We start from the raw sequence: 144,179 nt of genomic DNA, 5'->3' as shown, positions 1-144,179 counted from the left end.
ATTAATTACTGAACACTAACTTCCTCTTACAGAGAAACTAAAGGGATTGTGGACTACTAATAAATGTTTAGTGACACTAAAGACCCTGATGCTGGGAGAGATTGGGGGCAGGAGGAGAAGGGGACGACAGATGTTTAGTGACATCCTGAGATGTTCTCTATAAGAAAGCAAATGATTTTAGAAATTAAAGCTGGTATCGATGTTCACCAGTCTACAGAATGCCAATAAAGGACAGTTTATGATTGCTTAAGGAAAATAAGATGTATGTTTTTAGTAAAAAAGGTATGAGACATGAAATTGCAGTTTATTAAGAAAAAAGAAAGTAAGTCTGACTTATAGGTGGCTGTTTCTAAATAAACAAAGTGACTTTAAAGAAAAGAGAGAGAGAAGTTTAATGGAAAGTGGACCCCAAGAAGACTTTTGTACATAATACAAGTTTTCTTGAGATGTTGAACTGCCTTTGATAATGGATTTTAAGTTTCTTTATCTCTGAAGTGATCTGTTCTATGTTTACCATTGAAATCTCTTGTTAATTTTGGCTAAGCGAGTAACTGTTGTTTCACAATGATCTACATGATCCTATCTAACTGTTACAGACCCTGCTGGTATTTTTGGCAAAACTTCCTAAAATTAAATTCTAATGCAGTTCTTTTGACTTTTAGCTGACTTTGGGGTGCTTCATAGGGCCCCTGAGACATCCCAAAGAGAGGTATTAAAATGTATGGGTTCATTTGACATGCTAAATTACATGGGACGTATTGTTGGAGAAGTGATACATCTTGTCGGGTTACTGTATGGTTGATGTTACTAATATAGATAACCTAAAATTATGTGGAATTCATAAAGATCTGATATGTCCTGATAAAAAATTGTCAATTATAATTCTAGTTATCATATTAAAATGTTACATGTCAAAAAAAAATCACAAAGTGTTACATGTCACGGCAATGACCAGGTTACTTTGTCAATTGCTATGCAAAAGATTTTAAACATGCCTTCTATGGTTTCACTCTGATGTCTTTGGAAGAACACTGCTCGTTCTTCAAGATTTATGGAAAAAGACTTTTCGAAGATTAACCAGATAAACAAATTTTGTTATTAACAGCAAACTGGTGCCAGACTGGAATTTGGTTTTCTGTCTCTGTTAAGAGAACAAAGGTTTCTTAGAATGCGGTTCTTGATGACAGATTGTGAATTTCTTTGCCTTTAAGTGAGATTTGTTGTTAAAATCATTTGTTACTTTCGCAAAGTAAATAAGTATTATTTCACAATGATCTATGAAGATTATGGTACCTGTAGAGAAAGGTCATCCTGCTTCTACAAAATTAACCCCTCATTGTCAAACTGTTGCTATCCCGATGTCCTTGAAACATGGCAATAGTCTTGTTATGCCCGATGTCCGAATCCCCGAGTGGGAAGAGAGAAGGCCTCCAAGACAATGCAACTCGCAAAAAGGGAAGTTTATTGCTGACTCGAGTCAGGGCTCCTGCCGCATCCAACGCAGTGGTGCAGGGTCAGAGAGCCCTGAGCCCAAGCTGTTACACAAATTTATAGGGTGAGCATAAGCAGTTGGTAGCTGCCTTAAGTGGATTGGTTACATGTTTGCAAAGCAATTTTATTGGTCCAAACTTTTGCGGGCTTTTTTCAAACTTGGGCGTTCGCAGGCTTTAAAGCTTTCCCCTGGTAGGTTCCCTTTTTCTTACTGGGCGCATGTTGATTGGCTGGCTCCAGGTGGTCTGATGCGGGTAGGGAATCTTACCATTTTGGGGGAAACCAAAACTTAGGTCCGGGCCGCCTGTCATGGTGTTAGCCCTGGCAGCCTCACATTCCCCCCTGTCTTGTTGTTTCTATAGAGGAATCCTTCTCTCCATCCTGGGCTACCATCTGATATTGTTGCCTCAATACCGTAATCTGAATGGTATTTAGATGTTCTTTAATAAATGACACTAGCCGGTTTAAAATACAAAGGCCAAATGTGAGCATTAATAATAGCACTATAAGTGGGCCCAGGAGGGTGGAAACTAAGGTGGTCAGTCAGGGGGAGCGTTGAAACCAAGACTCAAACCATCCCTGCTGGGCCTCCCGTTCCCTCTTTCGTTGCGCCAGTCCTTCTCTCACTTTTGCCATAGATTCTCTTACCACTCCTGTATGGTCTGCATAGAAACAACATTCTTCTCCCAGAGCCGCGCAGAACCCACCCTGTTGGAAAAAAGTCAAGTCTAATCCTCTCCTATTCTGCAAGACCACCTCAGACAAGGAAGTCAGAGACTTCTTCAAGTGGCTGATTGATTCTTCTATGCGAGTTATATCTTCATCTACAGCGGCTCGTAGGGAGGAAAACCCTTGGCCTTGCAGAGATAGTGAAGCTATTCCTGTCCCTGCTCCTGCCAGCCCAAGACTGAACAAGGTTGCCATGGTGATCGCACTGATTGGCTCTCTCTTTTGTCTTAGCGTCCGGTCCCAATGTGAGTACATAACCTCTTCAGAGTGGTATAAGATTTTTGGCATTACAGCAACCAGGACACAGAATTCTTGACTCTGGTTAAAAACCTTCACATTTAAACATGGGGTCAGCCCAGTATGTGAACAAATCCACCAACCCCCAACCTCTGGCACAATCCAATTTTTGGCATGTAAGCGTAGGTTACCAATAGTCTGGGCACAAAGGGGAGCTTTATCACGTGGCACTGTGCCCAAACAGAGTCCCTGTCCCCAAACCTTATTCATTGTGAGGCCAACTTTGCGTTCTTCCCATTGGCATTGGGGTGGGTTCTGGCCTGAAGACAAGTTGTAAGAGACATTGAGGCCTATGGCCTCATAGAAGGGGGGATGAAGATTATAACAAAGCCAGCAGGATTGGGTCGCATTAGGGTTGGTATGGTTTAAGACTGTAAAGGCTGCATTCACTAAGGCCCATAGGGGGTCCTGAATTGCTGAGCTAGTGGTAACAGTCAGAGGGCCAGAGGTTTCCATCAGGTTGCCTCCGAGGCTCGGGGTAGAGGAGTTAAATGTTCCCGGCGAGCTGAGTCTGGAGGTGGTTGGCTCGGGGGTTGCCTTGTGCTCCTGTGATGTTTTGACCAGATTGGGACCTAAACTATGTACCTGCACCGGCTCAATAACCTGTTTAATGATTAAAAGCTCACCTGGGTAGGGACCGGGCCAACCTACGTGAAGCTGAAAACCCCAAGTCAGTCCTGAGGTCCAGCGGTTTTCCTTTTTCGCCCGTTCCTGGTTAAATTGTGCTCGTACCTGAGGCCCCTGGTGTCTGTGGCCACTGAAGGTGAAGTTAACTAGATCTCTGTTTCCGACATCCCACCTCCGGGGTCCATCACAAGAGGTCACACAACTCCAGCTCCTGCAATAATAGCTTTCTATGCCACCACAGGTTTTCCAGTTATTTCTTATGTTGCCCGGGCAAGCCCAGAACCCCAACTTATGGTTTGTTATCCCATCTCTATAGTACTTGTCATAGAGGCTACTTCCTTTTTCATAGAGTTTTGGGAGGTCGAAATATAGATCTGGCCACCAGGTGTTTGGAGGGTGGATTCCTGAGGTCTCATTGAGCAGCTCATGAGTCTGCCCATTGTTGAGTTTCCAGGTGATCTTAGCAGGTTGATGGGGGTTGTGACTGGTCGCTCCTGGGTCGATGAGAGCTGCCATCAGCAGGAGAATTAGGAGGCCTCCCGGCAGGCGAGTTTCAGTTTCAAAGGATTTGACGGGTGAGGACTCGCCTTCCATTCTGCTCACGCTTTTTCCTGTTCTTCCAGGGGGCTTGCCGCACGTGATTGCAGTGAACCCAGGGTCCAATCCCGTCGACCTTGACAGGGGTAAGAGTGGTAAGGAGAACAACATAAGGGCCTTTCCATCTAGGTTCTAATACTTTAGATTGGTGCTGTTTTACCCAAACCCAATCACCTGGGCCAATATTATGTGAGGGGATGGCCCCCTTATTTTGGCCCTCATGTATCTCTCAAATCAATTTCCAAACATGGTTATGCACCTTACTTAATGCCATCAGAGTTTGCTGGAATTGTCCCAAAGTAGGGCGTGGAAGGCATTTTCCTTTGAAAATAGGATACACAGGAGGGGGTCTTCCATACAGAATATCAAAAGGGGTAAGATTCAGCTTATAAGGGGTGTTATGCATCCGAAAGAGTGCGAAGGGAAGGAGGGTCACCCAGTCCCCGCCAGTCTCTATTGCCAACTTTGTCAAAGTTTCTTTTAGGGTCCGATTCATTCTCTCAACCTGTCCTGAGCTCTGGGGATTATATTCACAATGTAACTTCCATTTCGTCCCCAGAGCTTGGGCCAGCCCTTGTACAATCTGGCTCACAAAGGCAGGTCCATTATCAGAGCCCATAGTCACTGGCAGCACGTACCTAGGCACAATCTCCTCTAAGATCTTTTCAGCAACCACTATTGCTGTCTCTCCCTCAGCGGGAAAGACTTCCACCCACCCCGAGAAGGTATCTACCATAACCAACAGATAGTGATACCCGTACTTGCCTGGCCTTACCTCAGTGAAATCTATCTCCCAGTGTTGCCCTGGCTTTCCCCCTCGGTACCTCGTTCCCGTGTGCTGCTTCTTCCCTGCCCTCATTAGCTGGCACGCTTTGCAAGCCTGAATTATCTCTCGTACAGTTGCATTTTGTCGAGGGAACCTCAGGCAGGCCATCTGGAGAAGTGTTAGGGTCTTTTTTTCTCCCAAGTGTGTAGTTGTGTGCAGGTGTTCACACAGGTGACGACCCAGGGTGGCAGGCAGTATCAGGTTGTTGTTTTGATCTCGGTACCATCCATCTTTGTCATCCTTCTGGAGGGTGGTATCCTCGTTGATCCAGGCGAGATCAGGGAGGGAATTTTCGGGAACTGGTGGCAAGGTCCCCATACCAGGAGGGGGAGGTCCCACGGCTAATATGGGGGCGGCGTAGTCCCGGCTAGCCACTTCTCGAGCGGCTGCATCAGCGGCACGATTGCCCTGTGCCTTAGGGTCTTCTCCTTCCTGGTGACTGGGGACATGTACTACTGCTACTGCCCGGGGCAGTTGGACAGCTTCCAGGAACCTGCGAATCTCGGGCAAATTTTTGACCTCCTTTCCCTCAGCTGTCCGAAATCCCCTTTCTTGGTATATTGGACCTTGAATATGGGCAGTGCTGAAAGCATATCGGCTGTCAGTAAAAATGGTGACTCTCTTCCCTTTGGCTAGCTCCAGAGCCTGTATTAGGGCAATCAATTCTGCTTTTTGCACAGAAGTGTTTGGGGGAAGTGTCTCAGCCCATATCGTCTGTCCTGAGTCATCAACTATGGCAGCTCCCGCCTTCCTTTGCCCATCTTTTACATAGCTGCTCCCATCGGTGAACCATACTAGCTCACTGTTGCTTAAGGGAACATCAGTTAAGTCTTTTTGTGCCGCGAGGGCCACAGCCAGTATCTCACTGCAATCATGGAGAGGGCGGTCTTTCTCTGGGTTAGGGAGGAGCGTGGCCGGATTCAGGAAGCAAGGGGTCTGAAAACGCACCCGTGGGGCATCGAGCAGCAAGGCCTGGTAATGTGTCAAGCGGGCATTGGAGGTCCACTTACCTGGCGGCTGCTTCAAAACCCCGTCAATGGCGTGGGGGGTGTAAACCGAGAGTTGTTGTCCATAGGTCAACTTGTCAGCGTCACGGACGAGGAGGGCAGTGGCTGCGATGATGTGAAGGCAAGGGGGCCACCCAGCGGCCACCGGGTCCAATCGCTTCAAAAGGTATGCCACCGGCCACTTCCACGGTCCCCATTGTTGCATCAAGACCCCCTTTCCTATTCCTTGCTTTTCATCTACAAACAGCTGGAATGGCTTATTTGGGTTAGGCAGGGCAAGGGCTGGGGCTTCTAGTAGGGCCTGTCTGAGTGTCTGGAAAGCCTATTTCATTGGCTTAGTCCAAGTCCAGTTTGGCGTCTCTTTATTTCCTTCATACAAGGGCTGGGCCTTCTCAGCAAGCCCCATGATCCACAGTCTGCATATCCAGTAGTCCCCAGAAACTCTCTCACCTGGCGGGGGGTCTTGGGCTCTGGTATCTGCAATATTGTTTCCTTCATGGCCTGGGTTATCCACCTTTGCCTCCGCCTGATCTTATACCCCAAACAGGTGACCTCTTGCCGGGCTATTTGTGCCTTCTTTGCGCTAGCGTGACACCCCAACGTGCCTAGGGTCTGTAAGAGGTCCCTGGTGGCACAGCTACATGCCTCCTCTGTGGTTCCAGCCAACATAAGGTCATCTACATATTGTAGCAGAATGACCTCTGGGTGGCAAGCCCGATATTCGCAGAGGTCCTCACTCAGAGTCTCATTAAACAAGGTAGGGGAGTTCTTGAACCCCTGTGGGAGGTGGGTCCAAGTTAACTGTACCAGCGGTTGGCCTTCCCCCTTGGTCCACTCAAAGGCAAATATCTCCTGGCTCTGGGCCACCAAGGGTAGGCTGAAAAAGGCATCTTTCAAGTCCAACACAATGTACCAAGTGTACTCAGGCAGCAAACTGCTCAGGTATACGGGTTAGGGACAGTGGGGTGTATGTCACTCACCCGTTTGTTGACTTCTCGCACGTCTTGGACAGGTCTGTAATTTGTCCCCCTTGGCTTCTTCACCGGCAGTAAGGGGATGTTCCAAGGGGATTGGCACCGCTTGAGAATTCCAGCATCCATGAGACGTCGAATGTGGGGAGTGATCCCCCGCCGAGCTTCCTGGCTCATGGGGTACTGTCTCACCCTCACAAGAATTGCCCCGGCCTTTAGCTTGATGACGACCGGATGTCTCTGTTTGGCCAGTCCCATTCCTGCCATTTCTGCCCAGGCCAATGGGTATTTATGGACCCACGGTTGTACATCTGGTGCTATGGTCTCTGAGGGCTTAGGCGCAAAAAGTCTGTATTCATCTCTTAAGGCTAGGGATAAGACATGTATCGGCTGTCCAAGTCCACCTGTGACTGACATTCCCCCAGGGTCAAAATGAATCTGAGCATTAACTTTAGTCAACAAGTCTCTTCCAAGTAGAGGGGCTGGGCATTCTGGTATCACCAAAAACGAATGGGACACCTGGTAGGTCCCCAGATTTACTTTTCGTTCTGTGGTCCAACAATATCTTTTTGTCCCTGTGGCTCCTTGCACCAAGCTGGTTTTCTTAGACATTGGTCCCAGTTTTTGATTTAAAACAGAGTGTTGGGCGCCAGTATTTACCATGAAGCCAACGGGTTTCCCCTTCACATGTATGGTTATCCAGGACTCGGGGAGGGGTGCCTAGTCTTGACTCCCCTAGTCACTGTCTTCCCCCGCATATAGAACTCGAGTTCCAGGGGAGATTTTCTCTCTCTGGGTCGTTCCTCTCCTCGGGCCCCTCTTAGGGCACTCGTTTTTCCAGTGCCCCTGTTCTTTGCAGTAGGCACACTGATCTTTCTTTAGGGCCTGCCTTTTTGGTTTCTCTTTTTCTCCCGTCTGGGGGTCTTGAGGTTCCCTCAGTTCTGTTCTGGCCTTTATCCCTGCAAAAAGAATCTGGGCTAGCTCCCTCTGGTTCTTCTGGTTTTCCCTCACCCTATGTTCCCTATCTTCCTGATCTTCTCAGCTAATTCCCTTTCCTTCTGTCGAATTCATTCTTCCTTTTCTTCTGGGGTCTCCCTATTATTAAATACCTTTTCAGCTGCTTTCAGTAAATCCTGTATTGTCTGTTCTCCCAATCCCTCTATCTTTTGTAATTTCCTCCTAATATCTGGGCTGCCTGATTTACAAAAGCAAACAGAACTGCAGCGTGTGACTCCTCAGCCTGGGGGTCCATAGGTGTATATTGCCTGAAAGCTTCCATCAGCCTCTCTAGGAAGGCTGACGGGCTCTCAGTGGGCTCTTGCCTTACTAAATTTACCTTCGCCAAATTTGTCGGCTTTCTTGCTGTGGCCCGCAGGTCAGTCATCAGAGTCTGGTGGTACACTCGGAGACGCTCCCTACCTTCCACTGCTCAAAATCCCAGTTAGGCCGCAACAGAGGAAACCCCTCATCCACGAGATGAGGCTGGGTGGTTGGCCTCCTGTCGGCCCCCGGGACCCATTTCCACGCCTCTGCCAGAATTTGCTCCCGTTCTTCTGTGGTGAAGAGCACCTGCAACAGCTGCTGACAATAGTCCCAGGTGGGGTTGTGAGTGAACAAAATGGAATCTAAGAGGTCAATGAGGCCTTGGGGTTTCTCTGAGAAAGGAGGGTTTTGGGTCTTCTAATTGTACAGGTCACTCGTGGAAAAGGGCCAGTACTGATAGGTTCGCTCTCCGTCCGGGTTTCTCTGAGAAAGGAGGGTTTTGGGTCTTCTAATTGTACAGGTCACTCATGGAAAAGGGTCAGTACTGATAGGTTCGCTCTCCGTCCCACTCAGACGGGGAGCGCCTGAACAGTGGATGAAGGTAACTCTGGGTCCCCAGGGTCTTGCCTGCCCCTATCTCCCCTAGTTCTCCCCTGGGTCCCCAATGCTGGTCCCCCCTCATGGTCGGTTCCTGTTGGCCCTCTTAGTCCTCTCGGTTCACCCATGGGAACTTCTTTCCTCAGAGGGAATTGTAAGGGGGGCACATATGGTGGAGGCCTCATCTCCGTTTCTAGATCTATCAGGTTTGGATAAGATGATTCCTGAAAGACTAGTTTTAGGTCCTCTTTCTTTTTGGTTTCCTCCGGGGGGGGGGGGGGAGGTCTCCATCACCAGGACCTGTGAATTAGAAGAACTAGGAGGTTTGTGAATGAAAGGTTTTAACCACTTAGGCGGATTTTCCACTAGATTCTGCCAAACCATGACATAGGGGACCTGACCCAGATGGCCCCAGGGATCCGGAGCCATAATCTTCTCCTTCACAGTCTGTATGATGGACGGTTGAAAGGTGCCTTCTGGAGGCCATCCAACCCGGAAGGCAGGCCACTCTGCAGAGCAAAAGGTTATTAATTTACTTTTCTTGACTAGCAAAGACAAGTTATGGGCCCTGGCCCTGACATCTGAAAAATGGTCAGTCATGAGGGAAAGTGGAGTAGATTCTCTCTGACCCATGGTCAAAGAATAAATGGTAGGGAAGAGAGAGAGAGAGAGAAGTCACTGAGAACGACCACCAAAAATCCTACCGGGAGTGGTGACAGCCAAGAGGTTGGGCTTATGGTATGCTTTTGGAACTGTTTATATGCCTGCATTGTTGCACGGAAGTTTTCTTGCTGGGGGCGGGCACCCTAGGAGTTTCTAGCCCGTTCCGTGACCACCTTATCCTCTCATGGGAGTCTTCAAGTGGCAGGCACCCTAATGGCCTTTAAGTGCCTGACCCGTGCCCACACGAAGAAATTTAGGCCACGTCCTCAGTTAAGGATATTAAAGGAGAGTCTCACCCGGTCGGGCTCTAGTTACTGAGGCTCGCTTATTGTAGGGCCTTCAGAGTCCTCCAGAGTGTAGCCCTGGCCAGGACTCATCAATTGCCCCCACAACCGTTCGCCTGTTCACTGAAACTCCCGAAAAGAAAAGGAGTTGAGGGCAGATCAGAGAAGATGAGGAGAATAAGTCAGAAGAGAGAGAAGAGAACGATGCACCAGAAGAGAATGAGACCAGAGACAATGCCGGCACACACACAAACACGGAGAGCCGAAGACAAACACACGGACAGACAAATGTTGGCCGACAACACAGAGCTGGGTTTTCAGGCCCCCTGAGTTTTCTTGCCCCCTGGTACTAGGTTCACCTTACCGAATGGCGTCCACTGCTCACCAGACTCGGGATCAGGAGAGGAACTCTCCTTCCCACAGAGCCGGCTGCCTTCCAGCACGCTTGCTGGCCTCAGTCTTACACCGGCTGTAACGTCCAGTCCATTCCCCCACCAGACCTAATGTCAGGGTGAGTTCCTAACCCCCTATAGAAAGCTTTCTCCTGTGCCAGATACCTTCCGGCCTCACAGCAGGGCCTCAGATTTACACTGGACTTCTTTTTTTTGTTTGTTTTAAATAAAAAGTTTTATTGGAGAAAAATAGAACCACCACGTACACAGGGAAAAGAGCACAAAAATTCAACTGATACAGAACTGAAAGTCACAACTACCCAATGTTGTTTGCGATTACTTTTCAGTTTCTTAAATGGCTTCCATCAATTTTTTAAATAGCCTTGCCAATTTTCAGCTGAAATAGAATCAAGTTTTCAAAAAATTAAGAGCCTCAGCGAAGGGACCAGCTTTTAAGATAACAAAGGTGACACCGAGAGTCTCCTAATAGGACCAATTCTACTGAAAAATTCCTGAAGCACATAACTACTGAGTCTGGTAGAACAGTAGCTCAGAGACCATCAGGGATTAGTTAGAACACTGACTCAGACGGTCCAGTATGCAGAGAGGGCAAACAACAAAGCTGCATTTCCCTGTCAGATAAGTTCACATAAGAAAACCAAGGAGGTGCTAAGAAAATCCAGGCAATGACTGCTCAAAATAATTAAGAAGGCATTCTAAATACCACATATTATTAGACAACAGTGTGTAAAGTGATGCAATTAGAAAACAGGCAACTTAAAAAAATATGGTCACAGGTCTTTGAGAACTCAAGAAAACAATCAACAGCAAACACTAGAGCTGAAAGTCTTCTCAGCTGAGGGTTGAAAGTGAAAGTGAAGTCGCTCAGTCATATCCGACTCTGCGACCCCGTGGACTGTAGCCCACCAGGCTCCTCCGTCCATGGGATTCTCTGGCAAGAATACTGGAGTGGGTTGCCATTTCCTTCTCCATACACTGGACTTCTTGTCCTGCCTGAGCACCGGTGCTATTATCTATCCTTCTCCTTTGTCCTGGAAGTGTTCTCTTCCCCCGGTCAAGGGATCCCAGATGAGCCCCCAAATGTTATGCCCGATGTCCGAATCCCCGAGTGGGAAGAGAGAAGGCCTCCAAGACAATGCAACTCGCAAAAAGGGACGTTTATTGCTGACTCGAGTCAGGGCTCCTGCCGCATCCAACGCAGTGGTGCAGGGTCAGAGAGCCCTGAGCCCAAGCTGTTACACAAATTTATAGGGTGAGCATAAGCAGTTGGTAGCTGCCTTAAGTGGATTGGTTACATGTTTGCAAAGCAATTTTATTGGTCCAAACTTTTGCGGGCTTTTTTCAAACTTGGGCGTTTGCAGGCTTTTCAGCTTTCCCCTGATAGGTTCCCTTTTTCTTACTGGGCGCATGTTCATTGACTGGCTCCAGGTGGCCTGATGGGGGTAGGGAATCTTACCATTTCAGGGGAAACCAAAACTTAGGTCTGGGCCGCCTGTCATGGTGTTAGCCCTGGCAGCCTCACAGTCTACTCCTAAATTGGGGGTTTAAACTGGGTAAGCAGTAGCTGTAAATCAAACAGTCAGGGCTATGGGAAATCCAAGATGGCTGCTTGACTTTTGCTGGCTTCCTAATGAAGGACATTTTTCTTTGATGGGATAAAGCCTTCCCCGGCTGCAAGGTAAATGCCCTCACAGAGAAAAATCTTTATGTTTCACTGAACTTTGCATTCTAGTGTTGTTATTCACTCCTTGTTGTTATGTTGTATTGTTAAGATTTTCATCAAGTTGCTACAAGGACACTCTAACTTTGTTTCTAAAGTTTTTATCTGTAGTCAGTCTCTGAAAGATCAGACGCTCTGTGATGTACTTCCAGGAAATTCACACCTGGCTATAATTATTTAACTAAGTCAGATGGCCTGGGGTATACTGGGCTATACCCAATGAAAGTTCTTGACTTAAATTCTAGCTTGTGACCTAATTAATAACTGCTAGCTATATTAATTTCTATGTTGCCTATATCAGAAAATTGTTGTCTCTTCCATTACCAAGTATGTGACTGAGCCACTGATAAACCGGTGATAACAGATACTGCCATATGAGATCAATGATTGTAATAATATAACTCTCGATATGGGAAGAAGCAACAAGAAGGAATATTTTCCTGGACCAAGAGGCTATCAAGACAGGTATGGTCCAGAGACTTTTGCTATTCACAGGGCCTAGTTCAATAACAGCATGTTGAGTGACCTATCAATGGAATCTCTGCTAGACCTGGAAATGAGCCTTTCCAACCCCATGGGACACAATGGCCATGAAATGCCCCCAAAGCATGGTCAAATCTGTGACTATGAAGGGGCCCTGGCAACTGATAACTGGTACTTGAAGACTGCCTGTGCAAAGATTACATCATGGCCACTACAACTGCCGAACTTCAACACCCCTTGAAAAGAATTCAGGGTGGCTCTCAGAAATGAGGCACTCAATCTGTGCTCTGGGAAAAATGGACAAAACAGGCCTTTAGATAGTCAGATGTTTTCAGGTAAAGATGTGTTCTTTTTTATGAGCCCAAATTCTTGCATCTTCTCATACCTACAGAAACACTAACATCATGTGGCAATGTCTGGTTCCAATTCTCCTGTCTAGACTTTCTCCTAGGCACCCCGACAGCTCTTCTCTACTTTTATGCATCTTTAGTCCTCTTGTTAAGTTTGTTTCTTTGAGAATGAAGCAAATGGATCTCCCAATGGTAACACAAAAATATCACCTGGCCAACAGCCAAGTGTTCACCTGCCTTGCTGTTGGCCCACAGAAGCATAAAATCATACAGTCTTGCAAAGGTGGTTAAATTATCTAGACTTTGATAACTGCACCCTTGTACTGACAGACTGTGGCAAGACTACAGAAGGACCGCTGCATCGACCAACTTCTCAACTTTGAGAACTCTGTTTATTGGAACACTCCATCAATTACTGTGAATGGACTGTTTTCACTAAAACCTACAATATGTTCTATACTGTTACTTATAGAGTTAATAAGACTGGCTGTGTTATTTTGCCTTGTTCCAATGTTCTTCAGTCTAAACAATCCTGGGGTGCCCTGTTAGGGAACTGTACAAAAAATAGTCTTGTTTAGGCTTCACAGACAAAGCAGAACAGCCTCTGACCTTGCTTCTAACCTGCCTGGACACTGCCCTGACTGGGAGTGACTACCTGCTGTGATTGCAAGACTTGCAGCACCACAGATAAGATGGGGGAGGAATCTTGAGATGGTTGAGCCCCTGGAGGGGGGCCTGGCCAACCAAGCCCCAGGCTTAGTCACATTCCAAGTTTTACAAGACAAAAGCAAACAGCATTAAAGGGAAGCCAGGCTTGCAGTCTGGTCACAGATTGACGATGGTATCAGTTTGCCTTCACCCTGGGATTATAAACAGGAACCCCAAATAGCAATCTTTGAAGTCTCACCCACATAGTGGACTCGCTGCCTGGGACCCTTTCCGAATCGGGACTCCAAACGTGCTGTGACACAAATGGACTTCCCAGCAATCATTAAGGCTGGATGGTGGTCAAAAACCCAATTTGGTGAAGTATCCTTTGCTCTATCTCTCTTTTCTTTTAATGTTAGTATGTTGAAAGTAAGCTAGATAATTCTGTAATAAATATATTATTTATTTGTATATAACAAGTGGCTTGTTTTGTTAACAAACCCTTTGAACCTGAGACGAAGGTGAAAACTTTCAGCAAAAGGGCAAGCAACAGACCTAACGAGTGAAATATGTATTGTTTCCACTGCTTGTTTTCATCAGGTGAGCCCTTAGTGGGTTAAACGGAGAACAGACAGTTTGCAAATTTAGCAGGAGCAGCACTGACTTCCAAAAGTTTGAAGTTTGCGGGGAACTCGTGCTGCAGAAGGCAGCAGAAGGCAGCTTGGTAGGTTAGAGGGTTCTGAAGTTGAAGACTATTTATAGCCAAGCATGGTAGTTGGCACAGCAGAGAATTTGGGCTGAACGACAAACTTCAGAGGATCCTGTGACTGAAGAATAAGACACAAGAGTACTGACTGCTGGAGGAAAGAGGAGGTAGTCAGAGCTCAGCCTGGAGAGAAGTCTGTCTGCACATGAGATTTCATCCTTGGTCTTGCTAGGTAGTGTTTTCATCAGTTAGTGGGGCATAGAAATCAGCAGCGTGTTGTCAAGGTTTGTGGACACAGATCGGTTGGAACACCTCGCAGTGACTGTGTTTGAGGATGAACGAGGAACTGCTGTGCAAGAGGTCTGCAGTAAATGTAAGGGAAATGGAAAGTCCTGAATTCAGGTTCCCAAGTCATTCATTTGTTCATGCAACAGATACGCACTCAACAGTTATGAGCTGATAAATGGCTCTGGTATTTCGACTGTAAGCAGAATCAAGAGGTTTGCCACCACTAGCCCTCACAGTGTCACGCAGAAGGCAGATATTAAATGCAGGTAAACCAGGTCAGACTACCTGTCATGAAGGAAAACACCACATTCAGAGAGAGAATCATGTCTTAAAAATATTAGTAGATTGAGGAATGAGGGAAATTCTCTCCCACGAAGAGGCATTTCAGCTGGATCCAGAAGAAGTAGGTTTTAGCAAGGAAGTGATTGTGGGCAGAGAGCATTCTAGTTGGAGGAAACAGCATGTGCAAAGGCCCTGAGTCATGAAAGAGGGTGGGATGCTCAGGGACCTGATCATTACCAAAGGCCAGTGTGGCCGAAACTTAGTGAGCAGGCAAAGGGCGACACCAGGTGAGAATTTTAAGCATGTGGGGGAGGTGGTGGCATGTTTGTGTTCTAACGATCACCCTGGCTGCTATGAATGCAGCACCCTGAAAGCATCCCTGTGTGGGGCTGGCCTACTGCATGCTGAGACATATGTGTCATCTGCAGTCATAACTACTCCTTCATTCAACACATGCGTTCTGAGTTTATCCTGTGTGTTAGGTGCTGGGCAACAAGCAATTAACAGTCCTTTCCCTGATGGCCTTCAGGCAAGTGTGGAAGCCAAGTCTAGATACACAATCACAGAAATGTCATAAAGTGACACATTGTGATAATACTGCAAAGGGAAAGTCCACAGTGCTGTGCGGGAGCAGGGGTCGTCCTGGTGACCTGGGGAAAGACGGCTCTGTGAGGTCCCCTTGAGGCTGCAATGCAAAGGATGCCTTGGAGGTGGCAAGGTGAAGAATGGTACTGGGATGTCCCAAGCAGAGGGGCCAGCAAGTGCAAAGGCTCTGGGACAGGCAGGACTGTTGAAGGTAGGAACAGAAGAAGATGGGACAGGGAGGAGGTGGGGCTGAGAAGAAGGGGAGACAGGTAGGACCATGAGGAAGGTGGGAGCAGAGGAGAAGGTAGGAACAGAAGAAAGAGGACAGATAAACTGTGGGACCAGGCAGAAGGGGGGGTCACCTTAAGCACAGGGAGGAGTGGCCTGAGGAGCCTGGAGAAGTAAGTTCCATGTAGTCCCTGCCTAGAAGGTCATGTTGAGGTTTTAGACTCTGATCTTTCTGGTTGGGAAGCAGTTAAAGGTTTTAACCAGGAGTGGCTGTACCCAAACGATGTGGTGAAAAGATTACTCAATTGACAGTGAGAATAGAATAGCTGGGCCAGAACTAAAGAGAGAAAAATGGGTAAGAGGCTGCTGCCTATTGCCTAGGTCTTAAGGGGTAAAGACAAAGATGGAGAGAAGGATACCATTTTGTGTAACATTTTGGATGGAACATTGAGAGATTTTGGTAGTAGACTGGCTGTGGGTGATAAGGGGTGACTTCAAAGCTCTGCATGAGAAGCTGGAGAGATGGTGATCCCTAAAATGTAACAAGAAGTAGAAGGAGGAGCAGGTTTGCTGGGAAACCAACATGCTCCCCAAGAGCTCAAACACTGAGGCGGGGACACAAGGTGAGCACGCCAGGCTCTCATGGATCTTCTGTAAGGCAGGTGGGTGGTCCACTATATAATTATGTATTTAATAAAAACACATAAATTATCCATGACTGTAGAGTTGGGAAAGAAATGTCACTGGACCTAAAGATAAGATTCAGAGGCCCTGTGAGCCATTTCCAGGCTAATCTCTCAGATCACACATCTACTGTGTCTATATTTGGCAAAAAGGAACAAATTTTCTAGGGTTAGATAGAATGAATCCAAGTCACATTGCTTTAAAAAAAAGAAAAGTCACGGTGGCCCAGGGGTTAGGACTCTGCACTTCCACTGCAAGGGGCAGAGGTGAGAAACTAAGCTGCCATAAGCCTTGCAGCGGAGCCCCCCAAAAAAGCCAAATAATATGAATTGTTTCTATAGTAGTAATTCCCACCTTTGATTGTATGTGGATATGAAAATTTCCATAATCATGCAGGTGAGAATACGGCTATGTGTATTCATATACAATAAGGGTTATTTAACTTCCATTTCCTACTCAGCACCAAGAATCTTAACAACCACTTTAGGGCTAACCATGAGAATTGCATGAAGAATGTCACAGTCTAGGTCCAAGAACACAAGAGCTACCCAATAAAAGTTGTTTTCCCTTTGTTATAACACAAAAAACCACACTGCAAAACCGAACAGAACGCAACGCTGGGTCCCAACATCAATGCCCACCTTTTCAGGACCTGCCTTCTAGAGCTCAAGGTGCACACGCTGTCGACCAAAAGGAGAATGACTGAATCCAACGGAAGATCGGGCGTGCGTCCATCCCGAGTTGGGCTGCGTGAGAGCTGTCCTGCCGCTCAGCCTGAGCTTGGACCGAGGCCTGGACTGCGGTGGGGCTGAAGCTGGACCGAGGCTCGCAATGAGAGGCTCCCTGGTGCCCTGCGGCTGCACGGCGGAGGCAAATGTCCCTTGGCGACCACCGTAGCCCGGAGGCCAGCACTGCGCTCCTATTGGTCGCCATTTTGGCGCCAAAACGGGGCGGAGGCGGGGTCGGCACTGCGCTCCTGGGAACAATAGGAGCAAAAGCCGTAGGGACCAGTGAGTGAGGCGGCCGTTTGGGTGAGAGCCGGTGGTTCAAAGGGCCCGGTGCGTGGACCATGTTCTGCGAGAAGGCCATGGAGCTGGTCCGGGAGCTGCACCGCGCGGCCGAGGGAAGGCTGCCTGCTTTCAACGTGAGGGCGGGGTCCTCCCCAGGGCGCTTCTCTGGGGCTGCACACCCAGAGCGGGATGGGGCTGTGCCTATGGTTCTCTGTGGATGTGGGAAGGTCGTGGGCAGGTCGGCTTCCCGCGAGAGCGGGGATTGCCGCCATTCTCCTCGCTCGCGGCCGCCGCCGCCGCCGCCCGGCGTGCTCGTAGCTGCTGTGCGGCGCGGGCAGGGCGGTGGGCGTCTGGCCCCGGTGAGGCGCAGAGAGACCGGGAGATGGGGTGCTAGAGCTCAGGTGTGAGTTATACCGGGGAGGTGTGAACCGGGGTAGCCCCGGCGTTAGGGCCGTGCCCTGAGGGCTGCGGTGAGTGTAGCCCCACCGGAGAGCCGGCCGTGCAAACACCCCTCCCCGCCGGGGAAGGGCGGGCTCCGGAGCCGGGAGGTTTGCTCGTCACTACAAGGCATATCAGAGGAGCGACAGGATCACTCTGTGTTTTAATAGCTGTCGCAGCACTTTGGGGAATGGACCGGATAGAAGAAAGACTGGTTCTGAGTGGGTTGTAAATGGGCCACAGAAGCGGTGGATGTGGTCCACAGCCCTGTCGGGGGGCCCTGAACACCGTGTCCTAAGACGACAGGACTGGTAGGTAGGAGGACAGGGGTGGAGGTGAGAGGAGTCGCCGGGGAGTGGAGAGACCAGCGTCTCTGGAGGCTTCACTCAGGTAGCAGTGTGAATATCTGGCGGTCAGCCGAAAGAGCGTCTGGGTAAGGTGAGTTTTGAACATTCAAGAGCAGTTAGGCTGACACTGGGGTTATTTAACAGATGGGGAAACTGAGCGCCTGGAATTAAGGATCAAGTTAAAGGGCTTGTCTGAACTTGCAGCATGTTGGAAGCGGAGTCTCAACTTGAACAGTTTTCTTCGATTCCAGTCTGTTATTCTTGCAACTTCAGGCAGTTACCTTATCTAAAAAGTTAGGAGACCACAGCGGGAGGTTCGCTGGAGACACAGAACTCAGAGGAGTTGTTGTTGCTGTTGTTCAGTCCATAACTCATGCCCCAGTATTTGTGACCCCATAGACAGCAGCAGGCCAGGCTTCCCTGTCCCTCACTGTCTCCCTGACTTTGCCCAAATTTATGTCCATTGGGTCAGTGATGTCATCCAACCGTTTCACCCTCTGCAGCCCCCTTCTCCTTCGTCCTACCCTCACTTTTTCCCAGCATCAGGGTCTTTTCCAGTGAATCAGCTCTTTACATCAGGTAGCCAAAGTATTGGAGCTTCAGCATCAGCATTATTCCTTCCAAGGAATATTCAAGGCTGATTTCCTTTAGGATTGACTGGTTTGATTTCCTTGCTGTCCAAGGGACTATCAAGAGTCTTCTCTAACACCAAAGTTCAAAAGCATCAGTTCTTCGGTGCTCAGCCTTCTTTATGATCCAGCTGTCATATCCGTACATGACTACTGGAAAAACCGTAGCTTTGACAGTAGGACCCTTTGTCTGCAAAGTGGTATCTCTGCTTTTTAAATGCTCTCTAGGCTTGTGATAGCTTTTCTTCCAAGGAGTAAGGGTCTTTTAATTTCATGACTGCAGTCACCATCTGCAGTGACTTAGGAGCCCAAGAAAATAAATTCTGCCCCTGATTCCATTTTTCCCCCATCTATTTGCCATGAAGTGATGGGACCGGATACCATGATCTTAGTTTTTTGAATGCTGAGTTTTAAACCAGATGTTTGAGAGGGATGGAGGCTTTCCAATATGGCCCCACTAGAGTGGGAAGACTAAGTTACATGGGAAGAAACGAGCCCAAAGGCACAGGCAGACACTGCCCAAGGGGCTGGCTTTTCAGACTGTTAGTCCAGCTGTCTTTTTCGCTTGGATTTTAAGTGTTGGTTTCTTAGAAGTGTAAAATCCTGGCTTTTCTGGGTCTTAGAGGGTGTAGGTGCACCTTTTCTTGCAGTAGTGCCTACCTTTAGGGGCTGACCCCTGGGACAGCTGAGCTGGGTTAGACTAAGAATTGATCTTGATCTGATTGACCCCTCACACCCTTGACCCACACATGCTTTCGAGAATCATTCCTCCCCAGCAGATGGTAGCTGGTTTAGAGCAGGGACTCTGCCTTGTTCATTGCAGAATCCCTCATGGTTAGGTGCTGTGTTTGGCAAATTGGAATGATGCACTTTGGATATGCAGAACTGATAATCATTTGAGTCTTTAGGAAAATTATTTTGAGTTCCCAGGGGCTTACAGCTGGAGGTGGGAGCACAAAATGATGCACTTCCCAGTGTAAATCTTAAAAATTGAAGTCTTAAAACAATAAATAAAAATTTAAATCTGAAAATTTGGTTGTATCTTTACAAGTTTATTTCATTCTTGTGTTTTGTATACCTACTGATCTAATTGTGCAAGAGTTTCAACTGTTCCTTAATATTTGTGATAAAAGGAATATTTAACTGAATTCTAGTAAATCAGACTTTTCCATATCTTTTTAACCAGTTGAAAAAGAAAGTAGAAGTCATGCTTTCATGTTTCATTAGAAATGATTTCTTATATTCAAGCAGGATTAAGTAGTGTAATTTTGTAATTATACCAGTAGTGCTAAAACATTTTTGCTAATGCATATATTGTAGCTCTAAAAGTAGATGGGTTGCTTATCATTGTTTTGGTTTGAGGTTTTGTGAGTTTTTTTTGTTTTGGTTGTCATTGTTATAGCATTATTGGGTTCTTTTTTAAAAATTTTAATTGAAATATAGTTTATTTACAGTGTTTCAGGTGTAGGGGTTGCTTTTTGACAGACATTGTATTACATTTATGAATTTTATAAATATAATGTTTTTATCCCTCCAAGGGAAGTCTTTTAGAAATTTGCCCAAGTAGATAGCAGAAAGACTCCTTTGACCTTTCTGTTTTTATCCTGGCAGTGTATAGGTGTTTGTTTGGTTTTTTTTTTTTTTGGTAGTAACCTTTTAAGATCCTTTTCCAATAAATAATAAGTTATTTACATGCTTCTGTCATGTGTTATTACTTCTGTAGACTATTGGTTTTTTGTCACTAGTTTTATTGACGTATAATATATATACAACACAGTTCACATTTTAATAGACCTTTGAGTTTTGACAAATGTATACAGTCCTTGTAACCAGCAACCTAACCAAGATATCTGCTATCCCAAGGATTCTCTTTCCTCTTTTGTGGCACTGGCTACCTCCCATCTGCAGCCCCAGGCAACCAAGGATTTTCTTTCCCCTACAGATTATATTTGTCCTTTTTATTGTATTTCTAGAGTCAGCAGCATGCCAGGAATTGCAAACTTTTCTGTATGGGGCCAGTTAGAAGCGTACTCCTTTCTGTCTGACTTCTCAACACAATATATTTAAGATTATCCTTAATTAGTATGTTAATTGTGTATTTTGTTGGCAATTTATTCCTTTTTTTTTAAATTGTGGTAAACGATACATAACTTAAACTTTGCCATTTCTAACCACTTTTGTGTGTACACTTCAGTGGCATTAATTATATTCCCATTATTGTGCAATCATCACCCCTATTTCCAAAGCTTTTTCATAACCCCAAGTAAACTCTATAGCCTTTAAGCAGTAACTCCCCACTCCTTTTCCCCCTCAGCCTGGTAACCTCTAATCTGCTTTGTTTCTATGAGTGCCTATTCTAGACATTTCAGATAAGTGGAATCATACAATATTTGTCCTTTTCTGTCTGGCTTATTTCACTAAGCAGTGTTTTCAAAGTTCATGTTGTTGTGTGTTTCAGCACTTCTTTTTTTGACTGAGTAATATTCCATTAAATGGAGATACCATTTTGGCTTATCTGTTCATCAGTTGGGCATTTGGATTGTTTCCACTTTTTGGCTGTTATGAGTAATCCTACTCTGCATATTTGTGCGTAAGTTTTTGTATGAACTTAGGTTTGCAGTTTTCTTGAGTGTATTCCTAGAAGAGGAATTGCTGGATGATATGGTAATTCTAAATTTAACTTTTTGTGGGCAGCTGTTTTCTATAGGGCTGTACCATTTTGCATTTCTACCTGCATTGTACAAGGGTTCCAGTTTCTCCCCATCCTCTCCAACACTTGTTATTATAGCCATCTTAGTAGGTGTGGAAGGACTATTGGTTTTTCATAAGGTACATAAGCATAGAGTATTGCTACAAACTTGGTGAGGGAATTAATGAGTGTAATTTTATATGTTCCAGGAAGATGGACTGAGGCAAGTTCTGGAGGAGATGAAAGCTTTATATGAGCAAAACCAATCTGATGTGTAAGTTGGTAAGCTTGATATTTTAAAATAATTCAAGAAGTACAATGTTGAAGTCAGATCATCTTAATATTAGTTTTTAGATATGATTTGGTTTTTTTAATTCTCTGTGACCCTGATCATACCCTGGCTATACAGAAGTAGAAGGATTTGTGTTCATGATTGTTTTGTCTATAGGGACCAAGTAGCGCTTGGCACATGGTAAGTGTTCGATAAATACTTATTGTTTGACTGGTATGACTTGAAAGGATTTAGGGTGGATCCAAAAGAGGTGAGATGAAACAAGTAACAGATAAACGAGTGAAGTGTATTGTTTCCATCAGGTGAGGCCTTAGTGGTTTAAAGGGAGAACAGGCAGTTTGCAAGTTGAGCAGGAGTAGCAGTGACTTCCAAAAGCTTAAGTGAAGTTCACTGGGAACTTGTGCTGCAGAACAATACAGCTTGGTGAGTTAGAGGGTTCTGGAGTTGCAGAGTATTTAGAGCCAAGCAGGTAGTTGGCACAAAGGAGGATCTGGGGTGAACAACAGACTTCAGAGGATCCTGTGACTGGGTGAAGAATAAAATGGAAAAGTACTGACTGCTGGAGGGAAAATGAGTTATTGAGAGCTCAACCAGGAGAGAAGTCTGTCTGCACATGACATTTCATCCTTGGCCTTGTTAGGTAGTGTTTTCATCAGTTAGTTGGACATAGAAATCAGTAGCGTGTCGTTAGGGTTTGTGGAGCACACAGAACACTTTGCAATGACTGTGTTTGCAAGAGGTCTGCAGTAAATGTAAGGGAAATGGAAAGTCCTGAACTCAGGTTCCCAAGTCATTCATTTGTTCATGCAACAGGTATGCACTAGACACGAGCTGAAAAAGGGCTCTGGTGTTTCCATTGTAAACAGCAGAATCAAGAGGTTTGCCCCTGTGACCCTCAGTGTCAGGCAGAAGACAGATGTTCAATGCAGGTAAACCAGGTCGGACTACCTACTGTGAAGGGAAACACAGCACTCGGAGAGAGAGTAATACACTGAAAATATGAATAGATTGAGAAATCCTGGAAATTGTCTCTGAGGAAGAGACACTTCAGCTGGAGCCTGAAGAAATAGGTTTTAGCAAGGAAGTAATTGTGGGCACAGAGCATTTCTAATTGGAGGAAACAGCATGTGCAAAGGCCCTGAGGCATGAAAGAGGGCAGGATGCTCAGGGACTTGATCATTACCAAAGGCCAGTGTGGCTGAAACTTAGTGAGCAGGCAAAGGGCAACAACCAAATGAGATTTTTAAGCATGTGGGGGAGGTGGTGGCATGTATATGTTCTCACAGCTGCCATGTGGATAGTGGATGGTGGGACTGAGAGGGAATATGGTGGTCATGCAGGTGACAGGAAGGGTGCGCCAGACTAGGGGAAAAGAGAACAGTTTACAGACCTATTTAGGAGGTAACTGAACAGGGCTTGGTCCAATAAAGGAATGATTTTCCTGTATTCATACCATTGGGAAATTCAGGATCCACAATTCTGTGCCCTATCCTCCAGTTTGGTTCTGGGCAGGACAGTCACTATTACCAGTTTCTGGTTAAAATTCTTTGTCAGAAGAAATCTATTCCTATTTAATTGCTCACACGGAAATATGAATTTTTTAAGGAAGTTCTTGGGTATTTAATCAAATACTTTGATGTTAAGTTGGGTGTGTTTTATTTGTGCTATTTCATTATAATCAAGAGCACATTGGAAACAAGATGGAGAGTAAATCTAACATTTGTAGAGTTGCAGAAGTGTCTGGAAGTGATCTAGAAGACGTGGTACATCTACGTACATGGTATAGATCTAGAAGACATGGGAAATATATTTTGCCTTTATTTTCAGGGCCTATAGCAGGCACAAACTTTGTATTTCTCTGTTGCCTTTTAAAACTCCTTAGTAGATACTGATTAGTTCTATACATATGGTTTTGTTTTGTTTTCCTCTTTTTTTTTCAATTGTGGTTAAGATACACACCAGTGATAGCTCAGTGGTAAAGAATCTGCCTGCCAGTGCAGGAGATGCGCATTAATCCCTGGGTCGGGAAGATGTCCTAGAGAAGGAAATGGCAACCCACCCCGGTTTTCTTGCCTGGAAAATTCCATGGACAGAGGAGCCTGGCAGGCTACAGTCCATGGCGTCAGAAAGACGGACACTACTGAGTGACTGAGCACACATACTGTTGAGTGTATTCAAACCATTCATAATGTCATATCGCCATCACCACCACCACCTTCTCCAGAACTCTTCATTTAACAAAACTGAAACACCATACTCAGTAAACAATTATACATGTGATTGGAAAAGGTGATACTTGTCTAATATCTAAGGAGACATATATTTTATAGGGTAAAACCAAAATTTTCTCCCTCTTTGTGTGAAGGACCCTAAAGTGCAAACATAGTTGAAGATCAAGAACTATTTCTTGGATGAGTTGGAGGAGCATTTGACTTTAGAGTCCTTAGCTCACTTTATGAGAATGAGGATTTGGAAGTATTGATACCATAGAAAGAGGACTCCGTAGGATGAGAACATGAGGTGAGGCCATAATCTTATGCCCCATGATATTTGATCTCTTGTCCCAGCATGAAAAAGGGATTCTTTTTAGTGAGGCAAAAGGTTGTCATTTGGAGACAGCGGATATTAACCAGTGTGCAAAACGCAGTGTGCCACATGGCTAAACAAAGCAATGGAAGTGTGATCCTAGGCAAATTAGTTAGGTGTTTTTAAATTTTTTTTAAAAGAATTTAAGTTTGTCCACACAGGTTGCAGGATCTTAGTTCCCTGACCAGAGATTGAACCTGTGCCCTCGGCAATGAAAGTGCAGTGTCTTAACCACTGAACCACCAGGGAATTCTGTGGCTCTTTTCTATTTTATGCTATTAGCAAAAGCTCCGATGTGGAGGCAGGTACTATTTAGGTAGGTTAACTACTAACATAAATGGCTAAAAACAAGTATGGAATCAGTTGTTAGCTGACTTTGAAAATTTAACCTGTACTCAATAGACATTCTTTTCCTGAAATGTTTTGCCAGGAATGAAGCAAAGTCAAGTGGACGAGGTGACCTGATACCAACCATCAAGTTTCGACACTGCTCTTTGCTGAGAAATCGGCGCTGCGCTGTAGCCTACCTGTGAGAGCTACACAGAGCATCTCTGTGTCTGCGGGGTGTCGGGGAGCGGTGGGGGGTTCCCATCCCAGTGGGTGTCAGAAATTCTTCGAGTTGTCTCTCTTTCATGAGCATTCTGAAGTTTCTCTTTTTTTCACTTAAACATTTTTTATTATGGAAAATGACAGTATTCTTAAAGCTAGGGAATAATATTACAACCCCCCTTGGAGCCATCATATAGGTCAAATAGTTCTTAACATTTTGCCATAATTGCTTCATCTTTTTTTATGCTAAACATTAGACATTTCACCACTGAATAGTTTCGTATGCATCTTTAAGAAATAAGGGCCTTTGGGGCCTTTTCTAACCTGACCACTGTATAGTTCTCATACCTGGAGCAGTGAACGTACCTTCACAGCATCCATCCAGTCTGTTCCTGTTTTCCATGTTGTCCCAAAGGTGTCGTCTTACAGTGGTTTGTTTGCCTCTGGAAGCAAACCAAAGTCCACATGTTACCTTCTGGTGGTTGAGTCCTAAGCCTCTCCTGATCAAGACAACTTCTGATCCAATACCATATTAATGTTCTAGGTATGACCGGCTGCTTCGGATTAGAGCACTCAGGTGGGAATATGGCAGTGTCTTGCCAAGTGCTTTACGATTTCACATGTCTGCTGAAGAAGTAAGTTAGCACTCTTGTTCAAATCTGTAAATTCAGAAACTGGCTGAGCTTCTGGCATTGTTTGTGGTGGTGGTGGTTTAGTCGCTAAGTCATGTCCGACTCTTGCAATCCCATGGACTGTAGCCCGCCAGCCTCCTCTGTCCATGAGGATTCTCTAGGCAAGAATACTGGAGTGGGTTGCCAGTTCCTTCTCCAGGGGGCCTTCCCAACCAGGGATTGGACCCGGGTCTCCTGCATTGCAGGCAGATTGTTTACCAACTGAGCTATGAGGGAAACCCCCTGGCATTGTTTTGTAATAGTATTTGTAGTACTTGTCTTTTTGTTTTAACATTTGCTTTTCAGTAGTTTTTTGTCTGTTTGAGAATGGTAGCAGTAATTCTAAATGCTGTATGGAAAACTACTATTACTTAACAAAATAAAGGGTCCCGTTATGTTAGCTGCTAGTGATGCATCAGTAGGATTCAAAACTGGCATTATTATTTGGAAGTTCTTCATAAAATGTGTGTGTGTACATACTTTGCTTGGGGCTTCCCAGGTGGCGCTTGTGGTAAAGAACTTGCCTGCCAGTGCAGGAGACATAAGTGATGTGAGTTTGATCCTTGGGTCGGGAAGATCCCCTGGAGGACGGCTTGGCAACCCACTCCAGTATTCTTGCCTGGATGATCCCATGGACGGGGGACCTTGACAGGCTACAGTCCATAGGGTTGCAGAGAATTGGACACGACTGAAGAGACTCAGCACGCACACACATACTTTGCTTATCTTTGTGAATGTGTGATGAATTCCTGATTTATCCAGTCACTGAGGCACAGTATTTAAGGACACAGGATTGAAGGCAAGCAAACTCGTGTAGAAACCTTGGCTCTGCTTCTGAGAGATCCTAGGCAGGCAACTCCATCCTTCCATGTGCCTAAATCCCCTCATTTACAAAGTGAAGGTCATAGCACCTGCTGCAGTGACTTTGGACACCAACTACCTAGTTAGACCAAACTTCATAGGTTACGACTGCCCTCACTTCAGACACCAGCCATGGATTGGGGGTTCCCAGGGCCACTCTCCCTTCTGACCAACTGGCTACAAATTCAGAGGTTTCCACTCTCCCCTCAGGTTTGAGGCTTTTAGCCTCTTGATATCATTGCAGAGAGAAGAGGGGAGATAGAAGGAGGGCTCCATCACCTGTGATTCAGTCCGTCATGGTTTGATCAATCAGTGCAGCCTATGTCATGACACTCCGGAGTTGTATGAGCTTCCCTGGTTGACACGACCCATGTGCATTGTTCCACATCAGTGTGCCGGGAGGGTGGTGTGTCCTGATCCCTCAGGGAGAGGAAATCAAAGCTTCACATTTGGGACCCTCCCGGACCTCACCCTGGGTGTCTCTTCCTTTGGCTGGTTGTAATTTGTATTCCTTTCACTACAGTGCAACAGTGACTGTCAGGACAGTGCTTTCCTGGGTCCTGTGAGTCGTTCTGGCAGAGTATTAAACCTGAGGGAGGGTGTACGTGTATATGTATGCACGCACACACTTCACTAGTGAAGGATATGAAGGTGTTTCTCTGTACAGTCTTTTCGGAATTACCTTGTTTCATCTTTCACAAAGATCTACAGTACTGGAATAGATTTTTGTGAATAATGTACGAGCCAAGTTTTCATGTCTGTGGGGGGCTTTCTTTTGTCTTAGTCTATTTGTCCTTGTACCAATTTCATACTGCTTAAATGACTGTAATTTTGTAATACTTCTTAAGTAAGTTTTCCCATTTTGTTCTTCTTTTTTCAAGTGTCTTAACTATTTTTGGCTTTTTGCATTTCCATGCAAATTTCAGACTGCTTGGTCAAGTTCGATTTTTTTCAACAGTTGGTTTTGATCGAGAATGACTTGGATCTATAGATCAGTTAACATTATTATAATATTGAATTGTCCAGTCCTTGAAAGTGGTATATCATTCTGCATTTTTAGGTACCAATATGCAGAATGACCAGTACCTACTGTTCTAGGTACCAGTGCCTGGTTCATAATAGGCAATCAATAATATTTGTAGTTTGAATGAGTGGTCATTGTAAAGATGCATGTGGGCGTGTGTGCTGTTTTTGAAAGGCTTAGTGTACAGTTTCTGCAAGTTTATTTTCTTACAGCTTTGTCAAATGGCCATGTTTATGTTTCCAGATGGACTGGTTCAATCGTTATAAAAAGTCCCTTGCTACCTACATGAGGTCATTGGGAGGAGACGAAGGTTTGGACATCACACAGGATATGAAACCTCCAAAAAGCCTATATATAGAAGTAAGTATACCTTTAAAAAAAAAAATGAGTGTTTCTTTGATGCACAGAGTGTGCTGACTTTTGTCCAAGGGAGTGGGTATGTGACTATATACTAGTGTATATAGACATACCTTGGTGACACCATAGGTTTGGTTTCTGACTCACAATGAAGCGAATATTCACTCAAACATGTCACACAAATCTTTTGGTTTCCCAGTGCATGTGAAATTTATGCTTACACTAGTCTGTTGAGTATGTGTTAGCATTATATACATATTTTATTGCTAAAAAATCCTGCCATCTGACAATGCAGGGTTGACACAAATCTTCAGTTTGTTAAAAAAAAAAAAAAAAAAAAAAAAAAATCAATGTGAGAAGCACAATAAAGCAAAAAACAAATGAGAGGAAACATAAACCCAAGCCAAAACTTTTACCTGTAGGTGGTGGTGCGAATAGGATTGAATGGCTAAAAATTTTTGGCTGTACCTGTTTTTTAAAAGTTTTAACTTTAGAAGCATGTAAGTATTTTACATGTTGTTAAAACAAAGTGAAATCAAAGTGAAAGTCCAACCCAAAACTCCTCTTTGGCAGCTCCTTCAGTTTCCTTGCTGTCGGTGCTGACCTACACATATATTCAGAGATTTGCCATTTTTCCTCCTCCCCATCAGTGGACAATGGAACTAGTGGCCACTGGAACCACTAGTATGCCTCAGTAAGGAACACTAAGCCTAACTACACAGAGAAGAAGCCCACAGAGCCTGATACTTCCCTTAGGTACATGTACAGCCCCCAGCTACTTGATGGTTACTTCATAATAAAAAATAATTTAGATATTATAAAACATCAGTTTTTCTTTTCAGGTGCGGTGTCTAAAAGACTACGGAGAATTTGAAGTTGAGGATGGTACTTCAGTGCTATTAAAAAAAAATAGCCAGGTATTTACTGTCTTAGGATACTTTAAATTTTGTAAGAGTGCTGAATGATGGAGATGTTGGAGTTAGTAGCTAAATAAATATCACCTTGCCATGATTATTTGTGTCATAGGCATTAAGTTTATCATAAAATATCCTTTTATCCTTTTTCTAAAGGCTTGAAGCAAACGTTGCATATAGTAAGAAAGAGCTGATACTGTTGACCCTTAAACATCATGTAGAGATTATGGGTGCAGTCAGACTGCCTGCTCCCCACAGGTTGTAGGTGCACGGGCTTCCATTGTGGCAGCACGCGGGTTTGGTAGTTGTGGCATGTGGGCTCTGTGGCATGTGGACCCTAGGGTTTGTGGGCAGAAGCCTTCGTCTTGATGAGACTTTTGTCTCTCAGTATCACTCTATAAACCTGGGGTAACTTAAAAGCATCAGCTACTGTTGTGGACATTAAGAGGCTTCTAACATGTCTGAGCACATCAGAAATAAGTTTTCTATAAAATTTGTGTTATAGATCACTCACATAATGTGAAATATTAATAGGGAAACATTTTCCTACCACGCAGTCCTTTATTCTTGACTCTACAGGGCATGTTTCTCATTACCCAGAAATGAGAACAAGTGTCTTTAGTAGACATTGGAATAACTGTTCGATGAACAACTCCATCATTTTTTTTTCTTTTTTTTTTTACATTTCATAGTTGTAAGACTTAATTCAGTTAAGTCAGACATCAGTCCTTGGCCCGTGGGTCTTCATGATTGGTGGGCAGGAGTTTCTTTGGTCGTGGGTCCCACGCGAGGCCTTGAGTTTGTGAAGGACTGTCAGGTGCACAGTGCTGCTGAAGTGGCTTCCGTTTCCTTGAGTACTTGCCACGCTCTCTCCTTCAGTTCACCTTCTAGAGTTCTCTGTGCTGCACTTCCTAATGCAGGTTTTCATTTTTACTCAAGTATCTATGTCTGTCTAGTCTTTGAGATTCCTTTGGTCATCTGTGAGCTTGAAAAGTCTTCCTGCCTGACTGCCTGCACCTCCCCACTCCAGAATTCAGTAAATGTTCCCTTCTGTGTTAAGCCTTGCTGTTTGGGAGGGAATGAGACCAGGAGATGCCGTTCCACCTCAGAATGAGAGCAGTGTGCTCTCTGGAGACATGGAGGATGAGCCTTAGCTGGGCACCAGCTTCCTCACACACAGCACATGGCCAGCATCCATGGGTTGCAAAGACCTTTCATCCTTGAAAAACACGGGAGAAGAGTTGCACTCTTAGTAGAGGAGTGACTGTTCAGACATAGATCCTCGAAGAAGTTTAGTGGAGAAGACACTCCTACCATTTGCCTTCTTGGTGAACTTGCCACATCCCTTGTGGTCTGTGGCCCAGATCACCTACCTGGCTTTCCTGTGCATAAATCTAAAAATGCAAACACTGAGGAAAATACCTACTAGAATTCAGAAGTCTTTAGTTTAAATGTAACTTAAGCAAAGTATGAATTTGTTTATAAAATTCAGATTTTAGTACAGCTCTAAGTAACATCAATTTCAATTGATGAAAATAGCAAATATACTTAAGCTTAGCTTTTAACTACTTCACTGGTGCAGTTTGAAATATTCAGCATGCATTGCTGCTTTTTAATGACACATGTAACTTAAAATAATGCTCTTCATTCCTCTCTCTTCCTCCCCCCTCCCCTCAGCACTTTTTACCTCGGTGGAAGTGCGAGCAGCTGATCAGACAAGGCATTCTGGAGCACGTGCTGTCCTGACCCCTGGCCAGATGGCTGCTAAGACTCCCTCCTGGTGTGAGACTGCACCCAACCAAGGTCATTTCTCCACCTTCCTAAGACCCACTGCTTTTTGGTTCTAAAATTGAGACATTCTTTAACCAGGAATGCTTGGCGGAGGAGTATGGTTTGCTTTTTTCTTTTCATTTGGATGTTAGTTTCTCTTTTATTTCCTTTCTGAATATAATTCCATTACCTTGCATGGTAAACATATTTGTGAATCTGTGTTGTATGTTTGTACTTTGAAATATCGGTTCTCAAAAGAGAATTTGCACTCTGGCCGTACAGAGACTCCACAGACATCCACCTGCTGTCCACAGCTCTAGAGCGAAATCTACGATCAGGGTTCTAGCAGATGCTGTGCCTAAAGAGAATGCTTCCCGGCTCGTATCCTGCCATCTTCTCATTCTGTCTTCACAACATGCGAGAGGTTTGATTTTCTATTGTCCAGGTTTCTACCCTCGGTGTAGTAAGTTGTATCTGTAATCATAACATTTCTACAATTCCCAAAATACTATCGTGTGTTTTAGCTTCATGAAAGTAAACATTCGTTACATGTTCATCTCTTTTAAACACTGAGGGAGAGTTTCGCCTGGATGTACAGGGAGGTCTTATACATGTTCATCTCTTTTAAACATTGAGGGAGAGTTTCACCTGGATGGACAGGGAGGTCTTATGTCCCTGGGCCTCTTGTATTATTGCTGGAAGTGTGCCTGTGCAAGCCAGGGAGCTGGATTTCTGAAGCTTGTGTTTCCAAATCACATGGGCAGGTGGAGCCGGTGGTCTCTAAAGAACACAATGGATTTTGCCCATTTCCAGCAGTGGTGGCTGGTCTTGCTCGTGCCTGTCTGCGAGCTTGTGTCGCAGGATATCCATTTTGGAAAGGGAAGTTGAGATTGGGGCTAGGAAAGGAATTTTGTGCAATTTCCCCGCAAGAGTCACGTTGACCAAGAAGTCACATGAAGAACTGATTGGCTAAGTGGAGGGCAATTTCTACTGCCCAGTAAAATGATAGGCGGAGAGGCACCAGGTGGTCCTACCTGCTGGTCAATGGCCTTATTCCACCAGTCCCCTCCATGACAAGACCAGTAATCTCAGAGACATTCAAGTTTAAAGTACAGATAAACCCAGTACCTGGCACTCTCTGTAGTATATTTCTTAAACGGGAATATTTCTGGCCAAAATTCTACTCAAGTAGTCAAGCTATGAGAGCCTCTACCTAGGGTGTGGATCTGCATATTTTCACAACACATGTATTAATACTTAGTCACCAAGTGGCCCTTGGCAGATTCTTTTCAAGGCTGTGCGGTTCATAGGATCTGTTTCCTGACCAGAGATTGAACCTGTGCCCTGGGCATTGAAAGCACAGAGCCCTAAAATAATTCCTTCCATAGATTCATAGCCAGATCAGATTTTCATCTGAATCTCTGCCAATAAACAATAAGGAAAACTTCCCTAGTGAATGGGGTGGATGATGTGTTAACTGTAGCTCAGTGGTCACTTCCCTTGCATCCTGTTCTTCCAAGCATGTGGGACCACGTGCCGGTGAGCCCAGAGGCCATGTGAGTCAGCTGTGAGGAGGGACCTGCGGCAGAGGCCACTGCCCTGTTGCCAGCCCAGCATCATTTCTGTATATAAACCATATGATGAACTTTTCTGATTCATTCCCAAAATAAAATAATTATGTTTCTTACTTGAAGTAAATGTATACTGGTTGAAAAATTAAAGTTTTGTAGGTTTTATTGATTTATGTTGATTGGTCCTATAGAGTTGTGACTAGAATTTTAAAATGCATGCTTTTTTATTTAAGGGTAATAAGTGCACAATTAAAAAGATAAAACATACAATGTAGAAAATGAAAGTAAGTTCCTATTTTACCTACTGAATGCCACCATCCAGTGTGCCCAGTGTTAACTGATTATGGATATAAAGTACATTCCCATTTCAGGTGTTTTTCCAATGAAATACTTTCCAGTTTTTATTCCTCATGTGAATGGAATCTTTTCTGTTATATTTTCTAACAGGTTTTGGATGATAAATATTAAAAAGCAGTAAATTATGATGACTCGGCCACTTTCCTATATAAAGTCATTTCTTTTTCACATTGATTTTGTCATCTGGAACTTTCAGAAAAATGTTGACTACTGCTGGTAATAGCTGGCAGCTTATCCTTTTCCTAACTCGACCTGAATGACACAGTCTTCTTCATCTCTCCAGCCCATACTTCTCCAGGAAAAACTCACAAGACTTGTGGCCTTCCTCAGTGCAACCTGAAACTTCAAAATATGTTTAAAACCATAGTTAAAAAAAAAAAAAAAAAGTAAAACAGTGGTAATTAACAAACATGATTTTTTCCAAGTGCATTTTTGGAACTTGAGTGATGATCATATATGGTTTCTCACTTAACTCTAGAGTTATGGATTACATATATGTAACTGTTGCACCATTTTACAGTCCATTTGTAATTCTTCTTGGCCATGGTGTGTTAACCATTTATTGAACTGCAAGATTTGATTTGCTGTTATTTTATTGTGAAATTTTGCAACTTGGAGTGGTGCTGTTTTATAGTGCTTAGCAAGAGGGGATGGATGTGTATGTATTCATGTATGTGTCTGCTTTGTCGGTGTTTTCAGCCATTTTTCCTATGAAACAGCTATCCAAACACAATGGCTTTAAACCACACCACTCTTGACCTTTGCAGTTCTGCAGGTTTGCTGGCCTCAGCTGAGAGGTTCTGCAGCTCTTGCTTGGGGTTCCTGATGCAGTTGCATTCATCTGGTGACTTGACTCGTATGGCTTGGCCTCTGTTCTCCTTGCGAGGTTCTATCCAGTGAGCTGATTGGGCTTCTTACCTGGCAGCTTGGGACCCTGCAAGGTTAAGAAGGTGGATGTGTTTGCTGCTAGTTTTCTGAACGACTAGGCCTGGTAGTGAACTAGCACCATTTTCTGCCAAATTCAGTCAACTAATACAGCCCCAGGTGCTCAGAGTCAATGAAGAGGCCACATGAAGCATGTAAAGGCAGGACAGCAAGAGGCCCCACAGTCAGATGGGGTGTCAGGGTTCTGGTGTCAGTTTTCAATGGTGCACGTTCCTTTATCTATTTTTCACAGAAATGTACCTTTTAAAATAGAATTAATACCTATGTAACTATCTCAGTATGAATCTTCTTTGGAGAGATACTTGATGAATTTTTTCTTTTCTTTAGTTTGAAGTCAAGCTTTTCTACTTTTTCTTAAGTAAATTTCAGTGAGTCTTTTTTCCTAAACTTTTTAAATCTATATTTTGAAAGGTATCATGAAATTTTTTTTCTTTTCACTACATATGATTATCCCTAATATGTGTCTGTCTTTCGTTTTTGGTCTTAGTCCTATAACCAGAAGAAGTGTCTGTAATGATATTGTATTAATGCTTTAGGATGTAGTGGAGGGAGGTGCTAATTTCATATGGTCTATTGCTTTTCACAATTGATGGTATTTTAGGATGAGTTGAATTCATTCTGTCTTGTAACTTTACAAAAACAATGTTTTCATCTAGTACAAAATGCATTAACAAAGAAGGTAGCCATCCACAAAGTCAAAGACAGAGGCCTCAGGAAAAACAAACCTGCTAATAAGTTTGATCTTGGATTTCTAGCCTCCAGAATTGTAAGAAAATAAATTTATTTTGTTTCAGTCACCCTTGTAATATTCTGTTTTGGCAGCCCCTGCAAACTAATATAGGGCATTTAGTATCTTTTTTTTTTTTTTTAATGTATTTCCCTAATTGAGAGACACTTGAACAGTTTCCATCCTTTTGCTGTTATAGACAGAACTATATGGGTAACCTTGTACATACATCATTTTACACATACATAGCTTGGTGTGTAGGATAATTGTAAGTTTGATGGGATGTGTAATTTTTATAGGAATTATAATTTGTACTACACCAGAAATTATGAGAGTCACTCCCCCTCACCTTCTTTGCCAACAGTATGTTATTTCCAGTTGAGGCTGTTACAGAAAAGATGCCAGGAACATTGATGTACAAGTCTGTTACGGATGCGTATTTCTTTTCCTTTGGGCAGATAACTAGGAGTAAAATGGCTAGGTCTTCATGTAGGTTTGATTTTAACTTTTGAAGAAACTTCCAAACTCCTCCAAGGTGGTTGTGCATTTGCATTCACATCATCAGTGTATGAGTTTGAGTTCTTCTACATCCACTCCAATACTTGGTATGATTAGCCTTTTAAATTTTACCCATTCTAATCAGAGTGTAGTGCTGTCTCACTGAGATTTTAATTTGTATTAAAATCAAAATAAAGAGATGGGAATACCAGACCGCTTGACCTGCCTCCTGAGAAATCTGTATGCAGGTCAGGAAGCAACAGTTAGAACTGGACATGGAACAATGGGGACTGGTTCCAAATCGGGAAAGAAGTACATCAAGACTATATATTGTCACCCTGCTTATATAACTTACATGCAGAGTACATCATGAGAAATGCTAGTCTGGAAGAAGCACAAGCTGGAATCAAGATTGCGGGGAGAAATATCAATAACCTCAGATATGCAGATGACACCACCCTTGTGGCAGAAAGCAAAGAAGAACTAAAGAGCCTCTTGATGAAAGTGAAAGAGGAGAGTGAAAAAGTTGACTTAAAACTCAACGTTCAGAAAACTAAGATCATGGCATCCAGTCCCAACACTTCATGGCAAATAGATGGGGAAACCATGGAAACAGTGACAGACTATTTTTGGGGGCTCCAAAATCACTGCAGATGGTGACTGCAGCCATGAAATTAAAAGATGCTTGCTCCTTGGAAGAAAAGCTAGACAGCATATTAAAAAGCAGAGACATTACTTTGCCAACAAAGGTCCGTCTAGTCAAAGCTATGGTTTTTCCAGTAATATACGGATGTGAGAGTTGGACTATAAATAAAGCTGAGCACCAAAAGATTGATGCTTTTGAACTGTGGCATTGCAGAAGACTCTTGAGAGTCCCTTGGACTGCAAGGAGATCCAACCAGGCCATCCTAAAGGAAATCTGTCCTGAGTATTCATTGGAAGGACTGATGCTGAAGCTGAAACTCCAGTACTTTGGCCACCTGTGCAAAGAACTGACTCATTTAAAGAAACGCTGATGCTGGGAAAGAATGAAGGTGGGAGGAGAAGGGGATGACAGAGGATGAGATGGTTGGATGGCATCACCAACTCAAGGATATGAGTTTGAGTAAACTCCAGGAGTTGGTGATGGACAGGGATGCCTGGCGTGCTGCAGTCCATGGGGTTGCAGAGAGTCAGACATGACTGAGCAACTCAACTGAATACTAATGCTGTTGAGTATCTTTGCATGCAATTATTTTGAATCTGTGTATCTTTTGCTGGTGAGTTTGTCTAAATCGTTGCCCATTTGTTAAGCAACTAGGTTGCTGTCTCATTGAGTTTGGGGAATTCTTTATGTGTTCTGGATATAAGTTCTTTAGGAGCCATGTGTTTTGCAAAATACTCTCCCACTTTGTGGCTTGGCTTGACTTGTCTTACAAATTTATTCATTTGTATTTTTTTCTGCTTTTGGAGTCATATGTAAGACATTTTTTTTTCCAGCCAACTGTCTCAAAACTTTTCTCACTTTATGTAGAAGTGTTACACTTTTAGGTTCTACACTTAAGTCTACGATCCATTTTGACTCAGTTTTTTATATGGTGTAAGGTGTGGGTCCAAGGTCACAGCAAGGGTTGAGGGGGATAATATGGATATTCAACTCCTCCAGTACCTTTTTCCTCATAAAGCACTAATGAATGGTTTGCTGTGCCAAGCACACTCTTCACAAAATACCCCATGGGGCTGGACTGCACCCTCAGCATGGAGTTCACCCACCCCTGTTCCTTTCCTTGACCTCGAAAGTAATCATAGTTTCCTTCTGTCTGCTTCCTTTGGATTTAATTTGCTCTTCTTTTTCTAGTTATTCAAGGTGGAAGTTGAGGTCACTGGTTGGAATAGTTGTAGAAATAGTATTATCTGATTTGTTCCAAATTTTCTGCCTTTTCTTATTTGTCTTGGCTGTGCTAAGTCCTTTGCTTTTCATATGAAATTTAGGATCAGCTTGTCAATTTTGGCCAAAAACAGATCTGCTAGTATTTTGTATTGGAACTACACTGAATCTGTATCAATTTGGGGAGAATTCACATCCTAACAATATTGAACTTTTCAGCCCACAAACAGCCCAGTTATTTTTGTCTTCCTTTTCTCTCAGTAATACTTTAGTTTTCAGTATACAAGCCTATCATATGTCTTGCCAGCATTTCATAGTTTTGATGCTGTTGTAAATGGCATTGTAAATTTCAAATTCTAATAGTTTATAAATAAAGATACAATTGATATCTAACTTGTGTCCTGGGTCCTTGCTAAACTCACTCATTAGTTCTAATAGCTCTTTTCTAAATTATACCTAGTCTTCTACACCATGGTCATGTTTTCTGGAATTAAAAGTTTTACTCCTCCCATTCTAATCTGTATGCCTTTTATTTCCTGCCCAATTGCCCTGCTTAGAACCTTCTGGAGAGTATTGAATCAAAGTGGTCTGAACAGAAGTCCCTATCTTGTTCCTGATCTTAGTTGGCAAGCACTCAGTCTTTTACCATTAAGTATAATTTAGTTCTGAGTTTTTTGTAGATGCCCATTATCTGGTTAAGAAAGTTCCCTTCTATTCCTGGTTCTCTTGAGATTTTTTTTTAATCAGGAATGGATGTTGTCTTTTCATTTTCTGTGTCTGTTGAGATGATGATATAGTTTGTGTCTTTTAGTTTATTAGGGCCAGTAAACTTTATCATGGACTGCAGTCCACACAGTCTGTTACAGCTCTCAGTGCTCAGCTGTAGCACAAAAGCAGGCCATGGGACTGGCCTTCACCCAGAGCATGGAGTCTGCCAACCCCTGTTCTGTTCCTTAACTTCGACAGTAATGTGCAGTATTTCTTCTGCTTACTCTAGGTTTAATTTGCTCTTTTTCTGTGGTGGAAGCTGAAGTCACTGATCTGAGACCTGTTTTATAATCCAGTACTGCTGTTAATTTCCCCCAAGTACTGCTTTCTAGCCCCACAAATTTTAATGTTTCATTTTCAGTCAATTCTAAATCTTTGATTGCTTGTACATCAGTTCCCAAATATCTGGGACTTTTCAGATGTCATTTTGGTCTTAAATTCTAAGACCTACTTTTTAGAAGAACCTACTTTTAAAAAAGAATTTTTTTAAAAATTTGTTTCTAGTATAGCTGATTTACAATGCTGTGTTAGTTTCAAATGTACAGCAAAATGATTCAGTTATACATATATCCATTCTTTTTCAGATTCTTTTCTCATATAGATTATTACAGAATATTGTGTTCCTTGTGCTATACAGTAGTTCCTTGTTGGCTATTTATTTTATGTGTCTTAGTGTGTGTATGTTAATCCCAAGCTCCTAATTATCCCTCCCCAACCACATTTCCCCTTTGGTAGTCCTAAATTTGTTTTTTAAATCCGGGAGTCTATTTCTGTTTTGTAGACAATTCATTTGTATCATTTTTTAGATGAGATGCTATGTATGAATGATATCAATAATGGTATTTGTCTTTCTTGGACTTAGTATGATAAGCTCTAGGTCCATCGTGTTGCTGCAGATGGCATTATTTGTTCTTTCTTGTGGCTGAGTGTATTCCATTGTGTATATGTATCACACCCTCACTCACTCCTCTGTTGACATAGGTTCAGGTTGTGTCCATGTCGCATCTGCTGTACACGGTGCTGCGGAGAACAGCTGAGTGTATTCCATTGTGTATGTGTATCACACCTTCACTCACTCCTCTGTTGACAGAGGTTCAGGTTGTGTCCATGTCGCGTCTGCTGTACACGGTGCTGCGGAGAACAGCTGAGTGTATTCCATTGTGTATGTGTATCACACCCTCACTCACTCCTCTGTTGACAGAGGTTCAGGTTGTGTCCATGTCGCGTCTGCTGTACACGGTGCTGCGGAGAACAGCTGAGTGTATTCCATTGTGTATGTGTATCACACCTTCACTCACTCCTCTGTTGACAGATGTTCGGGTTGTGTCCATGTCGCGTCTGCTGTACACGGTGCTGCGGAGAACGGCTGAGTGTATTCCATTGTGTATGTGTATCACACCTTCACTCACTCCTCTGTTGACAGATGTTCGGGTTGTGTCCATGTCGCGTCTGCTGTACACGGTGCTGCGGAGAACGGCTGAGTGTATTCCATTGTGTATGTGTATCACACCCTCACTCACTCCTCTGTTGACAGAGGTTCAGGTTGTGTCCATGTCGCGTCTGCTGTACACGGTGCTGCGGAGAACAGCTGAGTGTATTCCATTGTGTGTATGTATCACACCCTCACTCACCCCTCTGTTGACAGATGTTCAGGTTGTGCCCATGTCGCGTCTGCTGTACACAGTGCTGCGGAGAACGGCTGAGTGTGTTCCATTGTGTATATGTATCACACCCTCACTCACTCGTCTGCTGACAGAGGTTCAGGTTGTGTCCATGTCGCGTCTGCGGTACACGGTGCTGCGGAGAACGGCTGCGGCCCTCAGCTCTGCACCTGACGCTGTCACAGTGCTCTGACAGGCTTCTCCAACAGAAACAGGTGAAAAACAAAACCGGCCCCAAAGGGAAACACCAACAAGCTGGCTGCAGAGTAGGTCTCCTTCCCCACCACGTGTCATGTGATGCAGTAACACCCCTTCTCTACATGCTCAGTGAAAACTCCTGGACAAAATCAGCCTGAATATTTTGTTTTCAGTGCTTAAGTAGGATGCTGGGAAGAAGAGCTGAGTAAGGAAAACAAAGGAACTACTTAAAATTTCCTTCAGATAATGAGATAGGCAAAATATAGCTAAAAATAACGTATCTAAGCATAAGTCTTGAGGAATAGAGTTCTCTTTATTAATCCAACTTTTAATTAGACTAATCTTCCTCCTTTGGTTTCAAATTGTCCTCATGCTCTTAAGACGCTGTCTACGTCCTTCATATGTAGACAATTTTAACTTTTAAAAGCAGCTGGATGAACTAAATATGGATTTGTGAAAAACAGGGTATAAAGAATAAATATGTCAAGCTTTCCTACCATTTACCAACTTATTGTTCTTTAAAAAAAAATGGCACAATGGGCACCAGAACACTGAAAAAGCAAGGAGATGATGTTCCTGACTCTGGAACTTCAAGCTTCTCATCCTTTCTTAACTCTGAAGGTCGTTAACAAGACTATTCTTTTAATCCCTGGCCATGCTTTGCCACTCTGCATCTTTACTGTAGGTTTATGGATGTTCATAACGTCCTTGCTTAACAACTATCATCGGAAGTGATTTCTGTTCACATCAAATATCCTGTTTACTACCCATCAATCAGGGCCCAGGCCATGTCCCAGCCCCTCCAGAGCTGTCCTCTCCCGACCACACTAGCTCACGTCCATGCAGCTCCTAAATTCCTGCAACTCTCTGTTTGGCATCACTGAAAATTCAAAACTTACCCCTTGACATTGTTATTTATATATATGTATATTATATGTAAACATTATATATATAATATGTAAACAAAGATACAGTAGGTAAGAGATATGTAAAATATATAAAAACTATAGAGTCCCATGAAATGAAGAATCTTGCTGAATTAACTCCAGATAATTTGGTGTATTTTTTCTTGTCCTCTACTTGTACAATATTCATCTGACATTCAATTACTATTATTAGAACTGCAAGAAATAGAGGAATAGGATCTTACCTCCTGGAGTTCCCATGTCAGTACTTTCATCCACATTCCCTGGTCTCTTGTTCCCTGGAGCTCTCCTTTCTCTTTTGTCTCCAACTTTTTTATTCTTTTTATAGGTTTTTCTACAATCTTTTCACTTTACAGTTTTTTTTTGAAGTACGTTTCATTCTTTCTTGTGTAATCTTTCTCAGAAGCGCAAGGGCACACACATAAGTTCCCAGCCAGCTCTGTTAGGTGCTGTTTTACTGGGCTGTGTCTGTTTGACTTACATTTTCATATTCCATAATATTACCACATGCCAGGAGAGGCAACCATTTTCCTGTCTGCTTCTCATTTTGACCCACATCACAATAAAATGAAACAAAAGAAAGGGTCACGACAGACCATATGAATGGTTTGTTTAAGATGCTGGCCTTTTCTAGAACCACTTTGAACAAATTGTTTCCTGCTGTCAAAATAACTATCTGCAATTGAAAGATTGCAATCTGCAGATTGAATGAATCACCTTAACAATGGTGTTTTTCACAGAACTAGAACAAAAACTTTACATTGTGTATGGGAATAAAAGACCCCAAATAGCCAAACAATCTTGAGAAAGAAGAGCAAGAGCTAACAGAATCAGGTTCCCTGACTTCAGACTATGCTACAAGCTAAAGTAATCAAGACACTGGTACTGGTACTGGAAGAAAAACAAAAATATATTGCATATATCAATGGAACAAGATACAAAGTCCAAAGAGAAACCGATGCACCTATGGTCAAGTAATCCAGGGCAAAGGAGTTAAGACTATAGTTGGTGGGAATGCAAACTAGTACAGCCGCTATGGAGAACAGTGTGGAGATTTCTTAAAAACCTGGAATTAGAACTGCCATATGACCCAGCAATCCCACTTCTGGGCATACACACGGAGGAAACCAGATCTGAAAGAGACACGTGCACCCCAATGTTCATTGCAGCATTGTTTATAATAGCCAGGACATGGAAGCAACCTAGATGCCCATCAGCAGACAAATGGATAAGGAAGCTGTGGTACATATACATCATGGAATATTACTCAGCCATTAAAAAGAATTCATTTGATGAGTTCTAATGAGATGGATGAAACTGGAGCCCATCATACGGAGTGAAGTAAGCCAGAAAGATAAAGACCGATACAGTATACTAACGCATATATATGGACTTTAGAAAGATGGTAACGATAACCCTATATGCAAAACAGAAAAAGAGACACAGATGTACAGAACAGAATTTTGGACTCTATGGGAGAAGGCGAGGGTGGGATGTTTCGAGAGAACAGCATCAAAACATGTATGTTATCTAGGGTGAAACAGATCACCAGCCCAGGCTGGATGCATGAGACAAGTGCTTGGGCCTGGTGCACTGGGAAGACCCAGAGGAATCGGGTGGAGAGGGAGGTGGGAGGGGAGATCGGGATGGGGAATACATGTAAATCCATGGCTGATTCATGTCAATGTATGACAAAAACCACTAGAATATTGTAATTAGCCTCCAACTAATAAAAATAAATGGAAAAAAAAAAAGACTATAGATGGAGAAAAGACAGCCTCTTCAGTAAGTGCTGCTGATAAAACTGGACAGCTCCATGCATAAGAATGAAATTAGAACACTCCCTAACACCATAGAAAAAATAAACTCCAAATGGATTAAAGACCTAAATATAAGGACCCTACAAAACTTAAAGAACATAGGCAGAACACTCTCTGACATACAGCAGTATCTCTGACTCAGCTCTTAAGAGTAATGTACTAAAAACAAAAATAAGCAAATGGGATCTAATTAAACTTAAAAAGTTTCTGCACAGTACAGGTATTCATAAACAAGACAGAAGAAAACCCACAGAATAGGGACAATATTGGGAAATGATAGAACTGACGAGGGATTAATCTCCAAAATATTCAAACAGCTCAAGCTCAATATCAAAATACAAACAACCCAATCAAAAAATGAGTGTAAGATCTAAATAGACTTTTCTCTAAAGAATACCTACAGATGACCAAAAAGGACATGAAAGGATGCTCCACATCACCAATTATTAGAGAAATGTAGAAAAACTACATTGAGGTACTATTTCACACGAATCAGGATAGCTACCATCAAAAAGTCTACAAACAATAAATGCTGGAGAGACTGAAGAAAAGGGAACCATCCTACACTGTTGATGGGGATGTAAGTAGGGACAGCCACTGTGGAGAACACTATGGAGGTTTCTTAAAAAACTAAGTACAGAGTTGCCATATGATTCAGCAATCCCACTCCTGGGCATATATCTGGAGAAAAATGTAATTCAAAAAGATACATGCACCTCAGTGTTGCCATATATTGTCACTCTGCTTATTGAACTTACATGCCAGGCTGGAGGAAGCATAAGCAGAAATCAAGATTGCTGTGAGAAATATCAATAACCTCAGATATGCAGATGACACCACCCTTATGGCAGAAAGCGAAGAGGATCTAAAGAGCCTCTTGATAAAAGGGAAAGAGGAAAGTGAAAAGGCTGGCTTGAAACTCAACATTGAAAAAACTACGATCATGGCATCACTTCATGGCAGATAGATGGGGAAACAATGGAAACAGTGACAGACTTTATTTTTTTGGGCTCCAGAATCACTTCAGATGGTGACTGCAGTCATGAAATTAAAAGACACTCGATCCTTGGAAGAAAAGTTATGATCAACCTAGAGAGCATATTAAAAAAACAGAGACATTACTTTGCCAACAAAGGTCTGTCTAGTCAAAGCTATGGTTTTTCCAGTAATGATGGATGGATGTGAGAGATGGACCATCAAGAAAGCTGAGCACTGAAAAATTGATGCTTTTGAACTGTGGTGTTGGAGAAGACTCTTGAGAGTCCCTCGGACTGCAAGGAGATCCAACCAGTCCGTCCTAAAGGAAATCAGTCCTGAATATTCATTGGAAGGACTGATGCTAAAGCTGAAGCTCCAATACTTTGGCCACCTGATGCGAAGAACTGACTCATTTGAAGAGACCCTGATGCTGGGAAAGACTGAGGGCAGGAGGAGAAGGGGATGACAGAGGATGAGATGGTTGGATGGCATCACTGACTTGATGGACATGAGTTTAAGTTAACTCCAGGAGTTGGTGATGGACAGGGAGGCCTGGTGTGTTGCAGTCCATGGGGTCGCAAAGAGTGGGACACGACTGACTGAACTGAACTGAATTAACTAATAGAAGCAATACTGTTCATATAAGTAACAAGAAATTTTTCTGCTTGCATAAAGCTTGTATCAGAATGTGTAAGCCCACTGATAGTTAACAGTAAAATAAACCTAAACCAATACCTATTTATTTATTAAAACAGTGGTTAATCAGCATGTTACTGAAAGAGTACATGGGGTCTGGCTGCTCGCTGCTCTAAAGCCAATAAACAGGCCAGGTTGGCAGAAAGGAAAAGTGTGCTTTATTTTAGATACTGGCAACTGCGAGGAGCGGAGTGGTGGACGTCTGTCCAAAGGCCATTCCCACCACTGACATGCAGGGGGTGAGAGCTTTTATAGACACAGGGTGGGTAGGGGGGTGGGAACGGGGGAGATGGGCTACATGCAGAAACAGCACAGTCAGCTCTGACAGTCATCTTGAAATTGGTCATCAGGGTCTGACCAGCGTCATCTTGCTTTAAGTACAGTTAATCTTCAGTTCCAGGGTCAGTTTATTCCCATTTCTTTGTGGCCAGTTCTCTGAACTGTGGCAGCTCACATCCTGGGTACAGTCCGGTCATCATCTAGTTAACTTCACCTGGTGTTTTGGTATCTATAAGACAGCTCACAGGATGTGGCTCAGAATATTATCTACAGACCTAGAGAAAGAACTAAAGGTCCTTGAAGATGCTTAATGACAGCATTACTATTGTTTAGTCTCCTTTGACTGTTTTCCTTTATGTCAGCATTTCTCATTTCTCTGATTAAACTTACTTTTTGACTGAAACTTTCCACAGACAAAAGGCAGGCGGAGGACATGGTGGGGGAGGGGGGCCTAGGACGACAGGGTACTGCTCTGTTTCAAGCACAGACATACATTCAAGGAAAGATTAAAACAAGTGAATGAACTCAGCAAGCACAAATCCTGCCTGTTTACCAAGAACACTGCCTCTCGTAGTTCTGGTATCAGAGGCGCGGCCTGTCTGGTGACATCTCTCTAACTGTCATGGGATCCTGTCTTCAGACACGTAGCATGGCCATGTGTTCTCTGAGTAAGGACTTGCAAGAATGGCTACACATGGGTTTTACCAAATATTTTATTTTTAATTAAAATTTTTTGTTTTTTATATTTGTAATTTATTTATCATAATATTTGGCTGGGGCCTGTCTAGCACAAGGGCTATTCTAGGTGTGGCATGTGGGATCTAGTTCTCTGATCAGGGAATGAACCTGGGTCCCCTGCATTGTAAGTGCAGACGATTTGCCACTGGACCACCAGGGAAGTCCCTACCATGTCCTTTAATCACTGTTGACCTTCCTGGGAAGAGGCTGGAATAAAACAAGAGGAGAAGATCCTACAAAGCATTGGTTAATTCATTAATCCAAAAAATATTCAAATTTTAAGGGAAAACAGAGCATGGCCTCTGTCTGCCTCCTGTCTATAGAAAACCTTTAGACTCCCAGGCTTCTCTGAGTTCCAAAGAGGACATTTAACAAGAGAAGTGAGAACATGTAGAAAGAAAAAAAAAGGCTGTCAAAGAAGACAAAACAGTAACTTAGCAATTAAACAAAGTCAAGGACCTATGTTCATCAAGGGCTGTAGATAATATTCCTGTATGTATAATCAACAATCCCCAAGGGTTATCCTCTTCCTTTCTCCCTTCCTTCCTTTCCCAATATACATGGGAATCTGTACCTCTAACCTATACACAGAAATCTGTATCTCTAGGAGAGAATCCACAGAAATTATCTCCTACCTTCCCTCTTTGTATACACAGAAAACTATATCTGAGATACATAATCCACCAGGACCTGATTCTCACCACTCTGTTTGACCTTCTGTGGCAAAAAATCCAAAAAAGAGAAGACATATCTCATAGATATGTTATACTGAATCAGGCAGCTGTATACGACAACAATGAGAACTGTGCAAATCAAATATACTGCAACATAACGTTGGCATAATGTTAAAGAGAAGGAAAAAGAAGCAGTGCCTACTTTATTCCTCCTGGCTTCCCTGTCAGGCTTAGGTTCCACTGCTGGACTAGGGTGAGTTTGACACAACCTGACAGGGTGCCCTTCATTGAACCTTTTTTCAACATCTACTGTCTGCTATGTTCTGGCTCAGATTCCCCAGCAGGATCCAGGCCTCCAGGGACTTGGGAGCAAATATTACAAACCCTGCACATGCCCTGGTGCTGGGCATTCCAGCGAAAGCCTTCTATCTGGAGTGCAGCCTCCTAGGCACCTGAGCACACTCAGCAGGGTTCTGTGGACCCAGTAGGAATTAGTCTGGGGTGTGTGTGTGTGTGATGCATTATGGGGGCAAAATAGTGAACACAAGTCCTTAGGTGTTTGCTCAGGTGCCATTCACTCTAATCCACAGCCCAGGATGCTGACTTTCCCGGGAACCAGAGATGAGCTTTAAAAAGTGCAGTCGCCTGTAAACATTTCCTGTAACTACAACTGGATCAGAGAGGCTGACCAGCACCTCTAATTCACAAGGCCTGGGGTTTCTATTAATGACAGCTTCCCTCAGGAAAACTCCCAGGGTGAGGGGTTGCAGAAATAAATTCTAAACACAACAGAGTTACAAGAAGCCAATAAATTTTCCTCACACCCTTTAATGTAAAGAAAACAAGAAGAAAAAAAAAAGCAAACCTCCACCACAGGAATAGATGCACAGCATCCCTAATTGCTGCAGGAATGCCAATCAAAACAACAATGGTGGAGTACTCTTTTGCCCCCTTCTGATGCCTATGTCAGAAGCTTTCTCTATCTCCTTTATACTTTAATAAAACTTTATTACACAAAAGCTCTGAGTGATCCAGCCTCGTCTCTGGCCCCGGATTGAATTCATCTCCTCCGGAGGCCAAGAATCCCGTGTCTCATCGTTCAGCAACAACCTTTCATCTTGGGGCCTCGTCCGGGATCCTTCAGGACAAGATGGGCCTGATAATCTATGTGAGCCTACTTCTGCTGACTCCAGAAATCCTCAGTCTGCTGTTTGATCCTCAAGACAATGCCTTCCTGTCCTGGGCTCACTCCTGTGCTGCATTCCACAATCGGTCTAACTGCTGGGTGTGTGGAGCACTCCCCTCTTCATCAGTGGAAGGCTTCCCGTGGTGGACATCTCACTTCAAGGAAAAGACTTTCTCCAAGTCTACGAATACCTTCGACAACAATCACATGTGATGCCTCTGCTTCATCTGATCATCTAACAACCCTAGAATGGACTGGTGTAATACTCTGTACCTTAACTATGGACATAATGTGACTTTTAATTTTGATTATACAGTGTCTCAGTTTAATGACTATTTTGCTGCACATAAGACAAATAGGTCTAGATCAGATGGTTTTTTACCTGACGTTTATCAAATATGGGATGAGGTTATATGGCTAACTCCTGAAAAGGGATGTCTAATATCTACTGCCCCTATATGCTGGGAACAAACAGAGCCATCCCCCAAAGTTAGCCAGCAACTTAATTACAATAATTCTGATTGTTTTGTTTTTGCTGTTTGCTTCCTGCCTCTGTAACTGTGTAACCGGATTTGTTTCTAGTCGCATGAAAGCTTTTAAGTTACAAATGGTTGCTCAAAATCCTGCTATCACTGTAGCTTCTTCCCACTACTCTTTGGGGCCCCTGGATCAGACATCCTCATTATGAGGATTAGGAGAATATGTTGCCTCACCAATTTAGGGACAACGCCCCTTGTCAGCTGGAAGCAGTTATGGAATGAGAACAATGCCCCTTTTCCCTAGGCAACATAATTCTCCTAAAAGAAAAGGGGGGAATGAGAGGGTAACAGGCAGGAAGGCCAGGGGTCTCCAAACGGAGGAAAGAGGCTGCAAGTGCAGACATTTTTATCTCTCTTAAGCAGCAGGAGGAAACAAACCAGTGATATTTTTTCTTCTCTATACAAATTTAAAAGGAGGTTTCTCTTTAAAGTGCTGTGTTGCCATGACACCTGGTTTCACCTGAAGCTAACTACTCTCAAACCTTGAGTTAACCAATACATTTCTTTTTCTTATGGAAATGTTGTCTTCAGCTATGACTCTATCTTCAAGTTGGTTCTGCCAAATGGCCCAACCTACTTACTCAGATTGTGAGTGACTATGTAACAATAATGTATCCTGCCTGAGGACAGTCTCTGGATCAAACCCTCTGGCTAATTCTGTTACCTTAAAACATAAATTATGGGAGTGGTCTGGTCTTTACAAGGATGTATCCTGCCTGAGGACAACCTTTGGATTAAACCTTCTGGCCAACTCTGTTATCTTAAAATGTAAATTATGGGAGTAGGTCTGGTGTGGTCTTTACAACCTCCAGACATTCTTTGGATTCATTGGAGAGTATATAACTCCATTGCTAATACTAGCAAAGGGGTACTCTTTTGCCCCCTTCTGATGCCTATGTCAGAAGCTTTCGCTATCTCCTTTATTCTTTAATAAAACTTTATTACACACACACACACACAAACAAAAAACAACAATGGTGAAATCAAATCCCACCAGTCAGACTGCCATCCTCACAAGTCTACAAACAATAAATGCAGGAGCGAGCTGCCATGTGAGGTAGCCCCACTACGTGTTCAGTGGAAACAGACATTGACAACAGCCACTAGGAAGCACAGCCTCCGAATGTCAAGGAAAAAAAAAAACCTCTTGAGAGAGCCAATCTTAGTGTTGAAACAAACTCACTCAGGAGGACAGTGCAGACAGTGGAGTGCAGTTCATTACACCGGCGGGCCCAAGGCAGAGTCTCCTCTTAGCCAAGGACCCCGACCAGTTTTTGTGAAAACCTTATTTACCCTAAGTGTGCGTGCTCAAACCCACCTCCCCAAATCTCTGAAAATAGTCTGAACAAAAGAGAAGAAAGATACGATCAAAGTTAACCCGTGATTCATATGCCTTAAGCCTATAACAGTGGACAATTATCAATAGGCCTGTGGTCATACCCCAATAAGCATAACAGAATTTATGACTCTATCCAGTTACACAGGTAATTAGGGTATTCTTTTAGGTGACAGAGAGTCTAGGTACGAGCCCTGGAGTTCTTCCATCCGGGGGGTCTGGTTTTCCAGGTGGTATGTCGTTTCCACAGGTACTGGGCATACGGCTCCAAGTCCACAGTCTGGCCCAAGATGGAGTCCTGCTTTCAAGATGGAGCCCATTCTGCCTGTTTCCTCCTTCACTAGGATCAGACATCCCCACACCTGGGCCAATATCCTGCGAAAGTCATCACTGAATAAAATCACGTGCAGCCCAACATTCACTGCAGCTCTACTTGCAACAGCCAAAACAGAACCTGCGAAATGTCCACTGACAGATTAAAGGTTAAAGAAGATGCGTTACATATGGACAATGGACCATTACTCAGCCGTGAAAAAGCACCTCTGAAACTATGAAATTATGCCACTGTTCACTAGGAGGATGGACCTTGAAGGATCATACACCAAGTGAAATCAGCCAGACTGATTTCTGAAAGGAAGACAACAGCCTTGGATGTCCCTTGTAGGAAAAATTTAAAAAGAGACACAAAGGAACTAAGTTATAACCCAAAAAGAGACTCTGAGAATTTAAACACAGAGGGTTCCCATAAAAAAAAAAGGGGGGAGGCAGGGATGAATTCAGAGGTAGGGACTTACATATACACAGAAATCTGTAGCTGTAATAGATAATCCAAAAGGATTATCTCTTTCCTTCCTTCCGTATATACACAGAAAACTGTAGCTGTCATAGATGCTTAAGAAGGACCTGATGTTCAGCAAGTGGAACTTTGCTTGAGCTTCTGCAATAATCTCTATGGTAAAACAATTCAAAAAGGAACAGATATGCTGTATATATATGTCATAACTGAATCAGGCAGTTGTACACTAACAGCAAGCACAAAACTGCAAATTGACTGTACTCTGACATAGCTTCAGCATGAGATTAAAGAAAACAAAAAGAAAAAAAATCAATGCCTAATTTATTCCCTGCAACTTCCTTGATTTGGGCTGCTATCCCATCCCTGGAGCCTGAGCCAGCTTGTGTCTCATAGTTGAACTGGGGTGGGGTTGAGAATACAGCCAAACTATTCAAAAAAAGATGGGTAACCCTGCGGGGAGCGGCTTGAAAGAGCTGACTCTGGGAGCTGCCTTGATTGATTATCAAGGGTCCCTTCAAGGACATAGCTCTCTGTCCCGCCACCCCTCTCCTGGAATCCAAAGTTAATCAGAACACTAGTAAGCCTTGAATGCACACATGATGCAGATAGATAAGCCTTTCACGACCACCCTTAAGATAAACGGGATGCCCTTCTTATCCCTTGACGTTATCAGAGAGTTCTGGTGATTGTTATCTCAAAGTGATGTTTATGGAAAAATATTTTCTCTTCTTAAGATTCTCTTCTTGGTTTAGTATAAATGTAACCCTGAGAAATAAAGAATCATCATTGACTGCAGCGATCCTCTCGACCCCATCTGTCCTGTGTCTTTATTTCTTAGCCTAAAGGAACGCGTCGTGTTGCTCGCTGAAATCTCCCGGCTGGCCCGGCATAACCCTGTGATTTTGACCCCGTAAGGTATAATAGCCAAGACATGCAATCAAGCTAATTGTAGAAGCACAGTTAAATTGATAAAGACTATGAGGTACATGTACGGAATGCAGTATTTCTCAACCACAAGGAAAGTAGGAAATAATGCCAAGGCTGGCCACAGGAAAGAAAGTAGAGATGATCATTCCATTCGAAGTAAGGGACACAGATAGAGACAAGTATCAGTATCATGATATCACCTCTAGGTGTAATCTAAAGATGGATAACATGGAACTTCTTGCCCAGAGACAGAGCCTCACAGACTTAGAAAAGAAACTTCTAATCACCAAGCTATAAAGATGTGGGGCATGGAGAAATGAGTTGCTTCAGACTAATATATGCACACCATTAGTTATAAAATAAATGACCAGGACCCACTGTATAACACAAGGACACTTACTCCACACTCTATAATAACCTATATGGAAAAAACTCAGTATGTATTAACAGAAGTGAAACTAGTTGTGAGAGAAGGAAAAAAACCACCCACAAGACTGTAATTCACCTATATACTCCAGCTCAAATGATGAGCTAAAAACAGCAAGGCGAAAAAGAAAAGCTGACTCTATTTTCCTGAGGACATAGTGACCTGGGCCGGTGTCATCCCTGGAGCCTGATTAGCTTGGGTCCCAAGGCTGGAGTGTCCTGGGGCTGAGGGAGCTGGGAGCATGTGGCAGGCAGTGTGCTCCCACAATGAACCTGGAGTGCCTGTTGCTCTCCAGATACATGTGGGATAATTTAAGGGATTGGAATTAACATATACACATTAATATGTAACAAATAGATGGTCAAAAATACTTACCGAATAGCATAGAGAAGTTTATTGAACACACTGTGATCATCTATAAGTGAAAATGAAACTAAAAGAGAATAGATAAACATCTGTGTATTAATATAACTGAATCAAGTTCCTGTACATCTGAAACAAGCACAACATTAGAAATCAATTAAATTCCAATAGAAAATAACAAGGAAATTACAGTTAAAAAAAAAAAAAAGTGCGGCATGAAGAAGTGCTGCCACCTTATGGCCATTTTCTGTAACAACACCATGAAGAGCTGCGCCGCTGGGCACGTTCACAAGGATTCAAAGTCTGCAAGTTAGCCGCCAACTGAAAAATATAGTCACACCTGAAAGTAGAAAGTTATGATACTTGGTGGGAATATTTACAACTCCAAGCCTGGGAGACAGCATCTCAGCAGCTCTGAGAAAACTGCTCCAAGGAGGCAGGAGGGGGAATCAGGCTATATGCAAGTTTGCAACAAAGGGAGCAGGCAGTCTGAACAGAAAGATCAGATATCAAGTTAAGGAGTTTAGCATTCTATGTATGGGAAGATGCAAATCTCTAGGCTCACTGCATTCATTCCTTTCTTACGCACCTCAGCTATCTGGGGCCAATCCTGTTTCTTTCTTCACCTTGCTTCTTTCATTCCCAGCTCCTCAGGGATCACCGTGTGGGGTGGCAGCATCCGCTGGATCTCAGTTTGGGGAGCCATTTTTTAAAATTTATTTTTTAATTGAAGGATAATTGCTTTACAGAATTTTATGTCAAACAGCAACATGAATCAGCCATAGGTGTACATATTTCCCCTCCCTTTTGAACCTCCCTCCCACCTCCCTCCCCATCCCACCCCTCTAGGTTGATACAGAGCTTGCTGGGTGGAAGGCTTGTCACTGATAGTAACAGTCCCTGCAGAGGTTGTTGGCTCTGAGGTGCCCACAAAAGACTTGTGGCCCATCTGCCTAACCCACCTCGGCCCCGCCCACCGGCCAGGCTCCAGGCTCCTGCTGCCCATCACCCATCTCCCACTGTCTACTGCCCCTCGCTGCCCTCCCAACCTCCCTCCCTCGCTCACACCTGGCTGCTGAGTTAAACCAGAGGGGCCTGGTGGCCTTCTGGGTTGGTCCCTCCTCCTCGGGCTCCCTGGATAGCCCCTACCCTCACCTCTGACTCGTCGTCATGGGCCTCATGGGTGATCTCCAGGGTGGGGATTGCCTCGTCCTGTGCCCAATCTTCCCCAGGCCCAGCAGGATGCAGACTACGGGACGTGCCTTCCACAGCTGTGTGGGTGGGCTGGCTGATCATCCTCCACGACATCTGCCATGCAAAGACATACACACAGAAGACACTCAGCGCCCCTGTCCTTAGCAGCAGTCCTTGAGGCAGCAGTGTCCATGCCTGCACAAGGATCTGTGACCTGTCCTGGGTTCACAACCTCCCACCCCATCCCTGCCTAGGAGGGTGAGCCACTCTGAGAAGCTGCTTATCTAAGTCCTCTCCCTAGCCCTCTGCACTCTGTTTATTCATTGTTCTGGGTGAGCTCCTGGAATTCAGGCAGTTCACCTCCGAGGGCAGAAACCAGAGCTCCCCCACACCTTGGACGTGGCAGGGCGGGGATCTCGCACTGGGGTTTAGCATCCTAGCATTCTAGAACCTGCATCCCCAGGAGTCTGAACCTCTTCCACTCTCAGCATTGAGAGACCTTAACTATAAAATCAGGGGACAGATAGACAACCTCAATAGATCTCCTTAGATTCTCTAGCTCTGCCTTGCCTGGAATTTGCTACTTCTGACTCTCTCCTGTATTTTCCATTAGTTCCCACTGGCTTTCTAAACAACTTAAAAAAAATTGGTATTGCTTTGTTTCCAATTATGAGCTTATCATTAAAAACAAACAAACTGGAAACTACAGCAAAGTGTAAAGAGGACACAAGGCTGCAGAGCCCACCCCCAGAGGCCACCCTCCCACCCCGCACCGCAGGGGCGCCCCTCCCTTCTTCGTGTCCAGACTCAGAGCCAGCCCAGCTTTCTACTCTGAATGATAGCTGTGCTCAGACTGCCAACTCCCGCCCTCCGAGAGCAGTGTCCACTGGCTACTTCTGTGAATCGAGTGCTCTCTCTTCTGCTCTCGGTGGACACTGAGGACTCCTGGGGCAGGCCAGGACGGGCAGGCCCTGCTGGGAGCCGGCAGGCCTCTTGTCCAGGACTCTGTAGCCCCAGGGTTTGCTCAAGGGATGAAGTCCTATCTAAGAAACTTGGCAGAGGCGAACGGGCAAGACTACATCCCAGACTGACCTTGAGCCAAATCCAGATCCCTGGCAACCTTCTTTGAGCTCCAATGGGGGAATTGAGGCAGAACAGCCATGACAGTAAACCGTGGTTGCCCCGGGAGACCCCATGACTTCACCCCCCATGGTTCTTGGTTCCCCAACTTGTCGTCCTTAGCTAGCACCTGCCCTGTGATGACAGTCTTCCATCCTTCAACTGGCTTCCTGATCCAGACATGTGAAAGAGTCAAGGGCCAGGCTGGAAGAGCAGGACCATGGGAAAATCTACCCCAGACTTGAGCAGTACGCAGGGGCTGTTAGTGTCTCCTGCCTCAAGGAAAACCTCACGGCACCTCTCAGGAGATCAGGCCCTCACATGGGAGGTGAGAGAAGCAAGGACGTGCCCGGTGCTGTTTCATCCCAGAGCCCGACTGGCAGAGGGATCTGCCAGTACGGACCCGCCAATATTGTGGATGGCGGACAGGAGATGCGGCCCAGGCACGCCGGGCTCCACTCCAGACCCTGGGACTAGTGACGGAACCATTGGGTGGGCTCTGTCTCTGCCCTGGAGCCCAGCAGTCCTGCCTCGTACTGTGACAGCCATGAGCAGGCGCTGCCCCAGTCGGCTGGCAGCAGGCTGGCACTTTGGAAGTGGCTTTGGTTGCTGACCCTGGCAGTCCTGAGGGTGGAGGGCAGCCCTGCATAATGCTACTCCCAAACCCAACCCAGGTCTCCCCAGAGGACATGCCTTCTCTTGCCTTCTGGAGGTCAAGTCAGGATGCACTGCAGAGAAAGAAGGTACCAGTCCCCTCTCCCTCACTGCCATCAGCCACATTGTGCCTGCCATCCCCGCCGATACCTGGCTTCCAGGGATGAGGGGACACTGGAGGTGCCCATCCCACCTGGGCCCTCGTTGTGGACACTGGTGACCATTCCGCAGGGTCTGTCCCCTCCCAGCTGAGACGCTCACCCGCCCCCTCCCCCATTCTCCCCCACGCAGCCCCTGTACCAAGTCCGCCTGCCCCCTCACCCACTCTCCCCATAGGAGTAACTGCCATGGCACAGACGATGGGGCTGAATTGATTAGTGCAAGTCCTGGGCACCTCCGGCCCCGTCTCCCCGGGGGCTAGGACAATGCAGCTTGGATGCACAGGGCAGATTCCCAGCAGGTCCTTGGGCGGGGGGCCTCACACCCCCATTCTCCTCTCCCGCGCCCCCGCCACACAGCCAACTCTTCCTGCTCCTTTGTGCAGTTGCAACTTTCTGCATCACTTCTGCTGCTGTTTGCCTCTCTGGCTGGCTGTGCCTGCCCCTCCCTGGCACAGACCACCAACCCCTCTCCCCACCCCTAGTCCTGCCTCCCAGTCTGCCTGGCACCAGAGAGGGGGCTCGACCTCCTGGAAAATGACTGACCTGTTCTGGCGAAGAGGGGTCCGCAGGTCCATGAGCCGCCGCCATCCTGGGGTGAACACTTGGAGTGGAGTGCGGGCGTCTCCACTCATTCACACCTCCGCCAGCTCCAGGCGACACTGATGCATCCCCTGCCTCTTCCACTGCCTGCTGGGCAGCATCCGTTACTTTACCTCATCTCCTCCCGAAGCTCTGCCTCCCCCTCCCGGACCCTCCCGCTCCGGCTGTCCCCATGTCCCCCAGCGCGGGTGCTCCACAGCTGGAGTGAGGCGGGGGGCTTGTTGTGTTTCTCCCTCATTCCCAGCAAGTGATGGGAACAAACGACACATACACACACTCACAACCACAGTGAGGCAGAGCGGGCCCAGGACAGACAGAGGGTGGCTCCTTCCCATTCTAGAGTGGGGGCTGGGCCCAGATGCTTCTGAGCAGACAGGCCTGGCACCGGGTGGGCCCCTGGTCACGAGGCTGGGTACCACTGGGCCCCAGAGAGGGTGAAGGGGCAGGGAGAAGGGGATGGAGCCACAGGGCACTCCCAGAGCATTCAGACTCCGCAGAGTGCTGAGGGCCGAGGGTGATGGGCTGTGAGCAATACCCCCGGACTTGGGGATCTCCAGCCAGCCAAGACGGTAGATGTGTCCTCACAGAAGAATGGGACTGACTGTGCAAAAGAGTGGTGGCCTGGTGAACTGCGCTTTCACCTGTCTGAAGAAAGATAGCATTAGCCGAGAGGGCAGCTGCAGAACACGGACCCCTGAGGATGAGCACTGCGTCAACTGAACCTGCGGAGGTCCCTCGGACAGACAGTGCTGAGTGGTCTGCGTAGAGTGTCACTCTGACCCTCAGTGCCTCTCCTCTGAGGCCACACTCACTGCTCAGTGTCCAGTGGGTGCTGAGACACCACAAACCAGTGACCAGGAAGGCGGGCACGAGTGTCCTGGTGCTGGGAAGACACAGCTTCCAGTTTGGGGAACTGATGGGTGGGCAAAGGGTCTGGTACTACGTAGGATCTTAGTAACCTAAGATCAAGCATGAATTCTGATGTAAAGGACAGCTCCCCTGTGAGTTTGGTAAGTGTGCTGACCCCAATGGGAACATGGCATTTTATTTTAACCTTTTCTGTTATTATTATTTTAAAAATATTTATTGGGCTGCTTTGGGTCTAAGTTGCAGCTCACAGACTTTTTAGTTGTGGTGCAACAGTTTAGCTGCTCCGTGGTGTGTGGGGTCTCACTTCTCTGACCAGCGGCATTGAGCCCATGTCCCCTGCACTGCAGGCTGGACTTCTAGCCCCTGGACGACCAGGGGAGTCCCCGCATCATTATGTCTAAAGGGAAAGTCTTTAGTCAGACAGAGCTGGGTTTCAGCCCATCTCTGGTGGATCTCCCTCCATGTATCTCCTTAGGCAAGTTACTTTACTTGTCTGGTCTCAGTTTCTGTATCTCGAAAATAAGGATCGTATCTACTCATCTTCGAAGCTAGTAAACATTATAAATAATAGTAATAGATAACATATATGAAGTGTTTACTGTGAGCCAGATGCTGTCCTAAACACTTCATGTTGATATATATTAACTCATTTAATCCTCCCAACAGCCTCTTGACATCGGTATGCTACTATGCCCATTTGGGGAGGGAAGATGGGGAGTGATCTTGGCTCAAGCAAGTCTCCCATGAGAATGGCCTCAGACCCTAGCAACTGAGCTGCTTCCAGGTCACTCTCATGAGGCCGGGTCCCCAGACACGCTTTGCTGACTTTCGCCGACTTCCTGCGAGGCCAGACTAAGGGCCGAGCTCCTGGCTGGTCCACTGGCTGCAGGAAGGCCCAGTCACCCATGATGCCCAAATGCTCACTTTCACCCAGGGTGGGCTCTGGGCTTTGGCTGCCCTGGCCTGGGCCGGGTGCCCAGAACAGGCAGCCCTGGCTGGGCAGCTTCCTCTGGCTCTGGCCATGGGGACAGCAGGCAGCAGCAGCCCTGCTGGGTCCTAGCAGTAATGAGGCCTCATTAGTGGCATCCAGCTGCTCTAGTCCCACTCAGGGAGGCTGGCTCCCCCAAGCCCATCTCTGACTTTTCTGAAGAAGAGGAGGCATTCCTCCAGAGGGCCAAGGAGTCGAGGGGCTTTGTTTGCGACCTGTGACTCTGAGGGAAGGTCCCGCTGAGGCAGGACTGCAGTGTGCTGGGGTGGTGGGGCTGCCGGGAAGCTGTGTGAGGGGAGGGGAGGCCGCAGAGCTGAGTCGGTGGGCTCCAGGGAGGCCAGGATGCAGAGGGAGGCCAAGCGGAATGGAGGGTAGGTCCTAGGTCCAGAGAGTAAGCCTGAGGAGGTTGGGCCTTTTCCTCTGGATCTAGATACTGTCCATTTCACTGGGGAGGCTGTAGTTGTGAATCTGGGGTCATCCAGTCATCGTGCAGGCAGGCTGACCTGGCTAGGACGGCAGCTCCTCTGTGCTAGTCCTTGTCATCTAAGGAGTGTGCCACTGTGTGTTGGTGCCTAAGATAGGAGAAGACCTACTGTGTGTCAAACCACACTAGGAAGACACCCAGTGTGTGCAAAGTCCAGTGCTGGGAGAGACCCACTGTGTGCCAGCCCCATGCCAGGGAGCCCTGGTGGTTTGCTGTGTCCTGCACGAGATGAGTGCCTCATGTATGCCAAATTCTGGGCCAGGTGAGGACCCAGGATACGGTCAGCCCTGAGCAGGGCGAGCATGCACTGCGCGCCTGGCACTGTGCTGGGCGAGTGCCCAGTGTGTGCCGTGTCACACTGGGTGAGCACTGGTCACGGGCCAGGACTCGTGCTAGGAGAATGCCTGGTAAGTGACAAGCCTTCTACCAAGGGAGGGTCCGGCACATGCCAAGCCCTGTGCTTGCTGAGCTCCCAGATGTGTCAAGCCCACACTGGTTGAGCACTTGCCACATGGCAGGACCCGGGCTGGGTGAGCATCCACTGTGCGCGAGGCTCTGTGATGGATGCTACAGACAGGAAGTATCTAAACACCTCAGTCACAGAGCAGAACAGGCCAGGGTGGGGCAGCCCCAGGCGGCCTCTGGTGCTTTCAAAGCCTTCTAGGACGACTTCGATGCTCCAGTACCTGGAGCCCTACCCTGGGTGACTCTGCTCTTATTCATCATGAGGCTTCCCAGTAGCACAGACACCCAATGCAGCAGAGATGTGGGGAGAGACCAATAAGACTCACCACGGCCTCTCTGCCCAAGAGACTCTGGGGTTCTGACTCAGAACCCCTCTGATGAACACAAGCAATCTTTAAGCAGCAAATATTGAAAAACAGAATTAATATTTATCTCAATGGGAGGTTCTTTGATGAGCATTCAGAGTGGATTCTGGGCTTCATTTTCCTTTTCTTAGGGAATGAGAGAGGAACAGTTTCTTATTAATATTTGCATGAGTTTCCCCTCCCATTTCTATATTTTTGATATCTAAGAAGTAATTTATAAATCTCCCTAAATGGGTTTCTAGTTGATAGACATCCAATTTATCATGTTGACCTTAAAAATTATACTTTGGAAAATTTTATACCAGCAGAATTCTTCGTGTTCTATTTTCCCTGGTGGGGCATATAATTCCTAAAATTCTAATTAGTTACTTTGGTAGAGTTAATAGGATAAGGTCCAGACTCACAGGGACAACCTGCCAAGTTTACAAAATTACAGAGCTGTCACTCTATGGAATTGTCCTTCAATCTCTAGTTCTCTTTTCGGTAAATTCTGAGCATGAATCTTAATCTAATAAATGGCATTAGAAACCAGCAGGTTATGGATTAACCATTGATTTTAAATCATTTTGAGTACTAAACATATTGTACAGAGTATTCTAAGATTTTTCGCATCCTTGACTCCTGCATATGGAAGCACCTGTGGTCAAAGCCATAACTGGAGCATCAGGTCCTTGGACCCTCCTTCAGAGCCTTTATTCCACTGGCTGGAAAAGTGTTACCTCCTCACAGAGTCAGATTGTCCATTAAATGGCATAAAATAGGGTGATTTGTTTTCTTCTATGCTTCTAAACTATTGACATTTCTTTTAAAAGTGCATATCTGCTTTCATGCTATAAGAGAAAGCACTTCCCTACCTGCCTCCATCCTCAGAGTTCAACACGATCCTTATTGACAAATTAAAGCAGTGACTTGAAGAAACAGTTAAGCCCATGACTCATCTTGAGTTTTCTCATAAGGGAAACTGCCTCATTCTTAATATGCAAACAACACAGTGATTCAGGGGCAAGCCCAGAACAAGAGAAGTTTTAGCATATATTGTTCCAAAAAGGGGTTAAATTTAAATGGTTGTCTTTTAGCAGGCTAATGATGTAAATCTCCAAAGAAAAAGGAGAAAAAAATCTCCAAGGAAGAGGTGAGTTTAGCATTTCTAAAACTTATTTGATAAACAACATTGAGGGAACAGAAAATTTGAAAACTCTCCCACCAACTAGAAGTGTTGGCTAACTAGAAATGTTGGCTAAACTTTTTAAAAGGCAAAGTTAACCACAATAGAAGGAAAAATTCACAGGGGTCAAAAGTCATGAAGTAAATAAACATGACCTGGTACTAGGACTGCCCTAGTAGGGGTGGTAGTTGTGGGGGTGATGTTAGTGTTGGAAGCTGTGGCCTGAGGTAACCAGAGGGTGTGTGACTTTTTGACCACATAGCTATAGGATACAAGGTCTTCATTATGCCAAGATGGGAAGTTGGAACCAAAACTATAAAATTCCCAATTATATACTCAGTGAAACAAAAAATCTACTCACTAGTACATGGGGAAAATTTATCTGTCTTGGCCTGATCTGTGTGTTGAAAACAGTAGTCTTCCTTGGGATATCATAACTGTAGGCCTGACTTACAAATCTAAGTTTGAATTTACATAAGCTTCATAGTCTCAAAAGGCCCCAAATCAAAAAATTCTCATAAAAGTGTGAATGGGGCAGGAGGGTATATTAGTGAAAGGAAACACAAAACTAAGTACTCTTGAAAACATTGTTGACTGGCATAAAAATTCCTGTAAAGAAAGCCCACTTAAAGATTAATTCATAATTCAAAATTACAAAATATATAAGGAAACTATTCATCAGACAGCAGGATTATATTTGCCCTAATCCTTGAGGTAATATTAGATAAAAACTTTAAAACACAAAAGAAGAGGGCACATTTCCCCCCTTGGAATAATGTATTTTAGGTTCATCCATGCTGCATGTATCAGCAGTTCAATTCTTTTTGTTGCTATGTAGTATTTCATTTTATGAATATACAACACATTATTTATTCTTCTGTTAACAGACATGTAGAGTATTTCTAGTTCTTGGCTGGCCCATGTTATCTTCTGATTATGATGTATTCCTGAATTACTTTACCACTATAGTAATCTTTGGTAGAAATATTGGAATAAATGCCAGAAATATATTCCTCAGGATTTTCCAAGATTTGTTCTTATGTCACCAAAAAGCAATGTATAGTGTATTTCACCCCTGCAGGAAGCAGATGCTTGAGAAAACAGATACTGGAGCAGGTATTCCTGGGGTGAATCCCAGGTCTACCATTTGCCATGATTTAAACTTGAGCAAGTTATCTAACTTCTCTGTGCTTCATCTTTTCAGTGGGTATATTAAGGAACATCCACATACATTAATGACATTCTAGACAATTCTAACCAACCCTCCTAATGAGGACAACTAGAAAAGTTGCTTTATATATATATATATATATATATATATATATATATATATACACACACACATATATACACATACAGACATGCATATATATACATATGAAAGTGCTAATCGCTTGGTCGTATCTGACTCTGCAATCTTCTCCAGGCAAGAATAATGGAGTGGGTAGCCATTTTCTTCTTCAGTTCAGTTCAGTCCCTCTGTTGTATCCAACTCTTTGAGACCCTGTGGACTGCAGCATGTCATGCTTCCCTGTCCATCACCAACTCCCAGAGCTTGCTCACACTCATGTCCATCAAGTTGGTGATGCCATCCAACCATCTCATCCTCTGTTGTCCCCTTCTCCTCCTGCCTTCAATCTTTCCCAGAATCAGGGTCTTTTCCAACGAGTCAGTTCTTCGCATCAGGTGGCCAAAGTATTGGAGCTTCAGCTTCAGCATCAGTCCTTCCAATGAATATTTCCTTCTTATATGTATATAAATGTTAAGATAGTAAGATACATTTTTACATACATGCACACACATCTTACTTAAGAGGATCAGAGTTTATAAGATAACGAAGGATTACCAGGTCAGGATCTAGGGGAGACAGAAAAGTCAGGAATGTGATTTGGTGTTAGGGACAGCTTTCTACTGAGGACATTTGCTATTTCTAGAAGAGGAGATGGTGAACGTGTTGAGAAGCTGAGTGATCTTTCTGAGACCTTTGTCAGGAGTCAGAGACGAGCTAAGAACAGGATGGCCTGTGAAACCCCCTGGTTTGGGCTGGATCTCTGAAAGGACTCACAGTAGAAATGAAGATGAACTAGAAGTAGGCACAGCCTTGGTTTATCCAGTTCCTGAAAACAGAATGCCATGACGTAGAAGCGAATGCAAATCCTGGGAGGAAGAAATTGGTAATGACTGAGTTCTTTAGTTGAGTGGTGGACTCTCTTGCATTTTTCACTTGCCTGTGAGGTAGGATTCCATGATGTAAATAAATCCTGGGGCTCATAAAGCCCTGTCTCTCTGGATTATTGCTTTCAAAGGACCAAGATCTAGCAATCAAAAGTAAACTTATTTCCTTATATTCCTTTCCTTTTCTGTCTGTTTTAGTCCCAGAGTGATCAATTCCCTCCCCCAAGCTAGCAATATTCCCTCCTTTTAATCTCTAGTCTATCCCTGAATATTTCTCTCTAGTATCCCCAAAGAGTGAGCATTAATCAATCTCGCTCCACCTCCATTGTCCTGTCACCTACCATCTCTCCATTCTTAACCTTTCTGGAGAAAGATCCTTTCTTTATAGATCCTTTCTGATAGAGATACCCCATCTCAGCTCCTAAGTTTATTTCACTGTACAATTAGGCCAATTAGTTCAGGGAAGTTGAAAATACCAAAATGGCATTGTCAGAATTTTGCTTGATTGAGAGGGGACATGGGAGAGAGGCTATGAAAGGACATGTGTCAAAAGAAACTATGCTGATTACACTTTCCATCTGCTGCCCCCAACTTCCCTAGATAATTCCAGGAAGATCAAAATCCCTGTCAGGGGTGTCTGTCAGGAGACACTATCAAACTCAGCAGCTTCTGCCAACATTCATCATTGGAGGCAGTGAATGGAAAAACTTGCTAATGGAATTTCTAGAAATATGTCAGGTTGAGTAACTAATCCCCCTGCCTTCCCAGAGAATCTCAAACCCTCTGTTCCAATCTCCATTCTTCAAATAAGGAAATATCATTCATCTGACAAACCTCCTTGAGGTAGAGGCCCCACTGGATGTCCCTCTTCTCCATGGCAGATGGGGACAGAGGCCACATCCGTCTTCCAGGTCCAACACACAGGCGGAGGGTAAGCCCTGCATGGACTCACCCCTGCTGGATTTTTTTCAGTCTCCACTTGTCAAAAACTACTGCACTGGAAGCATATTAGTGTCCAAACTGTGAGAAGAGATGTCTTTTGGGGGTCCTGATTGGGAATTGGGCCCTATTTATGCTTCCCTGAGAAGATTTCGGAAAAAAAAAAATCTATTTCTGCTTTACTGACTATGCCAAAGCCTTTGACTATGTGGATCACAATAAACTGTGGAAAATTCTGAGAGAGATGGGCATAGCAGATCACCTGACCTGCCTCTTGAGAAACCTGTATGCAGGTCAGGAAGCAACAGTTAGAACTGGACATGGAACAACAGACTGGTTCCAAATAGGAAAAGGAGTACATCAAGGCTGTATATTGTCACCCTGCATATTTAACTTATATGCAGAGTACATCATGAGAAATGTTGGGCTGGAAGAAGCACAAGCTGGAATCAAAATTGCCAGGAGAAATATCAATAACCTCGGATATGCAGATGACACCACCCTTATGGCAGAAAGTGAAGAAGAACTAAAGAGTCTCTTGAGGAAAGTGAAAGAGGAGAGTGAAAAAGTTGGCTTAAAGCTCAACATTCAGAAAACTAAGATCATGTCATTTTGTCCCATTACTTCATGGCAAATAGATGGGGAAACAGTAGAAACAGTGGCTGACTTTAGCTGGATTCTTTACCATCTGAGCCACCAGGGAAGCTGCAGGTGATAATTTAATTCAAGAGCACAGTTGGATGTCACATCACAAATCCAAAGATTTGGCAACTCATTTCCACAGTGTAACCATCTAAATGCAGTGGTTCAGTCTTTCCGCCAACACAGCTCAACCTAGGAACCAGAAATGTAAATGATTAACTTTATCTCTGGAAAAGTACTAGTTCAGTTTAGTTGCTTAGTTGTTTCCAACTTTTTGTGCTATTTCAAATCCTGAAAGATGATGCTGTGAAAGTGCTGCACTCAGTATGCCAGCAAATTTGGAAAACTCAGCAGTGGCCACAGGACTGGAAAAGGTCAGTTTTCATTCCAATCCCAAATAAAGGCAATCCCAAAGAATGCTCAAACTACCACACAATTACACTCATCTCACATGCTAGTGAAGTAATGCTTAAAAGTCTTCAAGCCACGTGTCAGCAATACGTGAACCATGAACTTCCAGATGTTCAAGCTGGATTTAGAAAAGGCAGAGGAACCAGAGATCAAATTGCCAACATCTGCTGGATCATTGAAAAAGCAAGAGAGTTCCAGAAATACATCTATTTCTGATTTATTGACTATGCCAAAGCCTTTGACTGTGTGGATCACAATAAACTGTGGGAAATTCTGGAAGAGATGGGCATACCAGACCACCTGACTTGCCTCTTGAGAAACCTGTATGCAGGTCAGGAAGCAGCAGTTAGAACTGGACATGGAACAACAGACTGGTTCCAAATAGGAAAAGGAGAACGTCAGGCTGTATATTGTCACCCTGCATATTTAACTTATATGCAGAGTACATCATGAGAAACGCTGGGCTGGAGGAATCACAAGCTGGAATCAAGATTGATGGGAGAAATATCAATAACCTCAGATATGCAGATGACACCACCCTTATGGCAGAAAGTGAAGAAGAACTAAAAAGCCTCTTGATGAAAGTGAAAGAGGAGAGTGGAAAAGTTGGCTTAAAGCTCAATATTCAGAAAACTAAGATCATGGCATCTGGTCCCATCACCTCATGGGAAATAGATGGGGAGACAGTGGAAACAGTGGCTGATTTTATTTTTTTGAGCTCCAAAATCACTGCAGATGGTGACTGCAGCCATGAAATTAAAAGACGCTTACGCTTTGGAAGGAAAGTTATGACCAACCTAGACAGCATATTAAAAAGCAGAGACATTACTTTGCCAACAAAGGTCCGTCTAGTCAAGGCTATGGTTTTTCCAGTGGCCATGTATGGATGTGAGAGTTGGACTGTGAAGAAAGCTGAGCGTCGAAGAATTGATGCTTTTGAACTGTGGTGTTGGAGAAGACTCTTGAGAGTCCCTTGGACTGCAAGGAGATCCAACCAGTCCATCCTAAAGGGGATCAGTCCTGGGTGTTCATTGGAAGAACTGATGCTGAAGCTGAAACTCCAATACTTTGGCCACCTCATGCGAAGAGTTGACTCATTGGAAAAGACCCTGATGCTGGGAGGGATTGAGGGCAGGAGGAGAAGGGGACGACAGAGGATGAGATGGCTGGGTGGCATCATCAACTCAATGGACATGAGTTTGAGTAAATTCCAGGAGTTGGTGATGGACAGGGAGGCCTGGTGTGCTGCAATTCATGGGGTCACAAAGAATTGGACACGACTGAGTGACTGAACTGAACTGAACTGATGGAATGCAGCATGCCAGGCTTCCCTGTCCATCACCAACTCCCAGGTCTTACTCAAATTCATGTCCATTGAGTCGTTGATGCCATCCAACCATCTCATCCTCTGTTATCCCCTTCTCCTCCTGTCTTCAATCTTTCCCAGCATCAGGGTCTTTTCCAACGAGTCAGTTCTTTACATCAGGTGGCCAGACTAGTGGAACTTTAGCTTCAGCATCCGTTCTGCCAATGAATATTCAGGACTGATTTCATTTAGGATGGACTGGTTGGATCTCCTTGCTGTCCAAAGGACTCACAAGAGTCTTCTCTAACACCACAGCTCAAAAGCATCAATTCCTCAGTGCTCAGTTTTTTTTATAGTCCAACTCCCACATCCATTCATGGCTACTGGAAAAACCATAGTTTTGACTAGACGAACCTTTGTGGGCAAAGTAATGTCTCCACTTTTTAATATGCTGTCTAGGTTTGCCATAGCTCTTCTTCCAAGGAGAAAGCTTAATTTAATTTCATGGCTACAGTCACTATCTACAGTGATTTTGGAGTCCAAGAAAATAAAATCTGTCACTTTTTTCATTGTTTCCCCGTCTATTTGCCATGAAGTGATGGGACGGGATGCCACGATTTTAGGTTTTTTTTTTTTTTTTCTTTTTTGGAGGACAAGGAAAGAGTGGCTTTATTTCTTTGCCAGGCAAAGGGGGAACACAGAGGGATAGGGCCTCAAGAATTGTACCCCTTTCCTGGTGAATTGCTGTTTAGTCACGGATTTGTGTCTGAACCCTTTGCGAACCCGTGGACTGCAGCCTGCCAGGCTTCTCTGTCCATGGGATTTCTCAGGCAAGAATACTGGAGTGGTTTGCCATTTCCTTCTCCAGATTTTAGTTTTTTGAATGTCGAGTTTCAAGCCAGCTTTTTCACTGTCCTCTTTCACTTTCATCAGGAGGCTCTTTTGTTCCTCTTAAGTTTCTGCCATAAGGGTGGTATCTGCATATCTGAGGTTATTGATATTTCTCCTGGCAATCCTGATTCCAGCTTGTGCTTCATCCAGCCTGGCATTTTGCATAATGTACTCTGCATATAAGTTAAATATGCAGGGTGACAATATACAACCTTGATGTACTCCTTTCCCAATTTGGGACGAGTCTTGTCCTATGTCCAGTTCTAACTCTTGCTTCCTGACCAGCACACAGTTTTCTCAGGAGGCAGGTAAGGTGGTCTATTATTCCCATCTCTATAAGAATTTCCCACAGTTTGTTGTGATCCACACAGTCAAAGGCTTTGGCATAGTCAATAAATCAGAAATAAATATTTTTCTGGAACTTGCTTGTTTTTTTCAGTGATCCAACAGATGTTGGCAATTTGATCTCTGATTCCTCTGCCTCTTCTAAATCCAGCTTGAATATCTGCAAGTTCACAGTTCACGTACTGTTGAAACCTGGCATGGAGAATTTTGAGCATTAGTTTGCCAGCATGTGAAATGAGTGCAACTGTATGGTAGTTTGAGCATTCTTTGGGATTGCCTTTATTTGGGATTGGAATGAAAACTGACCTTTTCCAGTCCTGTGGCCACTGCTGAGTTTTCTGAATTTGCTGGCATTTTGAGTGCAGCACTTTTGCAGCATTGTTTTTTAGGATTTGAAATAGTTCAGCTGGAATTCCATCACCTCCACTAGCTTTGTTCATAGTGATGTTTCCTAAGGTCCACTCGGCTTTACATTCCAGGATGTCTGGCTCTAGATGAGTGATCACATCATCATTGTTATTTGGGTAATTGAGATCTTTTTTGTATAGTTGTTCTGTGTATTCTTGCCATCTCTTTTTGATATCTTCTTTTTCTGTTAGGTTCATACCATTTCTGCCCTTATTGTGCCCATCTTTGCATGAAATGTTTGGTATCTCTAATTTTCTTGAAGAGATCTCTAGTCTTTTCCATTCTATTGTTTTTCTCTATTTCTTTCATTGACCACTTAGGAAGACTTTCTTATGTCTCCTTTATATTCTTTGGAACTTTGCATTCAAATGGGTATATCTTTTCTTGTTTCCTTTGCCTTTAGCCTCTCTTCTTTTCTCATCTATTTGTAAGGCCTCCTTAGAAAACCATTTTGCCTTCTTGGATTTCTTTTTCTTGGGGATGTTCTTGATCACCACCTCCTGTACAATGTTCTGAACTTCCGTCCACAGTTCTTCAGGCACTCTATCAAATCTAATCCCTTGAATCTATTTGTCACTTCCACTATATAATTGTAAGGAATTTGATTTAGGTCTTAACTGAATGGTCTAGTGGTTTCCCCTGCGTCTTTCAATTTAAGTCTGAATTTGGCAATAAGGAGTTCATGATCTGAGCCCCAGTCAACTCCCAGTCTTGTTTTGCTGACTGTATACAGCTGCTTCATCTTTGGCTGCAAAGAATATAATCAGTCTTATTTTGGTACTGACCATCTGGCGATGTCCATGTGCCGAGTCTTCTCTTGTGTTGTTGGAAGAGAGTGTTTGCAATGACCAGTGCATTCTCTTGGCCAAACTCTGTTAGCCTTTGCCCTGATTCATTTTGTACTCCCAGGCCAATCTTGCCTATTATTCTGGATATCTCTTGACTTCCTACTTTTGCATTCCAGTTCCCTTTGTTGAAAAGGACGTGTTTTTTTTGTTTGTTTGTTTTTTGTTTTTTTGTTTTTGGTGTTTATTCTAGAAATTCTAAAAGAAAATACTAAGTACTAAGGAGAGTCCAATTCATTCTACAGTAACATTTCTCCAAAGCTCCGCCTCATACCTTTTCTTCTTCTAACTTCTCATATGTAAATGCATGGGCTACCCTTCAACCTCCACCTCATTTTCATGCTCCCTTCTTTTCCCTACAGATATTATCCTAGACTCTTTCTGCATAAGCTCTTGATTTTCCCCTCTTTCTTTCATGTCCCATTTCCCCCTGCTTTTATAAACGAACCTCATCTTTTTCTTTTAAAAACTTTTTATCTTTAATTTTTTTTGCCCCCTCTATGACTGCTCTGAATATATGTAATAAAGTCTCTGGAGTAGAAGAAGGACAAAGGAAGAAATGAGAGACAGCTATGCTATTGCCTCCTCAGGGGAAACATCAAATATGCATAAATTAACACATCATCACTATCACATTAAAAAGAAATAACTATAAATTCATCCAATAAAATTTGTTGCTTCCTTGGACCATATTTTTTGACTATCATCTCTCTCCCTATTTCTATTTTGTCTCTGTCAACACTTCAAGTCTTCAGCCTAAAATTAGAAACCAAACAATTGTTCTTCTTTCCTCAACATTACTTATAGGAAATTTCACAACTGAGTGAAAGATGTTACAATGAGTTCCCAAGTTAGTGATATTAATTCCAGTCAGTGTTTCCTGTTTGCTTGGAAGTAAATGAGCCTTGTGGGTGTAGAAAAAGAAAATCTCACACCTGCTGCTCAGTTAGGAAGAATTTTCCTTTTTCCTTCCTTCCACAGCACCACTATAAGTTCCCAACAAAACATGTGCAATGGCTAATAATGTTTGCTTGCTTTTCCATATGGAATTTAATTTTATATGTAAAATTCTCTTCAGAGGGCTGTATTTCTCTTAGCATTATACCTTTGGCAACTCAAGAACACAGTCTGTCCATTAAAAAAAGCATCATTAATTAGTTCTTTTTGGAAAAATAGCTAATACAAATGGGAAATTAGAATTTATCATGAAAGTTTTCAAAAATATGGGCAGATTTTTCAGAAAAATCACTCACCTTGTTCAGGTAAAATTCAGTAGACTCTTGATGTAACTCAATGAACCCAGAAAGATGGGGATTTCTGGTAAAAGTTTATAAAACGTACATTGTTGCATCATTTGAAAAAAGGAAAACACTCAGACCAAAATACTGAGATATGTTTCAATTTACAGTAACAGTCATGAAATAATAATTTGTGAAGCCTTCTTAAATCTGATTCTTGAACCAACTTTTCTTGGAAACAAACTTAAGTAGAAGATTCACAGATATATTACATATGTGGCATAAGGATTTTAAAATCCTCAATATTGTTCTCATAATTTACCTTTAGATTTGAAACTATTATCTTTTTAAGGATGAAAATTAACAGTTTGAGTTTTTCTGTTATAAAACCCAATTATATTTTACTCTTTTACAATTTTCTGCAAGTTTAATACCTATCATGGATACTGTCTTGAAAATATATTTTGTGTGAATTCTGAGAGTGCCTTGAGAGGTTTTAGTTAGATGGCTATACATCCTGTTGTTCTGCAGAACCAGCCTGTGAGGTGGTATAAGTATTATTTTCAGAATCAGAAACTTCAATTTTTAGCCTGACTCAGTTTCTAGCCTACTTGTGTGATGCTGTGCCAATGATTTAACACTTGTAGGGGAGAATCCAGACTGTCTGCACAACTTATTGTCTATATTAACATTATTGTATTATTCTGTTGTTTCACCAATTTAACTTTACCTAGAAACACTTGCCCAGAACTTTTAAAACTTACAGGTAACTTTATAATAGGTTCCAGAAACATTCTAAAAGCTCCATCAGACTTGTCACTGCTGCTGCTGCTGCCGCGAAGTCACTTCAGTCGTGTCCGACCCTGTGCGACCCCATAGACGGCAGCCCACCAGGCTCCCCCGTCCCTGGGATTCTCCAGGCAAGAACAATGGAGTGGGTTGCCATTTCCTTCTCCAATGTGTGAAAGTGAAAAGTGAAAGTGAAGTCGCTCAGCCATGTCCAACTCGTAGCGACCCGATGGACTGCAGGCTCCTCTGTCCATGGGATTTTTCCAGGCAAGAGTACTGGAGTGAGGTGCCATTGCCTTCTCCAAGACTTGTCACTAGAGAGTATCAAATGTAGTTTACAAGTCTTTTTGGCTTACTGTGTTTACTGATCCTAAACTCTTGTTTCCTGATTCTTAACTAGTCCTAACCAAGTCTTCCCTCCCTTGTTGAAAAAACAAAACAAACAAGCAAAAAGAAAAAATTTCAAAGGAGATTTTCAAATCTCAACCAATATCACAATTTTGCCTCTCTCTTTCCAGATGTTTTTGGACTGGTGAGGCAGTCCTCGCCTCTCTGCCTGACCACAGTGGGTGATAACGTCAACTTTGTCTTAACAATAGGCTGTTTTAGGGATGCTCTGGAAAGCCAACGTTGGACATGACATTGTTGTACTATATCACAGGTTCTCAACTATGGCTTTAAATATTACAGATAATAATCTAGAACACCACCCTCGATCAGTTTTCAGAATCTTTGCATGAGGTAGGTTGCATGGAGATGCAACCTGTGCAGTGGTACAGGGACCCATACTTAGAAGGGTCAAAAGCTTAGTTTAAATGCTGCACTGTTGCTATTTCAAAATTTTTAATAATTTATGAATAAGGGCCTCTGTACATCAGGTAGCTGATCCTGTGTTTGGGAGAAATCCGTGAGTATTTTAAACCTCTTTGAGTGATTTTAATATACAACCATGGGGAGGGAATACAAGGCTAGGACTTATCTTTAGACTAAAACTACAATGATAATTAAACAACTGGCATTTACTGAGTGATTATATCTAGTGCTTTGTATGTACTATCTTATTATTCTAACAGGTTAGATTAGAACTCAAGTCTTATTTTATAGCTTGTGTTCTCATTGACTATACTGCCTGTTTAAATAATTTATTCATTAAGCAAATATGTGTTAAATCCATCTACATTAGTTTCCTATTATTGCTGTAACAAATTCCTACAATTGTGTGAGCTTAAAACAATGCAAACATATTCTCTTACAGTTCCGGAGATCAGAAGCTCAAAATGGGTCTCATGGGGCTGACATTAAGATGCAGGACTGTTCCCATCTGGAGACTTCAGGAGAGAATCTCTTTGCTTGCTTCATCCAGCTTCAAGAATCTGCCAGCAATCTTTGGCTCCTGGCCAAAGATCATGGCATCTGGTCCCATCACTTCAGGGCAAATAGATGAGGAAACAATGGAAACAATGACAGATTTTATTTTCTTGGGCTCCAAAATCACTGCAGCCATAAAATTAAAAGATGCTTGCTCCTTGGAAGAAAAGCTGTGACAAACTAAGACAGCATGTTAAAAAGCAGAGACATTATTCTGCCCACAAAGGTCCGTCTTGTCAAAGCTATGGTTTTTCCAGTAGTCATGTATGGATGTGAGAGTTGGACCATAAAGAAAGTTGAGCACCAAAGAATTGATGCTTTAGAACTGTGGTATTGAAGAATACTCTTGTGAGTCCCTTGGATTGCTAGGAGATTCAACCAGTCAATCCTAATGGAAATCAATCCTAAATATTCATTGGAATGCCTGATATTGAAGCTGAAGCTCCACTACTTTGGCCACCTGATGAGAAGAATGGACTCATCAGAAAAGACCCTGTGATGGGAAAGATTGAAGGCAGGAGGAGAAGGGGACAACAGAGGATGAGATAGCTTAATGGCATCACCAACTCAGTGGACTTGAGTTTGAGCAAGCTCTGGGAGTTGATGATGGAAAGGGTTTCCCTGACAGATCAGTTGGTAAAGAATCCACCTGCAATTCAGGAAACCCCTGTTTGATTCCTGGGTTTGGAAGATCTGCTGGAAAAGTGAGAGGCTACCCACTTAAGTACTTTTGGGCTTCCCTTGTGGGTCAGTTGGTAAAGAACCTGCCTTCAATGCAGGAGATCTGGGTTTGATCCCTAGGTTGGGAAGATCCCTTGGAGAAGAGAAAGACTGTCCTTTCCAGTATTCTGGCCTGGAGAATTCCATGCACTATATAGTTCAAGGGGGTGGCAAAGAGTTGGACAAGACTGAGTGATTGAACTGAACATATAACTCTGATCTCTATTTTTGTCTTCACCACACCACCTTCTCCTCTATTAACTTCTCATAAAATCCTTTGTGATTACACATAGGACTCGCCCAGATAATCCAAAATTATCTCCTCTGTTTTAAGATCCTTAATTTAAACACATTTTTAAAGTCCCTTTGCTGTTTGAAGTAATATATTCACAGGTTCCAGAGAATAAAATGTGGACACCTTTATTCCACATTTTATTGGAGGAGGGAGGAAGTTATTGACCCTAACACAGCATCTCATAAGGAAAGGATCCCCAACCTCTGGGCTGTGGAGCAGTACCTCTTGTCAGATCAGCAGCAGCATCAGATTATAAACAAAGTACACAATAAATATAATGTGCTTGAGTCATCCCAAAGCCGTTGCCCTGTTCCTAGTCCATGGAAAAACTGTCTTCCATGAAACTGGTCCCTGGTGCCAAAAAGGTTGGGAACTGCTACTATTAGATACACTCAGCTCTGGACATTGGAGATTCAGCATGAAAAAGAGAGATGAACCTGTTGCTTGAAGGAATTTACATTACACCAATACTTTTTAAAAAATGGTGAAAGATTTAATTTCAGATTTTCATGAGTGACATGAAGAAAATAAAGTAGGATAAGAAGCAGGGTTAGGGAAAGAGGATGCAGTAGGGCTGTTAAAGAAGCCCTCTCTGACAAAGTGCCATTTGAACTGTTTTTTTTTTTTTTTTTTTTTTTTTTTTTGAATAAGGACCAAGCTATAGAAAAATCTAGAAGATAAGAGTTTCTTAAGAAGAAAGAACAATTATAAAGTCTCTGAAACCAGAATAACTTTGATACCTTCAAGCAAAAATAAGGGGAGAATTGTTGTCGACAAAGCATAGAGTGTATGTGATGGGAAGGACTTATTATGTAACATCTTGAAAGGCCACCTGGTAAGAAGTAAAGATTTTATTAAAAGTGTGATGACACATCATTGAACGGTTGAAAACAAAGGAGAGACATGATCTGACTTAAGTTTTAAAGTTAATCTTGTGATCACCAGTTCAAGTGAGTGAGGATCGCGACTTTGACCACAGTAATTGAAATACAGATGTTGACTAGTGATGAGAATTGGGATATAACTTATAAGTCAATAGGAATTGCTAGTGGGTTGGATGTGGAGGTCAAAGGGAAAGAGAATAATTAGTAGTTTCCTAGGTTTTGGTCTGAGCACCTGGGTGAATGATATATGAAAGATGAAATTTCTAGATTAAGCTACTGGTAGGATGGATGTGAGTTTGAGCAAGCTCTGGGGGTTGGTGATGGACAGGGAAGTCTGGTGTGCTGCAGTCCATGGAGTCACAAAGAATAGGACACGACTGAGTGACTGAGTTGAACTGAACTGAACTGAGCTGTTAGAAGTAGAGGGTGGCAGAGGATGAGATGGTTAGATAGCATCACTGACTCAATGGACATGAATTTGAACAAACTCTGGGAGATAGTGAAGGACAGGGAAGCCTGGCATGCTGCAGTCCATGGTGTCACAAAGAGTCAAACACAGCGATTAAACAACAAAAATGGACTGATTAATTGTGTCCCCCTAAAAGTTCGTCTGGTCAAGGCTATGGTTTTTCCAGTGGTCATGTATGGATGTGAGAGTTGGACTGTGAAGAAAGCTGAGCGCCGAAGAATTGATGCTTTTGAACTATGGTGTTGGAGAAGACTCTTGAGAGTCCCTTGGACTGCAAGGAGATCCAACCAGTCCATCCTAAAGGAGATCAGTCCTGGGTGTTCATTGGAAGGGCTGATGCTGAAGCTGAAACTCCAATACTTTGGCCACCTCATGTGAAGAGTTGACTCACTGGAAAAGACCCTGATGCTGGGAGGGATTGGGGGCAGGAGGAGAAGGGGACGACAGAGGATGAGATGGCTGGATGGCATCACTGACTCGATGGATGTGGGTTTGAGTAAACTCCGGGAGTTGGTGATGGACAGGGAGGCCTGGTGTGCTGCGATTCATGGGGTCGCAAAGAGCTGGACATGACTGAGCAACTGAACTGAACTGAACTGAAAACTCTTATGGTGAAGCCATAACCCTTAATGTATTTGGAGATAAAGCCTTTAAGATGATAAGATTAGATGAAGTCATAAGGGTGGAGCACAAATCTGATAGATGGTGCTGTAGATAGGTTGTCTGTATAAGATGAAGAGATACCAGAATAAGTTCCAGTCTTTCTTTCTTTCATGTGAGGACACAGTAAGGAGCATGAGATGAAGGTTCAAATGGAAGTAATGGAAGTAATACTGGTGTTTCTACAAGATGGAAAGGGAAGTTTATTGATTTTTCTATGGACAGGACTGAATTTGCTTATCTATAGTCAAAAATAATTTTACATTTCCTTGAGTTGTTTATAACCTAAATAGTTGAAAAATAGTTCAAGGACAGTGAGAGACTCTGATCCGATAACCTGGAAAATTGTCGTCTAGACATTCATAATTTTTCATTGAAGCACATATTTTTCCCACATATATTTCTATCAAGGGATATCTATTAGTGATCCATGGAATCCACTTTGGGAATTGACTTTAGAATCTGCTGCATTTCTGTGAGTGTGCCGATCATGGGAAATGTAAAAAGGCAGATTACTAAATAGATTTTGTGTCTCTTTAGTTGAACTTGACTTCCAGGTACTGCTCTTTTTGTATGTATCCAAACACTCTGAGAGCTTACATATCTTTGTCGGCAGGAATTAGTTAATATTAACAGACACTGATTTTGGGAGTGGTAGGTGGTGGTGACTCCAGACCTGAAAATTAAAAAACAAATAAACAAACAGGAAACACATTCTATTTCTGCTAACAAATACTGGCCACAATGCCCACACCACCATAATTTTAAGTGCATCATTTTACATTTCCTGTGCTTTTTGAATCTGGCTATCCTTTGAAAAATTGTTTCCTGAACACTGAAAATGATGCCATCTCCTTTGGGGAAAATGTTGATGTCTATCAATACCGAAATCTCTTTTAACAGACACTTTTCTGGTACTGAAAGTTGAAGGGGCAGACTAATTTGTATGACCCATATCCATGTGATTTCTGGAAAACCCTATTAAGTTAAGAAACCTGAGAATTATGAAGCTGGCTAGGATTCCAATAATCTGTAACTAAAATAAAGAGATGAATGTGGGTACTAAGAGAAGACAAAGGTAGAGAGCATGTGCTGAGGACTTGTGGAAAAACATCAGAGGCTAATTTATTATTATTTTTAGAAGTAACCTGAGAACTCAAAGGGGACAATTTTTGAAAGCCAATTGATGTGAAAGTTAAGATGGATTTCTCCAATTGTCATTCTGATGCAAATTCATCATGTTTATTTCAACAATTCCTGTTGTTTTTTGCTATTTTTCTCTCTGTCAGACAAGCTGCTGCTGCTGCCAAGTCACTTTAGTCGTGTCCGACTCTGTGCGACCCCACAGATGGCAGCGCACCAGGTTCTTCTGTTCCTTGGATTCTCCAGGCAAGAATACTGGAGTGGGTTACCATATCCTTCTCCAGTGCATGAAAGTGAAAACTGAAAATGAAGTTGCTCAGTCGTGTCTGACTCTTCGAGACCCCATGGACTGTAGCCTACCAGGCTCCTCCATCCATGGGATTTTCTAGGCAAGAGTACTGGAGTGGGGTGCCATTGCCTTCCCCACTGTCAGACAAGGCCTACAAACAATTGGCTTCTTAAACACACATGCATTCAACCTTTAGGAGTTAGTTCAAAGTGGATAGAGCACGACTTAGAAAAGAAAAGGACTATAAGGTTTCATTACAACATTATCTTATTCTAACTTAGAGAGAAGGTCAGCCATTAAAAATCTATTGTGATTTGTCTTTTCACTCAAGGCGCTGCCCATCACTGAGGCTTTACAGAGATGTAAACAATTGAACACCTAAAAAAATCATCTGCTTTTGTTTTCTGTAATGAGCTGACTGGTAGAATTCACTCAGGTGCTGCACAGTAACTGCAAGCAGGTTTTGTTTTCCTGATTATAAAGAGGTTATTCACAGGAGGTAATGCAGGTGGTGCAGTGGTAAATAATCTTCCTGCCAATGCAGGAGACACAGGAGACAGGGGTTCAATCTCTGGGTCAGGAAAATCCCCTGGAGGAGGAAATGGCAACCCACTCCAGTATTCTTGCCTGGAGAATTCCATGGACAGGAGCCTGGAAGGCTGTAGTCTATGTCGCAAACAGTCAGACACAACTGAGCGACTGAGTATGTAGCACTCATAAATCCTGGAGAACATTCTGTTGTTGTTTACTATTGGGGAGAGAGCTGGGATAGTAAAAGTCTCCTTTAATAGGTCGAAAGAGACTTTCTTTGAGTCTGACAATTGCCGGAAGGGTTCGTTAAGAGATAAGAGCTCTCAGGTCAAAAATTGCATCAGTACTACTCTGCCTCAACAGTGAGGGGTAATGTCCACCTGGGTGCTGGGGTTCAGAATCAGAATGTATGTTCTTTATCTATTTTATTGTACAAAGCAGAAGGTTTCTTCTGTTGAGATCTCAGTAAGCAGAGTGACTGGTTCAGTGGTTGATTATATATTTTCTCTGTTTCCAATCTAAGAAACTATGAAGTTCTCCAGTTTGGGGGCATCTAGGTTTAAAATAGTAGTTTATAAGGAGACTGGAGAGGAATCAATCATTCTACTCCTGTGGCATCAGAAACTATAATTAGGCACTAAGAATATTCTCATATCAATAGTTTCTGTCCTGCCCTCATTGATGGTGTTTGAATAGATTGGAAAATTTCAGTTGGTAAGACCCAAAACAGAATTTTCTTATGGGATTTTTTTTCAATCATCAGTATCAGAATTACAGAACATACAGAACATACACACCCATATCTTCATCCCAAAAAATTTGTAGAGAAAAAACAAAACAGCCAGAACAAATATTTTAGTGAATGCTTCTGGAATTGTACTCAGTGAGACGAATCTCAATGAATTCTACTAATCTCTCTTCATTAGACTTTGTATTAAATTACATTTAATTATCAGTTAATTATAACTATAATTTCATAGATCTGTATAAATACAAAATAATATATGTGCATATGTAGCAAATGTGTGAATATGTGTATATATAATATCTTATTACCTTAGTAAATCCTTTCCTGGGCATTCCAATGAACTGAATTCTGGGTCAATAAGGAGCTATGTTTGGATGCTAGTGAAACATATCCCAAATATTAAAAAAAACCCTTAAATATTGATAGAATAAAGGGTTATGCTGAATTATATAAAAGAAGTTGGGGAGGCGCGGCAGGTCATTTGGACTTGGTAAGGTTGCTTTGCAAGCCTCAGAAGCCAGGCTCAGAACTTAGAATCCTTGTCACTTTCTGTCTTGCCATCTTTTGCCAGAATCATCAAAGAAAAAAAAGACAGATGAACCAAGAAAATAAAATCAGAAATGAAAAATGAAAAGTTACAAACAACAGAGAAATAAAAAATCATGAGATTGCTACAAAAAATTATACACCAATAAAATGGAAACCGGAAGAAATGGCTAAATTCCTAGAAATAAAATTCTGAGGCCAACATCACCCTGATACCTAAGTCAAAGATATCACACAAAAAAGAAAATTACAGGCAAATACCACTAATAAATGTACATGCAAAAAACCTTAACAAAATATTAGCAAGTCAAATTCAACAATACATTACAAAGATCATACACCATGGATTTATCTTAGGGATGCGAGAATGATTCAGTGTCTGAAAATCAATCAACATGATACACTACATTAACAAGTTGAATAACAAAAATCATCTCAATAGATGTGCAAAAACTTTTGACAAAATTTGACATCCAGTTATGACAAAAACTCTCAGCAAAATGGATATAGAGTGAACATGTTGTTTAGTAGCTAAGTCGTGATTGACTCTTTTGAGACCCCGTGAACTGTAGCTTGCCAGGCTCCTCCGTCCATGGGATTTTCTAGGCAAGAATACTGGAGTGGGTTGACATTTCATTCTCTAGGGGATCTTCCAGGCCCAGGGATTAGACCCACATCTCCTGCATTGGCAGGTGGATTCTCTACCACTGAGCCACCAGGGAAGCCCATAGAAGGAACATATCTCAACATAATAAAGCCCATACATGACAAGCCCACTGCTAACACCATACTCAACTATGAGAGCTGGAAGTATTTCCTTTAAGATCAGGAACAAAACAGGGATGCCCACACTCACCACTTTTATTCAGCCTGATATCGGAAGTCTTAACCACAGCAATCAAACAAGAAAAAGAAAGAAAAGAAATCCAAGTTGGGAAGGAAGTAAAACTGTCCCTGTTTGCAGATGACACAATACTATACATAGAAAATCCTAAAGATATCATCAAAAAGCTACTAAAACTCATCAGTGAATTTAGTAAAGTTGCACAATACAAAATCGATATAGAGAAATTTGTTGCTATAAACTAGAAACAAACTATCAGTAAAAGAAATTGAGAAGACAATCTCATTTACAATCATATCAAAATAAATACTAAAATACCTAGGAATAAATGTAACTAAGATGGTAAAAGACCAGTACTCAGAAAACTATGACACTCTGATGAAAGAAAATGAAGATGACACAAACAGATGAAATTATATGCTGTTTTCATGGATTGGAAGAATTTATATTATTAAGAATGATTGTACTAGCCAAGGTAATGTACAGATTCAGTGCAATTCCTATCAAAATACCAATGGCATTTTTCTCAGAGCTAGAACAAATAATTCTAACTTTGTGTATGGAAGTACGAAAGACTGCAAATAACCAAAACAATTTTGAGAAATAAGAGCATATCTGGGGATATTATGCTTCCTGATTTCAAACCATACTTCAAAGTGAGAGATATTAAAACAGTATGATGGGCTTCCCTGGTAGTTCAGCTGGTAAAGAATCTGGCTTCAACCCAGGAGACCCTGGTTTGATTCCTGGGTTGGGAAGATTCCCCTGGAAAAGGGAAAGGTTACCCATTCCAGTATTCTTGGGCTTCCTTGATGCCTCAGATGGTAAAGAATCCACCTGCAATGTGGGAGACCTGGATTCAGTCTCTGGGTTGGGAAGACCCCCTGGAGGGGGGCATGGCAATCCACTCTAGTATTTGCCTGGAGAATCCCCATGGACAGAGGTGCCTGGTGCAGTACAGCCCATGGGGTTGCAAAGAGTCAGACATGACTGAGCAACTAAGGACACACAAAGCTAGAGTCATCAAAACAGTATGGTACTGGCACAAAAAAGACACAAAGATCCATGGAAGAGAACAGAGAGCTCAGAAATGAATTCACATTTATTTTTTCAGTTAATCTACAACAGAAGAGGCAAGAATACACAATGGAGAAAAGCAGCCTCTTCAGTAAGTGGTGTTGGGGAAATCAGGATATCTGCATGCAAAAGAATCAAACTGGACTACTTTCTCATATTAAAAAAAATCCTCAAAATAGATTTAAGACTTAAATGTAAGGTTTGAAACCATACACTTTCTAGAAGAAAATATAGTCAGTATACTCTCCGACGTAAGTCTTAGCAATGTTTTCTTAGCTTTGTCTCCTCAAGCAAGGAGAACAAAAGCAAAAATAAACAAATGAAAGTACATCAAACTAAAAAGCTTTTGTACAGCAAGGAAAAGTATCAACTAAATTATAAGGTCACTCGTTGAATGGGAGAAAGTATATGCAAATGACATATCTGATAAGGAGCTTGATTTCCAAAATACACAAGTAACTCTTACATTTAATCACACACACACACAAATCTCCCCAAACAACTCTGCTATAAAAGGGGCAGAAGATCTAAAAAAACTTTTTTTCTCAAAGCTGGCATACAGATGGCTAACAGGCACGTGTAAAGATACTCTACATCACTAATCATCAGGGAAATGCAAGTCAAAACCAAAATGAGATATCTCTTCACACTTGTCAGGATGGTTTTTGTCAAAAAGGAAATAAATAACAATTGTTTGTGAGAATGTGGAGAAAAGGAGTGCTCATGAACTGCTGATGAGAAAGTAAATTGGAAAACAGTATGGAAGTTTCTTGGGCTTCCCAGGTAGCACTAGCGGTAAAGGGCCTTCCTGCCAATGCAGGAGACTTCAGAGATGCAGGTTTGATTCCTGGGTCAGGAAGATCCCCTGGAGGAGGGCACAGCAACCTACTCCTGTATTCTTGCCAGGAGAATCCCATGGACAGAGGAGCCTAGCGGGCTACAGTCCATAGGGTTGCAAAGAGTCGGACATGACTTAAGCAACTTAGCAGAGTAAATGGAAGTTTCTCAAAAAATTAAAAATGAAACTACCATGAGAGCCAGTAATGCCACTGCTGGTTACTTAGCTGAAGAGAATGAAGAGGCAAATTTGAAAAGATACATGCACATCTATGTTAACTGCAGCATTATTTACAATAGGCAAGATATGGGCTCAATCTAACTACCAATGGATAGACTAATGGTAAAGAAGATGGGATATATGCACACAGTTACTCAGCCATAAAAATAGTGAAATGTTGCCATTTGTAACAACATGGATGGATCTAAAAAGAACTATGCTTTAACTTGGGCCATGTGAAAACTGAAATGCAAAACAAGGAACAAGCATAAAACAAAAAAGGGTCATAGAGACCAAGAACAAATATTGGTTGCTAGAAGGGAGAGGGGTGAAGCAGATGAGGGAAACAGGTGAAAGAAATCAAGAGGTACAAACTTCCATTTACAAAATAAACAAGTCACAGGGATGAAATGTAGAGTGGAGAATACAGTCAGTAATAATGTTTGGGTGATAAACGAAATAAGGGGTTTCATTTATTATTTCCATCTCTCCTTATTACACTTGGAACCAATATTTTAAAGTGACCACCACAAAAAAGTCATCTTTTTTTTTTTTGAATCATCTTTTATAAATACTATTGTTTTCCAATTTTGCCTTAGCCTAAAATATTTATAATTTTTGATCAGCAGTCTTACATAATAACATAGATCAAGATAATATATTATGCATAAGAATATATGATTATATTACTTATCAATATGATATGTTTAGCAGATGTATTTACAGTGTAAACCACAGACTATATTATTGTAGCTTGCAAAACCTAAAGTTGGAAATGCATGATTTCCATTAAAGTTTTTAAAAACCAAGAATCAATCACCTCACAACTAAAATAGGTGTTGATCTGAAAACTCACATTGAACTATTCACTACAACTGGTCCCTAAACAGATGAAAGAAATGCCATTCCTACCAAACTATTCCCTCATTTTTGATAAGATAGAATTTAAACATTTTTTTTCCTTCCTACGCTATCCTTTGTGAATGGGCAACTACCTTTACTTGTCACAACAAATATTTATAGCAATATTGAGTTGAGTATCATTTTTGAGTTGAGGTAATAAAATATAAAAAAGCATTTTACAGTTCTTAAAAAAATGAGCCACTATTCTTTTTAAAAAATCTATCACTATTACCACTATCCACAAAAATAGAGAGGAGGGATGGAGATTCATTCAATCTACTCCTTTTTCAAGTTCATTTGCTTTAAATAAATTTGCATGGTGTCCACACATATTTCTCACAAAACTCTTCTCTTATTTTAGCAATTTCCAAAAGTCATCAGCACCAAGAACTTTCTAGTTTTCAAACATGCTCACAGGAGTTTTTCATTTGACATGTACATAGATATGTGACTTTCAGCCTTTAGTTGTTGGGACTCATTTACAAGGAATGTGCTATTAACATTCATCTATAACATTCATAAGATAAATAGTCGAACACATGTAGGAAGACTATATGCATCTCTCATCTGCTAAGACAAGGTACTGCAAATAAAACTCTATTCCAGGATGTGCATCCAAGTGCAGCAATTTTCTTTTTTTTTTCTTTTTCATTTATTTATATTAGCTGGAGGCTAATTACTTTACAATATTGTAGTGGTTTTTACCATACATTGATATGAATCAGCCATGAATTTACATGTGTTCCCCATCCTGATCCCCCCTCTGGCCTCCCTCCCCATCCCATCCCTCTGGGTCATCCCAGTGCACCAGCCCTGAGCACTTGTCTCATGCATCAAACCTGGACTGCTGATCTGCTTCACAATTGATAATATACATGCTTTGAAGCTATTCTCTCAGGTTACCCCACCCTCGCCTTCTCCCACAGAGTCCAAAAGTCTGTTCTCTACATCTGTGTCTCTTTTTCTGTCTTGCATATAGGGTTATTGTTACCATCTTTCCAAATTCCATATATATGTGTTAGTATACTGTATTGGTGTTTTTCTTTCTGACTTACTTCACTCTCTATAATGGGCTCCAGTTTCATCCACTTCATTAGAACTGATTCAAATGTATTCTTTTTAATGGCCGAGTAACATTCCATTGTATATATGTACCACAGCTTTCTTATCCATTCATCTGCTGATGGGCATCTAGGTTGCTTCCATGTCCTGGCTATTATAAACAGTGTCAAGTGCAGCAATTTTCTTTCGGCATCATATTTTAGACAGAGCTATCATTCTTGTTTGGTTCAAGTTATCTGCTTGAAGAAACTGTCTTGTTTTAAACATCCACAGCTTTTCCTCCTAGTATAAGACTATAATTTAAATAAAAGTACACTGTTTAAGGGACTTCCCTAGTGGCTCAGTTGTTAAAGAATCTGCCTGTTATATTCAGGAGACCTGGGTTCAATGCCTGGGTTGGGAAGATCCCCTGGAGAAGGAAATGGCAGTCCACTCCAGTACTCTTGCCTGGAGAATTCCATGGACAGAGGAGTGTGACAGGCTGCAGTTCATGGTATCGCATGTCGGACACGACTGTGCTAACTTTCACTTTCAGGCTGTTTAAGGGCATTTCAGTTCTGATTATTAATCTCTAAAATCAGAGAGCTGACATCTCATTATTAGCCAGTCTCTTCTGGCTCACTGTTTCCAAGTACAACTGTGTTTTAAGAATAGTATTCTGGAGCTTGCTGGTTTATCTTCAGCACACTGCTTACAGACAGCATAATTTCCAGTCCTTATTATACATCTTCTTTCATCATTAGCCTTGGGGTATCTTCACGTGTAGCAGTAGCAATATTGTGGAATAAAGCTAGTTTTTTGTTAATCAAAAGGATAATTTTAGGTGCTAGTGGTTATACACATAGCATGAATTCTGTCTTAAAGAATATTATTAGGTGAATGGAGAGATGTGCTGGTCAATAAATGATGGTGAGACAATTGGCTAGTTATTTAAAAATTAAATTAATTCCTACCTAATTTATGTGTTATATAATAAATAAATTTAATTATGTGTTATATAATATAATAAAATACTGAACTGAAGCCAAAAGTAAGCATTTGTGAACTTTGGGGATAAATCTATGTATAATTCAATGCTAATTCTAACAGCATAAGGCTCTTTGATTAAATTAAGGTGTTGGGGAAATTGGAAGGGAAGGCAGGTAACACAGGGTGAGTTAGCAACCAACTAAGACATGCGGGTAACTGAAGCGTGCACCTCACAGAACTATGAGCATTCAACTCATAGAACACACATCTATGAGTTAAATGCCAGAGGATTGAGGGATTTGGTATTCATGTACCAACTCCTTTGCTACAGTCCATGGGGTTTGCAATTTAAGCCCTCCAGGGGGCATTGATTCCACAGTACTTTAGCATGACATGTGGATGGAGCAGCAGATTCCAAGTTCAAGAGAATATTCTCCTATAGGTATTGGCAGTTGAAATTCCCCTGCTGAGCACAGGTGAGCAACTTTAAGTGGGGCCTCCCAAATTGAAAAACAGATCTGACTCCTGTCAAAGCCATTGCTTTCTGAGTCATGTCTTAGTAATGCAAATCTTCCCCAGGTGTTTTTTCCTTGACTGAATGGAATTTTAGATTGAAATCGCAAGGTTTTTTTGGACTGGCACTTCCCTGCACCTTCTCCAGAGGAAGATAAGACTCTAAGAATCAGCTGTAAGTTTGGCCTTAATGTTTCTTGTTAAAACCAAAAGTTTATAATCAATCAGGTTTCTTGTGTAGACACCCTGGATTTACTGGATACGCTAGGGAACAGTTGACCGCCTTGACCAAGCACAATAATAATGATTTGCATGAGTTGTCTCAGCAGGAGGTCCTGATAAGGAAAATGGTGCTGTTGCAGAAAACTAACCTGGAGAATCTATAAGGGAACAAAAAGGAGGAGCTGCCCATAATATGTCCTGCCAATCTCCCAGAAACCTTGTGCTGGAATCCAGATTTGACAACAAGGAAGTGCCCTTGTTGTTGTTTAGTTGCTTAGTTGTGTCTGATGCTTTGTGACTGCAAAGAGTAGTCTGTACAGCTGTAGCCTGCCAGCTTCTTCTGTCCTAAGAGTTCTCCAGGCAAGAATTTTGGAATGGGTTGTCATTTCCTTCTCCAGGGGATCTACCCAACCCAGAGATCAAACCTGTGTCCCCTTCAATTCTCATGCATTGCAGGCAGATTCTTTACCACTGAGCCACCTGGAAAAGCCTGGAAGGATCCTGAGTCAGACCAAATATGGGTACAAGCAAAAGCCAGAGACTATCTGGAAAGCTAACTCCATCACCATTAAACCTGAGACTGTGACCCACTTAGCAGAGCAGTTCTCCTGTTCCCTTACCCCGCTGCTCTCTGCCCAGGCACCTCTTACCAATAAAGTCTTTTGCTTTGTCAGTACACGTGTCTCATTAGACAATCCATTTCTGAGTGTTACACAAGAGCCCACTCTCGGGCCCTGGAAGGAGTCCCCATTCTGGTAGCATATGCCCCATTCGTTTCATTAAGCTCTTTTTTGTGTATGTGCATGATCCAAATATGGAATGAAAATGAATGTGCAGCAAATTCTGGGTACCAGTTAAATAGCAAAGACACATGCAGTGGGGAAGAAACAGCCTTCGGCAGAATTGCGCCAAGAGCGGCCTTAGGCAAGTACTGCTCTAGGATTTTAATTTTTACTCATTCTCCTGCCTTTTTAATGTAACAGACACCTAATTCCCTCTTGCTGCCCCATCAACCCAATTTCTTGAGGCTTAGATGTACTACCTGTTCTTTGGCAGACAGCTGCAAATAAAATTTCAAAGTCTAAGCATGTGTTTGCTCACTTAATTAATGTAAGCAACAGAGAACTAAATCTGAACTTTGGAAAAAGTCTGTTAATAAATGACTAATAACAGAATTGTCAGAATGTTGAAACAACACAGGGGAAAAAACATCCCAGGGTTTGCAACAGCCCAGGAAAATGTTCTCTCGGCTTGTTTGCATCAATGATTATGAACAACATGCTAAATCTGTACTTCAAAAGTCTATATATGACTACTATAAATCTGGGGCAAATGATCAGGAAACCCTGGCTGATAATATTGCAGCATTTTCCAGGTAAGAATCTTTTTAAAATCATGTTTTAAAATTATACAAAGATATTCTATCAAAGCACAATCTTTCAGTTTTAATAATGATGATATGGACTTACTTGTCTAGATATTGTTTAGTAGAGAGGGGAAATTCATGGGGCTGTGAGAAACACTGGGTTTTAAACTTGCATGAAAATATCCCAAGCCTGGGGATCTTGAAAAAAGCTAACCCTAAATTTCCTCACTTGGAATTATGTAGATAATTCATTTAACTGTGTATAAAAATGGTGATAAGTTCTGATGCCTCCATTCTCTTTTTCTCCGACAGTCTAATTTACGGTGTAGGAAACTGTTAGTATTAGACAGGAGACAACTGTCTTATTTGGGCAAACAAGATCAGATGGTTGCCTCAAATGTTCCCATCATGCTGGTTTTCCATTATCATTCATTTTGATTACTGTTTTGTAAATTTTCACTTTAGATTCAAGTTTGTCTATATGGCATCAATCTTTCACTTTGTGGTTTCATCTCTCCTCCTAAGGGCTTCACCTCTCTTTTCAAATTAGTCTTCTGCTGACTTTCATATTTCAAAGCCCAAGATGGTGGATGTCACAGCTTATGCAGTTAGGAAATAGTTTATTTGCTGGAGCAGGGGAGGGGAGCCCTCAATACACTACAGTCTATGAGGCTCATGTACCTTTAATGAAGCCAGTAAATGTTGTGGGCACTCATGGATGGTGATAAACAAAAAAGGCAAGAAGTATCCAGGTGAAAGAATCTGCCTTTATTCCTCATTTCTGCTTTAGCCTAGAGCAAAATCACTCAAGCTCATTTTTCTATGTGTTTATTAGGGGAAATGAAATCATTCTAACCATGGTGGTTCCCAGCAAACAGCACCAGATCACCTACAAATCAGCGTAGGAGCCTGAGTGTGTGGTGAAAGGCAGGGGAGGCTTCCCCAAATTCCTTCAAGCCTTGACTTTGTCTCAGATCTTTCCTGGGACACAAATGAGATTTAATAAATGCTAGGGAGCCGCAGACACCTCATGTGAAGAGTTGACTCATTGGAAAAGACCCTGATGTTGGGAGGGATTGGGGGCAGGAGGAGAAGGGGACGACAGAGGATGTGATGGCTGGATGGCATCACCGACTCGATGGACATGAGTTTAAGTAAACTCCGGTAGTTGGTGATGGACAGGGAGGCCTGGCAGGCTGTGATTCATGGGGTCGCAAAGAGTCGGACATGACTGAGTGACTGAACTGAACTGAGGGAGCCATGGCAAGGGAAAAGACGGCAAAGAGTGGAGTTGCTTAAACTTCTGATGATTTTATCCAACTGCTATGGGATATTTCAGGTCCTTCAATGTTTTCTGCTCCCAGAAGTTGCCCTTACTTGGGCTTATCTCAACTCTGTTCACAAGTGATGTGGTTTGCCTATTAGTAATTTCCTGAAAGCAACACCTAAACCCAAATAGGTAATTTTAACCAAGGAAATCTCAGGGCCTTGGGAGGATAATGGACTTGGTGTCCTTCAGCATTCCTCAGGGCACAATGCTCAAGGGACCACCTTGTCCATTTTTGCACAGCCTTCCTCACCCTTCCACACCCTTCCCCACATGCTGGTTGGTTAATTACCTCACACATTGAGTATCTCAGTGGGTTTGATTCGATACTACATGTTGAGGATAGAGTGAGCCAGGTGAAGAAAGTTCTTGTCCAGCGGAGCTTACATTTCAAGGGATGCACATTGACCTTTGGCCTCCATAATGCTGGTGGTTGAACTGGTGCAAAATGGACCCCAAACAATTGGCCCAATGGACATCTTCAAGATGGAGCAAAGGGGTGTAGCAAACCAGACACCTCTTCAACCCTAGAAATTCTAGAAACCTGTGAGACACAGAAGACTGTGATGACTTCTGTGTGGCCTGGAAAAGCTCCTCACAGCTTCTGTGAATTACACAGGTATTCCCAGCAGTGGGTATCCCCAGCCTACTCAGACTAAGTATTGAGTGAATAACTTAGGGACAGGACACAGACAATGAGAAGGAGTTTTAAATGCCACCTTTTCCATGAACCTTGATCATTCTCTTTTGCTCAGCTTTAAAGGAGGGAAAAATGTCCTAATAGACTCATTTTTCTTCTTCTGGAGGATAGAGGATTATTATCAACCACCCAAGGAGTTTTTATTACAACACACACTGTCTGTCTAGCATCTCCAATCCTTTTTTGTTGTGTAACTTGCTGGATGACCTTTCAGTTCTTACCCTGTATCATAAAGCTGATCACATGGAGGTAAAATAGATGTTCTGCCAGGTGGCGGCTTTGGCCTGATGGGATGAAGGCAATCACTCTGAAAGCTCTCATTCTAATTCAAATGAAGATGACAAATCAAGCAAACCTCAGATAACCCACTGTGACACATGATGACGGAGTATTTTAAAGACAGTTGTGAAATTTATAACCTCCCTATCCCAGGGGTATAGCAAATGGTGTGAATGCATAATGACACCTTTTATCTCTGCACCTAGCTCTGACAACCACGTTTTGGGGTTCTGGGGACACAGACCAGTTAGGTGACTAAGCAGTTGCTTGGAGATATTTTTGGGTAAGACTTGAGGCTGTAATAACATTGTGTCTGCTTCCCACATAAAAAAGGGCAAATAAAGTCAAATAGAACTGCCCAAAGAACAGAGTTTCCTATTGCAATTATGACAGGAACAATGAAAGATGTCAACTTGTTAGAGTTTGTGTGGCCTGACCTGATTGGAGTTAATTTTCAAAAGGATAGTTCTTAGATTCTCTTATACATTAATCAGGGTTATAAAGTGAGAAACACATTATCTTCCTCAACCATGGTCTGCACACATTTTGTGGCTTCTTGTGAAATTATCTGGTGGAATATGATTCTCCAATTTGGGTGTTTATAAGTCATGTGATATTAGTAAAGGAAGCTCATTGTCCCTAATGCGCTTAGTGACTGAAAATTGCGTGGATTTTTTCAAATAAGAGATGGTAAAAGTGACATCATTCCCTCTCTTAAATATTTGAGAAGCAATATACATTCCCCACGGGCATTGTTAGTGTTCTCATAGGTTTAAATATCACAGAATCATTCAGCTACTTGGCACCACAGGTAAGCAAGCTGATTTTTCTCTTGCATTATGAAAAGCAGTTAACTGTCTCATTTTTTGAAAAGTCACATGGCAAGACATCTCATATCAGCTCCGTCACCTTCTCATCCTTCTCCCTCCTCATCATTTCTTCTCCCTCTTCTTCTTCTCTTCATCACCCTCCCTCTCTCTTGGAAATCTCTCAGTCTCCCCACTTTGGACCTCAAAGCTGTGGTTTTTAATCCAGACATGTGACAAACGACACACACATGTGTGCACATGCGCGCACATGTGCGCGCGCGCGTACACACACACACACACACACACACACACACACATTTCAGGAGATTCACGGGCCTTCTGAAACTTATTTACACATGGAAGCACTCTGAAAATGGCTTGACTGTTTAAATATAATGTTTACCAGGCTGTGTTTTCTTCTGACTTAAATTCCTTCTTCTTTTACTAGGTGCCTCAGAAGTATCAATATTCCAGTTAAATGTTTTAAAGTTCTCTCAATATTGAGAAATGAATGGTAACAAATAAGATTTTAAAATTTGTAGCATATTTTATATAAACATATACACAATTTATGTATATATATATGTTATGCATTTTTAATGCTTAGAATAAGTAATTCATGTGGAGAAATTAAGATGCAATATGATCACCATTTTTATTGCTTAGATGCTAAGTCGTGTTGGACTCTTTTGTGACACCATGGACTTTAGCCCACTAGGTGCCTCTGTTCATGGAATTTTCCAAGGAAGAATACCGGAGTGGGTTGCCATTTCCTCCTCCAGGGGATCTTTCTGACCCAGGGATTGAATCTGAGTCTCCTGCATTGGCAGGCAAATTCTTTTCCACTGAGCCATTTGGGAAGACACGATCATCTTACAGTACTTGTAAATCATTAATTCACTGTGTTGAGTTAGTGGGATCCAATAACAGCATAGAACTTCAAAGCTGGGTGATGAGTACATTAATGTACTTCTTCTTGGGGACCTGATTTATGATAACATAAAATTGAGGCCCTTGTTGGATGTTAAAATGATTTCCACTTTTGCACCACTTCATTTAAGAAACCTTTGAAAAATATTTATTATTCAGCTGGTTCAGTTGTTTTGTCAATCTTCATATTTTTTTCCAAAGTGGAAGTCCCATAAAAGCAGAGTCCAAGGTTGTAGTCAGCTAGTTTTATGTAAGATAGTGAAAAAATAACTTAAATTGGGGTTGACATCGGGTGGGGCATGCAGAATTATTGGAATTACCTGACAAGGTGAGTTGTGATTGCTCTTTGGAACATTTCAAAATGTGAAGGACTTTTTAGAGAGCATACATTTTCCATACCGTTGATCTCATTTAATTTGGTCTAGGAATTGCATCTTGTGCCGTTGGTTGATGCCTCTGTAATGTCATTCTCAGGGCAGGAAATTGTGTGTGTGGGAAGCAAGAACACGGTTATTAAAGTGACTTTGCCACCTCGTGGACAAGCATAAAATTGCTGCCTGTAGAGGAAAGGGTTGAGCCTTGCCTGAGTCAAGGGGAACTGGAAATCTGAAAATGTTCCTTCTGACACACAAACACACACAGAGCTAATGCCCTGCAGCTCTATGTGTGCTCCTCATAAAAGCTTCCATTGTTTTCTCAACTCTAAGTAAATATTAATGCTTTCCAAGGCCAGCATGCCAACGGCTGCTATTAAATCTTTTTCTCTCATTCTAATAATACACTTAGAGATGACTGGTAGTAAAAATTCTCTTCAAGGCTTCTGCATCTCCCCATTCAGAATGGAGATCAAAGAAGCATGCTGTGAGGGTTAGTTGAGAAGAAAAGGCTTCCAGCAGCAGAGCATGTGGTGTGACAGAAAATCAAGAAAATTATGTTGTTCAAAGGAACTGCTGAGAAATCACCATTAAACTTCTTTATTATGTTTTGCAGGGGTTGGATGTTTTTACTTTATTATGTGAGGAAGGATTATATTACAGACCCTTAGCTATTCCTCAAAGCAACATTAAGGCAGAATTTCTTCTTCCGCTGGAGGAAGTAGGCTTCAATTAAGTCTTGGGAGGTTCCATTTATTTTGGTGACTCTGTTACTAAATCACACTTCACTGTATTAATGAAAAATCTTGATCTATCTGGAAGCAGAATTAAATCTAAACCCTGAAAGGTGAGTGCTAGTTAGGTATATGTGCATGTGTACTCCAGGTTTATTGCCTTAGTGCTCATGAGAAATTGGGACTATATTTTCTTCAGTTTTAATCAATTACTAATGAGGAGAAAATAACAAATAGGAGATATAAATTTTTCAGAGAGAAAAAACTAGTTTTCCTGTAAATTTTACTAGTTTGTTTCTTGATTTGTTAGTAACTTACATTGCTACACAAAAGAACTGCAGAAAAAGTAATTTAAGATAATGGTCAAGGGTCAAAAATTCCAGTCTCTGTCAAATAACATTTTTTTGGGAAAATGCTCAATTAAACCAAAAAAACCCCACCTTCCCTTATCATCATACTTCAATGGATACAGAATTCAGATCAAGAATTTTGAAGAAACCACATCATAATTTTACAAGTAATTGCCTGAAGTTATTGTCTGTAAGAAAAAAGAACAGTTGAAATAGATGCAGGATATCTTCTTAAACTCTAATCTAACTCCTATGCCATTCTATACTGTCTTCAAATGACTTGGAAGAAGTGAAATGAAAGCTATGTTCCCACAGAAACCTTTCAATGAATGCTTATGGTGTCATTACTTATTATCACCCCAAGTTGAAAGATTCCAAATATCTCTTATCTTGAGAATGGATAAACTGTGCTATATTTTTACAATGGAATACTCATCATCAACTGAAAAGGACAATTACTGATGCCTGCAGCAATATGGATGAATCTCAAAAGTATTAGGCTAAGTTAAAGAAAAGTGAAAGTGAAAGTCACTCAGTCATGTCTGACTCTTTGACACCCCATGGACTATATACAGTCCATGGAATTCTCCAGGCCAGAATACTGGAATGGTAGCCGTTCCCTTCTCCAGGGGATCTTCCCAACCTAGGAACTGAACCCAGGTCTCCCATATTGCAGGCGGATTCTTAACCAGCTGAGCCACATACCAAGCCTGATTCAAAATGCCGTATACTAGAGCTGACCTTTGAATATGGATTTGTACTTAGCAGGTGCACAAATACATGGATTTTTTTTTTTTCCACTGAAAAGGTAGTACATGATCTGCAGTTGCTTGAATCTGTTGATGTGAAACCAGAGATCTGGAGGATCCAACTGTAAAGTTATACACAGATTTTCCACTGTGCAAAGGACTGACCCACCCCTGCCTCGTTCAAGGATCAATTATATATAATTTCAGGACAAACTATATATGATTCCATTTTTATGATATTCTTGCAAAGTAAAACTATAGGAACAACAACAAAATATGATCAGAGGATGTTAGGGGATTGGTGGAGGGAGAGTTTCACTGCAAAAGGAAATGGGGCAATTTTTCAGGATGGTTGAACTCTTCCAGATCTTGATTGTCTGGATATGCAAATGGGTTTCTCAAAGAGCAAAAGGCTGTAGACTCAAATGGGCGACGTCTATGGCTTGTTAATTGTACTTTACTAAGAACAATAACTTGAGAAGTTTATTATTAATCTTATTGATAACTTTCCATCTTAACAAGCATTAAAATTGCCTAATTTCCTTGAACTTTGTGAAGTAATTTGCTCACTGGGAAAAATACAAGAATAATTTCTTTTTCTAACTCAAATGCTTTTGAAATTCTAAAACCTTTTCTCCACACTCCCCCAAATTCCAGGTGGAAGCTATATCCAAGGATGCTCCGGAACGTTGCTGAAATAGACCTGTCGACTTCTGTTTTAGGGCAAAAAGTCAGCATGCCAATCTGCGTTGGGGCCACTGCCATGCAGTGCATGGCTCACGTGGATGGGGAGCTTGCAACGGTGCGAGGTAGGAAGAAGGTTCTTACTCAAAGGGACAGAAACAAACTAACATTTAGTGACTGTCTTCTCGGTATGCATCAAGCAATTACTTCCCTGGATGTTTTTATACTCACAATAGTTAAGCTCATTGACAGGCATAGAAATGCTTGTTCATGGATGGGTTATAGTCCCCAAAATAGAGTGTTTTCAACTGCCTTAGGAGGGAATATTGAGAAATTCAAATATGAAATGCAGAAATTCCTAATTAGGGGTAATTTGTCAACTTCCCAGTCTGCTAGCAACTATGGATATTTGAAAGGGTATGTGCAGTGATTAATATCCCACATTCTGCTTCAGAAGCATGTATAAAAGTTGGTAACAAATTTTATCTGATTTTTTTTTTTTATGCTAAGGAAGGCAGGCAGGAGAAGGAAATGGAAACCCACTCCAGTATTCTTGCCTGGAGAATCCCTTGGGCAGAGGAGGCTGGCCGTCTACAGTCCATGGAGTCGCAAGGGTTGGACATGGCTTAGTGACTAAACCAAGGAAGGCACGAAATTCAGGACCAAAGAGCAGGAACTAAATACTATTTTTAAAGCACTTTACTTCTAAGAATTAAGGATCTTGTAAATTCATTTTCCTTCTTGAAATGTCTTCTGCAAACTACTGCTTTGAATATCAGCCTGACACAGTGAGATTGTGCTGGGAAGATTTAGGTCTTTAATTTTAGGACCACACAGACAAATGGCCCTTGGAGCCCCAACATTTGCCTACAGTAATCCTGAAATATGGAGAGAAAGAAGGGGAAAAAAGGAGAAATGGTATTGGTCTAGTTAAAGTTTGGATAAGAGAGAACTTCCCAAGCATGTTATAGACCACAAACAGTAAAAAAAAAAAGCAAACAAGTCAACACACACACAAAAATGGAAATTTCCACACTCTCAAATTTCTATAAAAGATTAAAACAAATGGTTAACCAAAAAGAATTTAAAAAATGAGACTGCAAAAGGTTAATGTCCTTCCTATGTAAAGACCATTATGTTTGAATAATAAAACAACATACAATCCCCAAGTGGAGGAAGAGAGGTAAATGAAAAAATTCAAATAGGATATTCACAAATGGAGACATAAAAATGGCCAATAAACATATTAAATACATACAATTTTTTTTATTATACCCATAATTATCAAACAAATGTATATTATAATATTCTGTTTTCTGAATATCAAATTATATTATTTTAAGATTAGACAGTGGGATGAGATTATATGCATGTTGAAAATGTGAATTTTTAAATACTGGCAGGAGGAGTATAAAGTGGAATAATCTTTCTAGGAAATAATTTGGCACTGTGTATCAAAGCTTTAAAAATATCAATTCCATGTGATGTTATAAATTTCCTTTAGGAATTCCAAGGAAATAATTATGATTTTGAGGAATGACAATTTTTCAGGAATTTTTATGCCTGTTATTACTATTTTTTAAGTATTTGCCTACTTGGCTGTGTCAGGTCTTAGTTGAGGCACGAAGGATCTTTTGATGCAATGCAGATTTGCAATACAATTGCAATGTGGGATCTAATTCCCTTACCGAGGGTGAAAACCAGCCGCCCCTGCATTGGAAGTGTGGAATCTTGGCCACTGGACCACAAGGGAAGTCCCATTCCTGTTATTTTCAATAAGAAAAAAGTTAGGAAAATCACTCAAATGTCCCAGAATTAGAGATTGGTTGCAGAAAAAATAGGGTGCATAAAAAATGGGGTAAACATTTAAAAATTATATGAAGGTAAGAGTTGACTGGCATAGAAATATGTTACAATATAAGAATTTTTAAAAAGCAGTTATAAACAATAGTAAGGTCCTAGAATATATTTATTTTTGAGGACCGAGAATGTAGACCACATTTTACAAATTTTTATTTGTGGGTTATGAATATTCTGACTATAGAATCAGATGTGACTCTATAACCTTATTATTTTTGATCCATATGTATAGAATTTTCTTTGAATTAGAAGAGTGCAATAAAAGCTAAATTTAAAATAAGAGAGAAAATTGGAGAAGGAACCATGGAGAGAGTGGATGAGAGTGGAAGGAAGTGAAGAAGGCAATAAGCAAAACTTATTGAACTGATAAAACACCCTGAAGCTGCAAATTATTTTTACATAAAAATATTTGTTATTTGACAGGTGTCACTGTTCCCGATAGGTGAAGAGCTGGTTCCATACAGAGCAGGTTTTCATAGTTAGTGATTAATAGGACTTATGCTCCAACTCACTTCTGATGATTCCAAGATCACTACTCCTTCTTTTTGCTGGGAGTAAGGTGGGAAGAAAAATGAAAAGAAAGCTTACTTAGAAACTACTTTGACAGCTTAGGCATGACTGTTTTATCTAACACTATTTCCTGCCAGCACTAACTCTGAGGCATTATTAAAGGCCTATTGAAGTCTTACCCCTTTAGATTTATTTATCAAGCACTTATTACCGTGCTCCAGGCACTTTTCTAAACACATTACAAGTATTAAAGCATCACATCCTCTAAACACCCCAAAGAGGTAGGTACTATTATTAGGCCCATTTTATACATGAGAAACTGAAGCACACAGCAGATGCCAAGGGTCACACAACTGTGTGAATTTATAAATGATACAGATAGGATTCAGACCTAGGCAGTCTGGCTGCACAGTTTGGGCTCTTAGGCACCTTGTGTTGCTTTTAATTTCCAGAAAATCTCATAAGTGTCATGAGGGGAAGCCCATTTATCTGTAAATCACAATTCTCTGATAGTGAAGTGAAAGTGAAAGTCACTCAGTTGTGTCCAATTCTTTGCGACCCCATAGACTATATAGTCCATGGAGTTCTCCAGGCCAGACTACTGGAGTGGGTAGCTCTTCCCTTCTCCAGGGGATCTTCCCAATCCAGGGATTGAAACCCAGGTCTCCTACATTGCAGGTAGACTCTTCACCAGCTAAGCCACCAGGGAAGCCCTAAAGGTAAAAGGGAATTAATTTGCCATTTAAGGTGCAGGTAAAGAAGCCTATGCCTACCCCAGGAGAATGAAGGAGAGTGAAACACTTGATAGACATTAGGATAAGGCAGAACAGGCAGAGCAAAGATGATGCAGTGACACCGAGAACACAGAGGAATTGGCAATGAAAGGTTATACGCACTGGCTTCAGGAAGCTAAGGTCCTGCACAGGTTCTTGTCAGGCTACTGACATGACAGTTTATATTCCAGATTTGTAGTAGAATCATCCCTCAAGGATTTAAACATTCTTAAGGTTTTCTTCTATATTCCTGTCACTGTCTATGGATTGATGGTCTATGTAATATGGCTATTAATCTTCCAAACTGGTGGTGATCAGCTCTTAACAAAAAGGGCTCCTTGGCTGGCATGTGTTGGTTGTGGGATGGAGAGATTATTCAGAAGGAAAGAATGTGTGTCTGGAACAGATGCTGTTGGTGCCCATCATATATATTCCCTTGTTACTTCCCATTTCTATCAGAACATGCAACTTTTTGCCTAATATTTTCTCTGGCAACAGGAGTTGATGGGGGTGGTGTTAGGGAGTTGGTGAGTGGAAGGGCATCCTTCAGGCTGGTGGAAAAACACTCCAGCTCTCTTTGATCAGGATCACCGAAGCATTTTCTCTTCCTACCACCCAGGGTTTCCCCAGTAAGACTGGGCCCCAGTTGCCTCCAGGAGTCACCTGCCCAATATCACACCCCTCCTTGGCTGCCTCCCTTTCCTCTTTCACTTTCCCACTCCTTCAGCTCAGCTTGTGATCATTCCCAAATAAAAGTCTCAGGCTCATAGTACTGTCTCATTGTCAGCTTCGGGAAGAATGCAAACCAAGACAGTGGCTAACTGAATATTAATACAACCACAGACACTTTAAAAGTGGAGGGATGCTTGTATTTGGTAGAGATTGCTTCTTTCTCTCAAAACTGAGAAAATCAACATGGAATTATGCAGCTAATATTTGATTTACTCTATTGTTTCCAAATATGGAAATACTCTCAAGTTAGCTTGATCCTTGGGGAGATTATGAAATCTATGGATGTTGTTATGAAGGATTTTTTTTTTCCTCACTCTCCTACTTATCTGGCCCTTAATGTAGCTTTCTTGCTTCCAGGGTCTTGGTCCCTAGCTAGCAGGAGAAACTGAAGCCAAGTTTGGAGAATAGGTGGAGAAGGAAATGGCAACCCACTCTAGTATCCTTGCCTGGAAAATCTCATGGACAGAGGAGCCTGGTGGGCTGCAGTCTATCGGGTCGCAAAGAGTGGGCACGACTGTGTGACTAACAATACTTGGAGAATAGGTGCTAGTTAGCAGCCCTTTCTGAAGAAAGGGCTCCCCCTAGCTTGGTTGGTAAGAGTAAGTGGAGGATATTCAAATCCCCAGGGAATGGTCTGGCTTGAATAATTAGAATGAGCGGCTAGAAAGTTCTGAAAGTTGTCATGGTGCCAGGGTCTCACGGTCCTACTTGGTTCTGCAGACTTCTCATGGAGCCCTGCTTCAGGGCCCCTTTGGTCTTTCTCCTTACCACTGTGGGACATGTCCCCAGGACCAACTAAAGCCAAGAACAGAGCTCTCTGTTTTTACATGAGTCTGTGATTGTAGAGTGACCAACGGAGCTACACTTTCTTTCTTTTCAAAATGACAACGAGTAGAGGGTTGGCAAATAAAATACAGAGAGCTAGTTGTAGTTGCATTTCAGATAAAAATTCATTTGTAACAGGGTATCCTATGTTTATTTGCTATAGCTGGCAACCTTACTCAAATAAGAGAGCTTACCTTTAGAGGTTCATGTGAGAATCATATGAGATAAATGTTGGGAAAAGCTTCCTGAAGTGGGGCTCAACTTTTATTTGCCTCTGAGATTCCAAGTCCCTAAAATATGTCTCTTCCATACAATCCACACATCAGAAAAGTATACTCCATTTATATCTTAGTGGAAGTAAAGAGTGCTCTTTTTACTTTGCTTAATTTCTTTTTTTAAAGTTTTATGCAGAAACCTCAAAAAATGGCTTTTAGGGCCAGGTTGGTAATGTAAATGTGCAAGGAGAGATGAAGTTGAGAAAACAACAACGCAAGCTCAGTGGTAGAGAGGGTACCATGCCTAGACTGCATATTCCATGGAAGGAAGGTAGCCCCATCTTGCCTCCAGCTAACTGATGCCCTATGGGAATGAGGATGTGGGTTTGCCAAATCTTCAAAAAACATTTTTTAAGAGAAGCCAGAAACCTTGATTTTTATGTGCAATCTCCTGGTTTTTAAATGTTGGCAAATAAATCAAAATTCTTTAAAACACTGTTTGGGGCAACAATGTGTGGGCCAAAGCAAATACTTTTGTGGGCTACAACTGTCCCCTGGGCTGCCAGGCTGGGGCATCTGATTTATGTGGAAATTCACCACTAACTAGTTTCACTCCTTGAGGCAGGTCATTTTCACTCTCTATGATTACGCTTCTGCACTGATAAAGTGAGCTGCTTATGCAACAGCAGTGGTTTATTTCCGGTGTCCCAAGGAGCTGGAGTTGTTTCCAAGTATCTCAGGGAAGTTAAGGGTGTCCCTGAGCACACAGCTACTTTTGTTACTTATTGGGATTCAAAAGAGTAGCCCTTCAAAGAAAGGGTTCTGTTGCTAAGACAGAAACAAAGAAAAGGTATTCAAAAGTGGAGAACTCCCAACAGGAATAGATGATCTTTACACTTTTTTCAGCATAGAAATAAATTGTTTTGTTCCATTTTAAAAATGTTATCAAATACAAAAAGAGAGACCAAAGTAGAGACCTGCCCTTCCTTACATTTCTGAAACCTCCTCCCAGCCCACTTACTTTCAACTCGATGCCAGCTCTGGAGGATAGAGACTGTGGAGTGAGTGTCTGCCTACATTGGATTATTTCTTAAAGCTGCCTTCTTGGTTTGGAGGAGACTGATCTGATAAGTATTTATCTCTGGATCTTGCTGAAAACAAATAGGTGTTTTAAAAAACACTTATATAAATTTAAAGAGTGATACTTCAAACTCTTGTGGAAAATTATGATAGCCAACATTTATTTGGCAATTAATATGTGCCAGGCAATTTGAATTTTTAACTCATCTATCCCCTAGTGCTGTCTTAAAATGTGTGAACCCAAAGTCCTTTATCCAACTCCCATGGATGTGGAAACTGAGGCTTGGAGAGATTAAATGCCTGGTTCAAGATTATTAATCACAATACACAATACAGTTGTCTGTAATACTCTGGCCAGTTACTGATATTACCAAATGTCATATCAGTCTAATTGCAGCAAGACCCCTACAGCAAGCTGTATGTTATATAGCCTTGGAATATTAACTACAAATGTTCTATGTTTTTACAGTTTTATCCCTTTAGTTTTGAGAGTATGGAATAAGCCACAGGATATGAAGCTTATTAAGAAATAGGAACCTTGTGCAAAATTCAGGAGCATGAATAAAGGTGCTTAAATTTTAAACAAACAAAAATTAAAATTCTTTTAAGATGGAAGGGAGGCTTCCCAGGTGGTGCTAGTGGTAAAGAACCAGCCTGCCAAGGCAGGAGACATAAGAGACGAGGGGTCAATCCCTGGGTTGGGAAGATCCCCTGGAGGAGGGCTCCAGTATTCTTGCCTAGAGAATCCCATGGACAGAGGAGCCTGGCAGGCTATAGTCCCTGGCTGACTACAGTCCATAGGGTTGCAGAGTCAGACACGACTGAAGTGACTTAGCATGCACACACGCAAGATGGAAGGAGTAACCAGGAAATATTCAGTGGAAAGCAGTTTGCCATGCACAGTGTTATGAATAAGAGGTTATTGCAGTGGATGTCAACATTTTAATAACTGATAATTATTATAACATTTAAGGAGCTTCCCCAGTGGCTCAGCAGGTAAAGAATCTGCCTGCATAGCAGGAGAAACAGGAGATGTGGGTTCCATCCCTGGGTGGAGAAGACCCCCTGGAGGAGGAAATAGCAACCCACTCCAGTATTCTTGCCTGAAAAAGCCTGATGGCCTACAGCCCAAAGGGTTGCAAAAAGTCAGACATGACTGAACAACTAAGCAAGCAAGCAAGCAATAATATTTATGTAGTCATATAAATGCCCCTACTTATAATGGCATATCTGTTTCAAACTCTATTCGATTGGGTTTTAATTTTTAAGTTTTATTCTTCATATAAGCCTCAGGAATGAATACAAAATCATTTCTCCAAAATATTAATATATTGAAACAAATAGAAATAATAAATACAAATGCTAGTAGCACATAAAGGAAGTGGTCTCATTAGGTTAAATTTCCATCTTGCAGAATAGGTAGAGTATATCTGATTTCTTGGAGAACCAATTAATAAAATGTTTACTATAGCACTGTGAAAATCTCTCTGGTTTTATGCACAGTGGATGTAGTAAAATTTTATTTCATTTCCCATGGAGGTACGTTAGCTCTTTTGCTCTGTTTAATCATGGGAAATAATAATGAAAGAAAAAAAGAGATTAAATATTTACTCATGCTTTTGCATCTGACTTGTTATGTGAACAAATACCACATGAGGGAGTGCTGGGACCTCAAATAGAGAAAAATTAAAACCTACCTAATGCGTTCCAGGAATGCTCAGCATATTAGTAAATTCTTATTAAACTGTCAAAAAAAAAAAAAAAAAGAAAAGATTTTAAAAAGAAATTCTTACCCCTGGATGCAATTAGAGGCTACCACACAGGATTTGATGGGCCATAAAACCATTAAATCTAAACACTTTCTTTTTGAGCCTAAAAGGGCAGAACATTCCAAAGTGAAGTTTTGGGACTCAGTTGTGACTTGACCACCTATTAAGGTGCAGGTGGAACAGATTGCAGAGTGACACAAAGGCCCCAAAGAGCTGAATTAGGGTGTAGGTGACAGATTTAGCTGTTGAATTTTCTGGATTTTCTGAGATTAAGTGATCAACCTTAACACTGAGTGAAAGACCATTCAGCAAGAAAAATTGTCATTTCCTTTGCTCCAGGCCCAAACGATGTATTTTTGAAAGCTTTATTGATTTATATATTTATGTGTTGTACTAGGTGACCAAGTATATATATATGAGGAAAATATCAGCATAAGTTTTAATTTTAACTAAATCCAGGAAAAGCACCAGATTTACTTTAAATGAAACTTTCACTATTTCTGAAGTGAGTGCCTTTTATATACCAGGTACTTGAACTTCACATCCCTATCATTAATCCTCACAATAGACCTGTGCAATCATTATCATTTATCATTCTCCTCATTTAACAGTAGTGAAGGACACCCTTGACTAGTATTGGTCAGTGGTTAAGATGGGTATTGAACCTAGATCTGTTTCACTCTAGAGTCTGATCCAGTGATTTGTCTTCAGCCATTATTGTATCCACTTTTACTGAGCAGAAACAAAAGTAAGGAGGAATAAAGGAGAATGGATAGTTCACTAAAACTTTGTCCAAACTACATCAGTTAAAAATTTGTAAGGGATTACCTCTTTGCATCGTTGTATAAAACATCAATTCATACCTTTTCTTGCCCTTATTTTCAACCTATTTAATGACTACTGCATATTTTGGATGTTCTCATTATTTAAAGTGATCAAAAGTCAGTAAACGTGCTCTTTTGGTACATAAACTCATACACATTACATATACATACACATATACATTTGGTATTGCTAAGTCATTTCTGTCATGTCTGATTCTGTATGACCCCATGGACTGTAGCCTGCTAGTCTCTTTAGTCCATGGGATTCTCCAGGCAAAGATATTGGAGTGGGGTGCCATTTCCTACTCCAGGGGGTCATCCCAACTCAGGGACAGAACATGTGTCTCCTGTGTCTCTTATAGTCTAATGCATTGGCAGGCAGGTTCTTTACCACTAGCGTCACCTGGGAAGCTTTACATACATACATAGTAATGATTATGGGTATCTTATATATCTGCACATATATAAATATATAATTCATATATAAAATTATTCAAAAAGTGATAGGTTCAGTGTTGAAATTACTTTGCAGTGAGAGAAACTTCATTCATCTAAAACAGCTATTAAAAGACTAGACTTCAACTGTCTTAAAGACCAACATCAAATGAAATAATTTTTAGTATTTTGCACCAGAACTGAGCAGCTTTCTTGAGAGCATGAGATTGCTTCTTCTCAAACTATTAGTGCTCTGGGAGATATCAAAGTGTGACAGCTAGAAGTCAAAGGCTCACCTATAGATTCCAACACTCAGGGTGTTAAATTGAGGGAGGTTGATTGAAGTCACCATGTGTAAATCTGATACTCCTTGAAACCATCATTAAAAGGCATCTCACTGTGGTGTGGTCTTCATGCCAGCTGCCAGCTATGACAAGGTCTGGAGACTCAATAAGAATGAAAGAATTATAACCTGGGAATCATTACAGTAAAGCTAATGTTTTTGTCTATTGCAGAGTGCTGCCCCAGAGATGAAGTAGGAACAAAGAAGGGTGGGCTAAGATGTCATTGGGAAGAATTGTTCCCAAAATATTTCCATACAATGAAAAAGAGTTCTTACGACCCCTCAGTGTCATATTGCTCCAAATTCAGACCATGGACCGTCATGAAAACACTGGTTTCTTGGCCTTTTGGGGCAGGCTTTAAATTGGTTAAATTTTCTAAATTGTAAATGAATATTTTTGACCACTTCTAAGTATTTCACACATAATTATAGTAGAAGTTTTTTCTTCCCTTAGATGACTGACTTTAGAACATTCTTTTTCTGAGTAATCTAAATGATAGCTTTCGACGTTGAGACAATAATTTTAATTGTGTCTTTAACAAATCTGTGTAATAATAGCTTCCTGGGCAAAAAAACTCTGACCCCCTCAATGGCTAGTATGGTGCGTGTTTATGCAAACACTGCAGTGTGTCAGACCCTGAGTTTAGAACCACACAACTGCTTGGTACATGATCATCGCATATTTTCCCCATTGCATAATGACTTCCTGTGCAGAGGACAAAATGGGTTTTCTCAACAAAATTTTCAGCACAGCTGTTTTGGTGACTAAGTTTTGCAGGAGCGTTTTAATCAAATGCACCTAAAAAAGCCCCTTTTTGCCCTTTCATAATATTACCCCTTTTCCTTAAACACATAATTTTGGAAGCTTAACTCACTTTTCCCATAAAGGAGAGTTATTTTCAAAGAAATAATTTGTACCCAAAGTAGCACATTGCTTAATTGTTCTGCTCTGGTTTATTCCACATGAGTTAATGTCCCAAATAACAGACATCAATTCCCATTGATAACTAATAGTTTACACTGCCATTTTTGTGGTAGTGAATAAACATCATTCTCAAATGTATTATAAATCTCTTCCTTGTCAAGCCTAGAATGATAAACTTTAGTTTCACTTGATGGTTTGGCATCTTATTTATATGTGTAATTCACCAACTCAGTGGATATGAGTTTGAGCAAACTCTGGGAGATCGTGGAAGTTTAGCATGCTGCAGTCCATGGGGTCTCAAGAGTTGGACAAGACTTAGTGACTGAACAATTGTTTGCCCTGACATTAAACATTGAGAACTATTTTATAATTGGTAAATTGTGTCTTATCTTTGAGAAACCTCTCTTCCTCCTCATCTTCTGTCACTTTATTTGTATTTTGTTGTTTGCTTTTTCTTTGAATCTGAAATCTAGGAAGCTGGCAAATTCTGGATAAGCAAGGTTATAAAATACATCTGATAATGGTTAAGTGTGCTGAGGGGCTGTTATTGTTTAGTCATTAAGTCATGTCCAACTTTTTTGTGACCCCATGGTCTGTAGTCTGCCACACTCTCTGTCCATGGAATTTCCCAGGTAAGAATACAGGAGCGAGTGGCCATTTCTTCCTCCAGGGGGATCTTCCTGACCCAGGGATCGAACCCATGTCTCCTGCCTTGGCAGGTAGATTCTTTAACAGGGAAGCCCAAGGGGTTGTTGCTATAGTACACTGTAGTTCCTTGACTTTAAATCTTACTAAGAGATGAATGAATAAGAAAATGTTGCAAAGTTACCTGTGTCCCTCTACAGAGGAATAACAATGGAGAAGAAAAACACATTCAGCAGGACATGGCTGGCAATTGACAAGACACAAGCCAGCCCCTATCCACCCTGCAACTCCTGGTCACTTTCTCCTTCTTGTTTCCTATAAGGTCCTATCTTTATTCAGGCCATTAGATATATCCAATTAACTTGCATGAGTCCTAGTGAAGCAAGATATACATTTCATTATTCTTATAGTCCACAAAACAAATGTCAGCATTACTAGGAAGCTTGTTGGAAGCAGAATCTTAGGTTATATCCCAGACCACTTAGAAAATCTGAATCAACATCCACATGTAGTTTCTGTGCATGTTGAAGCTTGAGAAGCACTGGACAGAGACTGAAATGAAAGTTCCTGGTGGTTTCCAGCCAAAGGCATAGCTTAAATCCCCAAAGATGAAGTACTGTTGGGTGTAGCTCAAATATTGTTTCCATCTGAAGGCCCTCCAAGATCTTCTGAGAGCCTCTGATTCCCTGACGATTGCCTGCAATGAGCAGGAACTGAGAAGCAGACTCTAGATGCATGGGAAATGTGTACAAAGTAGTCTTTATTTAAAGAACTGAAACAGGCAGATTTAGCATCCCCTGAGATTTAAGGTCACAATAGCCCTCCTATCTGCTTGCCTCCACATTCAGATTACTTGGATTAGAAATAAATGTTTTCTTTAAGGCTTGACGTAAAGTGAAACCCTGGCCAAACCTAGAAATACAATTGCCTTTCTAAGCCATAGGGAGGATTTTGCCAACTTGTGCTGTTTTGCAAAGCTGTTTACCTGTTCTAGCTCAGCCAAATCACTGAACATTGGGTTTAGCCTTTGTTTCAACCCCAGAGGAGGCTACATTCATATATAATATAATATGAACTGATATAAACCTCAGTAGTTGTTTACAGATTTCGTAGTGTAGGACACTGAATTAATTATATTGAATTTGGGGAGGCAGAATTAATTTGGTCTTATGCCAGATTATTGTAACCCATGTAGCATTTCCCCACCCTAGGGCATGTGATTTAATTCTAATAAAGAACTATTTGGATAGGTCTAAGGATAATTTTTGTTCTATTAAACACAATGCACCAACATTTTCCACTAGTCCATAGCCCACTTTGATGTTGGGGGAGGGGTTAGAGCTGATAGTATTGATCTCATGATTTCCATATTATCATGCTTACAGTTGTAAAAGAGGAGAGAAACTAAAGAGTGTAGGGAAAATCTGAAACATTTGCTTTCAGAAATTACTGCTTGATGGCTGGGCTTAGTGAATGCTATAGCCACTAATATCTTCTCCACCGTTCTCTTCATGGAAATCTGTAGACAGATGAAGGGCAGCCATGGGGAGTGGAGAATGGCATATTTTTGTTGTAACTCCCAGATTATTTGCTTTTGTCTTGCCACTGACTTTACAAAAAGATCACACAATGGGAATGTAGGAATTTCCTCCTTTGATATCCCTGTATCAGCCATAGCCTGGAGTTTCTTGGTCTGGAGAAGGTTCCTCTCTTCCTTAAGTGCTCTCTTGTTTCAGGAAGTGAGAATCTGACACTATGTTTGTAAGGAAAAATGAATGTCTTGAGTATCAGTACCCTTGTAGAGAGGGCCTTCTCTCGTGGTCCAGTGGTTAAGACTTTGCGCTCCCAGTGTAGAGGGCCCTGATTTGACCCCTTGTGGGGAACTAAGATCCCTCATGATGGTAGGTGCTGCCAAAAAACAAAATGAAAAAAAAAAAAAAAACATTGCAGAGGAAAGCTGTATGTTAAGAGAATTATTAATAATGAGAACTCCAGGTGCTTGACAAAATTCTAAAAATTTAAAAAATTATCTAGAACTTCTTTTCCCAAATAATGTTGGGCATTCTCTCACTTAACCCTTTACAATTGCTTAGCTTTAGAGTTTACCAGAAAACATTCATAAGTATCACCTCAATGGACCATCTGGCAATACTATGATGTGATGAAGTGGGTGGGGCAGCAGCCGTGGTTGAAGAATCTTTACAGTTGAAATGTGCCTCATAGATGGCAAGTCTGAGAGTGCAGCCCAGACCTCTGACTCGTGTGTGTATGTCTGTGTGTGTGTGCGTGCGTGCACGCGCTTAGTCGCTCAGTTGTGTCCGAATCTTTGAGACACCTTGGACTGTAGCCTGCCAGACTCCTCTATCCATGGAATTTTCCAGGCAAGAATACTGAAATGGGTTGCCATTTCCTACTCTAGGGGATCTTCCTGAGCCAGGGATCAAACCCACAGCACTTGCATCTCCTGCATTGGCAGGCGGATTCTTTACCACTGCTTGAGAGATAGGAGAGATTGACATTATTATTTAGGTCATTTATAGGGTTTTATTTTTGATGTTTCAATATCTGAAACCTTACTGACGTCTCTTTAGTAGTGTGTGTGTTGGGGGGAGGTATGTATTTTTTAATAGTGGTGACTTGATGACTCTTTCCTCTAAATAAAGAAGAGAAAGAGATATCAAATATAGACAAAGTCTGAATATACCTAGAACATTAAGAGTTTATATGTCTATCCTTGAAGATCTATCTCAGGGATGATAAAACAAGAGCGGGTGTAAACAGGAAATAGAGTCATATGGGATCAATAGTTACTTAATGCTGTAGCTTCCTGGGTATGCTTTCTCTAGGACATGTTGACTATCATGAAAGCCAAGATGTTCAGACTTGGGTCAATGCTGGGGACCTTCTCATGGGCAAGAGATAGGTCTTGCCTTTTAGTAACATCACCATTTTGCCAGGAATTGGGAAAAGGCAACATGCTTTGGAGTCTTCATTCTACATTACATGTTAGGAATGGGGGCCCATGAAAGTTGACCCCTGCCCTTTGTAAAATGAAATTTGACACTTGCTCCTTGTGAGAGCAAGTAAGAGTTTCATTGTGGAAAACAAATAGGGAAGGAAAATGGACTTCAAAAACTTTTGGGTTCTTGACACTAGACTAGGATAACTCAAATTAGAATTTTTCAACAAAATCTATGTTCAGTCATTTATAAAATTAAAAGCCTTGTACTTTTTGTCCCCCTCAGAACAATGTGAGCTGGAAGGGTGCATCTTTACTCTCAGACTAAGGTGATATTTGAAATAGCAACCAGTAGAATAAAGATTGTGACCAATTACAAGAGATGCACATGCAGCAAATGACAGGCATTAACCACTGGTTTCCAAATTTCCATGCCTTCCCAAGTATACAGAAAACCTGTTCACTTGGTTGTCAAGGCCCTAAAGTTTGCGGGAGTACATTTGTTTATATTGATAACAAGGGAGTCTTCTGGGCATCTGGGGATTCCAGAAAAATCATTGCCTTGGGGGAGTGGTCAGACATGCTGGGTTCTCTGTGTGACGTTACTTAGGCCACATCCTCTTCAGGACATGTTTCTTTTTGGGAAATTGAAGGTTAGGGGATTCTGATCCGAGCAATCCCTGGTGTTTGTTCAAACAATAGTGGATCACCTGGATCTATTTTCCATATTTACAACTCTTAATGAAAATAAGATATTTATACATATCATTATTTATAATTGCTTACTTAAAATGTGGTTTGTTGGACAATATTTTTCTAATTATGAGTCCTTAAGAGAGAAATTCTCAAAGGAACACTTGGAGGAAACAGATTAATGATCCATAGATAGTATAATCTTCAGTTTAAGTCTTCTTTATCTGACCTGTGACCTGAAGAATAGGGATGAAAAACATCTTCGAAGGCATTGGAAGGGTAACATTTATCAAAAACAAAATCCACTTTACTATCAGGTTAACTTAGAGTAAAGAGTATGTGGCCTAAGTAAGGTCACCACAGAGAACCCAGCATGTCTGACCACTCCCCCAAGGCAATGATTTTTCTAGAATACCCAGATGCCCATAAAACTGAACAAATGTACTCCCCCAATCCTTAGGGCCATGACAACAAAATGAACAGAATATCTATATACTTGGGAAGGCATGGAAATTTGGAAACCAGTGGTTAATGCCTGCCACTTACTGCACGTACATCTCTTTTAATTGGTCATAATCTTTGTTCTACTGGTTGCTAACTATTTCAAATATCATCTTAGTCTGAGAGTAAAGATGCACCCTTCTAGCTACATGATGATGCTGTTTGAATGTCAAAGAGTGGTCCAGGGACTGGCAGCATTGGCACCACCTGGGAGCCGGTTAGAAAGGCAAGTTCTTGGGCCCCGTCTCTGCCCTACTGAATCAGAAACTCTGGGGTGTTTTTCACAATTTGTGTTTTCACAAACACTCCAGGGGATTTGTCTGCCTGCTAAAGTTTGAAAAGCATGAATGCATTTTAACCTCTCAGAGCAGCTTTGTAAATAGCATGTCACTTGATTCTTATCATCTCCATGTGTCACTTGAATGACTTTCACTCACATTTGATGGATGGCAACTCGAAGGTAAGTCAAATGAACCACAGTCAAATAGTCAATATTATATATTTACTATTTATCTTTTGGCATTTGGCATACAGATATTGTATCAGTTTGTCCTCCACTAAAGCTGACCCCAATTTACTACCTATTTTTGGAAAAAAGCCTGTCACTCATGTTCTTTCAAGTTCCCCAAGACAATAGGTTAGATGATTCTAATTTTTCACTTATTTGCTCATTATTTGATATCTTGTTTAATAGGTTGTGAGGTGACTGATGTCTGTTTGAGGTATCTAACATATGAATTGTATAAACTTTTAAATGACAATGTAAACGGCAAATGCATTTTTAACAGATTTTAGAAGATAAAATTTAAAAAGTTATAAAGGAAGAAAAACTCTCCCACCCTCACCTATCATTAACAGTTAGTTTGTTTAGGTTCATACACCAATAATCACATTTGTACAAATAATGGTATACATGTTATTTTGGAGATTTTTTTCTTTCTTCTCCTATTTTGTTGGGTGGGGGAGAGTAAGAGGAGGTCAAGCTGCATGGAACTTAGGTCCCTGATCAGGAACAGAAACCAGGCTTCTGCAGTGGGAGGGTAGAGTCCTGAACCACCAGGGAATTCTCTGGCTTCTTAATATGCCTTGATAAACTTTCTGAGTCTACAAATGTCATTCCTTGTAACTGAAAGAGAAGGAGGGAGGAGTGAGAGAGGGACTGTGACAGAGAGACAAGAGAGAAACAAAGAAATAGATAAATGGAGAGAGAGAGAGAGAGATTTAAGGAATCAGCTCATACAAATGCATAAACTGGTAAGTCCAAAATCTAGAGCTGGCACACTGGAGACCCCAGGAAAACTGAGTTGGTATTTGAATGTGAAGGCAGTCTGCTGACAGAATTCCCTCTTCCTCCAGAAAGGTCAGTCTTTTTCTCAAGGACTTCAACTGAATGGATGAGGCCCATTCACATTATGGAGAGTAATCTGCTTTATGTAAAGTCTACTGATTTAAATGCTAACCTCTTAACAAAAAAAAAATCTTCATAGCAACATTTGGACACGTTTGAGCAAATATCTGGGAACCATTGCCTAGCCAAGCTGACACATAAAATTAACTATTACAAAAATTATTTTTCATGGGTGTGCATATTTCATTTTATTTATGAACTACCATTTATCTATTTCCTTAAGGCTGGAGATTCAAGTTGCTTCTAATTTTTTCATCCTTACATATAGCACATCTTTGACCATTTGGGTCAATTTTGCCTTCATATCTGTTCACAGAGCATGGAAAGAAAAGCATGTTTCTAACTTTGCAACTTTTTATTTCTAAATTGCCTTTGTAGCTGTCTTTATCCCATGAACCACAACTTGAAGACTGGAGTAGGGAAAATGCCAAGCTGGTCTTGATCTTCTCTTTCCTTCCTCAGCCTGCAGGTCACTAGGAACTGGCATGATGCTGAGTTCCTGGGCCACCTCCTCAATTGAAGAAGTGGCAGAAGCTGGTCCCGAGGCGATTCGCTGGCTGCAGCTCTACATCTACAAGGACCGTGAGGTCACCAAGCAGCTTGTGCGGAGGGCTGAGCGAATGGGCTACAAGGCCATATTTGTGACGGTGGACACCCCTTACCTGGGCAACCGCTTTGATGACGTGCGTAACAGGTTCAAGATGCCACCCCAACTCAGGTAACCATGGCTTTTTGATCACTGGGCCCCTGAACTTATTTTCTATTTCTGTTTGCTCTTGTCATGATCCAGTTCCAAAGACTTTCTCCAGTTTCCACTTGGGTGCTCGGGGGAATCACAAAATGTTGGTTCCAAAGTATGGCTGTATGAGATTGAGTCTAGGAAAGATAAGGTCTGGGTTCTAGAGATGGTGTCATTGTCAAGTATCCATATAATCCTCAGCAAATCACACACCTTATGTGAGTGTCACATACTTGAGCTATAACAACAGAGACAGGATTTGCCATATACTTGTAAAAGTAAAAAAATCTACATCTCAGAGTGTATTAAGGGCTTTGAGTAGGATGAATTGCCATATAGATACTTAATTTAGCTTAAGCAACAGCTTGCTATTGTGATCCTAATACCATATTTCTTTGCCTGTTGAAATAAAAAAGCACCCTTTTAATTTTATTTTTAATTGTATTTGGAACAACTCTGGCAGGGAAGATTGAAGAAAGCTAAAAGAATGGAGACAAAAGAAGTCACATATTTGCTGCCTCATCTCCTACTTCTTTCAATAATATATCTCTTTTGTTGTGGTTCACCCATGGTTCAAGAGCCACTAGTTTATTTACTGGTTAATTCATTATTTCATCCATTCACTCACTCATTCATCTCAGCAAAAACAATGTACATATCTAGGAATCTAAGACTGAACTGTGATGGTTTTATCAGGCCATTCAGCTGATCCATCAACAGGGAATTATAGCCCTTTTCCCTGTAAAAGATTAGAATCATCTTGAGTCAAAACTAGAAACTCAGTGGAGTTTACTGAACAAGACAGAGCTACAAATCTCTCCTCCCCTTTGATTTTACCTTCCCTTGGTTACTACCAAGGTTCCTGCCCTTATGTGTTTCATACCAGTGTTTGATCGATAGACTTTAGGGCTAAAACTATTTGAGCAGAAGAAAAATCTTAGTTTTAAAGGAGGACATTTTGATGATGGGATTTCAAAGTGTCCACTAGAGTACAAGAAATGAGGGATGACTTCTTTAGAATCCTAGACCTCACTTCACTGGACTATTGCTTATTCTGTCTGCATATAAAGTTAATCCTTCTAAAAGATCCAAAATCTAAAAGATTCCAAATCAAATCAGCATTCCACATAAAGACAAGAAGACTGTTGAGAGCCAGGATTCCAAGTGAATTAGAGAATGGAATGTCTTCCAACCATCATGTAAGTTCATAGTCTTCTGTGTCACATAGCTGTCATATAGCTCTTCTGTGTGTATACCTATTTAAGTATAAGCTATTGTGCATAAAATCTTGCTGTTAAACCATATATAAATGAGCTGTGTGATGTTATCTCTGTGATAGTTCCAGGTAGGTTTGGGATTTACTTCTGTATATAATATCCTCAATGGCCCAATGGCAGAATGAGGAAGTGTCCCCCCGACAGCCATCAATCACCCTGCTCCACACATCCCAGACATGGAGTTACCCAAACACCCTGTCTTTCTAAGAGAACAAAAACAAAAGTTCTTGACATATTTCTACTTCTTGCCAAATTCATCAAAGTAGATGGTTTCAAATGTCCTTAATATGAAATCTTATTCATCTATATTAATTCTTGATATGAATTCACGTTATTTCTCTCTTTGGATTACCTTAGATTTTAGACTTTCTAAAATGTCGTTTCCCAGTATTTAGGCTTCTGACCGGAAATGTTCCTCATTGTTTCCCTTTGACCATTTGAATAGGAATTTGCTATTTACCTTCTGCTCTACTGCTACTTCTACTACCAGCGACAACAACAATAAATAATACAGTGGGTTTGTTCTTTAAGCTTAGGAAGCAGTTTCTGGCTCTGAATAACAAAACAGGTTTCACGCGGTACCTACTTAGATGGGGGACGACACCCGTGTTAAATCTGGCCCCTATCTCTCACTCCTTGGGTGCCAGGGCCACTCAGCCAGGAGCGGGAAGGCTGCTGTTCTTTCCCGCCCCCCTCTTTCCTCTCGGGCTCCTGCCCAGATGACGTGAGGGACCAGGAGACAAAGGCCCTTTTCAGCTGTCCATGTGCAGAGGGGTGGCCACGGCTCCCCAGCTTGTCACATCTTCCTTCTGAAGATGATCAAATAATGAGCCACACATCTAGACTGCGGGGAACACAGGAAGCACCCCTTGCCGGGGCCCTGGCCGCCAGAGCGCACGCTGACGCTGTTTGTCCCTGCGGGCTTCGGGGAGGGGGTGTGCAGCGCCCCGGGGCCCACATTCAGCAGTGGCGGCAGAGCGCCCGACGGGAGGCCCTGGCTTCCGCTGGAGGGCACGTGCTGCCCCAAAGCTCATCTGTTACAGCCCGATATGAAATCAGGTTTCTTTCCGCAATTGACCTGACTCAGAGAAGGTGAAGCCGGGCTGTGCAGAATGAGGTTTGGCAGGCGAGAGAGGCAGGAAATCCAGAGGAGAATGAGTCTGTAAAGCAGCGACTCCTTCCAGCCCTCGTGGCTTCCTCTGCCTGGAGAGAAGGGGGCGGGTCCTGACTCTCGGCTTCTGGGACCAGCCAGAGTTCAGGAGTTTGGTAATCTCTGCCTGGTCCATATGCAAAACACACGGATGTGCGCATGATGAGTAGCGCGGAGGTCCCTGAGACTGAGGGGGAGTAAGGCGAATTCTCATCCGCTCCCAGAAGAGACGAGGATTGAAGTCAGTTCACCAGACTGGCTCCTGGGGCGCTGAGTCAGGGACCCGAGTCCATCTCCACACCACGCGGGGGGTGGGGGTGGGGGGTGGCTTGTTTACCCTGGGTTAAAATTTGGCTCTTTGGGGCAGGGCTAAGGCAGTTAAAAGAAATTTCCAATCATTGACTAAGGTCAAGGTAAATCATGACACCTACCCTTTTGATGATTTGCCTTGGGACGTGCTTCCTTAGGCCCTGAAATGAAGTATTCATCACAACAGCCAGAGAACAGCACACAAAAGAGATGAGACCACGCTGTCTTCCCAGGTTTCTGGGGATAAAAGTGGTGGATGAGGCATCCCCTTCTCTGACCTCATTGCCAGCATTCTCATCTTCATTCACTCTTCCCAGCATCTCCTGCTTCCTCCTGTTCTTTCAGGGTGCCAGTCACGCCTGCGCCTTAGAGCCTCAGAACTGACTCTTCCCTCTGCCTGTAACATTCTTTCCCCAAATCAATGCAAACTAACTTCACTTCCTTTACATTTTGACATCAGGGATGAAGCTACATGTCTTTATATTGGGAAACCAAAATAAAGATGAATGGTAGAGACCAGAATAGAGATACAATAAGTGTGAGGATCTTGGGTTGGGAATCTTGGGTTGTGGGTCTAAGAGAGAGAAAACGATTTGTGAAGGAGGACTTTGCACATGGCAGATCAGTTCAGTTCAGTCGCTCAGTCATGTCTGACTTTTTGTGACCTCATGAATCACAGCATGCCAGGCCTCCCTGTCCATCACCAACACCCAGAGTTTACTCAAACACATGTCCATCGAGTCGGTGATGCCATCCAGCCATCTCATCCTCTGTCATCCCCTTCTCCTCCTGCCCCCAGTCCTTCCCAGCATCAGGGTCTTTACCAGTGAGTCAACTCTTCGTATGAGGTGGCCAAAGTCTTGGAGTTTCAGCTTCAGCATCAGTCCTTCCAATGAACACCCAGGACTGATCCCCTTTAGGATGGAGTGGTTGGATCTCCTTGCAGTCCAAGGGACTCTCAAGAGTCTTCTCCAACACCACAGTTCAAAAGCATCAATTCTTCGGCGCTCAGCTTTCTTCCCAGTCCAACTCTCACATCCATACATGACCGCTGGAAAAACCATAGCCTTGACTAGACATACCTTTGTTGGCAAAGTAATGTCTCTGCTTTTTAATATGCTGTCTAGGTTGGTCATAACTTTCCTTCCAAAGAGTAAGCGTCTTTTAATCTCATGGCTGCAATCACCATCTGCAGTGATTTTGGAGCCCCAAAAATAAAGTCAGCCACTGTTTCCACTGTTTCCCCATCTGTTTGCCATGAAGTGATGGGACTGGATGCCATGATCTTAGTTTTCTGAATGCTGAGCTTTAAGCCAACTTTTTCACTCTCCTCTTTCACTTTCATCAAGAGGCTGTTTAGTTCCTCTTCACTCTCTGCCATAAGGGTGGTGTCATCTGCATTCTGAGATTATTGATATTTCTCCCGGCAATCTTGATTCCAGCTTGTGCCTCATCCAGCCCAGCGTTTCTCATGATGTACTCTGCATACAAGTTAAATAAGCAGGGTGACAATATACAGTCTTGACGTACTCCTTTTCCTATTTGGAACCAGTCTGTTGTTCCATGGCAGATAGCCTCTAAATTATTTGGTTAGGAAAACAGTTACAATGTTAAGTCACATAATATTAAGCAGGATAATAACCTTCCAAAGATGCCTATGTTCTGAACCTTGGAACCTGAGAATATGTTACTTTTTACATGGCAAAATGAACTTTGAAGGTGTGATTAAGTTAAGGCCCTTGAGATGAGATGATTATCCTAGATTATGACAGGAGGCTTAATGTAATGAAAGGGCTCCTTATAAGAGGCATGCAGGACGGTCAGAGTCAGAGAAAGAGATGTGATGAGAGAAGCAGAAGTTGGAGTGATAGCATCTGGAAACAGGGAAATATAGATGGTTTCTAGAAGCTGGAAAAGTCAAGGAAAGAGATTCTTGCCTAAGACTCTGGAAGGGAAATAGCCCTATTGACCCCTTGAGTTTAGTCCAATGAGGCAGTTTGAACTTCTAGAACTATAATACAGTAAATTTGTGTCACTTTAAAGCCTCTAGGGTTGTGCTTGTTATAGCAGCAACAGGAAACAGATACAATGACACAGCTCTGCCAGTTTCCTTTACAAGATAGCTTCTCATTGGGGCCACATCCAATTACCATATTTAAACTCTCAAGTAAAACCTCTACCAGCTCACATCCCTCTTATTCTGCTCTGATTTTTCCTTTATTTTGTATAGCACTTATGTTCTAACAGTGGAGAAGGCAATGGCAACCCACTCTAGTGTTCTTGCCTGGAGAATCCCAGGGACAGAGGAGCCTGGTGGGCTGCCATCTATGGGTTTGCACAGAGTCAGACACGACTGAAGCGACTTAGCAGCAGCAGCAGCAGCAGCGTGTTCTAACAGGCTCCATAAATTACCTATTGATTATGTTTCTTGTTTATTTTCTGAATGTCAACCTAGATAGCCAGTATTTTTGATCATTTTACTAAAACACTGGCACATAGTAGGTGCTCAGTAATGTTGAATAAAAATGTACTAAATCGTAACAGATTTACCCAATAAAACAATATTCATAAGAACTTGAATAAGGGTTTGAACTCGTACTTAAAATCCTTGCCCTGAACCTTTCTTCCAAATACCCAGCCACATGGAAGAAAAAGTTAGTGGGGCTATGCAATGAACAGAAATGTTTTCCTAATCACAATATTATAGATCGCTGTTCCATGTACCAAAATCTATTATGTAGTTTGAATGTCTCTCATGTTATACTGATATTATGTGTTCTACTGGTTGTTATTTTGTAATGTGTTTCCCACAGTGGAGACATATGACATTACCTTTAATGTCATATGATATCTCAATAATAGTCATCATTACCGACATTACTATTGGTTATTTAATAATGTTAACTTTCCTTGGTAGTTGTTGCATTTTTATGATGCTAACTTACTAAAACGAAAATCATTTTTATATTAGATTAAAAAGTATATTTAGGAGCCTTTCAAGGCACAATGAATCCTTTACAAAAAAGAAATCCTATCGCTTGCCTGTGGGTTGTTAAACAGATTGGGATTCGGAGAATTAAGTCCCAAGTAATCTTGTTATTATTTTGATGTTGCCCTTTTCCTTCCTTAAGAAATGAAATACTTTGGTTATCAGAAGCTGCTTTAAGTGTTTTTTGTGTATATGTCATAATTCTAATAAAAATAGCATTCATGGAGGTTTCCTTTGGAGCCATGGTTAAAACACTCCATCGTGGGTCTCTGTCAAGATATCTGAAAACTTTTTCTTGGCTTCTGGCTTTGAACAACGTTTAAGAGTAACAACAAGGCTTCATTGTACCCTGAAATTTCTGTAAGGCAACATTCATTCAAGTGTTGATCTGCATTTAGCCATCCAAGAATAACAACAGTTATTTATATAATTTTATCCATGTTTCTGTTTTTTCCTATCCCTTTCACCCTTTCACCCCACCCCTGCTGAAACAGTGTAGCTTGTTTGGGATGGGGGTGGGGTGCTATGCAGAGAATATACACGGACAGATATTATTCTTTTTTCCCCTCTGGTTTTGCTATGGCGTGGACAGACAGGACCTTTTTCTTATTAACAATATTATTTAAAAGTTTGACATTTAATATTATTTAATATCATTTTAAAGTAATGGAATAGGTCTCCAATAATAAGGGTATGTTTGTTGACTAGGTTAGCTTAATTCAAGTTTGGATGACCACAGAAGGCCAAAATCTGTGATAAAATGTACAACATTAAGTGGTTTGATTAAAAAAGAAGCTTAGAGTATTTCAGCTATAATCTAAACCAAGCCTCAGCAAATAATGGATACAAATATGACTTTCATGGATTTGTGATTTTCTGTGGCCTTTAGTGGCTACCTGAGTTATAGTCAATCCTTATTGAGAAAAATTTGCTAGTGGCTGAAGACAGTTACATGGGACGTGAATGTCTATGGCCTTATGATAATAGATGCTGCCTAAGCTACACAACCAACTATTTATAAGCACGTTAAAGGCATTAAACCTCAGCGCTCAGTTGCTCAGTCATGTCCGACTCTTTGCGATCCCATGGACTATAGCCCACCAGGCTCCTCTGTCCATGGAATTTTCCAGGCAAGAATACTAGAGCAGGTTGCCATTTCCTCCTCCAGGGGATCTTCTTGACTCAGGGACTGAACCCAAGTCTCCTGTGTTTCCTACACTGGCAGGCAGATTCTTTACCACTGAGCTACCAGGGAAGCCCTAGTTTTGTAAAAATTTGTAACCTCTGTAAAAAAATTGTTATAGCCTCGGCTCCAAGATACTTTCTATGTTCAATGTCAGAGCCAGTGGAAAGGAATAAAGACTGATGACTAAGCCAGAGATCCATATATAGCTTTCGCTTTTACACAAAGAAGAGACTGGCTAGCAGAGTAATTCATAATGTGCAGAAGAGCAAGGTGAGTCTAGATCACTGTCATCATTCAAAATCAGCCTTTTAGAGAAATGAAGGTGGCAGTTCTATTTGGGCCTGCTAAGCTGATTTCAGGCATCTAAGTCACACGGGTGGTGCCAGTGTGTATTCAGAAGGCCATCCATCCTACCAGTGGTCAGAGGTACAGGCAGAGAAGACTTTGTCCCTAGCTTGGAGAACTTCCAAAATCTAGTCAAGATATCGGGATATTAGACTAAGAGAAAAGACCTCAGGTGTAGAGTAAGCCAGCTGCAGTGTCTTCTAGATGAGTTAGAGAAATACTGTTATGAGTTAACAAAATTAGACATAGGAGAAGGGAGCGACTCAGTGGGGTTGTGTCTCAGTTTGTGTTTCTTTAGGAGAAGAGTGTGAACCACTGATTTAAGTAAAAGTAGTTCCTTTAGAAGATGGTAGGAATATTGGTAGAGGAGTGGGGAAGAGGTATAAGGGAGGGGAGATGGTCAACAATTGGCATGTTATAAAGACAGTCACAGCTATGGGCAACTGAAGCTTAATCCTGCTGGGAAACTCTGGGAGATCTTGTAGAATCTATCTTAGGGTTAATCTGCCCAGGGGTGAAGGAGCTGGGGTATGTGTACACCAACATCCTTGACAAGTTGAGTCTGCTGTTTTGAAGGTGACTCAGGTCCCAGGAGCAAGAAAAAGTCATATGTATTAATCAGGTTCTCCAGAGAAACAGAACAAATAGCATGTCCATATCTAAATATCTGTATCTATATCTATAGAGATACTTACTACACGGGATTTGCTCACACAATTAAGGAGGCTGAGAAATCCCACAATCTCCTGACACCAAAAAAAAAAAAAAAAGAAATCCCACAATCTATTATCTACAAGCTGGAGGCCCAGGTTGTAGGAGTAGGTCCAGGAAAGCCAGAGTAGTTTCAACCCAAACCTGAAGCCCTAAGAATGGGGGGAGCTAATGGTATAAGTCCCAGTCTGAGTCTGAAGGGGCCCTAAACTCAGCCCATAGTGTAAGTTCTGGTCAAAACCTGAAGGTTTGACAACCAATAGCTCCACTGTGAACGGTAGGAGACAATGGATGTCCCTGCTCAAACAGAGACCATGAACTTATTCTTCTTCCACCTTTTTGTCCTATTTGGGACCTCCACAGATTAGAAGATGCCTGCCCAGTCTCTTCTCAATCTACTGATATAAATGCTAATCTCACCTAGAAACATCCTTATGGACATATCCAGAAGTAATGTTTTACCAGCTATCTAAGCATCCCTTAGCCCAGGCAAGCTGAGAAAACTAACCATCACACCTCAGGCAAAATAAGGAAGGTCTTGATGATTGTAAAACTCATATCCTGATCAGGATTGTCTAGAAGATTGGGGGTTCTGAGTCAGAAGACAGAAAAAGCAAGTAAATAGAGGAGGAAAAAAGCAAGAGCTGACAGCTCATCTTCTGGGAACCACTTTCCACTTCTCCCTATGCCCACCAGCACCAGCACCACCACTACCACCGTGGTAGCAGCAAGACAAAGAAAAGAGTTTACAGTGACCACAGACAGAAGGTGTTAATACTGCATTTCCAATCTCCTCTAGAATTTTCCAAAAGGACTTTGAAAGATTTCTGAATTCTGATGTAATTGACAGAGTGCAGTTGAGATCTGAGTGAAGAGAATGTAATTAGGAGTCAGAGACACTGAGACTTTCCTGGTGGTCCAGTGGTTAAGATGTCACTTCCAATGCAGGGGTTACAGGTTCGATCCTTAGTTGGGGAGCTAAGATCCCACATGCCTCACAGCCAAGAAACCAAAGCATGAAATAGAAAGACTTTAAAATGATCCACACAGAAAAAAAATTCTTAAAAAAAAAAAGAGTAGAGATCAGTTTGAAACCCAAATGCTGCCTTAGTTAATACATGGGGGCATCTTGTTCTACAATCTGGTTTTATTTTCTGTATAAAATAGGAATTATAGAGTGTGAATTTTATTTTCCAAAAGTTTTTAAAATATTGTGGGTACATGAATGCCCATTGTCAATTGTGATGCACCATGCAAATGTTCATCTTATGATTAGTATGCATTGCATTTGAAAATAGCATCAAATTGATTGTTTATATCACAGACTGGCTTAAAAAGGTAGAGATATTTGAACTTGGCCAAAGTTGTATCCTTTAATCTGACTTATTTATATAAAAAGTTATATAAATTTATATAAAAATCTTACATTATAAGATGTAAAATAAACTTTAAGTGACCAATTAAGTCTACTAAGTTGTCAAATTTAACCTGGACTCCTCATCAAAACATGAAAATGTAAATGTGATCAACCTGGAGAGTGAACAGTCAATTGATTTGAAAAGAGTACCCTTCTTTTTTTTCATTGAATGAGTCATTGTAAAGATACTTCTAATTTGGGAAGTTTCTCATTTTATGTATCTCTTTATTTCAGAATGAAAAATTTTGAAACCAGTGATTTAGCATTTTCTTCTAAGGAAAATTTTGGAGACAAAAGTGGACTTGCTGCATATGTGGCTAAAGCAATAGACCCATCCATCAGCTGGGAGGATATTAAATGGCTGAGAAGACTGACATCTCTGCCCATTGTTGCAAAAGGCATTTTGAGAGGTTTGTTTATTCCTCTACTTGAGTTCATTCTGATTTTATGATTCTTTATGGATATGACCATGATATTTTAAGGGAAAACAATCAATTATTTCCAAATAATTAATATGGAAATATAAATCCATCTTTCTGTTCTCCCATTTGACATTAATGACTAAAAGTGTCTTCCTTCTGAAGGAGAACAGGGCTCTTATGAAGTAAAAAGTTACTTTTTATAAAGTAGTGTGATTGCCTTATTTTGGATGACATTGAATCACAGAGCTTGGTAAAACCTAGGTAGAAGGTCTTGAGTTTGTCGCTTTGGCTAAAAACTGCCAACAACTGCTCTCAGATCAGTAAGAAGTCCCAAGGAAGACATTATGACAGCCAGATATGTTTAAGAGCCCTTTGTATTTTTCTCCTGTTCCTTCCCAGTACCAATGACTAGAACTGATTTTTTGAATGTGGTATCCCATATCACCTCTCTTTAAAGAATGGTGGACTAGAACGTTAAAATCTTCAAATATCAAGCCATGGTTGTTAAGAAACTTGACAAATTCCCCAGTATCCACAGGCATGCAAATCCCACAGGGAGGTACCAATGAATATAATAATTTGGAATGTAAATGTGTTCACCCACAAAAATATTTTCCTACCTTTGCAAACATTTAATACTGTTATGTAGATAACTACCCCAAACATATTTCAAATTGAAATGTTTAAGTAAGTGGCTCTGTGATGAGAGATTCTATTAACCTATCTCAGGGTTAACTATGGCTTAGAATCAAAACTTTTTCATTGGTTTTACTTGAATATGTATGAGTACCATGGCCCTTATTTATAAAGCTCTGGGGATGTCCCTGACTTTATTCAATAGTATGGACACAAAAATAAGCTAACGTGAGTAAAAGAATGGGCCTAATGAAGCTTGGCTACCCACTCCAGTATTCTTGGGCTTTCTTGGTAGCTCACATGGTGAAAATTCACCTGCAGTGTGGGAGTCCTGGGTTTGATTCCTGGGTTAAGAAGATCCTCTACAGAAGGGAATGGCTACCCACTCCAGTATTCTGTTCTGGAGAATTCCATGGACTAGTCCATGGGGTCGTGAAGAGTTGAACACGACTGAGCAACTTTCACTTTTCACGATGAAGCTTTTTTTTTATTTTTATTTTTTAATTTTATTAGTTGGAGGCCAATTACTTCACAACATTTCAGTGGGTTTTGTCATACATTAACATGAATCAGCCATAGAGTTATATGTATTCCCCATCCCGATCCCCACTCCCACCCCCCCCTCCACCCGACTCCTCTGGGTCCTCCCAGTGCACCAGGCCCGAGCACTCGTCTCATGCATCTCACCTGGGCTGGTGATCTGTTTCACCATAGATAATATACATGCTGTTCTTTTGAAACATCCCACCCTCACCTTCTCCCACAGAGTTCAAAAGTCTGTTCTGTACTTCTGTGTCTCTTTTTCTGTTTTGCATGTAGGGTTATCATTACCATCTTTCTAAATCCCATATATATGTGTTAGTATGTTGTAATGTTCTTTATCTTTCTGGCTTACTTCACTCTGTATAATGGGCTCCAGTTTCATCCATCTCATTAGAACTGATTCAAATGAATTCTTTTTAACGGCTGAGTAATATTCCATGGTGTATATGTACCACAGCTTAGTGAAGATATGTTTAAATCCTGATCTGTCTTAATCTGTGCTTTTAAAAGATATTGTTATATTCTTTTCTATAGACTATTGTCAGTTCAAAATTTCTGTGGATTATACTTTTTTGAGTATATACTGATATTACAGACACCTTTAAACAACAGTTTCTCTGACCTTGTTTGCATTCATACTGTAGTCCATGATTGTTAGTGCTACTTTCTGTAGCTATATTCCACTGTAGGTACTGAAATATTAACCCAAAGGATCTGTCCCATTTATTTTCTCATTCATTCACTTATTCACTCACTCATTTCATAAACATTTACTATGCTTACTGTGTGCTAAAATAAAAGACACTAATTTGAGATCCTTGGCCAAAGGACATCTCATTCTTGGAAGGGACAGACATAAAAACAAGAATTTGGATGAGATAAGATGTTGTAGGTGCTGAGACTGAAATCTATGCACTGTAAGGATGTGGCTTAAATAGTATTTGGACAGTTATAAAAGTGATTTAGGGAAGGTTTCATTTCAGAATGGAAGATGATCCTTGACTTTTGTCTTGACATCAGGTCAAAAGACTCTTTTCCAGACTTAGGTCATGATGAAATACAGCAGCCACAAGTAACAATGTTAAACTATATAAGCCATACTAGAGTATGTAGACTTTAAGATGGTTGAGAACCACTAAGAATCTTGATGAGGGAAACAACCTCATCAGATTAGCAATGTAGAAAAAGCAAGCTTTGTATAATGGGCTGACTCAATGGAGGTGGCCTAAACTGTGGTCAGGGAAGCAATTTAGGAAACTGCTGTAGCCTGGGTAAGAATTGTGGCTAATCCCTGGTAGCTCAGCTGGTAAAGAATCCACCTGCAATGCAGGAGACCCTGGTTTGATTCCTGGGTTGGAAAGATCCACTGGAAAAGGGATAGGCTACCCATTTCAAAGAATTCTTGAACTTCCCTTGTGGCTCAGCTGGTAAAGAGTCAACCTGCAATGTAGGAGACCTCAGTTCGATCCCTGGGTTGGAAAGATCCCCTGGAGAAGGGAACAGATACCTACTCCAGTATTCTGGCCTGGAGAATTCCATGGGCTGTATTGTCCATGGGGTCGCAAAGAGTTGGACATGATTGAGCTACTTTCACTTTCACTTCACAGTAGTGTCAGTGAGGAAACCGAAAGGGTGTAATCCATTTAGAAAATTATTTAAAAATAATTAAAAATAATTTTAAAAATGCTGTTTCAAGTATTTAATCACTCATCACAGAAGGCTCACAGCAGTTGGTGTAAAATCACCAATATAATTTTTAACCAACTTTTCAATTTTGGATTCCCAATATACCTAATTTTCTACAACTTTGTCGTCTAGGATATGATATAAATCTATTGAAGGAGACTTTACTATCACATGTTATGTTGAAAAATGTATTGACTTCAAGAACATCATTCTGTGGCCATTACACCAAAGACCACTACCACCACCATTACTTCTCTTTTTTCTTTCTTATGTTATGTGTTTTTCACTCAGTAGACAGCCTGAATGTTTATTGAGTAAAATACTTAGGCAAAAGTGCATGAATATGTATAATTAGAGAGAGCTCAAAAGCAAGAGAAGACGAGACTGGGTTTTTCACTCAGTAGACAGCCTGAATGTTTATTGAGTAAAATACTTAGGGAAAACTGCATGAATATCTATAATTAGAGAGAGCTCAAAAGCAAGAGAAGAAGAGACTGGGCATTTGGCATTTGAAAGGAAATAACTTATTTGTACATGTGCAGTTTACATTGTGTAGCTTCTCTGTAACTATTTACTTCATTTATTTAACAAACAAGAATCATCACTATGACAACAACTACATTAAGTGGTGCATAGATTCAGTCTGGGTGGAGGGGAGGCGGGAGTGGTAAGGCCAATTCTGGGAAATCCAGGTCTCATTATTTCACAGATCTTCATCCAGAAGTTACATGGATTGACTAAGAGTCATCTATCTTTTTTCATTTTCCTTTTACCAGAAAGGTATAGATTATGTTTGTAGGGACATGAAATCACAGGCTACTGAGAAGATCTCAATGAAACATCCCCCCTTACCACCGTTTTAAGGATTGCATTCTAATGAACGCAAGTAAGACAGCAAGATGCAATCTCTTGCTGTGGTTAAACTCTGTCTTTGGAAACTTCAACACAAACTCCAAATATGTACTTGAGACAGGGTTAGGTTTTCCTCAGAACTCACGCTAACAAATGGCATTATAAACAAAGGCATGAGCTTTTTAGAATTTTTTTCTAATTAAAAAATTTAAAACTAGGCTATCTCACTTCTCTAGTGGTTTTTGGCTTCTCAGAGACTTCTTTAACTCATTATTATCCTATCTATAGTTTTTAAAGACATTCTCAAAGAATATTAACTCAGTGTTCCTGAATTGTGTTCAAAACTGCTGCCATGAAGCTAGGATTGAGTTACTAAGCCTCTGCTGAAATAGCATAGAGTCCTACTATATGTCTGTTGTCCAAGGCCTTGGCAATAGATAGAAGATAATACTACTCTAAATCTTGAGTACTTACTTTGGTATTTAAGATTAAGTATGGAAAAATGTATTAATAAGATAGCAAAGAGTGCTATTCACTATTGACCGTTGTGTTTGTGAATCAGTTAGTGTGTTAACTGGCAAATTAACAATTGTGGAATGTCATACCAGTAAACTCTAAACGTTAATGAAAATATCCAAGATTCATGAACGTTTACTATGATCACTTTGACTCTCTTGTTAAGAAAACATTGTTTTTCTCTCTGGGTTAAAATAAAATGTGAACAAGATTACATAAACAACTAAGGAGAAGGATACATAAATGGTCATAAATGATTACTTTCATTTTTTCTCTGCATACTCATGATTCCATCTTCTGAGCAAACCATTCAGTGATTTCTCGCTACATTCCTAGCACTGCCTGGTAGAACACAGAAAACCATTTGAGATGATAGAAGGCAACAAATTAAGACTTAAATAGCAGTTCCTTCAAAATGAAAAGCTCATAATAATCATAATCCTCACTAGGATGAAAATTTATTGTTATAAACAAAACTTAAACAGACTTGCCAAAAGTATCCAGCAAATAAATCTTCCTCTACCTAGTCACATTCTTAGTTAATATTCCCTGTACCATCAGCTGAAAATAATAATAATCATATTTATCTGAGTGCTCAATATGTGTCAGGTACTTTCTAAGAGCTCATTCAACTTATTTAGTCCACAAACCAATCATATTTGAATCATTATCCCCGTTTTGTGGTTTAATATACTGATGCACCAAACAAGTTAAGTAAATTTGCTACTTGCATGGCAAGCATGTAGCAGATATGGGATTCAAATCTAGGTGGTCTTACTACCAAACGTAAGGGGTTAACCTCTTTTCATACTGTGTAGGATCAGTATATTGACAGTATTCAATATCTTAAGACATAGGTTATAGCTACCTCGTGGCAAGTATTTGCATTATAAATCAGAGGATTACATACATCTTTGATCATGAGGTTCATAAAATATATTTCAAATATTTTGATTTTTTAACTTTTGAGTTTTATGTTTCGTATCACACATGCAATTAGATAACCAGAGAAATTCCAATTACATTTTACATTGTTTGATAAGGTTACTTATAGGTATTGATACATCTAGACATAAAAAAATACCATGGTACATCTCTTTATTAGAGTGGGTAAACTCATGCAAACATTAAAACTCAGCTAGCCAATATGGCAGTCACTAGCCAAGTGTGGCTATTCAAGTCAATTAAAATTAAACAAAAGTAAAATTCAGTTTCTCATTTACACTGCCACACTTCTATTACTTTATGGCTATTTGTGTTACTGTATGGAACCACACAGGTGTAGAACATTTCCATCATCATAGAAAGTTCTCCTGGATAGCTTACAAGTCTGTGTCTTTAGAGAACCATTTCCTAAACATGTTTTAAATGATAGTGTCATAGCATATTGGGTTTCTAGTTCAAAATGATAGATTGAGCACATATGTACCATTTTCTCAAATTTAAGACCCTACTGAAATTAAAGTACAGAAATCCAAGTATGCATAACACTTATGACAGCAAAGGAAAGGAAGGCACAAACAGCAGAGAAACTCCAAGACATTTATGAAAGAAGCAAAATGTAAAGCATACTGACATACTGAGCATATTGACAGCAGGAAAATGAAAAGAACACTGCCCCTGTAGATAGTCTTTGTGAGAACCCTGAAGGCAGGAGCAAGGCATATCATAGGGTGCTTGAGGGGTTCTAGTGTCTAGAGTGCAAGTGTGACAGAGATGAGGGATGAAAAGTGGAAGCTGAAAGCCAGAGGAATCACTGGAGTTCTGTTTGTCCACTCACCCACTAGCCCAGGGGAGACTCCGCTGAAGATGGGTAAGGTCTGCTGGGGTCCTGGGGTGTCCAGGGAACTGGTCTCTCCCTCCTGCTGGTGCCTTGAAGGGGTGCAGGGTGGTAAGGAGCTGGGGGCCACGGGGTCTCCCAGGGGTTTGTGCTCCAGCCCAGGGGAGACTCTGCCTTTAGCATCACAAGGCACTTCAGAAATTTCAAAACATAAAAGATGGTGGTTCAGTTCAGTTCAGTCGCTCCATCGTGTCTGACTCTTTGTGACTCCATGAATCACAGCACGCCAGGCCTCCCTGTCCATCACCAACTCCCAGAGTTTACTTAAACTCATATCCATCGAGTCGGTGATGCCATCCAGCCATCTCATCTTCTGTCGTCCCCTTCTCCTCCTGCCCCCAATCCATCCCAGCATCAGGGTCTTTTCCAATGAGTCAACTCTTCACATGAGGTGGCCAAAGTATTGGAGTTTCAGCTTCAGCATCAGTCCTTCCAATAAACACCCAGGACTGATCTCCTTTAGGATGGAGTGGTTGGATCTCCTTGCAGTCCAAGGGACTCTCAAGAGTCTTCTCCAACACCACAGTTCAAAAGCATCAATTCTTCGGTGCTCAGCTTTCTTTACAGTCCAACTCTCACATCCATACATCACCACTGGAAAAACCATAGCCTTGACTAGACGGACCTTTGTTAGCAATGTAATGTCTCTGCTTTTTAATAAGCTGTCTAGGTTGGTCATAACCTTCCTTCCAAGGAGTAAGCATCTTTTAATCTCATGGCTGCAATCACCATCTGCAGTGATTTTGGAGCCCCCAAAAATAAAGTCAGCCACTGTTTCCACTGTTTCCCATCTATTTGCCATGAAGTGATGGGACCGGATGCCATGATCCTAGTTTTCTGAATATTGAGCTTTAAGCTAACATTTTCACTCTCCTCTTTTACTTTCATCAAGAGGCTCTTTAGTTCCTCTTCACTTTCTGCCATAAGGGTGGTGTCATCTGCATATCTGAGGTTATTCACATTTCTCCCAGCAAATCTTGATTCCAGCTTGTGCTTCCTCCAGCCCAGTGTTTCTCTTGATTACTCTGCATATAAGTTAAATAAGCAGGGTGACAATATACAGCCCTGACGTACTCCTTTTCCTATTTGGAACCAGTCTGTTGTTCCATGTCTAGTATCCAAATGATAAGAGCTTCAGGAAAATTAGAGAGATCAAGGGAACATTTCATATGGAGATGGGCGCAATAAAGGATAGAAATGGTATGGACCTAACAGAAGCAGAAGATATTAACAAGAGGTGGCAAGAATACACAGAAGAACTATACAAAAAAGATCTCCATGACCCAGATAACCATGATGGTGTTATCACTTACCTAGAGTCAGACATCCTGGAGTCCAAAGTCAAGTAGGCCTTAGGAAGCATCACTACGAACAAAGCTAGTGGAAGTGATGGAATTCCAGTTGAGTTATTTCAAATCCTAGAAGATGATGCTGTGAAAATGCTGCACTCAATATGTCAGCAAATTTGGAAAACTCAGCAGTGGCCACAAGACTGGAAAAGGTCACTTTTCATTCCAGTCCCAAAGAAAGGCAATGCCAAAGAATGCTCAAACTACCGCACAATTGCATTCATCTCACACACATGCAAAGGAATGTTCAAAATTCTCCAAGCCAATCTTCAACAGTATTTGAACTGAGAACTTCCAGATGTTCAAGCTGGATTTAGAAAAGACAGAGGGACCAGAAATCAAATTGCCAACAAAAGCAAGAGCATTCCAGGAAAACATCTTATTCTGCTTTATTGACTACACCAATGTGACTGTGTGGATCACAACAAACTGGAAAATTGTTAAAAAGATGGGAATACCAGATCACCTTACCTGCCTCCCGAGAAATCTGTATGCAGGTCAAGAAGCAACAGTTAGAATCAGACTTGGAACAATGGACTGGTTTCAAATTGGGAAAAGAGTACATCAAGGTTGTATGTTGTCACCCTGCTTATTTAACTTCTATGCATAGTACATTGTGCAAAATGCCAGGATGGATGAAGCACAAGTTGCGAGAAATATCAATAACCTCAGATATGCAGAAGACACCACCATTATCACAGTAAGTGAAGAGGAACCAAAGAGCCTCTTGATGAAGGTGAAAGAGGAAAGTGAAAAAGTTGGCTTAAAATTCAACATTCAAAAAACTAAGACCATGGCTTCTGGTCCCATCTCTTCATGGCAAATAAATGGGGAAACAATGGAAACAGTGAGAGGTTTTATCTTCTTGGACTCCAAAATCACTGCAGATGGTGACTGTGGCTATGAAATTAAGACGCTTGCTCCTTGGAAGAAAAGCTATGACCAACCTAGACAGTGTATTAAAAATCAGAGACATTACCTAATATACAGAGAAATTCATTTGCTGACAAAATCCCTCTAGTCAAAGCTATGGTTTTTTTTGGTAATCAAGTATGGAGGTGAGAGTTGGACCCTAAATAAAGCTGAGTACCAAAGAATTGATGCTTTAGAGTTGTGGTGTTGGAGAAGACTCTTGAGAGTCTTTTGGACAGCAAGGAGATCAAGCCAGTCAGTCCTAAAGGAAAGCAACCCTGAATACTCATTGGAAGAACTGATGCTGAAGCTGAAGCTCTAATACTTTGGCCACCTGATGCGAAGAACTGACTCATTGGAAAAGACCTTGAAACTGTGAAAGATAAAGGCAGGAAGAGAAGGGGATAACAGAGGATGAGATGGCTGGGCAGCATCACTGACTTGATGGACCTGAGTTTGAGCAAGCTCTGGGAGTTGGGGATGGCCAGGGAGACCTGGCATGCTGCAGTCCATGGGGTTGCAAAGAATCAGACATGACTGAGCAACTCAACTGAACTGAACTGAAGGGCATCACACACACACTATACATTTCTTATATAGGACCCACATCTCTTACATCTCCAGCATTGCAGGAGGGTTCTTTATCACTAGCACCATCTGTGAAGCCTAACATGTATATAGTACAGTATATATAGTATATGGACTTCTCATGTGGTGCTAGTGGTAAATAAGCAGCCTGCCAATGCATGTTAGACGGAATAGATGTGGGTTCAATCTCTGGGTTGGAACCATCCCCTGGAGAAGGGCGTGGCAACCCACTCCAGTATCTTGCCTGGAGAAGCCAATGGACAGAGGAACCTGACAGGTCACAGTTCATGGGATCGCAAAGAGTCAGACACAACTGAAGCGACTTAGCATGCACACTGTATGGTATATATTCCTTATATATACTATTCTCTGCTAGTAATAATAATATCATGATGACACAATGTCTTAGTTGGCTCAAGTTGCTATAACAAAATGTAATAGCCTGAGACAGGGAGTGTTTTAAAGCAGAAATTTATTTCTTCATTCTTCTGGAGGCTGGAAGTCTGAGATAAGGTTGCCAGCATGGTTGGTTTTTGTGAAGGCTCTTCCCTTGAGTTGCAGAGGTCACCTTGGTGCTGTGTACCCACATGACCTCTCCCTTGTGAGCGTGGAGAGGCAGAGGGGCAAGCTCTCTGGTGTAATCTTGTAAGGGCACTAATGCCATGATGAGAGTCTTACCCTCATGATCTTTATTACTAGCACTACCTGAGACCTCATCTAACCCTTATTACTTCTCAAAGTATTTATCTCCAAATTCAATCCCATTAAGGGTTAAAACTTCAACCTATGAATTTTTAAGGATATAGACATTTTCTATGCCACATGGGTTTAACATTTTCATATGCCTATAATTTTAGAACAAAAATATTTCTAGCTTTATTTTGAAAAGTGAGAATATTTTAAAATTCCATGAAAAACAGCTTGCATAATGGTGGTTTAAAAAAATAAAAATTTCAAATAATCCAAATTACAAATTCTCCTATGAATCTCTTTTTTATCATCCTTTCTCAGGTCTTCCCTTGATCTCCATTGCTGAATTTATAAATATACACAATGCTCTGTAGCTATCTGCTTAAGTTTCCACAATTTGATTTCACTACAACCTTGGGCTATTTTTGAGTGTTAAACTTGAGAAGCAGTGTTCTTTTCATGATTCTGTTAGCAAATAGCTTTTATTGGGAGAATCCTGAAAATAATAGTTTAAAGATGTAAAATATTTTTAAAGATTTGAAATTGATTTCAGAGTATGTTAGTCAAATTTAAAACCACATTTTCAAAAATCAATATATTCTGGAGAATGGTTAAAGATGTAGCATATCATTTGACTATAACATTTTTATATGCTTCAATGGACAAAATACGTTTAATTATAGAATGCTATTACTTAAAATAATTACTGAAGCTAAAGCTTTGTATTAAAGAATATTTTTGAAATAGACTTGTTCATCACATAAACTGCTTGCTACTTATATGTTCTTTTATGTTATTCAAATTTTGGAGGAGTAATTATGTTGAATGCTAAGTAATTTAATCTTGTTAATAATAATAAAAAAAAACTTAGCAAGGGTATTTCCTTATGAGGATAAATACATTTTAACTGCATGTCAATTTACCATCTATTGATAGTTTTATTTCATCATTAAGCTGTTTCAAATGTTAATCTTTTTGGCCAAAGAAATCATCAATATAATTCTAGATTTAACCCTTGGGTGTATGTCTGTGCTAAAGTTTCTGAGCAAGATACATATGTATCAGGTTGGGGCCCCTTTAATGGGGATGCTTTGGCCTCAAAATTCAAGCCTTTTATTAAGTTGCCTTTTCCATACCTTGGTTGTATTACTCTTTCTAGGTGATGATGCCAAGACGGCAGTTAAACACGGTTTGGATGGGATCTTGGTGTCAAATCATGGGGCTCGACAGCTTGACGGGGTGCCAGCCACTGTGAGTTTTGGCAAATGCCTCCACTGGAATTCCCACTTCTATCTCAGTGTTGGCCATCTCTGTGACTACCCCTCTTTGTGTATATATTTTTGTATGAATACTCAGAATATGTAAGAATATATGTAAGATCTCAGATTTTAAGTTTAGTGGTTTGATCCCTGGGTCTGGAAGATCCCTTAACTAGGAAATGGCAACCCACTCCAGTATTCTTGCCTGGAAAATCCCATGGACAGAAGAGCCTGGCAGGCTAAAGTCCATGGGGTTGCAAAAAGTCAGACACAACTCAGCACACACACACACACACACACACAGCTACCTAAATTGGGCTTCCCGGGTGGCTCAGTGGTAAAGAATCTGTCTGCCAATGCAGGAGAAGTGGGTCCAGTCCTTGGGTTGGGATGATCCCCTGGAGAAGGAAATGGCAACCCACTCCTGTATTCTTGCCTGGAAAATCCCATGGACAGAGGAGGCTGGTGGGCTTCAGTCCATGGGGTTGCAAAGACTCCAACACGACTTAGTGACTCAGCATGTGCCCGAGCACATGGGTATCTATCTAAATTAGATTATTATTCTAGTTGTTTGTAATCCATTTGTTTGTAAAGTCTATTTGTAAAGTCGTCTGTGTTAAGTAAGTAGCCATTTGTAGGCAGGGATTATTCCTATATATTTAGATATACTGAGAGGAATATTGTAAATTGGAGTAGGAAAGAAAAGATTATCCCATGAGTTTCTTGGAGGTGGGGATTAAAGAGCTGCAGAGTGAGGGCAGGTGGGGTAAGGAGGCAGAAATCCTGTGGCCTGGGAGAGGTTTCCTGTTGGAGCTTGAACTACCTTGGCTGCACATTGGAATCTCTTGGGAACTTTAAAGAATCCTAATTCCCAGTCTGCATCCTGAATCCATCCATTAGAATCTTGTGGGACCAGGGAAACTGAAGCACTAGTATTTTTGACAGCTACTGAGGAAATCCAATGTGAATTTATATGCACTATATACACTGTGCTGGGCAAATCAGAGTCAGAATCCAGATACAGAAGTAAACTAACTGGCTGCAATGGTGTGGGATAGAGTTAAAACAGTAAAAGTGAGCAATCGGCTCCCAAGTCCAGGGTGAAGGGCCCCCAGCCATGGATTGACTTTAGATGAAGTATTGTGGAGCCCAGAAATGGATCAAAAGTCATGGAGACAGACATATATCCAGGGGTGTACTTCATGGATCCCTGATTGAGAATGAAGGCCAGAAGCTGTAGGTGGGGTGGTGTGGGGGTCCCTTATATGCTGTCCATTGTGAGAATGTGTCCAGGATTTCTTTAGATGAGGCAGTGGGATTGCAACTGCCTTTCACCTCTGCTTTATTCCCATATGGACTCCTGCTTTCACTAGTGTGAGTGTAAAAGTGGAGTGGGAAAGACCGAGATATTCTTGGGGAATACCAAGGAATCCGTTTTGTTTGCAGTATCTGGTGGGTGTTGGGAGCCTGAGAAATATGCCTGCTTGGACAGGTCAGGGAGGGGGTCTTTGAATATTAAATATCATGAGTCATTAGATATGCAGTAGAAAAGCCTTGATTTAGCAGCAACACAAGTACCACAAATTGGACTGTGGCATGTCAGGGAGCAGGAAGACCAATGAGGTGGCCTGGATAATTATGAGCGCCAAGGAAAGAGAGAAGGGTCTGACCTGCTATGGGGCAGAGGGATAGCCCCTCCAAATCTCAGCTTTTTCATCTTTTAAAGTTAAAAAAATTGATTAGATTGTTTCTTTGGTGCCTTTAAACTTTAGTATTCCATAATCTCATTTATCATAGGCAAAGTAAGCTAACATCATATAACAAAACTTAAATAAATATATATCTATGAAATAATGTGGATAGACTCTTTAGTTCATCATTTCTGAGCTGGATCACCATATCCGTTTCCCCCTTTTGTCAGAACCATTTAGTCATAGTTATTATGGGATGGTTTTAGTTGGGGTAAACATTTGAATTTATTCAAATAATTTAGTCAAGTCATAGTGGACTACTGTTTCATTAAGATAGCAGGTTGATTTAGCTAAATCCATGAATGTTGTGCAGGTCTTAGGACAGATTGAATGAGGTCGGTGGCTACTGGGCACATACATTTGCACTCAAGAGTTTTTCTTGACGCACTAATGGGCTAATGGTAGGAACAAATCAAGTCTTTACACAGAATCAGTAATTAAAATAATAAAACTGGGAGTTGTCAGCTCTTTCCAATTCAGCATTACTTATAAAGACCCATCTTTTTAGGTGATATTAAACATTGCCTGTGGGGGAGAGTGAAGAGCTCCTCTGGGCAGGCAGGAGAAGTTGGTCACAGTTCAAGGCTTTTCCGCTGATTTATGCCTCTCTTGTGTATGAAGATGTGGACTTAGTGGGCAGGCCAAATTAAGTTTGTTTTCTAAAAATAAAATCTAAATCTACTGAAATCAAATCTAACTAGATTTTAAGGGAAAAATATCTGAATGGTGTGGCTTATTTCCTTTTGGCTGAGGGGATATGGAAACTTATCTAAAAGGGCTTTTTGAGTTGTGGTCTCAGAGACTGTTTTAAGATAAACAATGACCCTCCCCTTTACATGATGTGTGCCTGAGAGGAGATACTTGCTTGAGTTTGCCTCCTACTTTAGAGCAAATTTAAGGTGCATGATGATGAGAGAAATGTGAAGCAGGATTAAGTTTATAGTGAAGGTGTTTTTCTCTCAGTGTGTTGGTTTTCAGGCGTTTGGCAAAAGACTTGGAGGAGGCTGTGATATAGAACTTCTCTGTAGATACACAGAAGGACTTACTCTCCTGCACAGTCTGTGACATCATAGCTCAGAGCCAAAAAGGCAGTGAGATTTTACTGGAAGAGCATTGACATGAACCCAGAGTCTTGGGTTCAAGTCCTTTTCTTGCCTCTAGAGGGGTGAAAGCTGGGTGAGCAAGTTGCTCAGACTTTTCAGCTTTTCAGTCTCTGCATAATGTTGTGTTGGTTGCAAAAATTAAATGTCTGGATTGTATGATTTCTGCATTTCTATAAATCACAGTTTTCTTGTATGGAGAAATACTTATCACTAAGAGTCCCGGATCAGGAATTTGACTGCAGTCCATAATAATACAGTGCTATTGAGAACCATGGCCTGTTCCAGCAAAGAGTTTAAAAATAAGTTCACATTATTTGCAAAGCAGAAGTAGAGACACAGACATAGAGAACAAACATATTGATACCAAGATGGGAGGCCCTCCCTCCCACCTTGGTATCAATATGTTTGTTTGGGATTGACATATATACACTACTATATGTAAAATAGATAACTAATTAGAACTGACTGTATAGCACAGGGAACTCTACTCAATGCTCTGTGGTCACCTAAATGGCAAGGAAATCCAAAAAAGAGGGGATATATGGAAACACATAGCTGATTCTCTTTGCTATATAGCAGAAACTAACACAACATTGTAAAACAACTATACTCCAATAAAAGAAAAGAATAACATATTTCTTTCTAAGAACTTTGATAATTCGGTAGTGTATGCTTTTATAAATAATTTAACATCTGCCTTAAAAAAATAAGTTCACATTAAGATCCTCACTCTGAAGGTAATAATGTGGCAATGACTAGTCCTGAGGTAATTAGAGAATGATATGGCAGAATCAGTATATTTCCAAAATCCGCAATACTAGATCATCTCAAACTGGGGTCTAAAGACAGATTATGTGGAGTCTTTGAATCCTAGGAACTTTTTTTTTTGTTTTTTCCTTTTTTATGAAAAAAAATTTTTTTTTTGAAGCTAACTGGATCCAAACTTGTGCTTGGTCACTCGGTTGTGTCCGACTCTTTGTGACTCCATGGACTGTAGCCCACAAAGGCTCCTCTGTCCATGGGGTTCTCCAGGCAAGAATACTGGAGTGGGGTGCCATGTCCTCCTCCAGGGGAATCTTCCCAACCCAGGGATCAAACCCAGGTCTCCCACATGCAGGTGGATTCTTTACCAACTGAGCCACCAAGGAAGCCCTTAAACTTAAAAATATGACATTCTTTTCTAGTGAAAATTTTCAACTGCGAAACATTTTCATAAAATAAACTTTGGGTTGTTAAATCAGTGTTTCTAAAATTGAGTCCTTGGGTATATTCTATGACATCGGAAATTTCATTTTTTCCTTCTGAAAAGGATGCATTATATTCTTCATTTGAGAACCATTTGATTTATCAGTTAGCTTTTGCTGTGTAACAAACCACTCTGAAGTCTACTGGCTAAAATTCAATAGCCATTGATTCATGTCATAACTTTGTGAACTGTCCATTTGACCTGAGATCCACAGAGAGGTTTTGTGTTCTTGGCTGGGCTCACTTATGCATGTCTGTGGTCAGTTGCTGGGTCTACAAGGGCAGACTGGTGTCAGATGACCTCAGCAGGGATGGCTCTGCATGTCTCTCACATCTAGAACGTTAGATGGGCTGGGTCTCACAAGGAGAGCAAGTGGAAATAGCTAAGCCTCTTGAGCTCTATGCTTAGAACAGGCACACTGTCACTTCTTTTTTCTTCTGTTGGTGGAAGCTAGTCATACGGCCACTTCAGATTCAAGGGGTGAGGAAATAGACTTTTCTGACTTCATTTCTCCCTCATGATGGGAGGAGCAGAAATGTTGCACTGCAAGGAAATGAAGATAGGGTGGGAGATGGCCGCAGCCATTTCTGCAATGGCAAACCGTCAGCCAGACATATATGGGCCAGGGGTTTTCTAAACGTGCTTAGTAGAACTCACACTGCTTATTAGAACTCACACCACCACTTCCAGCCAGGGCTGCCTGAAGCATGGTGGGTAGAGAGTCAGAGGAGGACTTGCGGGCAGTGGCCTGGAATCTGTCTTCTTCATTGTTAGCTAAAGCACCTTTGGCTTTATCTGTTTGTTTGTGCTCAACTGATCTGATTTGGAACCTTTAAAGTGTTTTAATGCCTAAAATGCCAGAAATCACGACTGTAGGACTGGATGCTTTAAGAAGGTAGAAAGATGGAAGCACCTTGTGAGTGGAAGCTTTGTGGACAGGGAGGACCTTGAGCAGGAACAGGAAAGAGGGGGGCTCTTCCAGAGTCATGTCCCTGTGGGATTCTTTTTGGATTTCATAAACTACCTGGCATGGTGCCTGGAATCTACCAAGTCATCAATAAACTGTTTGATAAATCAGTGGATGGATGGATGAGTGAACAGTAGTACATTGGAATCTTACCATATTTTCCTGTAGATTAACTTTGCTGGAGCTAAGCCTGCAATTAGTTGTCTAAGGAACCACTAAGAAAAGAAAAGCTGAATTGAATGGTCTTTTAGATGTGAAGCAAGCTGAAAAGAAACAGAAAAGTCATAAAATAGTGGACTTGTTCACTATATTTACTTATTTTATCTGCTCTGGTCAGAATTATTCTGCATAATATATACCCAGTAAAACTGCAGCTCCAGGAAGAAGAAAGGGAGGATAGAAATGCTCTGTGATGGATAGAACTTCCTTGTCCACAGACAGGAAAACACCAATCTAGGCTTCATTTTACAACCCAGGATTCACACTTTAAGTATCCTTATTAGTTTATTTTTTAGGCCAGATTGGGCATTGGAAATATCCTAAAAGACTTGATTTGCGTGACTTTGAAAACATGTATTGAACTGAAACTAGCTAATATTTTTCTTTGGTTTTGGTTTCAAATGGGGAAATATACTTAATTATAGCTTGCATCATCACTTGGAAATTGTAGCATTTATATGTTGATGTAACTTGCCTGACTCTCAAAGGAGGACTATGTATAGGTAAAGGGACATATGTAAATGGATCCAAAGCATGTTTGGCCAGGCAGAAAAGCCGAAAGGAAAAGAGGAAAATCACGTTACTTGCCAAACATTTAGGGGGCTGTGCTCCAACTGTTGCCTTCACTTCCTCCAAATCTGTAGTTGGGTTTGGTCTTCAGTCTTTTACATAAAACTCTTTTTACATTGAGCCTCTCAAGTTTTGGGGGAGAAGCAGGAAAGTTTTGAGTGATTTCAGCACAATTATTTCTAGAAAAACTGCACTTGAATGTATGGATTTCATTTTATATTTAAGTACTTGGGGATAAGTGTGGATAATTTCTGCAGATTTTGACCTACTATGGTTACTATAGTAGGTTGCTATGAGAATTGTTTCCACCCTCAGATGCAAAGATTTACACCAAAGTAACTGTTTGTGTCAGTTACTATCTATAACTATATTGGCTATTAACCAACTTTATGAGCTATTACTACATGATGCTAAAAAACAAAAGATTCCAAACTCAGTGATTGAAATCATTATTTCCATGAAACTTTTTGTCAACTGGGGGTCTGCTGACCTAGATTTGGTACTGGCTGGGTGGCTATTCTCCACGTTTCAGGTCCAGCTGGGCTTGGATGGGACAACTCTCCTTCTTGTCCGGAGGTCTCAGCTCTGTGGGGGAGTAGGGTGGGGGGGGGGAGTTTCCTCGCATGGCAAATGGCACAGCTGCAAGAGACAGTTGAAATGTATGAGGTCTTTCAAGACCCATGCCCAGAAATGGCACTGTTCCACCTCTGTTCACATGCCATTGGGCAAAGTAGGTTGCAAGACCAAGGCCACTGTCAAGGATTGATAAGTGCACTGTGTGTGTGCGTGTGTGCGTGTGTGTGTGTGTGTGTGTGTGTGTGTGTGTGTTTTGTGTTTTAAACTGGGAAACACTGCCAAGTGACCTTGGAAAAAGAGTGGGTTCAGAGTGGTGTAAAGAATTACGAACAATAATGCAGTCTAGCAGATGGACCTCAGTGAGGCTCTTATATTCTCTAGAGCTGATATAATAAGCCCATCATCAACTGCTAATCAAGATGAGGATTTTCAAAGTGCATGTGGTCATTTTCCTTAAAAGCAAGAACAAATATTTTCAGGGAGAATTCTCTAATGTATAACTGGATGTTTGCTATATTGTTATGTATATTTGCTATATTATATATATTCTCATATTTTGAGTGGGAAAAATCAGAGACTAAATTTTTTTGTGACTGATAGTGTTTGCATTTTTATATACCATTGTTTCTACCACAATCTGGGTATGAATTTTAACAACTGATTTTCAATGAGTAAATTAGTGTTCAGAATAATTTATATGAGGAAGATACTTCATTTGTATTTATGTATTTAATAAAGAGTAGCTCTGTGTCTTTTAAGCTGATTATGTATTTTTAGTTCTGTATATATACATATATATATACATATTTGGATCATGATATTTGAATCCGTATATCAGGAATAAGGACTTCCCAGGTGGTATTAGTGCCACCTACCTACTATACATCTCCTGCCTACCATTGGAGGAGACTTAAGAGACACGGGTTCAATCCCTGAGTTGGGAAGATCCGCAGGAGAAGGGCACGGCAACTCACTCCTGTATTCTTGCCTGGAGAATCCTAGGGATAGAGGAGCCTGGCAGGCTACAGTCCATAGGATCGCACAGAGTTGGACAGGACTGAAGCGACTTAGCATGCATATACACACATCAGGAATAAAAAAATAATCTTCGACTTCAACAGAAAAATAAGCCACTCAGTTCCAAATTTAGCTGGTCTTTGGTTGCTAGCATTTGCACTTCTTTTATTTTAGGAGAGAATGATTTTACTGTTGATTCTAAGCCTAGCCTTTCCTACTCTCAGTGCTAGTTGGATGGTTGGTGGCCTGTAGAAGTTGAGTTGGGGAACAATTCAACATGCGCAGTATCACTTCACTGACCTCTTCTCTCCACAGATTGATGCTCTGCCCGAAATAGTGGAGGCTGTGGAAGGGAAGGTGGAGGTCTTCCTGGATGGCGGTGTGCGGAAGGGAACTGATGTTCTGAAAGCTCTGGCCCTGGGAGCCAAGGCTGTGTTTGTGGGGAGACCGATCATTTGGGGCTTGGCTTCCCAGGTAATTGGAGGACAAAACAATAAATAATATAAAACAGAGTGACTCAAGTGTGAAATAAATTCAGGAAACCAGTCATACAGACTTACTCAAAAGATCTGTGTTTTCTTGCTTAGGGAGAGAAAGGTGTTCAGGATGTCCTTGAGATACTGAAGGAGGAATTCTGGTTGGCCATGGCTCTGAGTGGTAAGACTTGATGTTATCATTTACTATTTCATTTCTTCTGGGTGTCTTTAGGCCAGGCTCCTTGGTGGAAAAAAGTGAATTTGAGGGGGAAGAGGATGGAACCATTTGGAGTGTAATTAAATTTAAAGTTGGCTATAGTGCAGAGAACTCTCGAAGGGAGGAACTCCACAACATGTCTGCCTGTAATGGTCACTTAGCCTCTGCCTGGACAGTCTTTTCCGGGATGCTTTGGCAAGTCTTATTAGTACCTTAAGGGTAATGCTACATCATATTCTTTCTCCTCTCTTAACACATGAACAATAAATCTAATGGGCTAGCCAACAGCTCCACCTAGATGTCTATGTGGCATCTCAAAATCTACCTGTCCAAAACTAAGCTGCTCAATTTCTGCATTAACTCTGCTCTACCTGCAGATTTTTCAGTCTCAGTTCATGTTAATACCTTTGTCTCACTTGCTCAGATCTTAAGTCACTCTTGACTCCTTTTCTCTCTCATAGCCTCACATCCATCCACAGAGGTGCTTTCTGTAAAAGAAACCTGATTGGAACCTACGCTATCTCCCTTCTTCTTGGATATTGTAATGGCTTCCTTGTGTATCGTTCCTGTCGTGTCTCTTTCCTTGGGTATTTTGAGTCCTGTCTATCCTGTTTTCCTTCTCTGTTCCAGTTTATTCTGATCACAGCATTAGAACTATCCTTTTAGACATTAACTTAGATCCTATCACTCTTCTATCGGCACATTTCAATTGCTCCCAACTAATTCAGAATAAATACCAAAGTCCTCATGATGGTCTATGAGGTTCTATGTGGTTTGACCTCTGTCACCTCTCTGACTTCAGCTCCTCCCACTGTTACTCAGGCCATATTTGAGTGACAAATATGTCCACCCAGGCCTTATTTGCCTTCTTGCTGATCCCTGATGACAACAGACACGTTTCAGTCTAAAGGCTTTATCCTTGCTCTTCCTGCTTGCTGTGCTCTTTCCCCAAAAATCTATGTGGCAAACTCCCCTGTGTCCTTCAAGTCACACTTTTACATCTTACTGTCTCATAGGATCCCATGTTGACCACCATATTTAAAATGGCAATTTGTCTTTCACTCACCCAACTTCCAGTTCTTTTCTCTGTTACTATTTCATTTTTTTCCATAGCAGCTAACACCTTCTAATTTCATTATTTTCCTTGGCACCTAACACCTTCTGTAGATTATCTATCACATTATTTTTCTTAAATGGCACACATTGTGCATTGTCTGTTTCCTCTCTGGAATGTTAAGAAACACGAGGCAGGGATCTTTGTTGTCTTCACTGCAGTATCTCTAGTGTCTGGATCAGAACACAGCATGTAAATAATAAATATTTGCTGAATGAATGAACAAATAAATAATCATTATTCCTAGTGATTGTTTCAAATTTGACTCAGAATGGACCTCTAGATGCAATGAATCATCTTGAGTCAATCATCCCCTCCCCTACTTTTGAAGGTAGCAAGGGCTTCCTTTTCTGTGATTTGTATCACCCAGACCATCCCCACAGATAGAATTCCAGAGCTCAGTGGTTTATGTACTTCTGAGCTGAGGCTGGGTAGACATAGCATCCCTGAGAAGAATGCCATTCTTTGAATCCTCACCCTGCCTTTTAATTTGCTACAGACATATCCTAAAAGAGAACTTTTAGCCACTGACTCTGTATTAAATGTGGCAGAAAAGAATATACTCTTTGTGTTAATAAAAATATGTGCCAGTCATTTTGTGTTAAGGACTGTTTAGGTAATAAAAATGGTCTCATGCCACATAAGATTTGGCAAGCTTACCTTGAATCATAAACCTTACATTTGTCAAGTTTTACATTCCTTGGGAAAACGATTACCTGCCTGATTATTATTGCATTCATTTCATATTAAATGTATGCATTATTTTTTCAGGGTGCCAGAATGTGAAAGTCATCGACAAGACATTGGTGAGGAAAAATCCTTTGGCTGTTTCCAAGATCTGACAGTGCACAATATTTTCCCATCTGTATTTTTTTTTTTTTTGGCATGTGTTACTTGACAAAGAGACACTGTGCAGAGAGTGACCACAGCCTGTAATTCCCCACTTCGATACAAAGGGTGTCATTCTTCTCGAGCAAAATAGCAATCCCTTGCTATTTTAAGTTCATTGCTTTTGACTTTTCAATGAGTGTCCTAGGAACCTTTTAGAAAGAAATGGACTTGCATCCTGGAAATATATTAACTGTTAAAAAGAAAACATTGAAAATGGTTTTAGACAACGTCATCCCCTGGCAGTCTCACGTGCTACAAACAAAAGATATTCCTGGGTAAAATTGGAGGTAGCTAGTGCTGAGGTCAAAAGATAATGATCTCCCTGTTTATAAACCTTCACTATATTTGGATATCCCTAAAACTGTGTTCTTAAAGTCTAAGGACAACCTTAGAAGGCTGGATGTGCCTGGAGAAACAGGAGATTTGGATTCACAACTCTAAGGAGATAGCACTTGATAGAACTGGGATAAAAGTGATTTTCTAGATACTTTTTAACACTTTGGGCTATGTGACTTCTTTGAATGTAGATTTCCATTCACATCTTCAGTATCTGAATATATCTGAGTATTTTATGATATAGACTGCTTCTTTTTTTTTTTTTTTCAGACTGCTTCTTAATCAGAGAGAAATAAAGCATTTTCTGAAAAGAAGCTATCTGGCCCATGTGTAACAATATGGAATTCAATTGTTTTACTCTCAGAACCCAAATACCTCTCTGTTCCTCCTGTGCATACTTGTTCATTCTCTTACACCTCATTCTCCTTCATTCGTTTGCTTCTTCCCCACTCACAGTCATATGTAAGGCCAGCTTCATGACTTATGAAGGCCATGCCAAGTGACGATGTGGGCCCACTGTTCAGAAAAGCAGGAAAAAGGCTTTCTACCAAGATTTTTCTCTGAACTTGTCATAAATCTTTTCTTTCTATTTAATGTCGTGTTTCCTTGGCCAGGGAATCCTCATGGGTGCCTGAACACCGCCCTGTGATCTATCCTGACTCCTCTGTGCCCAGGACCGTGAAGGGGGCTGATGGTGATGCTGTCATTGGGGCTGGATGAGCCAGCAGCCAAGGACTCACTCAAGGGACTTGGGGAGGTAGCGGGGGGTGGATGGGTTGGAGGAGGTACAGTGTATCATTCTAGGCTCCCAGGCTGCAGCACGTGTTCCATGATCCCCTGATCCTTTACAGAAACTCAAAGATAAGATTATTAAGCATTTTAAGTCAGTAAGAACATTAAACTCAAACATGAGGCCCCTTTTGGAGCATGGAGTCCTGTGTGACTGCACTGGTTGCCTGTCCATGAAGCCCTAGTCATATGAGCATCACATTTATTCTCTAGCCAGATTTTTGACAGATTGTAGGTAAAGTTGGTAACCAAAGAGAATTTGGCATTTCTTTTCACCATCTCCCTGGTTATTCACTTACTGTGAAGTATTGAATGGAACAATTTAGAGAATCACTACCTTAATATATGATGGTGATGCTATATTTTGTTGTTTTATTACGATGCTTTATTATTCTCAGATCTCTCATTGTCTCTTTCTCCCTCTCTATCATTCTGTCTTTCTCTCTTCTTCCTTCCTCCTCTCTTTTCCTTTAAATGCTGAAATGTTCATAAATACTCTGATGGACACAAACATAGATCTTTCTTTTTGAAATTATATCTGGGTCTGATAAAAAAGAATCATTTAGGGACTTCCCTGGTGGCCCAGTGGTTACAACTCTGTGCTTCCACTGCAGGAGGCCCAGGTTAGACTTCAGCCAGGGAACCCCCATGCCACATGATGCAGCCAAATAAATAAATAATACAAGGTAAAAAATGAGCCATTTAATGTGATGAAAATTATTCCTTAAGTTATTCTCCAGATACCAAGAAAAAATTTGACTGTCACATCACATAACTGTTTTGTGTTTCCAGTTAGTGTTGATAAACTGATAGATCTATAATAAGCACCTCTTTGATTCCACCAACTGATTTGGAAGTGTCTTTGCTGTTGGCAAAGAATGTCCACTTTGGCTTCATCATGGTTTGTTGTTGTTGTTATTTAGTTGCCAAGTCGTGTCCAACTTTTTGCGACCACTAGGACTGTCGCCCACCAAATTCCTCTGTCCATGAGATGTCCAGGCAAGAATACTGGAGTGGGTTGCCATCTTCCTGACCCAGGGAATGAACTTGCATCTTCTGCATTGCAGGTGGACTCTTTGCTACTGACCCACCTGGGAGACCTACATCATAGTAGGCTTCATACAGCAGGTTGCTAAAAACTTGATAACTATCTCAGCAAATGAAGATCCACACATGGTGCTTTAAGTAAGTCTTATGAGAATAGGGATGAATGGTCTTTGTGAATTTCTAGACACTTTGATGACCCCCAGAGCCATGCTACCTCCTTGAATATAGATCCCCATTTTTTTCTTCAGAGTTGTGATAAGAATGAGTGTTATGCTGTGTGTTGTTTCCATAATCAGAAAGATACAGAATTGTTTTTACATTGTCTTGAGTGTCTCCGATCCTGTTCTAACAGTGCTAAAACCAAAGGTGTGTGATGTCTGACACAGGAAGAGGTGGTGTTTGGTGCATATCCACTTCTGGGGATTTTCTCACTTGAACTTGAAAGAAGTTCTTTAAGGAAGACAATTGATCTTTCTGTTTCTGAGTTTCTTAAAATATTTTGAGAGAAGGGATAATAGGGAATGAATAGTTTAATATAGGCCAACCTGTTTTTCTTGTGTGGTTAATGTATATGGTACCCTACAGAAGTGCTTCTCAAGCTGGAGAATGTATTATAATCACCTGGTGTGCATGCGTGTGTGTGTGTGTGTGTGTGTATGTGTGTGTGTTAGCCACTCAGTCATGTCTGATTCTTTGACACCATGAACTGTGGCATGCCAGGTGGGCTTGCTAAAACAGATTCTGCTTCAGGAGGTCTGGGGTAGGTTCTGTATTTCTAACATGCTCCTAGGTGAGGCAGATACTGCTCTTCAAGGCATCACTGGTGTTGTCTAGAGCAAGAAGAATCAAATCCAATTTGCCAAGCAGATCATGGAATGATCCAACTGTTGGGTATGGGTGGATGACAACCTATCTAAAAATGCCACCTTTTCTTCACCCAATTGCTTCTTCTCATTAAAATTTATTTCATATGGAGGCACAGGGTACTTGTAGTGATGTGTGCTAAGTGCTCAAATTTGTCATAGATGGATGCATTTTACACACACGCCCGTGTGACCACCACCACCCAGGTCAAGATTTGGAAGTTTTCCATTGTCCCCAAACCACTCCCTCTACCAGAAGTAAACTTACACTACTTCCATCACCATTGGTTAGTTCTAGCTGTTCTTGAACTTCATGTAACTGGGACCAAATAGTATGTACTACTGTTTTTGGTTTTGTACGTGAAGTCCATTCATGTTGAGTATATCAGTACTCCTCTCTGTTTATTGCATGTAACCCAATGCATGAATGTACCATAGTTCATTGATTCACTGGGTTGTTTACAGTTTTTTTTCTGCTGGAAGCTGATTCCCACCAATTTAAGTGAAAATGCAAGATCAGTGTTATTTTCTTATTTTTCAAGGAAAGCTAGACATCCACATTATTATGTGAAGATTTTTAAGAGTTGGCAAATATTTAGCAGTTTAACCATGAAGCAGGTCATGTTAAACATGGTGTGGCCAGTCTGGTTCATGAGTCATGGGTTCTCAACACCTGTGACATCTTGGCCTCACAGATGTTCCCCTTATGGCTAAAATCACTCTCATGTCCCCACACAGAACATGCTTGATACATGTAGCAGTGATGGGTGCCTGCTAACAGAACTCATCAGAATCTTTTTTCATTAAACTCGCTTATATTCTGCTATTTAGAAGAACGTGGGTGTGAAATAAACTTCCTTCTCTTTTCCATGCTTGGGGAACCCAGGATCCCAGACCTGTAAGAATGAATCAAGTAGTATTGATGCTTCTTAGCGTGCTGTCTGCAAGCTGCATCTGTGTCATTGCTGTGCTATTCATTCATTTGTTTATCTTGCCAAAACATTAGTGTTTGTGAAACAGCTTTAGAGAGCTGTGGTGGATTAGTATAGCATGAAAGGAAGTGGTGACTTGTTCTCAAACAGGGAGAAAAGACCTTTCATTGTAAAATTCATAATTTATTTATTGTCCGAAGGACTGTATTGCACATCTGTTGCATAGCAACAAAATAAAGTTTGTCTGTTTAGGAAAATCTGAAGGCTTCTTATAACATAAAGATAAAGAATGCTTTCTAAACTCTTATTTGCTTCAGTGTGTGCTTTGTCACATGCCAATTACAGAAGAACATCAAGATGAGAGTTTATTTTACGTGATACAAATGTTAACACAAATGATAGAGGGTATTATTTTATGTTTATGTGATGGGAAATCTTATCTATTTAAAAAGATGCAATTTCCTGTCCTTATCCAATGCTTACTTGAATAGTCAGTATCTTGTTTCTTTCCTAAGAATTGTTTGGGAGAGTTTATTTTTAGCCAGTTATCTGTTTCTCTTTCTATTGATATTTTTCTGAATATCATTTCAGATAATGCACATAGGTTCAACTGAAAATTTTCCAGGATCTTCTGAAAATCAATAACTGTGTTACCCTGAATGATGCCAATACAATGAGTGAAATTCAAGTGTGCAATTTATTTATTTGTTCATTTGTTCAGCCTCATTGGGGAAAAGATTCTGACTCCGTTTCCTACCTGTGTTCTCTGGTTAGATCATCTACCTTTCAAGTTGATTCATTTTTCATTATAGTCAAAATCCTAAGTCTAATAGTGTGGGGATCTTATTATTGATGGAGTAGTTTATAGTAATATGCTTCACATTATGTATTAGGGTTTTATTACTAAACTCACTAGTTGAAGGTCAAAACCAACCCACCCCGAAGTACTGGACCAGAATCCTGAATATCTGAGTAACTAGCCATATGAAACATTATTTAACCTTAGGGTACTCAGAATCTCAGCTGTGAAATGAAGACACAGCATGGTGATATATGTGAGAATGTATTGTGAATAATAAATTGAACATCAAAATCTTATTTGTAATAATTATTTTTTATATTATTTACTTTAAAATTTGACTTTTTGTGAAAAATGGTTAAGGATTTCAAGCAATTCAACAAAGTAAAATAAAAACCACATATTTTATCACATAAATATAATTGTTATTTATATTAGGTGAATACTTATCAGATACTGCTATATACATATAACAAATAGCATCTGGATACATAGATAAAAATGGCTTTGCTAAAATAGAACTACACAGTAAATGTTACATTAA

General features: G+C 41.5%; 2 protein-coding genes across 6 annotated transcripts; both read left to right on the top strand.

Annotated features, from left to right (window-relative positions):
- The first annotated feature begins 16,708 nt into the window (after positions 1-16,708).
- Positions 16,709-33,546, top strand: GINS1 (GINS complex subunit 1). Of its 4 annotated transcripts, XR_010661454.1 has the most exons (8): positions 16,709-16,883; positions 21,062-21,126; positions 24,161-24,259; positions 24,824-24,914; positions 27,079-27,195; positions 28,035-28,109; positions 29,784-30,478; positions 30,541-33,546. XR_010661454.1 is itself a non-coding variant. In XM_065921480.1 (7 exons), the coding sequence occupies exons 1-7, from the start codon at positions 16,809-16,811 to the stop codon at positions 29,850-29,852; spliced, it is 591 nt and encodes a 196-aa protein (XP_065777552.1). In that variant the 5' UTR covers positions 16,709-16,808; the 3' UTR covers positions 29,853-33,546. The 4 variants fall into 4 exon arrangements, 3 of the variants coding, with proteins under 3 accessions (XP_065777552.1, XP_065777554.1, XP_065777553.1); XM_065921480.1 differs by having other exon boundaries at positions 29,784-33,546; XM_065921482.1 differs by lacking the exon at positions 16,709-16,883 and adding an exon at positions 17,390-17,498 and having other exon boundaries at positions 29,784-33,546.
- Positions 33,547-83,712: 50,166 nt separating this feature from the next.
- Positions 83,713-139,526, top strand: HAO1 (hydroxyacid oxidase 1). Of its 2 annotated transcripts, XM_065919626.1 has the most exons (8): positions 83,713-83,882; positions 90,783-90,934; positions 107,769-108,024; positions 117,664-117,839; positions 128,623-128,714; positions 136,487-136,645; positions 136,759-136,828; positions 138,750-139,526. In XM_065919626.1, the coding sequence occupies exons 1-8, from the start codon at positions 83,746-83,748 to the stop codon at positions 138,818-138,820; spliced, it is 1,113 nt and encodes a 370-aa protein (XP_065775698.1). In that variant the 5' UTR covers positions 83,713-83,745; the 3' UTR covers positions 138,821-139,526. The 2 variants fall into 2 exon arrangements, with proteins under 2 accessions (XP_065775698.1, XP_065775700.1); XM_065919628.1 differs by lacking the exon at positions 90,783-90,934 and having other exon boundaries at positions 83,749-83,882.
- The last annotated feature ends 4,653 nt before the right edge of the window (positions 139,527-144,179 follow it).

Source organism: Muntiacus reevesi, chromosome 2 (genome assembly GCF_963930625.1).
Source record: "Muntiacus reevesi chromosome 2, mMunRee1.1, whole genome shotgun sequence".
Lineage (NCBI taxonomy): Eukaryota > Metazoa > Chordata > Mammalia > Artiodactyla > Cervidae > Muntiacus > Muntiacus reevesi.
Note: the sequence above shows the minus strand (reverse complement) of the source record. Positions and strands in the feature narration are given on the sequence as shown.

Excerpts from the sequence above, each read along its gene's own strand:
- GINS1 (XM_065921480.1), top strand. The coding sequence starts at position 16,809 with ATGTTCTGCGAGAAGGCCATGGAGCTGGTCCGGGAGCTGCACCGCGCG. Across the intron at positions 16,884-21,061 it reads GAAGGCTGCCTGCTTTCAAC|GAAGATGGACTGAGGCAAGT; the intron begins GTGAGGGCGGGG and ends TATATGTTCCAG. Across the intron at positions 24,915-27,078 it reads TTCACATGTCTGCTGAAGAA|ATGGACTGGTTCAATCGTTA; the intron begins GTAAGTTAGCAC and ends TTATGTTTCCAG.
- HAO1 (XM_065919626.1), top strand. The coding sequence starts at position 83,746 with ATGTTCTCTCGGCTTGTTTGCATCAATGATTATGAACAACATGCTAAA. Across the intron at positions 128,715-136,486 it reads TTGACGGGGTGCCAGCCACT|ATTGATGCTCTGCCCGAAAT; the intron begins GTGAGTTTTGGC and ends TTCTCTCCACAG. Across the intron at positions 136,829-138,749 it reads GTTGGCCATGGCTCTGAGTG|GGTGCCAGAATGTGAAAGTC; the intron begins GTAAGACTTGAT and ends TTATTTTTTCAG.